At 43.7% G+C, this 144,179-nt stretch overlaps 2 long non-coding RNA genes across 9 annotated transcripts; both read right to left on the bottom strand.

The window, feature by feature from the left end:
• Positions 1–32,784: 32,784 nt before the first annotated feature.
• Positions 32,785–106,032, bottom strand: LOC123352769. Of its 8 annotated transcripts, XR_006574285.1 has the most exons (6): positions 105,894–106,032; positions 105,373–105,473; positions 104,523–104,610; positions 60,943–61,061; positions 39,046–39,183; positions 32,785–33,066 (listed from the first exon to the last, which is right to left on the bottom strand). It is a non-coding gene; the product is annotated as an uncharacterized LOC123352769 (long non-coding RNA). The 8 variants fall into 8 exon arrangements; XR_006574286.1 differs by lacking the exon at positions 60,943–61,061; XR_006574287.1 differs by lacking the exon at positions 39,046–39,183 and having other exon boundaries at positions 32,786–33,066.
• A 2,245-nt stretch (positions 106,033–108,277) lies between these two features.
• Positions 108,278–119,795, bottom strand: LOC123365379. Its single transcript, XR_006577551.1, has 3 exons — positions 119,030–119,795; positions 111,568–111,743; positions 108,278–108,384 (listed from the first exon to the last, which is right to left on the bottom strand). It is a non-coding gene; the product is annotated as an uncharacterized LOC123365379 (long non-coding RNA).
• Between the last annotated feature and the right edge of the window lie 24,384 nt (positions 119,796–144,179).

Below are 144,179 nucleotides of genomic sequence, written 5' to 3'. Positions count from 1 at the left end.
AAGTTTCTTACAGGTACCAAATATAGTTGGGCCTCTTGTGTTTGTTAACACAGGGAGGCTGCAACCCATAGAGCTAGTCTGCGTGGTTGAACAGCAGGGTTCCCCCTCAAGAAAAATGAAGGAAGCAAAGCAGTCCCCGAGAAAGGCACTTAAGAAGGACTGCAAAGGGGTCTAAAAGCACATCTACACAGCAGGTAGGAGTTGTGATTCCTAGCTTGGGCGCTAGCTTTGCTCAAGCTAGCACCTAAAATAACAGTGTGGTCATGGTGGGACTGGTAGCGGCTCAGACTAGCCACCCAAGTACAGTCCCATCTAACCCCTGGATATGTACAGGGGTGGGTAGCCTGAGCCACCCCCATGCTGCTGTGGTTGCAGTGCTATTTTTCTGCACTAGCTTGAGCAAAGCTAGTGCATGCACATTTACCTGAACTGAGAGTTACATCTCCCAGCTGCTGTTTACATGTACCCTAATGCTCAACTTATCCTGTAACTGTGACACAAGGGCATAAAACTGGTGTAACACAGTGGTGAATCAGGCCCATAAAATTAGTTTATAGGACTCGGCAGCAGAGCAAAAATCTATTAGCCAGTGCTTGAGGGAGTCATTGACTTGAAGTGTGCGCGCACGTCCATGCGAAGAATGTGTCCCTTAACATCTAGTATAACTGCTTTACAAAGCAACAAGAGTTAGATACTGGCACTGCAGTGACTTTGTAGGCTAGCAGGGTCACAAACATTATGCATTTGACACTGGCTCATGTAGCCTTTTACATTAGACTCCGATTTAGTGAGAGAGAAAGAACCTGGGCCAGGAAACTGGGATTATTTCCTTTTCTTTTGGAAACTTACTAGAACCTGAAACTTCTACCTGGATGATCACCAGAAAGGTCCTTGGATTAAAGCACTGAAAAGAACAATTTCATTTAAACATCTTTCAAATCACAACCACATTGGTTGCCACTGAGAACAATCAGCTCAGAATATTACATGATGAATAGCGCAGAAACAGATTTCCCTTGTAGTGTCTGCAATACTGAGACTATGTTGCACTAGAAATATTAATCTCTATTCTTCAAATACATTAACCCACATCTGAAATATGTCAGAATCAAGTCCCAGGTAATGAATATGAACTTTTGATGACACAGGCTTGTACAAAGAAAAGTTTCTTGTCAAGTTGTTGTTTTCTCCTTTGGTTTTTTTCATTCATTTGTTTAAAATGATTCCTTGGGAGAGTGTTAACATTTTTCTTTCCTATTATTTCCCTTTTACATGCTCAGATTGGTGAGGAGACATATCAGTACATTCTGTACCACACCTCCTTTTCACTGTGGGAAGCTACAAGGCGCTAGGGAGAGGTGCAGACATCAACATGACTCCTCCTCACTGCCCTTTCTTCTCCAACGGTACTTGACACTTACATACTTTGGCACTGAGCATCCTATTAATGCCTGAAATAGGCAGATTAAATAAGATAGAGCATGGTGGAGATTGCTCATTAACAGACACAGAGAGCAGGAGCCATTCAAGTCCTTCCAGCCAGAAAAGTGACAGGGAGCTGACCACCAAGGCACAAAGTCTGGTGGACACATACCACTGACGAGACAAGTTTCTAGAGCAGCTTGCAGTGGACCCATGTTCCTTTCCAGATAAATGAACTAATGCATATTCATTATATTAAATGTTTGTTATAAAATTATATCTATTTTAAAGAGCATGCGCTGAGAAGCTGACACCATGTCATCCACAGCCATCGTTATTATAATTTATTATTTATAGAGTGCTAACATTGCTCTTGACACATGACAGTGGAAATGAGACAAAACAGTTCAGGCATGATCAGATCCTAGCAGTGACTCTCTGGTGAAGGTGGAAAGATAGTACTGTGGTAAGCCCAATCCTGATCTCTCTCTTTCATTCTCAAAACAAACAAAAACATTCCTATTAGCCTGAAATTTCTATGGATCATTTGAGACCAGAGGAGACCTTTTTTTTTATTCTGAAAAAGAAAATGTGAAATATATCAGACAAGTCATTTTGCAGTAATAGGTTTTAGAAAAAAATAGTGCTCTTTCATGTCAGAAATTGTCCTCCTCACTAAACCAGTGTGATCTATAACGTTCCAAACCATAGTTAGACTTCAATGAGAATTCATGCATATAATTGTCTCCAAATTCATTTAGTCCTTGACTCTATTGCTGAAACTGCCTATGAGATTCCCAATTAGTATCTGTTTGGATGGAGGACTTTGTGATGTGACAATCTGCTCACTGGGAAACTGACTGAGGTTACCAACCCTTTCCATAGCCACTGAACAATAATCATGGCGGGCCAGACTTTTAAAGGGTATTTGCGTGCCTAAAGATGCAGATAAGTGTCCAGTGGGATTTTCAAAACTGCCTATGTGACCAGCTCTTACTGATTTCAATGGGAGTTAGGTGCTTTGGCACTTCTGAAAAACTCACTAGATGCCTATCTGCAGCTATTGATGTCTAAATACCTTTACACATTGGTCTCCAACACACTTTTTGGGGGGAGGGGATTTAATCTCATTATTTAGTGTAAAAACCCTCCACTGCCTTTGTATGATCCTCTGAGACATGTGACCTCCTTTAAACTAGGCTTTGATATCACACTCTCCACCTCCTCTCCTGCAATGATGTCATAATGCTAAATTTTAGACACTACATTGGCAATAGGCTGATGTAGTGAGCATAAAGATTAGGGAGCAAAGTCAGCCTTAGAGGTCCATTGATGTCCGTGCAGCTGAGCCTGTTTACAGCAAGGCTGAATTCAGTCCTATGACTTCACTGCAGGATGGAGAAGGAGAATCTGGGCAATGGAGAAGTTCGTAGTCAAATACAGATTTCTTCAGTAATATCTGACAGCACAAGAAGAAAATACTGGTGCTTCTTAAAGATGCTGAGCTGCCCTAGCCAAGCACATGTATGAGCAGACAAACTACTCCAGGGTTTTTTATTAGTTACTAGAAAGCCCTGAAAAAACTGTCAGCAAATATCACACTTGATTAGAAAAACCTGTGCCGAGATAACTTTTCAGATTGGTCTCTCACTGAAGCCAAAAGAGTATCTTCTAAAATATTGGAGGTGGAAAGCTCATCTACCCTGAGGCTGGAGTCACAGATGGGAATTAGGAGTCTCAGGCCAGAATTAGGGATTTAAAAAAATAAAAATGTTCCTTTCTCTATGAATTTCTAACAAGTGCCAGGTAGTGGGACTTACTTCGGTAGAGCAGTGAAGCCTTCCCCCTCTGCTTCTTCTGAGTTAAAAACAAAGCACAGGATCTTTGGATCCACCATCCCTAAAGATACTTTGGACCCCATGCTAATCAGCTGCAAACCCAGGTAATTGTGATAAATTAGATACATGGCAAATGGCTGGTTTGTTTTTAAGCTTTAGGAAAGTTTAAATTTAATTTCACATGACTGTTGTGGATGGCTGGAAATGCAGGTAGACAGCTGGTGTCAGAACCCTCAAACTCAGGATGCAAGGTGACGCTGAATGCCTTCTAAAGACTTATGGCTTGTGGGGAGCCATGTTGAGTCCCCTCCTCCTCCAAATATGCCATTGTAATTCCCGGTCAATGTTCAATTCTGCTGGACCAAGGAGTGCTGGAATCAGTATAGCCCCTGTTCTTGGGAAGATTAGGAATGGGCGCCTGGTGAGGATTTGCTCTGGACAGCCTCAGGTCATTTGGGCATCCAACAGCATATTAGTGAGTGAGAGGGAACGGTCTAGTTCATCAGCAGCTATGCCAAGCCTTAGAATGGGTAAAGTTATGTGAATTCTGACATGGCTTAGAGCTCAGTTTTGAGGCCAACTCATACTAGGTGAAATTCGCCTAGTATGTTCAGAGGGCCAGTACAAGGCCTAGGCACTAATTCAGTCCCACTTTGAAATGAGAAGACAGCCTCCAAGTCTGAGGGGACCAGACAGTGCTACATAACCATGCTAATCTCAGTCTTTGCAGAAAGTTTCTCAACCCAAGTGGCAAGAACACGAGGTGTTCAGCTGTGGTAAAATGCTGCCAGCAATGCATGCTGTGATCTACATCCCCAATAACTCTCTGAATGTGAAAAAATGAGAATTTTGGGGTGGTGGATCTGGGCAACGATTAGAAAGAGAATCAAAATCAGATATTAAATGGGTCCTGGCACATCAACCATAACGATAGAGATGCTATTGTCTCTCCTTAGTAAATACAAAATACAAATAGTTGACCTATTTAATGCTGTTAAATTCTTTCACTCCATCTAGCAAGTTATATGATTACTTTTATTTCATAATTTAGAAGTGCTTGATTTATTTATTTTTTGCACGTGTGTAGTGGGTTAGTGGTGGTCCCTCCCCCTTTGGGTCAGTGGGAGGCTACTCTGCCTCACTACATAGCTGGGCTTTGCCCACAGTTAGGGAATTAGCTGAGCAACACGCAGCTGGTGGTTCTGGCCAACAGTCCAGGCACAGCAGTAGTCTTTGGGGTCCCTAGCCTGCAATCAGGGCAGAGGAGCAAACAGTTATCAGGCCCAGCCCTTAGTCAGGGCGGGGTGGCAAAGAGTCCATTGCCCAGGCCTGGAGGTCCCCAAGAGGGTCAGGCATCCTAGCTCCAGTCATCAGCCAACAAATGCAGGCTCCTTGGCCTAAAGAAGGGGAACTGCCACCCCCGGGGTGAGGTGGCAAGGATAGGGGGATGCAGGCTCACCTGACTCCACGGCATTCCAGCCCAGGGCCTAACAGTAGCAGAATGGTCTGCCACTGGGTCAGCAGGGATTCCAGCCGCAACACACCGACTGGGCCTCCAACGGCAATGCAGCCAGACTATGGCCAACTGTCCCTGGGCCACTTCCTCCCCTCCCCTCAGGGTGTACCTGGATCTGCAGGGGGTCCTCTGGTTTGTTGGGACAGAAGGCCTGTGGTAGTCCCAATGGGTGACTCCAGCATCTCTGGCCAGTCCGTAGCCCCGCAGTGGTCTGCTGCAGTCTCCCAGCTCAGGAGTGGGCAGGAGACATCAGGCTTCTTCAGCGTCTGCAGCCCAGCTGAGCTCCAGGACCCGTCCTTTATACTCCTGTTCCACCCTCTGACTTCTGGTGGGAGGGCAAGCACAGCCTGGCTCCGCCCACCAGGGTTCAGTGATGCCTTCCCCTTTGGCTCAGTGGGACGCCACTCCACCTCACTACAATATGCAATTGACTAATTCATCCCTCTGGCAACTGGAAGCAGACTAGTTTTTAAAAAAAATGTATAAGTAAATTAGTATCAGCAATCGTATTTGTAACATTCCAATCTCGTTTTAGGAAGATGATATAGTTCTTAATGCCAATTTTGCAGATGTTCTATTTGGAAGAGGTCAGGAGTTTTAATAATCTGTGCATGGGATTTTTAAATTGTCCTTGATCAAAATAGCCTGTGTATTGAAATAAATTGCAACTATATTATTGTCCAAGTTTTACCTCTAGTTGAGCTGTGTTTGTTAGCTCATCAAGAAACTACCATAATGAAGTGTTTAAAGAAAAGCAATCGACTGAAAAGAATGTGCCTTAAACACTGATGGATGATTTACTGAGGTTCGTGTAGCTCCCAGACTTCAGGCACACACCTATCTCTGTTTTGTAATGTCAATATATTGTAAAGTCTGCATATATTTGATAATGGTAGTGATGATGAAAAATCATCACACATTAGTAAAGCAACTAAGTATTTTACAACATCCAGCCATACAAATGCAGTATCTTTATTAGTCTGGATCCAGAACACTATGTAAAATGAGGAGAAATAGCTTAACTGCCTCATTTCCTCCTTTCTTTTTCATGATGGGCTGCAGAGTTTTCCTACCTTACCTAAATACACTGAATCATCAGACATGAGAGCAAAACTTCAGCAATTTCAAGTTTTCTGTGAAATAATCCGGTCAAGCGGCATTGTTTTCCTACCAAGTGATTCGGAATTTTTTTTGGCTAATCTGCATTTTTTACTGAAGGCTATGGGACAGCTCCAAAGCCTACTGAAATTCATGATAAGACCACCAGCAATTTCAGTCCTATATGCAAGTGTAGCATGATCCTGGATGGTGTAGGGGTGAGCAGAGATGGTATTGTGAGAAATAGAAGTGCAAGGGGACTACAGAGAAAAGAGGCATTGATAATTCTGGTCCTGTCTACACAAGGGAATTTTAGCAAAAAACTCCCACAGATGCTACTGCTATTTGGGTTGCAGTGGGAGCCCTCATGCAGACAGGCTGCCAGCATCTTCTAGTGACACAATGATAAAATGCCAGAAGCCACCAGTGGTCTTTCTGCACTAGATGCCTGGGCAGTCTTTTCTTTTCCTTTTTCCTTTGCTAAAATTCCCTAATGTTGCAAAACTTCCAGTGGTAGCACACTGGGATTTAGAACAGAGTCCAGCCCTTCACTTCCTGGTTCATCAGAGACTAAGAGACCACTATGGAAGGAGTGCCTTATATCTCAGTTACCTTGTCCTAAGGGGATGGGGGATGGTTTAAAGAAGATGCATTCGAGTGTGGGTACTTATTGTGCCTCAAGATCAGACCCAGCAAGGAGTGGGAGAAAACTCACCATGGCCATGACAAAAATGTCAGAACTCACCTTACCTAAAACTCTCTTCTGCCAGGATGCCTGCAAAACACTTGACAATGGCTGGGCGGTGGGCTTACTGTGATTGCTGTTATCTCTCATCAAACACCTGTGGGACAGGGATCATCTTTTAGTATATCTGAGTAGAACTGAGTGAACAACTGATTTTTCAAACCAAAAAACAGAATTTTTTGTTTTGTTTCATTTTTTCCCCACCAAAATGAAAAACTGAAAATTTTTGATTGGGTTGAATGAAACATTTCAGTCTGCAAAATTGTTTGATCAAAACTGAAGTCAACTTGAATTTGCCCTGAAAAATGCATTTTTGGTAAATTTACTATTTGTCAAAATAAAATAATCACCCAGTTCTATATACAAGTGACCAGCACAATGGGGCTCTGTTGCCTTATTAAGGTCTCTGGATGCTATTGCACTACAAATAAATTATAATCATAAAGCACAGAGGAGAAAGAAGCATAAAAACATGGAGCAGGACAGAAACAAACCACCCTAGAGGAGGTGAAGAGATCCAGTGAAAAACAAGAGGTGAAATGCTAATATTTCTATAGAAGTTTCTTTCACCTACAAGCCCAATTTAGCAGTGATGGCTGTCAGCTGCATAGGTAACATGAGAAATAAACCCACCGCAACAACATTTTAGAGGATGAATTTATCTGCTTGGTATGGGTATTCTAATTACCACAATGGGAGGCTTCTCTTGGTGTTTTGATTCATGGTGCATCTCAGTTCACATAGCTTTCTCTAAATTCAGATTGTTTTTCTGTCAAAGAATAATTTTAACCTCATGTTCAGCAACAAAGATTTTCAGTGGGGTGCTCAGCTAATCACACAGACTGTTCTCCTATGAGATATCTGAAAGCATGTACCCAGGGACCTGATTATTTCTTAAAAGGCACCAGTCTGAATTCTGATCAGATCCAAAGAAAGTTGCATCTCTAATTTAAATTCAAAATAAATTGTGTGAGAGAATAAACCTTTGCCTGTTGTAAAGAATCTTCAGTTGGATGTTCAAGTTTCCAAAGCTAGTAGCTATAGCGACACAGAACAATTACAGAAGAAGAAGAAAAAAATCAATGCGTCAGAGCTTAATTAGATGACAACAAAAGGTACTGATAGGATATTTTCCCTTCCCCCTCAGGTGTTAACTAAAATGGAAGGAAATCCGTCACCTAGAGCCCATACAGTTTTCAGACCTGAATTCATTAATTTAGCCAGAATGAAACATTCATTAAAGCAAGTGAACATGCACCAGGGCTATCAGGAGGGAGCAGGGGTGCTGGAACAGTTTGTATGGTGTGCATGCTGAAAGCCATTGAACCAAACTGTAAACCCTGTATATAATGGAAACCACTTCAAGCTAGGGAGTGCACAGCACCTCCCTGCATCTCTAGTTCCACCACCTATGGGAGGGAATGTCATTATTCCCCTCTATTTGGCACTGGTGAGGCCACATCTGTAGTATTACGTCCAGTTTTGGGGCCCCCCACTACAGAAAGGATGTGGACAAATTGGAGAGAGTCCAGCAGAGGGCAATGAAAATGATTATGGGGCTGAGGCACATGACTTACAAAAAGAGGTTGAGGGAACTGGGCTTATTTAGTCTGCAGAAGAGAAGAGTGAGGTGGGATTTGATAGCAGCCTTCAACTACCTGGAGGGGGGTTCCAAAGAGGATGGAGCTAGGCTGTTCTCAATGGTGGCAGATAACAGAACAAGGAGTAATGGTCTCAAGTTGCAATGGGGGAGGTCTAGGTGGTTGGATATAAGAAAAAACTATTTCACTAGGAGGGTGGTGAAGCACTGGAATGGGTTACCTAGGGAAGTGGTCGCATCTCCATCCTTAGAGGTTTTTAAGGCCCGGCTTGACAAAGCCCTGGCTGGGATGATTTCATTTGGGTTGGTCCTGCTTTGAGCAGAGGGTTGGACTAGATGACCTCCTGAGGTCTCTTCCAAACCTAATCTTCTATGATTCTACGTGCCAGGGGATGGGTAGACAGCTCCTCTTTTTCCTTGGCTGGTGTAATGAGAACTGCCCCTTCCTCTTTCAGTCTGCTTTCACCAGTGACACCCAGAAAGTGGGACTTTAGGCTCTGATTCTTCTAGCACTTGCACATGAGTTTCACTTTAAGCACCCAAGGAGTTCCTTTCCAGTTAAGGAGATGTGAGTTTGCAGGATCAGGGCCTTACATTGTTGCTGCACAAATGAACCTATTGTACTAGATACAAGCAATTGCCCAAACTGTCAAACACTTGCAGTTAAATTATTCCTTTCAGACAACAGCATGATTTCTAACTTAGTGTTCAGTACTAATGTACGGGACACCATCTAATGTGGATTAACCATTTTCCTCTTCAGAAGAGCACTACCAAACTGAATTAGATGGCAGTTGCTCATCACGACCAAGAGGATAGCTGAGGGAATAACTCATAGTGATGTATTTATTTAATGAATTTAGGAGCAGATCCTCAGCTGATGTAAAGTAGAACTTAATAGAGCTTTACACCAACTAAAATCTGCTCCTAGGTCTTTTAATTCGGTGCAGGAGACATCCAGAAACAGTGACAGTTTTCTCAGATGTATATGTACCTTTCCCAATGCTTGCTGTGAATATTTCTTGGTCTGTAGCTGATTTGCAAGCAACTCATTGTGACTGTTTGATATCTGGAATTCCAGCTGTGTTGCTTAGCTTGATTGGACAGAAAGGTCCTCCGGAGTTTGACTGTCCTTTCACAGCATGACTTGTTTCATTTAAATCAAAATAGTTAGCTGGTGTGAAACTGATATGAGCAGCGAATCAGGTCAGTGGGATGTTGACGTATGTTTTCATGAAAACTTGTCTCAAACTTTTCCATTTCTTTTCTTCCTTCACTAATTTTGGTTACTTGGTATAGTCACATTGTGTGGATAAAAGAATTCAAAACCAAACATATTTGTTTCAAAATAAAAATACTTTCATTTTCCAAAATGAAAAATTTCAATGATGTATGGAAAAAACAAAACAATCCGCATGTTTTGAAAAGGTATTGGAGCAAAAAGCATTTCTGAAATTTTTACCAACTTTAAAAAATATTTTTGACTGTCTGTCTTAAATACCAACATTTCCATGGCAATTGAGCAACAGTTCTTCATATACAAACAGAGATATGCCTTGTATCCACTTTCAAAACACTTGTGTGTTTAAAGTTAGGCACCTGCTTAATTACCTTGCTAAACTGGGGCCTCAGTTACATGGGTACCACCCAATAGATGTCAGTGCAAAGTAGAACTTGGCTCAGTTATTCATGATAAGTAAAGATAGTTGGAATGATCCACAAATCATTTTTATTTAGAGGATTTGCTCGAGAAAAGCTGACTAGAAGTCAATTAGTGTGTTGATTTCTATAATTAAGGCTTTTATCAAACTGCCCATTAGACATGCACAAAATCTGAACACAGGAAAGATTAAATGCCTTGCTCAAAGCCACCCACTTGGCAGATCCGGTAATCAAAATCAGCTCTCTTGCCTCCAAGATTAGCATTCCATGACCTGCAGCCCAGAGCTCCAGCAGTGCAGTGGGAAGCCTAAAGGGGTTCTCCCTGAGAGAAAGAAAGACCTGCCCCAGAGACAATCAGAGAGGGAAGTACCCCCCTCTCCCTTGCCTGTGGACCCTGGACATTGGTAACCCCTTCCTACTTATTTTGGTTTGTACTTCCCACCTTGGACTAAGGTGACCTCGGGTGGGGCCAAGAGGAAGAGGCCCAGGGAGGACAGCCTTAAGCAGCCTTGGTTGCCAGACCACCGGTAGACCAAAGGGCCCTGAGTTGGAGCCCGGTGGAGTGGGAGGGCCCAGGCTCCCCTCCCCACAACCCCATTGGCAGTCAGGGGTTGTGGCTGTGACCACTAGGCCATGCTCCCCAACCAGACCCTGAGTGAGGACCATTATAGGCCCCTAGACACTATTGTAATATAAAAAACACATGCTACCAACATTTTTTTCAATTGGTCATATACAAAATTCATTTATTTATTTATTTTCATTGGAGGCTTTGTCAATCTTTTAATAACATACTTTGATGTTAGGAGTTTTGCTATATTAGCATGTTCCATACACCTGCAATAGAAATGGAAAGTTCTATGGAAATGATATACAGTAGGATCTCATAAAATTGCACTGCTGTATTTAAACCACAATTTTCATTTAAACTTGGTTTCCATTATTATGCTTGTTAGTTTTCACAAATACAAACGTTGCCCTAAAGAGCCCCGGTAATGCACAGCTCTGTTAGAAATCACTTGGAAAACCACTTCCTGTGGCGCAGTAATTGGAGATGGGTTGTGTGTTCACTTTACGCTCACATGAACCATCTCAGCCTTATTAGAGTGGTGGTAATTGGGGTCAGAATTTGAAAACAATCAGAATAAAAAAAGCTTTCTTAAATTTTAAGACTGGGGTGGGGGAGACTTCTAAGCCTCTGTCCTGAAGTTAGGAAGCAGTATTAATAAAAAATGCTAGGATTAACTTCCTAGGAAGTTTAGTTGCTTGCAGATATAACCTGTTCAGATTCCCAGTTTGCTTTTCCAATCATCATCATCTAGTCAGCTGGAAATAGTATATTTTGTAGCCTCCAGACATCATACTTTGAGTTCATTCTTTGTGCCTCTTCAATATGTTGTAGAAGCAGATACTGAATAACATTGCAAAGCACGTCAAATATACAAATAGAACCACTTTCCTTCCATTCAATCTCTCACGTTTTCTGCCTCTTTTTTCAAACCATGTTTATACAGATGCATCCTTTATAGTGTCACCCCTCCCATCATTTGCTTATTTATGACATTCGGTTTTTACAGCCTGTGCAGTATCTCTTAGCTCTACTTAATCTATTTTCTGCGAGGCATATGATTTTATTGAGCTAGCAGCTTGTATGCACCTATATTCCGGCAGTAAAAAGTTTATCAACATTGACATAAAGCCTTGTAGTTAAAGTTGACTATACCATTTTTAAATATGTTTAGCAATTTTCAGCCTGCATTTTTAGGAGTGCATTAATTCACCAGAGCTGAGCTTGATCATAAGCCTGCAGTTTTGCAACTGGTATTTTTATGATGCTTAGGATTTTTCAGGCACTTTTATTGACTTACAGTGCTATTCTGTTCCAAAAGGGAGTCAGTGCAGATGACTGGCCACATCACTCCCTCTTAACTGGGTTGACTCTGCTGGGCTAATAGGAGTAAACGGCTGTGCAAACTTACTGTCGGTGCTGTCGTATGCAGATATGACCCAGTACAGACAAGACGTGGATGTGCTGAGTAAGAAGGGGCCATTTGTACACAGTCACTTTTCAGAGTAGAATCCCACCCTATAGAGATCCTGAGGGCCCTTATGCAGGTTACTCCAAAGAGAACAGAACACTCTGGGCCAGATTCTGTCTTACATTATGGTGCATTGTGCCAGTCTGGTATTGCACAGGGGCCGTAAAGGGGGCAGAAATAGCTCCTTCAGAATTGTCCTATGACAGGAAATTTCCCTGTCCAGTGCAGAGCCGACATAAGAGGTCTTCACAGGCCTCCTCACACTCCCCAGTGTGGGGGCTTGTCAAGAGCTGCAGTGCACTTGGGCTTAAATTCACCAGCACAATGGCCCATAGAAGGCTGCTACAAGCTGCTCAATTTAGAGCAGGCTTGGGGCTACAATAAGGTGCATCTGGGGCTGTGGAACCCCTGGGTTAGACCAGAATCTTGGATGCACAAAGGTGACTTAAAGATGCCTTTCCTGCACCCGAGGCAGGTGAGGGGCAGTGGGGAACCTGGCCTTCTGTGTGTTCTTCAAGGGTTTGAGGCTTGGCTCCTTTGAAGAAGCCGCATGGAGCTTGTCTCCTAAAACCAACCCTGATCAGCTGGGATAGGAATCAGGAATACCTCTCAGGCTGATAGTATTGTTCAGAATGGTAGATGAAAAGGTTTGAATTGCCCCCAGGGAATATTCAACCAGGTATATATTGTACTATATAAGTGGGAGAGAGAACTCTTCTCTCCTTTTAAATTATATATGTATTTATTCCACAGTGTGGTCACAGGCACAGCCGCCTCACCCAGCAACTGCAGCTCCCTCCTCATTCTTCTCCTACATCCGTGTGACTGTGATTTGATATAGCCAGTGCGGCTACTCTAGCTGCTCTTGGAAGCGGACAAGCAAGTAAAAGCTTTTGCAGCTGACATTAATAGAGCTCTTTAGGCTGGCCAGCAGGGGAGTGCTCTAGCAAGGTGCATCTGGCGTGTCTCAGGAACAAAGTTACATAAATTGTGCATTACAGTTACATTCTGCTAGTCTACAGCTCAGAGAACAAGTCTATTTTTAGCTCTTGTCAACTGCTGCAGTGCGCTGTTCACCTTCACCACCGCTATGGCAGCTTGAATTAGGGCTAGATTAATAGGTGTGCACAGGCTCTGGTCTTTGGAAAATTAATTCAAAGCTTTCTAAGGGTCCAGTTGGCTAACGGCCCTGAACTATTAAAGTATTGGTGTTGCTGCTTCATACCCCACCAACACATTTTAAATGTTGGTGGATTAGCCATAGCAAGCCCCTTATTGGGGGGCTGAAAGGAAAATGGCATAAAAAACCCTTCAATATCTGTAGTTTAATATTCGATTGAATTTGGCATTTCCCACGTCCATGTAGGAGACAAAAGCAAGGAGTGTTGTTCTGATGACTTCTATATCAAGGCCCCTCCTCAGAGCACCAGGAAACTGTCAACCTATGGAGTCTACCAGAAATGTACCAACGCCCACCCCAGCTGTTTGTGAGAGTGGGGCAAGGGCGGGATCTCCTTCCAGGAGTCTGACTGGAGACGAGAGACTGTGGGTAGCCAGAGGCTGAGTGGGACTGATTGGTACCAGGTGGCTGCTACTGAAGAACTATCTGGGTAGCAGAGTTCATTCTTTCCCCTAGAACAGTTCCTGGTAGCTGGCTAGGAGACTCTTCCTTCTAATTGTGCTTCTAGCTCTCTCAAGTCAGGCCCAATTACCTGATTTTCCCTGGTGGCTTCAGGTGCTCTCAGCAGCTCCCCTCATCTCCTCTCCATTCTCCTCCCTTGCAAGGGCTCTGGAGACAGCAGCTGCACAAGACAATGTCCTAAATGTGGATTGCACTGAGCATGGTTTCCATGGCTCCCCACTATAACAGTATTTTTTACTAAACTAAGCATTGCTATTTTTAGCAGTATATTAACTCCTAAACAATGAAGAAACCAACAAGAGCAGATTTCTAGTTCCTGGGTGAAGCAAATGCAACCCTCTAGTTAGAACTACATGAAAGAAAGGCAATCTAGTGTTGGATATATGAAATAATCCTATTGTTCTATGGCAACTTTCAGCCAGGTGCTTTGGAGACATTAGGTAATCAAGCCTTTACAACACACCTGTGTAGTACAATATGCATTTTAAAAAGTGCTTCTGATGTGCCTCTGATGCTGCTGTTTTGCAAATAGGAGGTAATAATTTATAATTATAATTATTAATAATTGCAGCTTTTGTGAACAAGCTAATTTGAAACTAAACTGGCTGAAGAAGTGACCTGCCTAGAAGATTTATCAATCCCTCATTTCAGGATATGATACTTTGTAAGGAGATTGCCTGGATTTCACTGCCAAATCCCTCAGATGCTGAAGAACAGGGCAGTATTTCCACCTGTTTCTGTTGTATTTGAACATACCTAACCATTTATGCCTTTTTTTTTACACATTGCCCAAGAAAGAAAAGGATAGATTGATTGTTGCTGTATTCATTACAGTTCAAACTATAGATCATTGTAATGATCAGGAGCAGTGATCCATCGTGGACTGCATACTCGCATCTTGTGATTCAGGTATACCCTTATGAGTGTACTGCCTATCAGAACAAAGAACAATGGATGCGTCTGTCCTGAATTCCCTTGCTTTCGTGGGGAGCATTGCAATCATACTCAGTCTGTTTCCTGGGTATGTTTAATCTATATGAAAAATGGAGGTTTATTTCTATGGCATCATGGAATACGTGGGGATGAATCTGAAGGAAAATGACTTCATTGCAGCTGCTGAGCATCTCTGAAAATCAGGCTATCTATTTAGGTGCTTAAATACGGAGCTAGATCCCTAAATTTTGGCCCCCACATTTGAACATTTTCACCAAGGTGCAGAAACTGTCACAAAGTCAAATGGTGTGGTGGATTTGCACTTCAACGTTATCGTGCTGGGTGCTATAGAAAACTCTACCATAGATGTGAAATGTGGACAGACATCAGGTATGACCTAAGATGGAACCTGCAAGGTCATTCTTACTTGTTCACTAAGGCCACGCAGGAACTGCAATTACTGTTTTGCAGACAATGCAGCCATTTCAAAATTTACTTTTGTTCCAGATCAGAATGCAAGGATGAAATCTAATAAATAGCTTTAGATAAGAGCATGCTTGCTTATATCAATCATTTATGAGATGGAAGTGCTGTGTTCCCATGGATTTATTCCTGACACCACCTGGAGAGAAACAGTTAAGTTACCACTGCTTAGGGTTCTGAAAACCCCAGGTAACAGTAAGGTTTCTACTTTCCATATTTAAAACTAAGCATAAGGCTAAGTGGTAAGGTGCAGCTCTAAATTATAAGTGACAGTAGCTGTTTTCCATAGTTTTAAAATTAATTATTGCAAAACTTTAGTGAAATATAACCCAAAGTACAGCTTAATTGGATTCTAATGTTCTCTTTTTTAAGATGGCAGCTGGAGTCCCATCTGGCTTCATTTCTCACGCAGTCTTTTTGTATTATAACACTTCCAAGCTGCCTATTACTATTGTTGGTTGAAAAAATAGTGAAGTTTTCAGTCTTGACAATTTCTTCTGGTCATCAAACAAAGCTGACAACTTTTATTGAGTTGGTTGGTCAGTTTATCAAAATTATACAATTTTGCAATGGAAAGCCAATACAACATTTGGGGAAAATCACTGCATGTTCTTGAATTTTGCCTCTTGGATGCAACTTGTTCAAAAGAAGAAAAGGATCATTGAATGTATGGGGAAAATTGCAATAGAAAGCTGATATTGACTTCCATTGAGATAGACATTTAGATTTATTGCCTCTGAAATTATTTTGTCCAGGGGACCTTAGTACTGAGAACATTTGAAGAGACAAACAATTAAGACTTACTAGGGCTCCAATTCACTTCCTCCAGCAGAATCCTTATGCCAGGGCCCATTAGCAAAATCTCCACCTATCCCAGAGATGCAGCAGCACAAGGTATTTGCAACCCGTGCTCTGTGGAATAGGGGATCAGAGACTGCAGGCAGAATTCAGACACGATGGGAGCGGGGCACTGAAGACATTTTCTCCAAGTGTTCAATCTAAGAAAAGTGTATGTTTATTTCTATAGTATCAGGACGTACGTGGAACTAAAGTGGTATTTTCAAACTTGGGTGATTAAGGAAGGTCTAACTCCCTTAGCAGAACTCCACCGGAAGCTGACAGCATTACTGCCACTTACTCTCCATTAGGGGGTGAATGTCTCTGTTGCACAACTATCCAGCAGGGAAGAGGGGAGCAAATGGGGGGGCAGCCCTCTCTGACTATGAAGTAAGTTGGTGGTTGGGCTCAGTCCAGTTCTCACTAGACAGGGGCCAGATCCTGCCAGCTCTTAATCACACTAGTAGATCTTACCCATGCAAGTAGTTCCATGAATGTCAACAGGGATATTCACATTGGTAATGGCTTCTCATGCAAGAGTTTGTGAAACACTGCCCTAGGTGCCTACATCACAAAACCATCAGCAAAATTTGCATTAATTGGCACCTCTGTTGGCAGCCTCAGTGGACAGAAGGGGCATGGAAAGGGAACTACTTTCTCCTCCTAGAATTGGTTCATTATTTTATCAGGGCTGAGGCACAGCAGCAGGTCAGTGTGAGGTATCTCAGAAAGCCGCTACCCATGCTGGACAGTATCCATTCAGTAGATGAACAGCAGACTTGAGCCAGCATTTTCATGGCTACTAAATTAACTGTTAAAATAAATAAGTAAGTAAGTAAAATAAATAAATAAATTAATTAAATTAAATAAAAAGTTGTAAAGGAAACTTACTGACTCAGTGGAATGCCAAATACAGTTCTGCTGCTTTTGATTCATGCAACAAGGATAACAACCTTATACACACATGCAAGAAGCCTGGGAAACAAGCAGGGAGAACTGGAAGTCCTGGCACAGTCAAGGAATTATGATGTGATTGGAATAACAGAGACTTGATGGGATAACTCACATGACTGGAGTACTGTCATGGATGGATATAAACTGTTTAGGAAGGACAGACAGGGCAGAAAAGGTGGGGCAGTTGCACTGTATGTAAGAGAGCAGTATGACTGCTCAGAGCTCCAGTATGAAACTGCAGAAAAACCTGAAAGTCTCTGGATTAACTTTAGAAATGTGAGCAACAAGGGCGATGTCGTGGTGGGAGTCTGCTATAGACCACCAGACCAGGAGGATAAGGAGGACGAGGCTTTCTTCTGGCAACTAACAGAAGTTACTAGATCACAGGCCCTGGTTCTCATGGGGGACTTGAATCCCCCCGATATCTGCTGGGAGAGCAATACAGCAGTGCACAGACAATCCAGGAAGTTTTTGGAAAGTGTAGGGGACAATTTCCTTGTGCAAGTGCTGGAGGAACCAACTAGGGGCAGAGCTCTTCTTGACCTGCTGCTCACAAACCGGGAAGAATTAGTAGGGAAGCAAAAGTGGATGGGAACCTGGGAGGCAGTGACTATGAGATGGTCGAGTTCAGGATCCTGACACAAAGAAGAAAGGAGAGCAGCAGAATACAGACCCTGGACTTCAGAAAAGCAGACTTTGACTCCCTCAGGGAACTGATGGGCAGGATCCCCTGGGAGAATAACATGAGGGGGAAAGGAGTCCAGAAGAGCTGGCTGTATTTTAAATAATCCTTATTGAGGTTGCAGGAACAAACCATCCCGATGTGTAGCAAGAACAGTAAATATGGCAGGAGACCAGCTTGGCTTAACAGTGAAATCCTTGCTGATCTTAAACACAAAAAAGAAGCTTACAAGATGTGGAAGATTGGACAAATGACCAGGGAGGAGTATAAGAATATTGCTCAGGCATGCAGGCGTGAATTCAGGAAGGCCAAATCACACTTGGAGTTGCAGCTAGCAAGGGATGTTAATAGTAACAAGAAAGGTTTCTTCAGGTATGTTAGCAACAAGAAGAAAGTCAAGGAAAGTGTAGGCCCCTTACTGAATGAGGGAGGCAACCTAGTGACAGAGGATGTGGAAAAAGCTCATGTATTCAATGCTTTTTTTGCCTCTGTCTTCACAAACAAGGTCATCTCCCAGACTACTACACTGGGCAGCACAGCATGGGGAGGAGGTGACCAGGCCTCTGTGGAGAAAGAAGTGGTTCGGGACTATTTAAAAAAGCTGGATGAGCACAAGTCCATGGGGCCAGATTCACTGCATCCGAGAGTACTAAAGGAATTGGCGGATGTGATTGCCATTATCTTTGAAAACTCATGGTGATTGAGGGAGGTCCCAGATGACTGGAAAAAGGCTAATGTAGTGCCCATCTTTAAAAAAGGGAAGAAGGAGGATCCGGAGAACTACAGGCCAGTCAACCTCACTTCAGTCCCTGGAAAAATCATGGAGCAGGTCCTCAAGGAATCAATTCTGAAACACGTAGAGGAGAGGAAAGTGATCAGGAACAGTCAGCATGGATTCACCAAGGGCAAGTCATACCTTCTATGATGAGATAACTGGCTCTGTGGATGAGGGGAAAGCAGTGGATGTGTTATTCCTTGACTTTAGCAAAAAGCTTTTGATATGGTCTCCCACTGTATTCTTGCTGTCAAGTTAAAGAAGTATGGGCTGGATGAATGGACTATAAGGTGGATAGAAAGCTGGTTAGATCGTCAGGCTCAACGGATAATGATCAATGGCTCCATGTCTAGTTGGCAGCCGGTATCATGCGGAGTGCCCCAAGGGTTGGTCCTGGGGCTGGTTTTGTTCAATATCTTCATTAATGATCTGGAGGATGGCGTGGACTGCACCCTCAGCAAGTTTGCTGATGACACTAAACTAGGAGGAGTGGTAGATACGCTGAATGGTAGGGATAGCATACAGAGGAACCTAGACAAATTAGAGGATTGGGCCAAAAGCAATCTGATGAGGTTCAACAAGGACAAGTGCAGAGTCCTGAACTTAGATTGGAAGAATTTCATGCACTGCAACAGACTAGGGACAGAATGGCTAGGAAGCAGTTCTGCAGAAAAGGACCTAGGGGTTACAGTGGATTTGATAGCTGCTTTCAACTACCTGAAGGGGGGGTTCCAAAGAGGATGGATCTAGACTGTTCTCAGTGGTAGCAGATGACAGAACAAGGAGCAATGGTCTCAAGTTGCAGTGGGGGAGGTTTAGGTTGGATATTAGGAGAAACTTTTTCACTAGGAGGGTGGTGAAGCACTGGAATGGGTTACCTAGGGAGGTGGTAGAATCTCCTTCCTTAGAGGTTTTTAAGGTCATGCTTGACAAAGCCCTGGCTGGGATGATTTAGTTGGGGATTGGTCCTGCTTTGAGCAGGGGGTTGGACTAGATGATCTCCTGAGGTCCCTTCCAACCCTGATATTCTATTATGCTAACCCTTTATTACTCCTGCCCCAATAACAAGGAGACTGGGGATCCAACACCAGCCAAAAATGATGATTTAGGCAAGCAATCCCATCATGCTGAGCACCTAGGCAGAGTGGGTGTGCCCGTGGAAAGGAGATCAGCTCCTGAAGTCCTCTTCCACAGCTCATCACTAGATGTCAGGGGAGAGCTCATTCAGACTCTGCTAAAGGGGGTGATGTGGTCTCAGGAAAGCTAGAAAGGGATGGAGAATACAGTAATTAAGACAGGAGGGGATGAGAGCCTGGATGAGAGTTTTAGCAGAGTGGGCAGAAAGAAAGGCTCGTCTCCTGGAAATGTTAAGAATTAACCTGATATTTACTAGGAACTGGTCCAATGTGCAGTTTGAATCTGGGTTCATGTCCTGATTTGGAAATTCCTCTACCATGTGGGGCTTTTAAGATTTGGTGTAGTGGTTTATTCCATTCTAGAGTCACATATGAGAGACTGTCTGGATTTCAAAACCCATCCTCAGAAAGGGAAGTGTCTGGATTCAGCTTCCATTCCAGGCCTATAGCCAATAGTTAGAGATTTTAAAGTTCAGGTCTTACTCCCCCATGTACACTACTTTCCACTTTCCTGCCTGTCTGAGGGTCATCGTATGTCTCTTTAAGAGGCAAAAATGCACAGTGGTGTCCTGTTTTCATTCTATGAAACATTTTTCCAGAGAAAGATTCCCTTTCCCATTCCCACCCTCGAAGACAAACAACTATTAATTCACAGCCCCAGTTCTATGGTTATCAAAATGTTTCATTCTGCAAACCACTTAGAAAAGTTCCTTGATCCACTGACAACCACAGTGTGACAGACACTACTGTAAAGTATGGTCTCTCTAATCTACTCTTTGCAGTGACCCTCCAGTGATTTGTGATCCTTTGCACCGCGATTTTCAATGTGCAGGTGTCTTCTCAAAATCTGCCCTCTTTAAGGTCTGTCAAATTGGACACGTTAAAACAGACAGTGGGCCCAAATCACTGGTCATTTTTGTAAACCTTGTCAAAAACAAATTGCCCTCTCTCATCTTCCCAAATAAGACATTATCTTTAGAGGAGGAAGTAACATTAATGAAGAAAGATGAGGGTGAAAAGAGATATTAAATCAGCACAAATAATAGGTAGTCCCATTAATCTCCCTCTCAAAACACATGCACACAAAATAAACAGGAGAAACAAACACCTGTCAGGAAGGGTCTAGATAATTAGTCCTGCCATGAGTGCAGGGGACTGGACTAGATGACCTCTCGAGGTCCCTTCCAGTTCTGCGACTCTATGAAATGTTTAGAGAAAAATCTCTGACATTTTCTCTTTAAAAGTTCTCCTGGGGAAAAGAAGGAAGTTACTTGTCAGCTCTGTCGCCTACATCTTTAACATTCTGGGCCTGTCAGCATTTACATATTTATTCATAACCTACAAAATCTTGTCCAGATTTCAAACTCATACTGAATGATTTACCAGAACTCTTCTATTTAACAATTTTTTCAAAAGCAAAACAAATCTTGAGACTTTAATTAAATAGAAGGGAATTTAAATTAAAAGAGAAATCTCATTTCCCTTGCATGAACTGTAATAGCAGGCGGAATGTGTAAAATAGCAGTGTTTCATGTGAACACAAAGCACACTTGTGTGAAAATATTAAACACATTTCAGAAGGGCTGTCAAGATTTCATGGATACAAAATTAAAATTTCAATAGGACAGCAGTAATTAAACTGGGATTTGGGTCTGGTATTACATATCTTAAAGCAATCATATAATTACAAAACTCTTTAAGAAAATGAATATACCTTCAGGTTCAAAAATCCCCAGATGTGATGAAATACTTGAAAGTATTTCATTTTTTCTTTTTATTCTCCATTGTTTGTAATATCCTTTCTAAAGCTACCAAATGCAATTTCCCCACTCATCTAATTTTCACAGAATTACAGAAACCAGATATAGAAAAAGGTTTTTAAGGCCACATTTTCCACACTGCTGGTGTGGGATTGCTCCCTATGAGTACATTCTCAGGCACTTTGTCTAGTCTAGCTGTAAGTGACTAGAGTGATGGGTTTCCCACAGGGCTACTGGAATCTTTCATGATAAAATCCAAAAGTGGACAATGCTTGCCTTGTTTCAGGTTTAGGGGCAAATCTCTAGGTAAGCATGGTCCAGTGCAGGGGTCGGCAACCTGCAGCTCTTCGTCTGCGCTCTTGCAGGCAGACATATTTTGAGGGGGTGCGAGGTGCAAGCTCTGGCTGGGAGGTGTTTACCACAGGAGACTCCCAGCTGGCAGCGCAGCAGGGCTCTGGCCCCATGCTGCTCCCGGAAGCAGCTGGCTGCTGGCACATCTCTGTGCGCACTTTGGGGGGAGGGGTGCAATGGGTCTCAGTGTGCTGCCCACACCCGCAAACACCATCCCGCAGCTCCCATTGGCTGGTTCCTGGCCAATGGGAGTTCTGAGAATGATGCTGGGGGGAGGGGCAGCACATGGAGCTGCCTCCCTACCACCAACGGTGCGCAGAGATGTGCCAGAAGCCAGCTGCTTCCAGGAGCAGCATGGGGCCAGGGCAGGCAGGCAGCCTGCCTGAGCCTTGCTGTGCCGCCAGCCAGGAACCGCCTGTGGTAAGCACCTCCTGGCCAGAGCCTGCACCTTGCACCCCATCCCACATACCCCAACCCCCTGTCCCTCCCAGACCCTGAGCCCTCTCCTGCACCCAATCCCCTGCCCCAGCTCAGAGCCCCCTCCTGTTTATATTCAATTCAAATGGCAGAAGTTGCATTAAAAGTATTGGTGAGTAGTAATAACATTAATATGTTCAATGATTATTAGTTGATAAATTCTAACTCTACAAGTAGTTTTGCACATGATGCATCTCTCTAAATATTTTGGTCAAAGATAGAAACAAAAAAAATGGCTCTTCTTCTTTGAAAGGTTGCCGACCCCTGGTCTAGTGGATAGGACACAGGAGCTGGATTCTGGAGACCTCGGTTTTATTCTCAGCTCTCCCACTGTCCTGGTCTGTGAGGTTGGGAATGTCACTTCCTCTCTCTGTGCCTCTGTTTCCCCTCCCACCCTTGGTGTGGGCCTTGCCTACACAGATGGCAAGCTCTTCAAGGCAGGGGCTGTCTCACTATGTTTTGTACTGTGACTAGCAGAATAGGGTGCTGATGTCAGTAGGTGTCTCTAGGTGCTACTGTAATATCAGTAATAATAATGCAATTTGGTGAAACTCAAAGTAGATGTAGGCTGGTCTGGGCTGTCCCAAAATGGGATTCTCTAACTGTGCTGGATCCAGAAGCATATTAAGGGCTTGATCTAATGTTATGAAGTTGATATAAAATTGTTGCAGCAGGGAATGCCTCTGTGACTATGCTCTGACCTAACGATGGGTATACTAAAGAGGTTGGCTGGAGCTGGCTCCTTCAGGGAGGGGGAACTTGCCTTCAGGGAGGAGGAAATGGAGAGAGTGGAAAATTCCCAAATGGGACAGAAGTGAAAAAGCAGGGGACTCATCAGAAGAGCAGAGGGGATGATTTTTGGAGACACAAGAAGCCCTGGGTAAGACAGAGAAAGAGATGGGTTTGCTTTTGTAGCTGGGGTGCAGTTTAACTGCCAAGGTCAGAGCAAGCTAGCTGAGCTGGAAAGGCTCCATGATTCACAAGATAATTCATGAGCTGCAGGGGAAGGATCCTGGACAGTCCATTGGACTTTGCCCAAACCCAAGGAACTCCACAGAGTGCTGGGGAACCTGAGGCAGGGGAACGCATACATGTGTGTTTGTAGTTTTGTACAGACCTGTGTATCTCTTGTGCTACTAAATAAGGAGCAATGGTGTTTAGAATTAGGGGGCTGGAGCACATGACTTATGAGGAGAGGCTGAGGGAACTGGGATTGTTTAGTCTGCAGAAGAGAAGAATGAGGGGGGATTTGATAGCTGCTTTCAACTACCTGAAGGGGGGGTTCCAAAGAGGATGGATATAGACTGTTCTCAGTGGTACCAGATGACAGAACAAGGAGTAATGGTCTCAAGTTGCAGTGGGGGAGGTTTAGGTTGGATATTAGGAAAAAGTTTTTCCTTAGGAGGGTGGTGAAGCACTGGAATGGGTTACCTAGGGAGGTGGTGGAATCTCCTTCTTTAGAGGTTTTTAAGGTCAGGCTTGACAAAGCCCTGGCTGGGATGATTTAGTTGGGTTTGGTCCTGCTTTGAGCAGGGGGTTGGACTAGATGACCTCCTGAGGTCCCTTCCAACCCTGAGATTCTATGATTCTAAGGCAGGGGCCTTAGGGGCTGCAGTCTGGGGCCCTGGCTCAAGGGGAGCCCCTCAAAAATAAATCACAGGTAGTGATCTCTGGGGCACTCAGGCTGCCCGCCCTGGCACCACGCCGCTCCCAGAAGTGACTGGCTGCTGGCATGGTTCTATGGCCCATGGCGGGGTGGGGTGGGGGGGAGGAGGTGGCTCTGTGCTTTGCCCGCCCTCCCCCCCCAGCACCATCCCCACAGCTCCCATTGGCCGGGAACTGCTTGGAGATATGTTGTCCCCCTCCCCCAGGGGTGCACAGACACGTGCCAGCAGTTAGCCACTTCCCGGAGCAGCGTGGGGCCATGGCATGCAGGCAGCCTGCCTGAGCCCTGCTGTGCTGCCGGTCGGGTGCCACCTGTGGTAAGCACCTCCCGGCTGGAGCCTGCACCCAGACCCCAACCCCCTGCCCCAGGTCAGAATCCCCCTCCTGCACCCAAACTCCCTCCCAGACCCTGCGCCGCAATCCCCTGCCCCAGCCCCCTCCTGCACCAAAGTCCCTCCCAGAGCCCACACTCCTCACCCTCTCCTGCAACCCAATCCCCTGCCCCATGTCAGAACCCCCCTCCAGCACCAAGCTCCCTCCCAGAGCCCACACTCCTCACCCTCTCCTGCAACCCAATCCCCTGCCCCAGGTCAGAATCCCCCTCCTGCACCCAAACTCCCTCCCAGAGCCCACACCCCCTCCTGCACCCCAACCCGCTGCCCCAGGTCAGAATCTCCCTCCTGCACCCAAACTCCCTCCCAGACCCTGCGCCGCAATCCCCTGCCCCAGCCCCCTCCTGCACCAAAGTCCCTCCCAGGAAAAAGACTTGTATACAGGGGCCCCACAAAATCGAATAGTCCCGGGCCCACAGGAGAGTTAATCCAGCCCTGGTATGGATGCGGGGACATATTCCTGGGTGCAGGGGCACATTTCTGATGCTCTCACTCCTGTTCCGATGCATGTTTGCATTTAGACTTGACCACCACATGAAAACAAAAATAAAATGGGAGGTTCTTTCCCCTAGAAACATTTTACATTTCTGATGGAATTTCCTACATTTTTGAACATTTCAAGACATTACAGAAGGTGTATCATAGGTCAAAAAGAGTCCTTTGACCTAGAGTTTAACTAGAATTTCACAGCCCGTTTATTTTCTATGTAAAGAGCAATAAAAGTACATGAAACCTTGCCAAAACCTGTGAGCCCCTCTGTATAAAACAAGAACTGGGGTTGCCATCCCCTATATGGAAGATTATTGGGCTCCGGAGTTTATCTCCCATTCAGAACGCTGTTCCTCAAGCCCCCTCAGACACATACAGGTCTCCTAACATTTAGGTTATTTTTAGAGGTTTTCATGGCTCCCTCTGAGCCCTGCACAATTGGACTGATAGTAACTAAAAACACTGGGGTTTACAGTGGGCGAGATACAAAAACTGGCCCCACTAACATGTGGAAGCCAAAGGGCAGGGGAATGAACTTTTTTCCTGACCATTTTGTGAAGCATATATATATAAAAGCATCTCCTTTTTCGCTGTGACCTCATATGTTTTGAGGAGTGCAGACAACTAACTACTTTTATTCTGTTCCAGGCGGTAACTATAGCACACTGTCATGATTGGTATCTCTTCTATACAAAAAGTGACTTCAAGGAATGGGCATCAGCCCTAATGACATTTATTCAAACCTTCACTTCTTATATACTGCAACAACAGCTTTTATTTACTTGTTTTGATTCCATTAGATGGCACATATAAATGTCTATATTTTTATATGTTCTCCTTACACCACCTTTAGCCTATTTTGTCCTTTGTCACATGACAAGGATAACAACCCTTTATTACTCCTGCCCCAATAACAAGGAGACTTCAGGTCCAACACCAGCCAAAAGTGATCATTTGGGCAAGCAATGAAATCATGCTGAGCACATAGGCAGAGTGGGTGTGTCCATGCAAACAATATCAGCTCCTGAAGTCCTCTTACATAGCTCATCACTAGATGTCAGGGGAGAGCTCATTCAGACTCTGCTTACATCTGTCTAGAAAAATAAACTAAAAAAAAATACATAAAAAGAGTTGAGATTGAAATGAAACATTTTGATTGACCCAAAATGAAAAATGTTTCAGAATTTTGTTTTATGAAAAGTTTCAAAATGGGGGCTTTTCCCTACCTATTCAGCATGAAATAAAAATCTCTAATTTTTTTGCAAGAGGGAAAATCCATTTTCTGACCAGTTCTAATAGTTGGTTGACTCACTATTGCAAAAAGCACAAGTTTGGCTTACAGTGAAAAATGCATGTTTTTAGACCTAGTCCCTTGATGCAGCAGCTACATCATGGGGTTTTTCACATGCAAATATGCTGGCACTACTCCAGAAATCCATTACCGATCAGAATACTTAAAATAGTATTGCAAATCCACAGACAAACTGGATGATTTGTAAAATACTGTACATTTATGTACTCTTTCTTGATGAAAATATGGTTCTACATCTTTTTAAAAAAAAACTTTCTTGTTCATTATCACACCCGTTCCCTTAGTCAAAGCAATTAAGTGGAAATAAATATAATTAAGAAATATATGTATCCACTCATAAATATTCCTCTGTGCTCACTGTTGCAAACACTGTCAGCTGTATTTAAACATGCTTACTTACTCAGGGATCTTCATATAGGAGAACAGGGTAGATAATTTTTATTGTCATTTTGGGCACCCCTATAATTTTGCCTAATTGACATAGCACTTTTAGCATAGAAAAATTACCATAGAAGTCAAAGGTAGAGGAGGGCAGCACAGTCTTGTGAGTTGTGCATGAGATTATCTACCATTGAGGGGTATGTCTACAGTGCCTTTTGAAACCTGTGGCAGCGAGTCTCAGAGTCTAGGTCTGCAGCCTCAGGCTTGTGGGGCTCATGCTAAGATGCTAAAAGCTCTGTGTAGTTGTTTGGATTCCCGCCTCTGACGCCTGGTGATGAGGATAAGCTTCATAGCTCAAGTTCCAGCCCAAACTGCAACACCTACACAGCTGTTTTTAGTGCCGTAGCCTGAGCCCGAGTCTGTAGACCCAGGATCTGAGACTTGCTGTCATGGGTTTTAAAACACAGTGTAGATGTACCCAAACTGGTATATTGAACAAGGCACTCCTGAGTTCTAAACCTAGTTCTGACACCGATGACACCATGTGTTCTGAGGCCAGACACAAAGGGTTTGATCCTACGTGTCCTTATATGGTCTGTAAGGGAGATGCATAAATATAGTTGAATTAGAAAGCGTTTTGTGTGTAGTCTGAAAGTGAAAGAAAAGGCATCTTCAGCAGAGACAACCAGAATAGGAACTGGAAGGAGTGGTTTAGCAGCCAATGAAAATCATTGTCTGAGATGCTTTCATTTTTATTCACATTTCATAAAGCATCCAGAGTTTGATATTATGGAAAAGACTAAAGAGAGACATACTGAGTCTGTGAGAGTTTGTAAAAGGAAAGGAAGAAACTCTTAAGTAGTTGGGAATTGGAATAACTGAGGTAGTGTTATGCCCTGATTTAGCTTCCTGGCACTAAGATCTCAGCCTACTATATATATATAATGCTGCACAGATATTAACTAGTACATGCGACTGTGTCAGAAAAAAGGTTTGCTAATATCACCTTCTAAACTGGAGAATTCACTGTACACAAACAAAAGCTGATGCATTACAAGGGAAAAGTATTACAGCTAACAGGCACATTGGAACTGTCCTACTGGCTCATACCAACAAGCCATCTAGTCCAGAGTTCTCTTTCTGACAGGGACTAGCACCAGATGCTTCAAAGGAAGGTGCAGGAAACCATATACTGGAAAGCTATGGGAAAATATTCATCACCTGTCTCTAAGCTTCTTCTGTTTCTGCTACTACCCAAATCTAACCGGTGGGTCATTCGACCAGAACAGAACCCACAAGTCCAGAGAAGGGCATATCATGAATTTATATACTGACATTATAATATTATTTGCTTTATTCTTTATTTTCTAGCCTATTCCTTATCTTTATCCTAACACTTTCTTTGCTTTTTTTTTAAGTGCCACTACACATTGAGCTCAGGTTTTCACTGGTCTTTCTGCAATGATCCCCAGATCAACCAATTTAACAAAGATCGTGTACTAAAGTGGTCACCTGTGGGTTAACTGGGTTACTCAGAGTACTATGGTTGGAACCATGTCTACAGGGGCGGCTCCAGGCTCCAGCACGCCAAGCGCATGCTTGGGGCGGCAAACCGCAGGGGGCGCTCTGCCGGCGCTGTGAGGGCGGCAGGCAGGCTGCCCTCGGCGGCTTCCCTGCGGAGGGTCTGCAGAAGCCGCGGGACCAGCGGACCCTCCGCAGGCAAGCTGCGGAAGGCAGCCAGCAAGCCGCCCTTGCGGTGCCGACAGAGCACCCCCTGCGGTTTGCCGCCCCGTGCTTCGGGCAGCAAAATTCCTAGAGCCGCCCCTGCATGTCTACCGCTGTTATGCCTGGTGTAATTAGTGAGATTTCCCACTCACACACTGTTTTGATGCAGCTGAATAAATCAGCAAGTTCCCAGCCTGCAGTCCTGTGAGTAGACTTATTTTTGTGGTACTGAGCAGTCCCTTTACAAAAGATAGTAAATGTTGCTGGAGCAGAAGCAGTTCTGAAAATCAGTGTAAGTGAAATATTGCTGGAATGAGTATTGAAAGGTAGCTTGGGGATTTTTCATAAACTGATTTTTTTTAGCAGTTTGAAAAAGCAGCACATTGGGTGAAAAAACCTCTCCTGGATCTAATGGATAATAAATAATGGAGAGAAGGAAGGGCAGACGCTGAGTGGAGGTGGATGTATTTTGGATGATTATGAAATATAGTGGTGAGGACATATTACAACATTACAACATCACATGCTGGGTGATACCAAATTCATTCCACATGATAATGCTGAGGTTAAAGGGATAAAATTATGCAAAAGGCAATTATCACCTGCTGATAATACAGCAGGGCACAGTTTATCCAACAAGTTCTTGGACTGCATTGGAGATAACTTTTTATTACAAAAGATGGAGAAAGCAACTAGGGAAGATGCTATTCTATATTTGATTTTGACAAACAGGGTGGAACTGATCAAGAATTTGAAGGTGGAAGGCAGCTCAGGTGAAAGTGATCATGAAATGATGACTTCATGATTCTAAGATATGGTAGGAGGGAAAACAGCAGAATAAAGACAATGGACTTCAAGAAGGCAGGCTTTAGCAAATTTAGAGAATTGGCAGTTAAGATACCTTGGGAAGCAAATCTAAGGGAAAAAGGTTCAGGAGAGTTGGCAGTTTTTAAAAGAGACAATACTAAGGGCAGAATAGGAAGCTATCCCAATGCATAGGAAAGGTAGGAAGTATGGTAAGGGACCACCCTGACTTTACCAGGAGATCTTCAACAACCTGAAATTCAGAAAAGAGTCATACAAAAAAATAGAAACTAGGACAAATTATGAAGGATGAATATAAAAAAAACCAACACAAGCATGTAGGCACAAAATTAGAAAGGTCAGGGCAAAAAATGAGATTAAACTAGCTAGGGACATAAAGGGTAATGAGAAAATGTTTTGCAAATACATGAGAAGCAAAAGGAAGACCAAAGACAAGGTAGGCCCATTACTCAATGAGGAGGAAAAGACAATAACAGAAAATACAGCAATGACAAAGGTGTTAAATGACTTTTTGTTTCAGTTTCTGCCAAAAAAAGTTAGCAGTGATTGGATGACTAACATAGTGAACATCAGTGAAACATAGTGAAATGGGGTAGGACCTGAGGCTAAAATGGGGAAAGAACAATGGGTATTGTATCCCAAATGAAATTATTAGAGAACGCAGCAGTGTGAAAGATATTGTCATGAAAAGCAGATATAATAAGATACGATGGGCGGGTCACATAGCACGGTTCACGGACAATAGGTGGACCGCAATCATTACTGAGTGGTACCCGCGAGAACAGAAAAGACCACTTGGTCGGCCTCCAAGAAGATGGGAAGATGACATTGTTAAACATTCGAACGAACGTGGAGAAGAAAGGCAAGAATGCGAGAAGAATGGCGGACGTGTTGTGATCGGCGCAGTCTTAACAACAGCTGAAGACCAATAGATCCAGGTGATTTTTAAGCATTTTTTTCAATTGTCATCAATTTAAATGTTCACAGTTGCATAAAATTATAGATTTTAAACTTTTTAAATATTTTTAGTGTACATTTTCACAGTTGTGAGAAATTATGGGAGAGACAGACAATGGGGGATAAGCCAGTAGCTATTTAATATCAGAGGGGTAGCCGTGTTAGTCTGGTTCTGTAAAAGCAGCAAAGAATCCTGTGGCATCTTATAGACTAACAGACGTTTTGCAGCATGAGCTTTCATGGGTGAATACCCACTTCTTCGAAAGCTCATGCTGCAAAACGTCTGTTAGTCTATAAGGTGGCACAGGATTCTTTGCTGCTTTAGCTATTTAATGACAGTTGCTGCTGAAATTCAAAAAATTTAAGCTTTATAATCATTAAACACAAATTGGTAACATCACATGTCAAAAGATACACAGTAAATTTTCTTAAATCAAACGCTAAAGTTTTCAAGCAGCATTTTTCTTACTTTGCCTATCTGTAAATTTTGACTGTTATCAATGGAAATATTTTTTCATCAGTTTGCAGTTGTAGTGTGAAATCAATATTTACTGGCAGTCATTGATAAAAATCTATTCCTTCCTGTCCTATTTGTGATGTACAATGTCAGGAAACTTTAACTATCAGCAGTGTTATTGCCTACATCATATGCACATACACAATACATGCTTTTCAGTGGGATTACTTTAAATTGAAAGGACTGGTCCTAAAAATGTATTTACATCCTGAATGAGCTATTTTCTTGTTGGTGTTTTTACACTTTGTATCTCTGTACACTTGGATTTGGATCCAGAAGAGCAGTAGATTGCAAACTGGTGCATTATGGAAGGTGCACAGGAGGCATTGTCCATTGGATTTATTATGGACCTTATTTAGCAGTTTTATGGTGAGATTCTGATTGGCTGGAATACGGAAATAAATACAACTCTCCCTTTAAGGTAAACACAATGCTATCAAGATTACTGTTGTGATCAAGATACTGATTGGAGTGTTCACCCTCCTCATTCCAGATAAAATTCACAGTCTGGATATGACTTTACGGATTCTTTAGACAATGACAAAAACCAAAACTGCTTCTAGATAAATCATCCACCCCATTGCTCAGTATAAGTTCTAAGGCTGCCAAATATGTAATTGCATTAGACTGCGTTCAACTGACAGCAGCATGTTCAGTGGTAATCATGCCATACTGACAATGTGAAGCTACGCTGAAGCAAACTAATCTCAGTCACGACTTCTTAAATCAACTACCTCCTCTTCCCTGAAACCACACATAAAATCCTTGGACTTTGATCATTCAGAAATTGTGACAGTAGGTAGCCAAAAAGCACTATATTGTAACTCTTTCTGGATATCCCTCTTCTGCCTCCTCCACTCCTCCTCACTGAGTTATGGCCTAATTCTTCCTATGAAAGCTTAAAATTTCCTTTGCTTATTTTGGCATAAATGACTAGGCCTTGTTCATAGTCTACAAGATGGGCCAACTTCTCTGCTGATGTAACTCCACTGAAGTCAGTGGAATTATGTCAGTAGAAAATTTGGCCCATCATCTTTAACAATGAAACTTAAAAAAACAGTAAAGGAAGAGGTAAGGGTGGAGGCCCAGTGGTTTGTGTGCCAAGACTGGTGCCAGGGAATCCCGACTCTGACAGTGACTGTGTCCTCAGTCAGCTCACTTAACCTCCCTGCTTGAGTCTGTAAATTTACTAAGTGCAATTATTGTTCTTCTACCCGTGAGGTCAGAGCTTGGAATAGCTACTCAGTAATGTGGGAGCCTCCTAGTCTTTAGCTTTATATAGTACAGAATGAACATTTAGTTCTCTTTCTATCTGTTGCTCCTCTAACATACACACAACTGTCACATATTTTTAAATGGGGTTGTGGGGCTACTTTAACCTAAATATCTAACCTCTTGTGGCCACAGGCCAAATGTTTAGAAGGGCCTTAACCCAGCTGATATACACAATATTTTGGTATTACAATTTTTCTGTACACAAACCCCTGCATGTGTGCCCAAAAGTTCAATAGTGGGACACCAAACTCCTGATTTTTGCTGTTTTAATGCACTCATGTGATATCGTCATCTACAGTTCCATGGGTGCAAAATTGTGGGTGTAATCATTTCAGACAAAACTTTTGCAAAGGAAGGACTCAGCATGGTGATTTTTTTTGGTCACTGAAATTTCTTCTGGCAATATTTCTGTCTCTTGTGGGCAATTTGGGGAACGGGGGGAAATACAGAGATCCATTATACACAGGCTGCATTGAGATCTAGTAGTTCACATTTGGATCTATGCCTTGAACAGGACAGAGAAAAAGGAACTCAGAACATTTTAATTTAAGAGCCAAACAAAGCTTCTTTTAATTAAAATTTAGGAGCCAGTTTCTACTGGAGCTGGCTGGAAAAGAGCCCAGAAGAAGGAAGACATTATGATATAACAAAATATACTCAAAAAAGTCAAAATCCATTGGTAAATTAATTTGAAATAAAGCAAGGACATTTGGGGAGCAAAGGAGGATGCGATAAGAAGTTGTACTGAATGCGGAGGAGATGCATCCCTGGAGAGGCATATGAAATTGCACAATGTTAGACCAACAGGCCAGATTCTCGGCTGTACCCAAGATCTGGTACAGCTCAGGTATAGGAGGAGGCAAAGCTAATCCCGGGGCTGGCTAGAAATCAGTCCAGCCATTGGCCTATTTTAGAGCAGCCTCATGACAGTTTTAAATTATGCCTAGTCGCAATGCTCTCTCCTTCCCTCTCCCCCACCTCCCCAACGGGAAGGGAGGGCACTCCACAGCAGGAGATCGTTGGAGTGCAACAGGGCTCCAGTCACAATTCCTTTCCATTGACAAGACCTTCAGTAAGTCCTCTATACCTGCCATCGCAGGGGCATGGTGATGTTGAGTCAGGTAACGTTAGGCTGGGACCCCTAGAGATTACCCAGCTGGCTGGTTACGCCAGTCTTTTGTCTGTTTTGTGCTACCAGAGTGACTCAAAATGGACGAATCGGAGGAACCAGGATCTATAAATAACAATGAAAAATAATTTGGTTGTGGTAACATTTTATTTATTTATTTGGGGGATTTCTCTGTTGATTGGGTAACAAGGCCAATAGTTTGGCATTTCAGTGTCACTACAGTTTCCGAGTCTCTTGAATACAATGTATCCACTGGTCCAAATATTGTTTTCTCAGCAAAGGTAAAAGAGTAAATACTAGAGGAAAATGAAAGCTTATAATAGATGGTGTTTTCCTTCCTGTTGAGATTGTTCGGAGGGCTGAACAGCAGGTGACATCTCACACCATAGCTAAATAAATGGTTGTCTCAGGACAGATGATTTCACGTTCCAGTGTTCCCAGTTTCCTGACTGTGATAAAACAGGGATTCATATTCAGCAATTAAGATATAAAGAATGTTGAAGATTTTGCCTTGCACTAGCTGCCTTTTATTTATTAGTATTACGCAGAGCTATGCAAACACTGTTCTCACCTGGAGTAAAACACAATTTATAGCTTTTCCAGTGGTTTAATCAAAATGCAGAGCCCTGCCCCACCCCACCTTTACTCTGGTACTTAGATGAGTTTTGCCATGAGTATAACGTATGGATCACACAGAGTTGAAGGTCAAAGAGTAACTTCTGTTCACAATTACTCTTCTCCTTTATCCTGCTTCTTCTTTGTGAGTTATTCATAGATTTTAAAGAGAGAAGGGACCAATGTGATCATCTAGTCTGACCTCCTGCATAATGTAAAGAAGTTCATCCTGGGAACCTTGAGTGTCTGGCTGAGCGAGGGCATGTGTTTTAGGAAGTCATTACCATCTTCATTTAAAGTCATCAAATGACAGAGAATTTGCTGAATCCCTTGATTACTTGTTATAATGGTTAATTGACCCTACTGTTAAAAATCCAAGCTTGTTTCCTATCTGAAGACTGGTAGCAACAACTTTCAGTTACTAGTGATCAGGGCTGGATTTGAACCAGGAGGTGAAAGCACTAGAGCCAGTTACCAAGCCCCTGAACTAGCCAATCCCATGTAGTTAGCTGGAGAACATACATCTGTAACAAAGATACTGAATAGGGAAGAAAGTTGCATGTGTCCATGTAAGCTGGCGAGTCGGGGCTCAACCCTCCTGCTGGGCCGGAGAGGAGCCACACCGACTCGCCCCTTGTCCCCTCTACGTGGGAAGTCCAGGCCCTCTGGAGCAGGGGGGCTGGATAACAGCAATCAGTCTCAATATAAGTCCAGTCCCTCTGGAGCAGGGGGGCTGGATAACAGCAATCAGTCTCAATATAGATCCAGGCCCTCTGGAGCAGGGGGGCTGGATAACAGCAATCAGTCTCGATGTAGGTCCAGGTTCAGACCCTCAGGCAGGGGCCGCACAAGGCACACAGTCACTAAGTATATGCCCCGGCCCTCAGTTAGGGCGGGCAGCCGGACAGCAGTCCTTGGGCGCAGACCCTTATAGCAGGAGCCGGGCACCCGCACAGTCAGTATAAGCCCAGGCCTCTGGAGCGGGGGCTGGGCAACAGCAAAGTCAATACAGGCCCAGGCCTCTGGAGCAGGGGCTGGGCAACAGCAAAGTCAACATAAGCCCAGGCCTCTGGAGCAGGGGCTGGGCAACAGCAAAGTCAATATAGGCCCAGGCCTCTGGAGCGGGGGCTGAGCAACAGCAAAGTCAATATAAGCTCAGGCCTCTGGAGCAGGGGCTGAGCAACAGCAAAGTCAATATAAGCTCAGGCCTCTGGATCAGGGGCTGAGCAACAGCAAAGTCAATATAAGCTCAGGCCTCTGGAGCAGGGGCTGAGCAACAGCAAAGTCAATACAAGCTCAGGCCTCTGGAGCAGGGGCTGAGCAACAGCAAAGTCAATATAGGCCCAGGCCTCTGGAGCGGGGGCTGAGCAACAGCAAAGTCAATATAAGCTCAGGCCTCTGGAGCAGGGGCTGAGCAACAGCAAAGTCAATATAAGCTCAGGCCTCTGGATCAGGGGCTGAGCAACAGCAAAGTCAATATAAGCTCAGGCCTCTGGATCAGGGGCTGAGCAACAGCAAAGTCAATACAAGCTCAGGCCTCTGGAGCAGGGGCTGAGCAACAGCAAAGTCAATATAAGCTCAGGCCTCTGGAGCAGGGGCTGAGCAACAGCAAAGTCAATACAAGCCCAGGCCTCTGGAGCAGGGGCTGAGCAACAGCAAAGTCAATATAGGCCCAGGCCTCTGGATCAGGGGCTGAGCAACAGCAAAGTCAATACAAGCTCAGGCCTCTGGAGCAGGGGCTGAGCAACAGCAAAGGTAATTGCAGGCTTCCGTGCCTGAGCGCTGAGGTGAGGGGGAAACTGCCACCCGCGAGTGGGGTGGCAGGGGGAACACAGGCCCGCCCACTCCACTGTGTTCCAGCCCGGGGCCCTATTAGCGGCTCTCACGGCCGCTGGTCAGTGGGGTCCTGACCGCAACACACTGACATGGGCACCTCAGTGTCCGTAGCCTGACAGGGGTCGGCTATCTCCGGGCTACACTCCATATCCCCCTCGGAGCCTACCTGCACACTTGTACCAGGTTCGGGCCAGTCAAAGGTCCTCGGCTCCTCCGGGTCCGGGCTTGGTGGGAGGTCTGGTAGCACCTCCGGAAAGTCCGGCCAGGCCTGTTCCGGTGGCTCCTCCGGGTAGCAGGGCTGGGGAAGCCCCGGCGGCTCCTCTTCGGGGGGGGCGCAGGGGCGGTCCGGCGGCTCGTCCCAGTACCGGTCACGGGGCAGCTCTGGCGGCTCCTCCTCGTAGTGGGCGCGGGGAAGCGGAGGCCAGTCTGGGCAGCTGCCTTGGTTCCTGGAGGGCTCCCAGTCAGGAGCTCCCGCCGGCACGTCTGCTCCCGGCGGCTGCTGGCTCCTGACTGAGCTCTGGCATCTTCCTTTTATACTTCCTGTCCCGACCCTTGACTTCCGGGGGGCGGGAACAGGAAGTGGGGTCTCAGCCCACTTGGGCGTCTGGCCGGGAGCTCCCTCTGCTGGACCGGAGGGGAGCCACACCGACTCGCTACAGTCCACCACCCACTTTCTTTTTCTTTGACAGTGTTTAAGGCTAAAGAACTGTGCAGACTTAGACTAGTCACCAAGCATATTAGATCTGGAGACAGCAAGGTTAATTTAATATAGACATTCCCACAAATCATTTCTGATCCTTTAGTGGGATCATGATTGCACAAAATTCCACCATGCCAGAGGACCAGAAAATTTAAGGAGTTTCTAATAGGCTATAGAGCCTTTCTTCACTAGGCCATTGGGAATAGAGTAATTTCTGAAGAACACTGTTACATTTCTGTAGAACCCTATTGATTTCACCCTGTTGAATTCTATAGGACTTTTCCATAAAGGTAGTGCCCAAATCATATAAGAACTCATAAGATTTTGGCTGCAGCTGAATTAGAACCAGGAAATTGGGGACAAGATTTTCAAAAGTGGCCAGTTATAGAAGGCCTCAGTTTTTAAGTATTCTACTTGAAACACCTTAAAAGGGCCTGGTTTTCAGAAAGTGCTGAGCACTCATCCACTGGAAATTAGGCCCCTTTAAAGATTTGGAAAATCTCAGTCTAGTTTCTTTCTGGATTGGACCCTTAATGAACTTGTTTTGGATCCAAATGGCTTTGGATGCTGGGATTCAAATCTGAATTCCCCTAAAAATTCAAAAGTGTTCTATTGACAACCTATTGTAGAAAGCAGCCCCACAGTAATCTGGCTTGCGCGTCTTCTCTTGGATTGAATAAATCTCAGCTCTGCTCAAGTTTTTTTTCAGGCTCTAATAGTGCCACTGCCGTTTCTCTGATTTTAATCTTCCCATATGGATAGCTGTAGTATTGGAGCAAAAAGCCAGGAGCCCTTTTTGCTGTGGCACAGCTTTTTGAACCACTGTGCAGTCTATATACATAGTATTTGGCCACAGAATGTTGCAGAATACATTTATCTACAGTGGCACAAAGTACAATGGTAAAATAAACTGCACAGAATCAAATACAATGATAAAATGTTTAAAGGCCCTCTATTAATCATCCAGAAATAAAGGAATTAATGGCATTTTCCAATTTCTTGTCATTCATAAAGCCTCTAATAGATTTCTCCCTGTCTCCCATGATGGCAAACAGCAAAACTACATGCCCATCATACTTAATGAAGAAAACGTATTAGAGCTAATTTATGTTAAACAAGGGCTGCTTGTGTAGATTTTACTTAGCTTTGCTGATTTATAATATGAAATGACTGCTGAAATCAATTCCTAGGAATAAAGCTTAAAGCACTATAAAAAATCAATATGAATTCTCAGTCCCCAGAACTTTCATGAATTTAGGAGCTGTGAGGCAGTCATTGAATACAAATTGATTTTTCCAGCTGGCAAGCGGCTAAATATAAGTATCTAGCAGATATACCTACATACTCACACATTCTCTCTGTCCCTCACACACACTCACTCATGCGCATAGTGTTTTACAGAAGTAAAGATACAATTGTTTTATGGATTATTTCCTACTGCATATTAGTAACTGTCTCGTGGAGGGTAAAATTCATGTGTGTCAAAGTTAGTTATCTTTTACAAGATGTTGCATTTTTATAGCTGTCATAAACTATGAGCTAAGTTCAGTACTGAGATCCAGTGTCTCCAAATGAGCTGTGCCTCTTTAGGGCAGGGCTGAACTTGGCCCCATGTATCCAAAATAGTATCAGACGTGTTTGCAGACTTGAATTGCTGGCACCATTAACATCATTAGCAAACCTCCCATTGATAGCAGTGGGGCCAGGATTTCACCCATGTTGTTTCCCCTCCCACAGTATATACGTCTTGTCTATTTAGATTAGAACCTCTGTCTCTTATTATATGCCTGTACCATGCTTAGCACAATGGGGGCCTGATCCCAGTCGAGGTTCCAGTTTCAACTGTAATGCGAATAAACAACAACAAAATATTTTCTTAGGGTTGGCCGTCATCGTTTCATTTTAGGCAACAATTGCAAAGACAAATGGTACAGAATGTACTAACACTGCAACTAGCAGTTGCCATTTGTAATCATTGTGACTCCTGTTTATGTCTTCTGCTGTGTCGTAAAGCAGATATCCAGCCCTTTTGAATTAAAGTAGAGAGGGTCTTTGGCAAATTAACTGCTCTGTGATGCTGTAAATCTGGTCACCAAAAGACAGAATGGTAGAATTATGAAGACCATAAAGTTAATATTTTCTTATATTTTTGTTTGGATGCAACAAGCCCTTTGGAAACTTGTTTCCATCTTATTTCCACTGATGGTTGGTCTCTCAGGATATTTGAACAGTAAATTCAGTCCCCATATTATATCACTTTGCAAATCTTCATGCATGGTGCCCAAAGCTCTTTATTCTTTGCAGTTTTCTATTAAACCGTCTAGCCCTGATAATGTCTTACCTTTGTCTGTCTAATGGTGCATTTGTTGTCTTTTGTATATCTGTCGTGTAAGTAGATGAGTGCATGAGTGAGTATATGTTTTCCAGTTTCTTAGTATCAAATGCTATAAGATGGTTTATCTCCAGTGAATTAGAATAGTGATGGAGAACAGAAGGGATGATTTTGGAGAAATAATCATATTCTAGTGGTATTATAACAGTGATATAAAATTTCACTTTTCCTACCAAATATAGTGGTGACCCTTAAAAACTTGCCAGTTTTATCTAAGGCCACGTCTATACTTACCCGCCGGGTCGACGCGGCGAGTTCGACTTCTCGGAGTTCGAACTATCGCGTCTGATCTAGACGTGATAGTTCGAACTCCGGAAGCGCCGTGGTCGACTCCGGTACTCCACCGCGGCAGGAGGAGTTGCCGGAGTCGACCTTGGAGCCGCGGAGTTCGCTTCCGCGGTGTCTGGACGGTAAGTCATTCGAACTAGGGTAGTTCGAATTCAGCTACGTTATTCACGTAGCTGAATTCGCGTACCCTAGTTCGAACCAGGGGCTGTGTGTAGACCAGGGCTAAGATAAATAGATATGAGTAACTCAGTATGTGTAGTGTTGCTTTGTGGTTACTATAAAAATATAGAAGATGCTGAAAACACTGAAGCAAAATAGAAAGCTGTATTTAGTTATCTAAGGAAACTGACACTTTTTAAAGGCTAATGTTGTATGTCTTTGTTTTATGTAGTCTTGTGGTTTTAACTTCTCTAGTGCAAACTCACAATTCAAAGTTATGAACAAGCAGAATAAGTAAACTTTGGAAGTATTTTGTGCTAAAATGTATCAGAGGGGTAGCTGTGTTAGTCTGGATCTGTAAAAGCAGCAAAGAGTTCTGTGGCACCTTATAGACTAACAAACATATTGGAGCATGAGCTTTCGTGGGTGAATACTCACTTCGTTGGATGCATGTAAAAATTGGGCTTCTTTATTAATAAATAATACTTTGCACTTCTATGGCTCCCTCCTTCCTGGGATCCAAAACATTGTTCAAAAAATTAATGATTGGGGCCTCATAACACCTCTGCAAATTATCTGAGAAAAAGAAAGAAAAGCACAGAGAGATAAGAGGCCTGTCTGACAACTGGTCTGCAATTTGACTTCTAACTTTGCAGCTGCAGTGAACTGCAACCACAAATGGTAGCAGTTAGACAGCTCCCAATTTGCACTGCACACAGTAAGGGAGGAACACCAGCACAGCAGCTGTGCGGTTGCTGTTACAGTCGATGGACTGCAGAGGCAAATAGACCCTCTGTGTGCTACTGGATGCAGGAAATTTGGCTGCTGGCTCCATGAAGTTCAAGGATCCACTGGCCATGCCCTGGCACATGCCAGCCCATAACCATCCCCTTTCTGTAGGCCTATGGAGAGAGCCACACTGCTCTATAATGCACAAGTGCGGCATTCCCCTGCTGAGTCTCCCAGGCATAGTTCCCCTGCCTAGTGGGATGGCACCAGTGTCTCTCCATTTCAAGCCTTGATATGCCTGCCTGCAAAAAGGGCAAGGGGACCTCTGAGCACCTTTTGCTGCACTTCTCTAGCAACAAGCAGTGTGGGTTTTAAAACCCCGGCAAATTTAGCTTCTCTTTTTAGCTCCTTTTTTCCTTTTCCCCTCTCACCCTGCTCCCATGAACTTATTCTGCCTACACCACCCCTCCAAGGCTTTGCTCCGGGCCCCACTGCACACTTTCTGCCTCTTCCACACAAAACACTTCCTTTTAAAATATTATGACAGACAATCCTTGAACTCCTGTACCATGACACAACTGGAATCTCTTTAAATCCTGAGCACAAGAACTAGCCTCGTTATTAATAAAGAACCATTTAAACTATGAATAAACTTCCATTTTAGCTGTTCGTCTTCATGATAGTGCCCTTTTCTGTCCACTCTTCCTCCCTTCAATTTCAATTATTGAATTTTAAAACCCAGGGTTAGTATAACTACTCCAAGCAGTGAGCAGAAACATTTAATCATTGTTGTATATTTATCTATGATGCCGTGACACTGAACTTACAAACTCAACCGCTTCACATTTATCTCCAATGCCTTGAGTTGTTTTATTCCGGGATCTTGCTCATTTGATAAAAGAAGCTGATTTTCATATCTATCATCATCAGAGAGGAGAAAATCTAATAACAAATTCTTCCTCTAGCTCCTTCACATAAATCTTAAAATATTGGTGGGTTGAAAGAGCTTTTAGTCCACTGGATGGGATGAAATTTGAAAATCCAAATGATCAAGTGAGAGTCTCCCAGCAGACATGTCAAGAGTGAACACAGACAAAATCCTCTGCAAGGGTTTGCCTAGACAAATCTTAGCACCATCTCTTATTTCTAAACTGTGTCCAATGGTTTAATAAAATATATAAACTGAGACCCCAGGAAACACTGTAACTGCATTGTGAACAAATCTTTTGAGAGTGTCAGCGCTCAGTACAGCTCTGTACCTCACCCTGAGCACAACTGTCTGTAATAGGGAGTAAAAACTTCCCCCTCAACACCAGAGCTTGAATGTGGACCTGTTGAAGATTACATTAATGAGAAGGACTAGGAATCTTCTAGCTCACACCCACAGCATCTACACGGGGGAGTTGCCAGCTCAGCACTTTGGTGGGTACTACTATTCATTCTGACGTAGTCCAAACTGCGGGCAGTGTAGGCAAACCCTGGACGAGGTGATGTTTTATCCCAGATCACTAGAATTGTTGGCATCTGAGATAAGTTTTGAGGTTGTTTCCTAACTGATGTCATGGGGCCAAATTCAGTCTTCTTGTGAGAGAGAAGATCTCCACTGATGCTGTGGTTGCTCATGCCAGGACCAAATATGGCCTTAAGAGAGCTAGTGGATTTGAAAACTTTCTGTGATATTGCAATGTGAAAATAGTGGGCCTGCTTCACAAGGGAAAGTGGTCCGCTTGTGCAGGTGCATGCCAAGTGAGGGCAGAGCTGTGTGACGCGTGCTTCTTGTGGGCACTGGGATTCTCTAGTTGTTGATTGAGGGCAAAGGCCTTTCCTTAGGGATGGGCAAGGAGCAGAGGAGCTGGGATATGCCAGCTAGATCTCGCTGTGCTGTGAGGCTGGATATGCCTCTCATCAACAGACCATGTCCCCAATAGGACAAAAGTATGTTGTCTAGCTTGATAGCCAGTCACACTCTTCCTAGCACCATCTAGAGAGCGCTCTTGCTATTACTGGAATGTGAGGAATTGTGAATGAGTTCTGTATTCCTGGCCAAACCTTTCTGGCAAAATCATGTGGCTGAGCAGACATTTGCTCTTTGAGATACATTATGTGCAAAATCCCTTTGACCCAGGATGTAGTTAATACAGGATGAATATAACCTATTTGTTCATGACAACTATACAGATTTGGGGATCAAAAACCTGTGTTAATGTTTGAACTAAAGAGCATATGACTGTTCTCAAACAATAGTCATACAGGAGTATCCACCAGTGGGTACATCTATGCCTCTTTAGAGAATCAGCAGGTGTACCATTCACAAATTACCAAACAACTATAAAAGAAAGCAGGAAACTGATTCAAAACCACCTAAGTGACTTAGGAGTCTAAGTACCATTTTCAAAAGTAACTTTGGCCCTTAGGTGCCTAACCAGCTTACGATATATCTACACTGCAAAAAATCCCACGGCAGTGAGTCTCAGAGTCCAGGTCCACAGACTCAGCTTCGTGTTACAAGGCTAAAAATAGCCATGTAGACATTCCCACTCGTGCTGGAGCCTGGGGCCTGAGACCTGTCCCCCTTGCCAGGTTTCAAAGCCCAGGCTCCAGCTTGCGTGGGAACATCTACACTGCTATTTAGAGCCCCATAGCGTGAACCCCACAAGCCAGAGTCTGCCGACCCAGACTCTGAGACTCGCTGCAGTGGGTTGTTGTTGTTTTTTGCAGTGTAGATGTACCCTTAGACACTTTTGAAAGTTCTGCTAGATAGACTCATAGATTTTAAGGTCAGAAGGGACCATTATTATCATCTAGTCTGACCTCCTGCACAACGCAGGCCACAGAATCCCACCCACCCACTCCTGTAACAACCCCCTAACCTATGTCTGAGTTATTGAAGTCCTCAACTCGTGGTTTAAAGACCTCAAGGTGCAGAGAATCCTCCAGCAAGTGACCTATGCCCCATGCTGCAGAGGAAGGCGAAAAACCTCCAGGGCCTCTGCCAATCTGCCCTGGAGGAAAATTCCTTCCCGACCCCAAATATGGCAATCGGCTAAACCCTGAGCATGTGGGGAAGACTCACCAGCCAGCACCCAGGAAAGAATTCTCTGTAGTAACTCAGATCCCACCCCATCTAATATCCCATCGCAGGCCATTGGGCATATTTACCGCTAATAATCAAAGATCAATTAATTGCCAAACTTAGGCTATCCCATCATACCATCCCCTCCATAAACTTATCAAGCTTAGTCTTGAAGCCAGATGCCTAAATAGCTATGACAATCTGGCCCTACATCTAATTGAAAGTCAATAGGATTGAAGCTCCAAACTCCTAATGCAAGTTAATGGGAGTTGGGCACCTAAAGTATTAAGCTGCTTTTTAAATTCTACTAGGCATCTCAACACCTCTGTAAATCTGGTCCTAACTCACATTTGATAATGGGCCTTAGGCACTTTTAAAAATTTCTAACCAGCAAGCCCAAATGTCCAAAGTGTCTGACATAAAGGGGCATAATTACAGCCTAGTACATCAATCTCCAAGATTACACTTGTGCAATTTCTGTTCACAATATGTCCTCATAAAGCCACACAACCATATGTTCATGCACATCTATAAAATATGTAATCAGAAGCCATCGAGATGCAAATCAGTCTTGACACTGGTGCATTCTCACTGCAATCCTTTTCACAGGCTGAATGTCTTTAATTCCTTTTTACCCAGATGCAGTTCCCGAAAAGAACTGGCAAGAGAGTTACAGATATAAAGACACTCTCTAGCTGTTAGGATGAAAAATCGACCTTCCCTGACAATCATCTGTGATTCCCAGTTTTCAAGAGTACATCTGTGTAATTACATATCTATCTATCTATCTATCTATCCACGTACTCTGTGTGGACACACACACATTATCTATATATAACTGATATATATATATTATATATAACTGATTATTTCTGATGCCCAGAATATAGGTTTCAAATGACATAAGACTCACAATAAATGACTGAACATGCCCTGTGATGCATTAAAATATATATTTGCAGCAGCAGGACTGTATGGGTTTGACATTAATTACAAGAATGAACAATGAACACCAGATGGTCCCACTGTCAAGGTACAGTAGGTCTTCCTTCAGCCTAACTACCATGACAGTGAACTGTGCTAGACAGAAATCAGATAATCACTGTGCTGAACAAAGCATATATTCAGTGACGGGCCCCTTATTTTCCTGGCTATTCAAGTGCCGTACTTTGAACCTGTGTGAGAGAGAAAATAAACCCGAGAGAACAGGTAAACTGAAGCACCAGAACACAGTATGTATTGTATTGAAGCATGTATCATGTCCTCTTGCAATGATGCTTTTATACTGCATGACATGACACTGAATGTGCTATCCACGAGACTCACTGGATCTTCATGGAAAACCGATGATGCTGAAAATAAGGCAGAGGAATGAAGGCAAGAGACACAGCTGCAAGATTCCCCACAGTCTTTGTATATACTAGCTGGGCAGCTGGTGTGCTGTAACCACTTGCTGCACTAATCATAAATGTCTCACTGTTACCTTGTGCTCCCCAATCTGTTCCTTGCATCCCTCTGCTGTCTCTCATAACTTAGTATGTAAACTCTTTGAGGCAAGGACTGCCTTTCATTGTGTGGGTACAGCACCTAACACAATAGGGTCCCTTAACCCTGAATGCAGCCTTTAGGTGCTACTGAAATATAAATACTAAACAATAATAGGCCATGCAAAACTCCCTCAAAAGTCTGAAAATTATTCATACAAACTATTCAGTGAATATTTACGGAAATCCTTAGAAAGGAGACAAATAAGAGGGGACATGATAAAAGTACAGAAAATGAACGGTCTAGAGATGTCAGATTGGGAACTTTTGTTCTCCATCCATCTTGTAACACAAGAACAAAGGGACTTTCAATGTAATTAAAAAGTGGGGAATCTGAAACTCATAAAATGAAATGTTTTTTTCATGTAACTTATAATTAGACTGTGGAACTCATTGCTACTGGAACAACAGGCAGTGGTTGAGACTAAGAACTTAACAAGATTTCAAGAGGGAGTGGACATATATGTGTCCATTAGGAGTATTCAAAGTTATCAGGATTAATGACAAATATTTTGCAGGGGATGTTAAACCTCGTGATTCAAGGCCAATCTCTATTAGAGATCAGGATAAGACCTAATATAGTGTGTGTGTGGGGGAGATTACTCCTCATCTGCATATTGCAGAGTGCTTATACATTCCACTAAACGTCTGGTACTGACTACTCTCAGAGACAGGATAGGCCTTGGACTAGATGGGCCTTGGGTCTGATCCAGAATGGCAATTCCTATGTTCCACAATAGCAGCATGCATCCGACGAAGTGGGTATTCACCCACGAAAGCTTATGCTCCAATACGTCTGTTAGTCTATAAGGTGCCACAGGACTCTTTGCTGCTTTTAACAGTAGCCTTGTCACAACCTTCTATCCACTTCTTTCCATTTTGAAGTTGTCGGGCATTATGCAACAATTAGTGGAAAGAAGAGACAGGAGCATGACTGGGCATGATTCTCTTCAAGGGGACTGCTCCAGGAGCAAGGTGCTGCCCCAAGTAATCAAGGTACTTCAGAGTCAGAATGAGTAAGGGTGGAAGACTTTTTTTCAGGTGTGATACTCAATATCAAATCTAACTGAAGCCATGTGACAAAAATCAAACCAACTTTTTTTTATTGTCTTCCTCTAATTATTCACATAATTATATGCCTTCAGCTAGATTCATTTACAAATTGCAACCAAGGCAAATAGTAGTTAAAAGATAAATGAGTAGATTACATAAATTATATTCCCCAGGTGTATCACTAGAGCAAAGTCAAGACATACAAGAAAAAATGGATGAAGAGTACAGTAAGTGAATAAAATAATTATTTTAAAACAGTTAGAGACCGCCATCTTATGTAGTTTACTGAGAACTTATAATAGACCCCAAGGCCAGCACTCTATTTTGGAATAATTGCTATAGAATGACTTCTTCTGTGCATTATCTCTATTATCTTTTTAATAATAAGGTGGTAAGTGATTGTAGGTGGGATGTTATATTTTAGAAGAAAAATCCAAATCCCTCCTCCACCATACAATTTTCTCCTATATTTTAAGGCTGATTCTGTACTGAGTTGAGTCTCACTTGAAGTCAGCCCTAGCTTATTTATCGTGTTTTCGGTAACCTTTTTGCATGCTGATTTCTAACAATTCTCTTGAGATAGGTGTTGCCCTCCCAGAGAAGAACCTTGAGAAAAGGTTATGTCAGGCTGTAAAGCTGGGGATTTCTAAGACTAGAGAAGATGCCCTCTCCTTGCCAGAGCTGACCAATACACGTTTGAAACATAACACTTGAGAACAGAAGAGATTTTAAATGTTTTCTGGGATGGCTGCAAATAAAATACCACTTTGGTAAGAATAACTCTGTGTTGAGTTAGCCACAAACAAATGGCAAATAAGACTCTATATCCATAAGTGAGAGTAGAGAGATTTACTGCTGTTGTGTCGTATTTATACTAAACAAAACAATATATTTTAAAGACCTAAGACACAATCTATGTTGCTGATTTTTGTATTACCTAGCCAGTGAGCTAGTGGTTACAATAATCATGTGCAGAATGAGATGCTCCTCTACAGCAATTCCAAAAGAATTTGCTTTCCCTTCCCTTGAGAGAAGGAGGAAGAAAGAGAACTCATTCCCCAATCAGCATATACAAGGAAAGAATGGAGAACACGTTCAGATAGATCGTCTGCTTAAGTGATTGTGTTAGTGTTCAGATACCATGATGATGGATGCTTTGTAAATGCCTGGGTAAGTAGGCATTGACCTAGATGCCTAGATAGGACAATCAGAATGGTCCTAAGTCAAAACTGGAATGAACAGCTCAATCATCAGTCATCTCCAGCTAGTCACTTGACCTCTTTGTTCCTCAACCAACCCAGCTGTAAGAGTTGATAAATGGCTGGCTTTTGCTGAGAATCTAGGGACCTAATCCAAAGCCAACTGAATTTAAAGGAGCCTTTCCACTGACTTCAGCAGGCTTTCGATCAGGCCCCAAATACTGCCCCTGCGAGCCGAACAAATCTCGTTTGTTGCTAAATCACACAAAGAAATATTTGCTGGACTAGAAAGCACAGAACATCAGTTCACAAAAAAGCTGAGAGGCAAGAGATCTTTCCAACATCGGCTCCTCCCTATCCTCCTCTCCCCTTCTTTTATTGTACTTAATTCTGTTGATCAGAGCTTTAATAGTTAGATGTTTTATAAGTGTATCATGGGTAGCGCAATTTATCCTACAAGGGCAAAGCTGACAGCATGGTAATTAAGAATAGAATAGAATAAATGCCAAAGGTAAAAGCAGAGTGTTTGAATGACTGATTATTCTTGATAAGAACATTTCTCTGCTGATAGTTGAATCTATAGTATTTAAGAGCAGTGTGTGGAATGGAGGTGTCTGAAACAAATGCAAATAAATAATGTCTTCATCCGTATAGCTATACCACCTATGCTGTTGATTTGTGATGTATAGTCTAGCTCTACCAGTAACTTCCAGTAAGTGAGTGACCAGCAACGTAGGCTTATCAAGACAACTCAAACAAACTGGCTGGTGAACTGAGAACCTGCATGTTTATTACATGACTGGAAAGTGAATTTCACTGTTGCTTTGCTGCAGCAAGGTTAAGCATGGACACTACAAGAAATGTAAGAATTTAAGATCTGATGCAAAACAATTTGTTTGAATAATGATGCCTTCCCATTTGGCAAGGATGTTAGAGCACTTCAAACATGCAGGAGGGACTAAATCCTCACAACACCCCTTTCAAGTGGGTAAATATTATCCCCATTTTATAGTCGGGTGACCCAACGCAAAGACCAAGGTCACAGCCAGTTCATGACAGAACTGAGAATAGAACTCTAAAGCAGGGGCTTCCCAACCACAGGGTCATGATCATCCTACCCCGCAGCTAACTAGGAGGGGAATTTCCAGGTAGAGTGCCATGATGGAAAAAGAGATTCCAGTATGGAAAATATTGAGAATCACTGTTCTAGAGTCCTGCCTTCTATCTTATTGCTCCAATCCTTTGACTTGTGGTTTATCTAAGCAGAGATTGGGAAATATAAATCCAAACTTGAACAAAGGTTAATTCATCTTGACTAATAACTCAAAGCTGGAAGAAAAAAAGTAATATTTAATCAAAATAGCAGACTGGGTTACAAGACTCAGACTAATTCCAGAAGTGACCATGATGATCATCTAGTCCAGGGGTCGGCAACCTTTCAGAAGTGGTGTGCCGAGTCTTCATTTATTCACGCTAATTTAAGGTTTCGCGTGCCAGTAATACATTTTAACGTTTTTAGAAGGTCTCTTTCTATAAGTCTATAATATATAACTAAACTATTGTTGTATGTAAAGTAAATAAGGTTTTTAAAATGTTTAAGAAGCTTCATTTAAAATTAAATTAAAATGCAGAGCCCGCCGGACCAGTGGCCAGGACCCGGGCAGTGTGAGTGCCACTGAAAATCAGCTCGCGTGCTGCCTTCGGCACGCATGCCATAGATTGCCCACCCCTGCAGTACATGCAGGTCTTTCTCTTCCTCTGTCACTTCTAACAGATATGTCCCCAGTTTATAGCAACATTTCTTGTTATTAGTCCCCAAGTGCATGACCTTGACTTTGCACTATTGAATTTCATCCCATTTCTATTACTACAGCTTTCCTCTAGACAGTGCAATTAAGCTGTGTCTGAACATTGGCTCCAGCACCCATTGAGTTCAATGGGAAGATTGCCTTTGATTTCAATGGAAAGAGGACTGGGTCCTTGATTCTTCATGTTGAAAAGAATGAGTACACTCTGGCTTCTTTCCGCTGCTACCAGCCAATCTGTTCTCACCCCCCTTCCTCCCCGCCGCTCAGTCTTAATGTAGTGAAAAGAAAAAAAATCAATTTTGTATAAATACAGCCTGGAACTGAAACCCTTTTCTCTGTCAAATCACAAATTCCTAGTAACAGCCTTGTGAGACTTTTAATTTCACTGGTGGAGGTTCAGTAATTATTTGCAGTTTATCACACCTGAGGAAAAGTTTCTTGATGTACAAACTAATTATGTTTTTAAATAAACTGATTGTCCATGTAATAAATGATCACATTTTCTCATCATTGGGAGATTTATGTTACTTTAGTCAAACCTCTGTGCATAGAATAGGAACATTAGTAAATCAGCCAGAAAGAAAATGTCTGCATTAAATTATTGAACACTGTGATTACAAGCCATTCTGAAATGAACTCAATGGAAAACAATATACAAAGTGCAAGAAACTTATCAATATATATGGATTCATATGTTGGAAGAAGGGATATAAAGACATACACAAATTTTTATTAATTTACGATGAATTATCCACTTGTGCAAAGGGACGTCATGCACTAAAGGCTAGAACCAAAGTCTGCAGCATTTGTCCAAGGGCAGTAATTAGAATTAATTAAGGAATGAAGAAGCTGCATATAACATTTCATTTATGGGTAGCAATAAGTGACATGATTCTATCGTGGAATTAGTCATCATCATAGGCGTCTCCTGTCAATCTATAAATGAAATGTCATGCAGATCAGCATATTTTTCATTGTTATGCCAACATGGCTCTCGCATAATGTGCATAATTAAAATAAAGCTGGGAATTGGAACATGCAATAAAAGTAATAACATTAATAATGTGTAACTTATTGGTACCTGTTCACAAAGACCTTTTGGTGTGTTAACAAAAATGAACTGAAAACAAAATTTATGCTTACCAGGACTGCAGGCAGTGACTCATCAACATCAGTATGGTGAGAAAAGGAGAAAGGCATGGCCAGCCAGAGAGTGGTGAGGTCTGAATATAGCACATGGGGCACATCAGGGACAGGAGAGGCATAGGCAAAAATCTATTGTATTCCAGCAATCCCCAACAGGTAGATGGCGCTATTGTGGTCCCTAGCCAGACAATATAGATTAGAGCAGCCTCAACGCTGCTTTAATCTGTGCTAGACCCCGAGCTAAAATAAAACCAGTCTCTAAACCAGGAAACCATGCCAGGCTCTCTTGTGCCCCACCTCCCACCCTCAGAGTGTTGTCGTGATGAATTAGTGTTTCTGAAGTGCTTTGAAGATCTTGAATAGTTTATAGTGTTATCCATCTATTATACTGCCCCACCACCATATTGTATGGGCACATCAAATCCTTTAAAGATTGTGAAGTGGTAGGGCAGTGCTATTATCTCCCATTTTACAGATGATGAACTGAGGCACAGAAAGGTTAAGGTTCAACTCCTCAAAGGAAATTGGGAGCCTAAATGCTTTTGAGGATCTAGGCCCAAGTAACTTCCTCAAGGTTACATAGGAAGTCTGTGGCAGAAGAGGAAATTGAATTCAAGTATCCTAAGGGCTGGTCTACACTAGGGGGGGTATCGATCTAAGATATGCAACTTCAGCTACGTGAATAGCATAGCTGAAAGTCGAAGTATCTTAGATCGATTTACCTCGGGTCCTCACGGCGTGGGATCGACGTCCACGGCTCCCCGTGTCGACTCCGCTACCGCCGCTTGCTCCAGTGGAGTTCCAGAGTCGACGGGAGCACGTTCGGGGATCGATATATCATGTCTAGATGAGATGTGATATATCGATCCCCGAAAAATCTATCACTACCCGCCGATACAGTGGGTAGTCAGGACGTACCCTATGTCCTAGGTTAGTGCCCTAACTACAGGAGCATCCTTCCTCTTTGCTAGTGTAAGCAGAGTTAGGATGAGCTCTACCCTGAAATCTGGTGGTGAATTGTGGCAAATTGTGGCAAAGAACTTCAGGGGCTGATTTTGTTTGCATAGGCACACCCACCCCACCTAGCATGAGCCCACAGCAACACAAAATGGTCACTTTGGCTATTGTGGGATCCCCAGTTTCTTTGTTATTGGGGCAAGAAGAATAAAGTGTTGTTACCCTGATTATGTGAATCAAGGACAATGAAACTGTTTTATGACAAAGCGACTCACCATCAACTAAGTAGCACTTGCTAAACAAGGGACATGGGTTCCAAAACCCAGTGAATTGAGAGAGGCTTGGGACAGGTATTTATACCTGATAGTATGGGGCCCCCTTTGAGGGCTTGAAATACCCAATTGCTCCTCCTCTCTACTGTAGAATATCAGAGCTAATTTTAATTCTACTGAGGGGCATGAAGGTATGTTGCTAAGCAGCTAGCAGAGCAGTTTGCGAGATGACTGGTGTGGCTAGTGGGACAGCTGGTGGAGCGGAGCAATTTGTGGAGTGGCTGGTGGAGTGGCTTGCAGTGAAGGCTGCAGCAGAACCCCTATGGAGAGGTGGGGCAGTTGGCCTCGGACCACGTAAGGTGCCCCTTAACACTGCTGTCCTGCCCCTCCCCCCAAGGCTGGGAGGTAAAACTCTGCAGATAAACTTTTAAACTCTGGGGCTGCACTGACCAGGGACAGAGACTTTTGAGTTGTTGGACTTTTGGGTGATTTATGGGTTGCTGGACTCAAGAGACTTTTGGGATGTTGGACTTTTGGGACTTTGGGTGATTTTTTGGTTTGCTGGACTTAAGACCCTGAGGGGAAAAGGATACTGCTAAACGTACTTGGGATGGTGGGTCTTTTGCTCATGGTTTGTGTTATGAATCCTGTTTGTGGTGTTTCCCCAACATAATGCTGCATTGTTTCCCTCCTTTATTAAAAGGATTTTGCTACACTCAGACTCCGTGCTTGCGAAAGGGGAAATATTACCTCTTAGAGGCACCCAGGGGGTGGTATGTAATTTTCCCAGGTCACTGGGTGGGGGCTCAAGCTGATTTTGCATTGTGTTATTGAAACAGAACCCCTAGATATTGAACCCGGCCCTTGTTGCTGCCAACTCAGACAGGCAGAAGGGTTACACTAGCTACTATATTTTTCCCCAAAAGACACAATTCCAAAATTCTCATTGTTGTGCTGGAAGGTATTGGCAGCTGTCAGCAAGCATGTCTTTGATCTAAGAGCAATCATGAACCATTCTGAAGTGATGGGCAGAGTACCACTCTTCTTTCAGGCTAACTGAGGAAGCAATGAAATGACCCTTTCTTTAGTTATAGTTGAAATAGTAGAAGCCACTGCCCAAGTCCTGGAGAAAGTGAGAGAAGCACAGGTAGCCTGGCTCTGGAAGGTGAGAAAGCATCATTTAGCCAGAGTGCTGTCTGGAAAAACAGGGTTGGAAATTTTGAACAAGAAAACTGCCTCCTGTTGTTTGCTCCTACTGTGTTCAGGGAAACAGGACTTTGTGTACATACTTAGGCCTTGTCTACACTAAAGGGAAAAGTCAATCTAAGCGATGCAATTTGAGTTACGTGAATAGTGTAACTCAAATTGACGTAGTTTAGAACTACTTACCAAGGTGTCCACACTACGTGACGTCAATGAGAGATGCTCTCTCATTGACTTCCCTTGCTCATCTCGATCAGGTGGACTACAGGAGTCAACGGGAGAGCAATCGGTGGTCAATTTAGCGGGTCTCCACTAGACCCACTAAATCGACTGCCAATGCATCAATCGCTGCAGCGTCGATCATCTGGTAAGTGTAGACAAGCCTTTTATAAATAAACAGTATCATGCCAAAGAAATACCTGACTCTCATAAGCAATTTCTCCTCCAAAAGGAAACAACTCAGCAAGACCTCAAATATTGGCTAACCTCTCAGGCCAAAGGACAACCGAATATCTGAGAATCTCTAATCTATTAGCTCCAATAGGTGTTGTAAGGTTCAAACCCTCCCTCTTAGAGAACAAGAATAGTCTTTCCTGAATTCTGACTGGCACCATAACCCTGATTGTGCAGAGGAATTTGACACCATAGAGTCCTATGAAGGATCTGCATGGATGTGTCTTATTCAGGAATGTCACCTATGTATTTAGAAGGAGTTGTCATGCGTCTTGATATGCCCTTATGACTTTCTGGGTGCTGAGAATTAGCCTTCAGACTTCAAATTTCATATTTCGATACTAACCACCTGCCAAACTTCTAGGAATTATTAGTAACATCTCAAATATAGTCATACTACTTTTGCCAAACATAATAAAATGATCAGAAAAATAAACCATTCCAATGTGCACTAAGAACAGACACCTGTATGACATTTTCACTGTGGTGTTTTTCAGGGATTTTAAGCTACTGAGCATGGTTGTAGAAAAACATGACATTTCCCAGGAAATGAAGAAGATCCTCTATTATTAAAAGCATTACCATTAATTTAAGTCAGCACAACTTTGTGTTTCAGGTGTGTGTAATTATACACTACATCAGTTGGGCTTGATAGAAATGAAGAGCATGGTGTTGTATTTTATAGTGGTTGGAGTATAGGACTGAGAATTAGGACTCTTGGGTTCAATTCCCATCTCTGCAAGAGATTTGTTGTTGACATTTGGGGAGTTTCTTAGTTCTCTTAGCTTCAGCTTACTCATTTGTAATACTAGATCACAGGGGTAATGTGAAACTTAATTCATGCTTTCATAGCTTCATATAAAAATATCCTACAGAAGTGCTAAGCACTTCTACTATTCAAGAGGGAAAAGACAAAGAAAGCAAAAAATCATTTAAAATATCTCTGGGGTAACTGAGGAGCATTTTTATAAAAAAAACATGTACATCTAGCATCAATTAAGCTAGATGCTTGCTTGTGATAGTTTATCGGTTGCTCATTATGTTGCTTACAAAACCCATTTACTGTTTTCCCATTTAAACAAAAATGCTGTCTCAGAACCATCATCAGGGAAATAGGTAACAAAATTATGCGAAGCGGCACATTGCTACAATTGTTTTAGACTTTATTTCTGGAAAATTTATTAGGTCATATGCCCAGTGGGTGTAAAGCAGCATAGCTCTATTAACTCCATTGGAATAAATGGAACTATGTTGAATTTCACCAGCTGAGAATCTGGCCAATGGTGTTTGTTGATAGCACATTGCTCTGCTTTCTGTTCTGAAGGGGAATGAAAGCCTTGCAAGTTGGGGAAAGTACAATTTCTTTACCCAGAACACTTTTTGCAATAGCATCTGTTATTTATTTGGTGTCATTTAGTCTATTGCAAAAGCAAAACAATTGCTCTTCAGAAGTATTTGTATAATTCATCTCTGGCAGGGAAGGGCGTGAGCCCCATTGGAAACCATCCCAACCTGTCCTGGAGCTGGGTGGCAAAAGTTTTACAATGGGTTTCTGGTAGCCTTCCTTCAGCACTTCAGTGCTTTGACATTTTGCAAGGAGAGAATCGTTAAGGGATGAAGCAGGCCTCAGAGGACTATTTTGTTTCATGCGCACTACATATTAATCAGGACTGAGCAACAAGGCAAAGCAAGACACTATAAATATTCACTCCTAGTCGATATAATGAAATATACAATCCCAATGAACTGCAAAACCACAGGAGGACAGTCAGCAATGATTACATTCAACAGCAGATCTCTGATCCTGGGCCATGTTGCCACATACCTACAAACAGGCTTAAGAAAACAGAGGTTTCGGATGGCCCTGCTACAATTCACTGGACCGTCACAGCCAGGATTTGTTAACCTCCTAAGCATATTGAAAGCCCACCATTCTCTCCATCAAGGAGAGATGGAGGGGTGAGATTCACAAAGGTATTTAGGCACTTAACTCTATTTATTTCAATGGGCGTTAGGTACCTAAATACTAGATAGATAAGTGGGAATATTCTAGGAGATAGCTAGTATATAAGAAAGACTACTTGGCAGGCTTTTGGTAGTATTGTAAAGTCAGTTCCGCCACCTAAAGCTCTGGGATGAAGACAACTTCACTCCTCTTACACAATGGAATTTTCCATTGCAAGGGTGAAAGTGGTTTGTGCAGAAGATAGCTTTCCAAGGTTCAAGGCTGGACCAGAGCTAAGACCTCTCCCGAATGCCATCCCTTTCTGTACTACATGCAAAGTGCACTTCTTTGCCCTGCTTTCACTAATGAAAACACAGGCTACAGAAAGAAAAAGTTAGAATGGGATATTTCAATGATTCTTGGAAGAGCCCAACTTTTTGTGTTGACTATTGTCTTTTTAATGTATGGCAGGCACTCAGAGTGATGAAACAGGCATCACTAAAACCAAAAGGAACAAACAAACACATAAACAATCAATAAATATCAGAGGAAACATGACAGCTTATTATTTAAGCACGTGCTGTTTCACTCTGATACAGTACAGAACAACTGCTGGTTATTTGCTATGTCTGAGTTTGATTTTCTTTCAGACTTTTCCACTGTAGTTTACATCAACTGATCCTCGCACAGTCTGGGAATCATTTCCAAGCCCATCTATGATGGTCACATGGTAGTGAACCCCAAGTTAAACTGAGACGAAACTGAGACAAGGCAGAAAGAAAGTTTGTTTTCTTGTCCTCATTCACAATATGATCAGATAATCTAGGGGATTTGCCAATTGGATTCCTTCCAGTGCCTTTGTTTTAAAGAATAGTTCTGGAAACTTGTGGAAAGGGTTCAAATGGAACTGCATCTCGGTCACTGATGTACAGAAGTATGGAAGTTACTACTGCTGGTCAAATTGTTCCTTGCATAAATATCGTGTGCACAAATACCAGTCAGTGCTATTTTTTGCTTATGAACTGATTAATTAACACCAGTTGAATAGTTTGGATTAACTGTTTTCACTCTATTGGTCATTTCCAGAGTATTCCCTGTTCCTTATTACTGTTCTGTGATTGGGCACTTGATACATATAAAATGTTGTTTCTGCTTCCTGGTGGGATGACTGAAACTTTTTAAACAATAAAATAACGAGCAGTTAATGATGGCTAGAGAGTCGCAAATACACTGTTCTCATGCAAACATGAGTATTCATATAATGGACAGCACTCCAAAAACATTAGTGCCAACAAATGCCTGTTCATACCAATGTCCACAAATGGCAGATAAACAAGGGAATGAACATGATCAAATCAAATTTTCAGTAACACCATTTGTGCAGTCTGACCAGCTGCAGACATGACAGTTATCTTTAGCTCTGTGGTTCCCTCCATTTTTGAGTAATCAATTTTATATGTTACAGTGACTATCTTCTTCCAGTTCTTTAACTACTTTGTTTAGATCTTCGATTTTCTATTGATGCAGACCTCTATCAACAACTCACAGTAAAGTCCTCTACTCCTACACCATTGCCCTTTTGTGAGGTTACAATGGCTCGTAACAACTGCACATATGAGATTGTTAGCACTCTTATGGGAAGATTTGGCAGGTTCTTCTATTTACTCTGACTCAGATAGGTGTCCTGTTTGAAATTCTCTTTCAGGAACACTATTTGTTATCTGAATAAATATACATTAGTAGAGCAGAGGTGAATAAATTGTTTCCGTTATGACTGTGTTTGCTAGCGCTAGTATACATGGATCTTTAATGTTTCATGGGTTTGATAATTTAGGCTTAGATCTGGCCTGGCTATTATGTGGGTATGAAGTGGGGGTAGGATAGGGGTAAAGCAGGGGTTCTCAAACTGGGGTCGGGAACCCTCAGGGGGTCATGAGATTATTACATGGGGGGTCGCGAGCTGTCAGCCTCTATCCCAAACCCTGCTTTGCCTCCAGCATTTATAATGGCATTAACTATATTAAAAAGTGTTTTTAATTTATGAGGGGGGGTCACACTCAGAGGCTTGCTATGTGAAAGGGGTCACCAGTAAAAAAGTTTGAGAGCCACTGAGTAAAGGATATTCCCCTGTATAAGGACCAGGCAGATTTGCAGTCCCGACTGCTCCCACTTTGTTCCTCTGGCAGTGCATGATTCCTCAATGAGGATGGAGAGAGGAATGGGACATACACTAGCTCACAGGCTGGCCAGCTGCGTAGAGGCTAGTAAGCTACATCCCATGAGGGGGGTTGGGGGGTGGCCAGGCCCTGTTGCCAATACATGCTGTGACGCTGCAGCAGGTATTCTGCCCCTTTCGAGCCGAAAGCCCCCATGTGCTCTCCCTGCTGTGCTGCGGCTGCACAGCTCCCTGCGCTGTGGGCTTTGCCTTCAATGCCCTTAGTTTGTTACTGTTTTGTTTTATAAATGCTTTGCCGTGATTGTGTGTGGGCAATTTAAGTGTTAAATAAAAGACATTTACTAAACAGACTATTCCCTAGATATATTTACTTTAAATAGATGGCTCAGTAATTTGACTGGCTGGAAACAGAGAGCAAAGCATTATCAACAGAGTTAATTTTCTACCATTCATAATTTCTTACGGACTAAACCAGGGGTCGGCGACCTGCGGCTCTTTGGCTGTCCACTTGTGGCAGCCGTTTTTTGAAAAAACAAATGTACTTTATTCACTTCTTTACACTCTAAAACCGTGGCCAACAACCTGTTGATCGTGATCGACTGGTCAATCCAGGAGCCTTTGCCAGTCAATCGTGATCTCTGGGACGCTAAAAGTCCAGCGGTGCAGCAGGGCTCAGGTAGGCTGCCTGCATGCCGTGGCCCTACACTGCTCCCAGAAGCGGCTGGCTGCTGGCGCATCTCTGCGTGCCCCTGGTGGGGCAGGGGCAGCTCCGCGCACTGCTTCCACCCCCAGCACCATCCTCATAGCTCCCAGTGGCCAGTTCCAAGCCAATGGGAGCTGTGGAGGCGGTGCTTGCAGGCATGGGCAGTTCACGGAGACCTGCTGTCCCTTCCCCCAAGGGCGCGCAGAGATATGCCAGCAGCCAGCCACTTCCAGGAGCAGCCTGGGGCCATGGCATGCAGGCAGCCTGCTGCCCTGCAGGCCGGGAGATGCCTGTGGTAAGATCCACCCAGCCAGAGCCTGCACTTCGCACCCCCTCCTGCACCACAACCTCTGCCCCAGGTCAGATCCCCCTCCTGCACCCAAACTTTCTCCCAGATCCTGCACCCCAATCCCCTACCCTAGCCCAGAGCCCCCTCCTGCACAAAACTCCCTCCCAGAGCACACACCCCTCACCCTGTCCTGCACCCCAACACACTGCACCAGCCCGGAGCTCCCTCCTGCACCCAAACTCCCTCCCACACGTGGCACCATGCTGCCCCTGGAAGTGGTTGGCTGCCGGTTGCACTCCCTCCTGCATCCCAACACTTTGTGTGTGATGCAGCTCTTGAAATATTTTGGTCAAAAACAAAAAAATGGCTCTTCTTCTTTGAAAGGTTGCCGACTCTTGGACTAAACCCTGCTTGATTGAGCAATTCAAGTAAAGCCAAGTCATAAACAGAGCAAGCAGGACCCATTTGGAAGGCACATACGTTTAGGGAGCACGCCCGTGCAAATTTAAACAGACAGCTTTGCCCCCGAGGCCACCCGCTGAGTTTTGCGGTCTCTTTCAGACAAACAATAAGTTATTTTTACTATTATGTGACATCTACTGCAGAAAGTCCATTTACCACAATTCCTACATAGATTAGATTGGACTGAAAAGGTCAAGTGCGCACTAACTCACCCACCCATCTGCCTGGGCACATCGTTGCTCCCTGTGACGAGTGTTCTGATCTTGAGGCGTCATCCCTGAGCCTGAGTCATTTGAGAGAATTGCCTACGAATCCCGAGGACCCTGCCAGTACACCAGCAAGGGTCTAGCCAGCTGACACCAAGGCAGCTACTCCAGTCTGCTCAACATTGCTCCCTTATTGGGATGCTCCCTGTTTCCTGGAAGCTCTGACAGACTACTCCAACCCTGCAGTCCATGCCTGTCTCTGCTCCGCCTCAAGCCACGGCCAGTTTCCCGGCTGTCCTGATGCCCTGTGCTGGCCGCTGAGGCACATCTTGCTGACACATAGCCTTTACAGTGTGAAGATGGTCAGAACAGTGACTCCATGGTCCAAAAGATACATGATTGGTATTTATTATTTGTACTGCACCCAAAGAGGATTAGGTGCCTCTCAGAACAAACAGACAAGTCTTTTTGCTCTGTGTTTGTACAGCACCTAGCAAATGGGGTCCGTGTCCATGACTGAAGCGCCGAGGTGCTAGATTGAAGGGAACTTTCCTTCTTCATAGCTTGTGCAGAAGGCTTCCCCCTACCATGATGCTGAGGACAGAGTCCAGGAACATAGGCTCCTCTGGGACAGCTGTTTCCCAATGGCTGTACAATCGGGTCATAGCACAACATCCTTGTGCAGATATCTGCTTAACTGAATTCAAAGTTCAGGTTTGGTTTAGCAAACTCAAGCACAGCTGGTCTGGGAGAGCCTGGATTTCCATCCCAGCTGTTTAGACAAAGCTACGTGCTGTGGTGCCTCGGAGACTGAATGACTGGACATCTAAGTGTGGAGTAAGTCACATGTCACTGGTAGGACAGCCACTCAGGAAGAAGGAAAGCTTTACGTCACAATTAAAGCAACACACATGCACAAATGGTATAAATCAGGAGTGACTTCATTGAAGCAAAAGGAGTTACACTGAAGTGAAACCAGAATCAGGCCCAGATCCAATTCTATTAAGACAGGGTAAACAGAAGGCTATAGGCCTGATTCTCCACTGCCTTGCACCTTGTGGGGGTTCAGTCACACATCTGCCAAGTGAGCACAGAGCAAGGCAAGCAAGTTGCAAGGCTGTGGAGAATCAGGCCCTATTTCTCAGTGCTAGCTGTCAAGCTTCAATTTAAATTAAATAGTTTTTCCCTCAAAAGTTTCTTAGAAAAAACAAATATTTCCTAAGCTTGATTAGTATTAGGTACATAAGTGACTTTCACCTGCAAAACATCGAGGGGCTGTCTCTTCTACATTGGATGCTACCGTAGTTCAGACACATTGATGGAAGGATGTGGGACTGAATTTGTAATTAGTGCTTGCCATCAGCTCTAACTCCATATTAATCTGTCAAGGGTTTTAGAACAATTACAGGCAACTATATATCATGTCCCACCAACAGCAGCACAAATACTCCCTCATGACACAGTGCGGAGGTTTATCAGATGTCAGTCATTAAGGGTACACACTTATATAATAGTACCCCTGCCTCCCAGTTTGTTCACATAGTTTCAAGTAGTTAATAAAAATGGTGTCTCTTTGATCAGTTATAAATGTGATGGTGACGCACAAATTTGAGGGGGAAAATGTAATTGTGTATTTTCATAGCCTCAACTCACATAGCTATGGCAAACTCTCTCCTTGTGTGATAGCCGGATAGCACCAGGATGGCCATCACTTCCTTCCACAAAGGACACACGGAAGAAACTAGATAACATGATCATACAATTGTCCTTTTTCATCAATCATATTATTCCCTTCTGCTAAAAGGTGAGCTCTACTCATGTTTCTTCTGGGCGACAAAAGTCTTCATCTGAAATCATAGTACACATAACTATGCAGAAAAACTGACAATGCTTTGTTACAATTTTTGGCACCACTATTCAACCTTCTGAGTGAGAAAATTGTGTTTTGAAAGGTGGGCATGATCCTGATTTTACAGATGGGGAAACTGAGGCACAGAGCAGCTCAGTGACTTGCCACTGTCACACACATAAGTGGCAGTGTTGGGAATAGAACCAACTACCTGTCTCATGCTCTGATTACTAGATTGGGCTTCTTGATGCAAACTCAAGGAAGTGCATTGCATAAAGAGATTAAGAATTACCGTATATACTCGTTCATTAGCCCATTTGTTTATAAGCCGACCCCCCAAGTAGGTTAGGTAAAAATAGCAAAAGCTGTATGACCCTTTCATAAGCCGACCCTATATTTCAGGGGTTGGCAAACTTTGGCTCCCGGCCCATCAGGGTAAGCCGCTAGCGGGCCTGGATGTTTTGTTTACCTGGAGCGTTCACAGGCATGGAGCCCCTCAGCTCCCAATGTCCGCAGTTTGCCGTTCCCAGCCAATGGGAGCTGCGGGAAGTGGCGCCACTTCCCATAACTCCCACTGGCTGGGAACAGCAAACCGTGGACACTGGGAGCTGAGGGGCTCCATGCCTGCAGACGTTCCAGGTAAGCAAAACGACAATGTATTAAATAGTCAATTCAATAATTCCATAGAGTTTAAAATAATCAAATTTTGGTGTAGACGCATTTATAAGCTGACCCATGCTCTTTGATGGATCACTTTCTTACCAAAAATATTCAGCTTATGAATGACTATCTACGGTAAGAGTGCTCAGACTTCAGTTAGTTCTTTTTCTGAGGCCATCTGGTTAGCAGCATGCATTTGAAAGAGAGACGGCTGCTATAAGTATAACTGTAAGGTTGAAGAATGCAGATTAAACTCTCCAAGAATTTAGCACTTCATGATATCAGCCTGGGGATACACTACCCATGCCCTGGTAAACAACTTAATGTTATCACCTGAAATATTCCCAGGTGCTTCGACCTGCTATATTGGATCCTTTGCATAATATGTTATGGTGCCTTCCAGGCCATCTGGGATACTAGCTGCCAAAAAGCCATAAGGAGTTCTGCTGCTAGTTTGGCTCACCATAACATGCTACAGAAATAAAAAAAGAACAAGATATTCAAAGAAAACGGTTGTCAAAATATTGAAGGAGAATGTCACTTAAACCTCCTAGTGGAAACAGAAGGTCTTTATTTATAAACCTTAACGGATTCAAATATACACTTACATCAGTAACCTGTTGCCTTTCCTTCCCAGTGAGGATGAAATTCTCCTTTCTCCAAGCTGCTCGGTGGTGCTTATCCACCATTAAGATCTCTGGAGCATATCATGCTTGGGTTCTGTGTGCTGAACAAAATAGAGTGATTCAGCAAAGCACTTAAAGTCCCATTGAAGTCCACGGGACATAAGCATGGGCTTAAAATTAAGCCCATGCTTTGCTAAATAGAGATGGATTACTCGTGTCCTTAAAGTTAAGCATACACTTAAGTGCTTTGATAAACTGTGGCCATGGTTTTATTCCATGTACATTTTTTATTCTCTCTAAATTACTTTCAATTATTGACAACCTAAAAGCAGCAGGCCAGGTTGTGAACATCTCACTCATACTGGTAAGAAGTTACTCACAGGTATAGACCCAGTGTGGCAAGACTATTTCTATAACTGCTTTCCACTGAGAGTAAGTGGTTCATATTCTGGCCCCAAATTTTGAAATCATGTTTATAGAATATTTTATGTTACAGACAATCTTTCAAAGAAAAGAGACGGGGGTTGTACCAATTTTTGCTTCTTTGTGATATTTAAAGGAGGCTTGGAAGGTTGTTTTTTTATTTTTTATTAAAAGTGTTTTATTTCTTTCTTGTTTCTTTAGGTTTACAAATTCAGGTCTTGTCTGCTCTGAATTTCATGAAGGGCTCTGTGAATAACTGGAGATCTAGTAGTATTTATGACATGAAAGAATCCGTGAAATAAACTTGATTGACAAGGGAAAAGATTTTTATTAAGACTATTTAATTTTTTTTAAGTTTGTTTTTCTTAACATATAACTCAAACATCTGAGTAACACTTGTGAAGGAAGATGTCTTGGTTAAAGATTCACCACCACTGCTCCTTTAATTAAGAGCTGGGAAAGCTGACCAACTGTTAATTGTTAATATTTTCACCACATTCATCTAGTAGCATCCATAAATGTGCTTCACTGAAGCTATGGAATCACCTGATTGCTAAATAGCATACATATTATCATAGCAGGAATTGTCAGATGGCAATGGGACACCATCTTAATCCTTTTCCTTAGCATGTGAGCAAGCTTGTAGTCTTGGAAGAAATACTGTCTCGGTTTTCTAGTGCATTTTTTTTTAAGAAGGGCTGTGGTAAACAGCAAGGGCTTGTCTACACATGAAATGTTATAGTGGCACAGCAGCAGCGTGACAGCTGTGTCACTGTAGTGCTTCATTTTAGACACAACCTATGCCAATGGGATGTGTTCTCCCATCAGCATAGGTAATCCACTTCCCCCAGAGGTGGTAGCTAGGTTGACAGAAGACTTCTTCCGTTGGCCTAGCACAGTGGTTCTCAGACTTTTGTACTGGTGACCCCTTTCACATATCAAGACTCTGAGTGCGATCCCGCCCCCCATAAGTGAAAAACACTTTTTAATATATTTAACACCATTATAAATGCTGGAGGCAAAGTGGGGTTTGGGGTGGAGGCTGACAGCTCACGACCCCCCATGTAATAACCTTGCAACCCCCTGAGGGGTCCCGACTCCCAGTTTGAGAACCCCTGGCCTAGCACTGTCTATACAGGGAATTATGTCAGTTTAACTATGTCTCTCAAGAGTGTGGATTTTTTACACCATTGAGAGACATAGCTGGATCAATCTAATTTTCTACTATAGACCAGTTCCAGGAGAGTTTGCTGTCTGCCTTGCTCTCTCAAACTAGAGTCAATTCTCGAGACAGAGTTGTTCCATGGAACCCCGGCATTAGTGTTCAGCTGAGATCCCTGAAAGACGTGATTACCTGCATGCTGTTTGTGACCACCTCTGTCCCAGAACTGGTGAGTAGATGTAAATAAAACAGCTTCCACTAAGATTATATTCAGATTCCACATCAATTTCTCCTTAAACTGGAAACTGACCTGCAACACCTCAAAATCTGCTACTGCTTAGCAGACGGGTGACAGTATTAAGGCCCTATCCCTGCAATAAGCTCCACAGTGTAACAACATGAAATTTCTAGGAGATGCTTTCACGCAGCATACTGTTTCTTGGGGGAACTGGTTGGAAGTGATGCTTCCTGGGGAACTATTTGAGTCTCTGAGAAGCCAGGAGGCTGAAGAAGCCATGTTGTGTAAACAGCCCCAATAAAGCTGGAGTTTGTTAATTAACCCTGTGTCAGAGTTAGATCTTATACAGCAGAAAATCAAGACACAGTGAAGCATGAAACATGGTAGCAGTGATAATTGAGTCCTAGACAGCAGAAGAGACCAATCAGAGCTGCACTGCAGAGAGCAGAGTACTTCTGTGAGTGCACAGTTTGCTTTACAAGACAAGGTAGATAACAGAAAATGGAGGGACTGAAGCCTCCAGAGACATTAAACCTGCAAGCTAAGAATTTAGCTCAGGCATGGAAGAGCTAGAAAAGGGAATTTAACCTCTCTGTAGATATTGCTCTGGCAGATAAAGAGGATGCTGTGAAAATAAAACTGGTTTTGTGACCTGATTGGAGAAAAGGGAGAGAGACAAGTGCGAATCTGTGCCTGGAAAATCCCCAAGCAGGTTAGAAGCAATAATGGGCTGTTCTGGTACTCACTGTAACCCCAGGAAGAATGTAAGTGGTGGAAAGATATAATTTCTTTACTTGGAATCAAGCAGCTGGGGAGGGTATAGATGAGTACAGCACTGATTTAAAAGTGCTAGCAGCCACCTGCAATTTTGGAAATAAAAAATGCATTGATAAGAGACCAGACCGTGTGTGGGATATGACATTTGCAAGTACAAGAGTGGTTGATGATGGAAGCTGATTTAACTTTGAGGAAAAGCTTGGAGATATGCAGGGCTGCAGAGATATCCAAAGAGAGGATTAGAACCCTGGAAGGGCAGTCAGCAGAAACTGTCCATGCACTACATGAGAGAAATCAAAACCAGATGCAACAACATCAGCAGATGACAATGGTACAAACACATGCAAGTACTGTGGGAAATAAAACATGTAAGATAGAAAGAGAGTGTGCAACTTATGGGAAAAGAATGCCACCTCTGTGACAAATATAGTCATTTTGCAGCCAAGTGATTGTCCAGCGAGAAGAAAAACAAATTCAAGGCACACACAGTAACTGAAGAGAGCAACAGTGAGTATGAAGACATTATGTAGGTGACTGAACAGATGGTAAACACAGTGCAAGAAGACCCTAGTAAGAACCAGAAATAGTAGTAGGCAGCCATGTTACTTGGGAAGAAAGTGATATGATTTCAATTAGATTGTGGTGCAAGTTGTAACGTTATCTTGATCAGTCTGATGAATCCAGACATACAGTTGGAAGAGACTAACTAGCTGTTAACAACGTAAAACTGTATCACTTTAAAGCCCATGGAGAAATGTAAAATTAAATTAAGAAATCCAAGGAACAAAAAGAAAGAGTGAACTTCGTTGTCACAGATGAGACAGCAGTACCACTTCTGGGCCGCAAAGCAGCCCAAGCCACAAACCGGATAAAATACAGTTCCAAAACATAATGAAAGTGGACAGTGGGGTGACTGAAGGCACCTTGGATTACTTGGGATCAGGAGATGACAGAGGGAGTGTAGAGATGTGTTTCAGGGGGATGGCTAGCTAGACACTGTTTATAAAATAGAGATTGACACTGGTGTGAAGCCAGTTAAATTGCCAAAAAGAAAAGTATCTGTTGTGTTACTACAGCCACCGAAAGACAAACCGCACAGCCTACATAACTGTGGAATCATACAGCCTGTAGAAAAGAGCACAGACTGGATAAGCAAGCTTGTGGTGGTAAGAAAGCCACCCAGAAAACTGAGATCACTAGATCCACTAAACAAAGCTTGAATTCGAACTGTTGAGGAAAATAACCAGATCTGTCTAAAGTGAGACATTTTACAGTATGTGGTGTTAAAAAATGGATTCTGGAATGTTGAACTGGATGAAGACTCCAGTTACTAGACAACCGTTGCAACTCCATTTGGGAGATACTGATGATTATGGATGTTATGGATGCCAATAGGGGGAATGGATCAGCATTCATGTTGCACTTCCTGTCAGTACCTGGCCCGGGGAAGCTAATGATCCAACCAGCAGACCAAATTCAGTGATGAATCCTGGTCATGTGCTACCTGAGGGACGTTGTGCATACACTAAGAAGATGGATGCCGATGGGAATCAGTCCAGCACCAGAGGTATTCCAGAGAAGATTGACCCAAACATCAAGGGCCGGATGAGAATCCAGACAAGGGCAGATGAGTTGCTGATAGTGGGAGAGGGTGAGGATTCAGAACAAACACAGAGAGCTCACAACTACAAATTATTATAATTTTTACAGCAATGCAGAGAAAAGATGATTAAATTGACCTTAGATAAGTTCAGGATGAGAACACCCAAGGTGCAATACATTGGAAATTGGTTGACCTCTGAAGGACTGAAAGACTCAGAGAAAGTGAGGGCAATTAGAGAAATGGCAAGACCCGGTGATGTTAAAGGAGTCCAAAGATTCCTGGGAATGACCAATTATTTAGCAAAGTTTTGCAATCATCTGTCTGGAAGCTGCAAGATCCTGAGACAGCTGATACATTGAGACACCTGATGGGAGTGGATGAACCACCAGGAGCAAGCATTCCAGAAAATAAGAAAGATGATTGGGAAGGTGTGATCAGGAGCCTGGGATGGACCACACTGAGAATGCCACACTCAGGGCAGACTGCAAGAAAGAGAGCAGATAATCCCCAAAACTGGTGGTTTATTCTATAGTTAGATTCACCAAGCCAGTAACAAAAGAGCTTCTGCAGTATCACACTGGTTAATCAGAAGCCAAACACAGTCCCCTTTAGGCATTCCAGCCTTTGTCTCCTATCCAGACAAATGGGTCTAATATAGTGAGGAGTTACTGAAAACCTAATTTAGCATATGTAAGTTTCTTACTAAGCCCAAAGAATCAGACACCCCCAGGTCAGTACGTATCTCAAATCTTACCCAAATATCAGGCTGCCAGCCAGCCCTGAGTAAACTAAGTAAAGATTTATTAATAAAGGAAAAGATGGGAGTTATAAATGGTTAATGGATCATTTAAACAAATGATTGGAAAATCCTTATATCAGATTTGTAGCAGTGATGGAATAGGCTGTTGGCTTGCAAAAGTTTCTCTGATTACTTCCAAAAGATTGGTAGGTTCTCAGTCCATAGTTCAAAGTATTCCTTTTAGTTGTAAATTCAGTCCAGAGAATCAGAGCAGGAAAGAGGCAAAATGGAGATTTCTCAGCGGTCTTTTATATCCTCTACTGGCCCAAGATGGAGTCCAGGATCACATGAGCATGGAGAATTACTGGTAAAAGATGGAGTATTAAGTCACATGTCCTCACATGTCTTGCTGAATCACAGGGGGTAGCCACTGGCTCCTGGCTATCTGAGGCATCCACAGGAAAAGTTAGCTGGGCAGGATGAGTTTCTTCTATGGCCCATTGTCAGAGAGGAGTGTCCTTCATGGGTCATCAGCACATAGCTGACTAGTCCTGATGTAAATCTGTCGGGTGGGGGGTGTCACCCATGAATACAACACGTGTTTAAGATACAGATACATAGCCAATATTCATAATTTTAGATACAAAGATGATACATGGATTTAACCAGGATAATCATACTTGGTAGCTTGTAACTTTTCCATTGACACCTTATATGATACACAATTACAATAAATCTTGTATAAAGTGTAACAGTGATTACAACAGTGATATAAATGGTAACCTTTCTTATATACAGCATCACAGAATGCTCCCATTTTGAAATATTACAATGCAGAGCTACCCCTGATGCTGCCATGTGATGCATTTGAGTCGGGTGTAGTGGCTACCATGCTGCAAGACGGACAATCTGTTGAGCTCACTAGCAGAGCATTGTCTGTGACAGAGAAGGGCTATGCTCCAATTGAAAAAAGAGTTGTTAGCAATACCCTTTGGAACAGAAACATTTCACTAATATAAACTTACGGTCGCATCGTGGACATACAGCCTGACCATAACCATTTCAAAAACATTAGGAGAACGCCATTACTTAGTGCACCAAAGTGCTTACGGCGGATGATGATGTGACTGCAGAGGTACAACGGACAGATCAAGTATTGCCCATTGTAACTGTGCCTTAGTGGGTCACAACTGAGGATGCCAAATTCAGGACAAACTGCTGAGGAATAGGGCAAACAACCCAAAACTGGTTGTTATTCTTTTATAAGATATACCAAACCAGCCACAAAAGTAAACTCCTGTTTCACCACAGTGGCTAACAAGAACATAAAGGCAGTTTCCTCAGGCATTCCAGTTCTTATATCACCCCCAAAAACACAGGATTCAGAGATGAGTGGTTCTTTACAACCAGTCTCATCAAATAATAGGCTCTGCTGATCCCAAAGGGCCAGCTACACAACCAGGTCAATATATAACTTAGATCTTACCCAAAAATCATGCTGATGCCAATTCTTTGGTATCTAAAATCTAAAGGTTTATAAAAAGAAAGAAAGGTGAGAGTTAAAATTGGTTAAAGGAGTCAATTACATTCAGTAATAGCAAAGGTCTTGGTTCAGGCTTGTAGCAGTGATGGAATAAACTGCTGGCTTAAGTCAAATCTCTGGAGTACATCCACAGCTTGGATGGGTTATTCAGTCCTTTGTTCAGAGCTTCAGTTTGTAGCAAAGTTCCTCCAGAGGTAAGAAGCAGGATTGAAGACAAAATTGAGATGTTTCCAGGGCCTTTTATAGCTTTTGCCATGTGGAGGGCATCCCATTGTTCTTACTGTGGAAAATTACATCAAGAAGATGGAGTTTGGAGTCACATGAGCAAATCACATATCCATGCATTTCGCCTAGTCACAGCAGGAAATTTCATTAAGTGTAGATGGGCATCTCCAATGGTCCACTGTCAGTTAAATGTTCTTCTGATGGGCCACTCAGTTTGCATAGTCCCTCCAATATGTGCTGGCTAATTACTTTGTGGGTGTTACGCCAGGAGCAAACATTTGAAATTCAGGTATAGAGCCAATTACTCATAACTTTAAATACAAAAATGAAACATGCATACAAATAGCATAGTCATAACCAGCAAATCATAACCTTTTCATAGACACCTCACTCAATAGCCTTTGTACAATATTTGCTGCAAATATATAACTGGTTGCAACAAAGATCTAGGTGGTCATATTTTAATCAGACAATGTCACACCCATGCAAAGACTTGGTGTTGGCAGACACCTTAAACCATGCATACCTACCAGAATCCAGCAAGGAGGGATCTGTAGAGGATAAGGGGAGGCAATAAATATGGTACAGTACTTATCTATTTCAGAAGAAAGGCTGAGAGAAATACAGAGCAAGACGGAATGCTAGAGGTATTGAAATGCATGATCCTACAAGGATGGCTAGCAACAAACACCAAGTACCTAAAGAGATAACACTGTTCTTTCAGATAGGAGACAAGTTGTGTGTACAGAATGGCATTATATTTCAGTGAGAAAGAGCAGTTATTTCAGCAGCTCTTAGGAAATAAATTATGCACAAAGTTCATTCATCACACTTGGGAACTGAAAGTTGCTTAAGGCGAGCCTGAGAGACTATATACTGTCCAGGAATGAATGAGCACTTATAGACTTCATGGAAGAGTGTGATGTATGCAGATCCTGGGAAGACTATCAACTGAACGAGACCCTGTGGCAACACAAAGTTCCAGATAGACCATGGGCATATATGGGAGTGGATCTGTTTACCTTTGGAGACAATGGATACATGATTATTGTAGACTATTTTTCCCATTTCTGGGAGATAGACTATTGACCAGACACAGGATCTAGGGAAGTCATATGAAAGATGAAAGCATACTACGCACAGTATGGGATACCAGATATCATGTCTTCTTCTAACAGACCACAGTTTGTTTCAGGAGAGTTCTGAAGATTCAGTAAGGACTTGAATTTTGATCACACAATATCTTCACTGGGGTAACCTCAAAGCAGAAGCAAAGTGGAATCAACAGTAAAAACTGCTAAGAAACTGTTGAAAAAAAAGGAAAACCTGCAAAGGCTGACCCATACCTAGCACTACTAGATCAGAGGAATACTCCCTTACAAGACCTAAATTCAAGTCCGGCCCAAAGATTGTCTTCATTCTCTGGCTTATCACTCTTGCTGACAGCAGAAGATTGTTTGAGTCTGGGTACTCAGGTGCTTCATTTGGTGAACTATGGAGAAACCAATAAAACAGAGAAGTGTTCTATTACAACAGATCTGCAAGAGATCTGTCAGATCTGAATCTGGGTGAAAAAGCGCATATACCGGTACAACCATTAACCATTAAGTTCTGGCACAAAGCTACAGTGGTGCAACCAGGAAACCAAAGATCATATCAAGTGCAAATAGTGCAGATAGTGAGGCATAGCTATAGGCATCTCTGGAAAATAGAAGAAACCTCTAAAGGACAGTATGGACAACACACAGCTAATGGCTCTACAGCAGGAGAATTCTGAGCCAAAGTTGTTAGAAATGGACAATGTCAGGGGAATGCCTGAGGAAAGACAAGAGGAAAGGGGTGTCTTGGTGGAAACTCCAGCAACACCAAGCCTAGAGACTGTGGTTGATCAGATTGAAGGAAGACAGCACCAGACAGGCACCAGTGAACCATACCATACTAGCTGAGGGTGGATTATTGAGAGACCTGCTCTGTGATGGACTTCCAAATTGTACAGGTCTATAGCTAGAGAAAATGATACGATTGTGATATTATTGACATGAACTATGATGATATAGATCATTGTTGCAACCAAGGTCCTATAGTTGCACCAACCTTGTACAAAGGAGGTGAAGTAAGGTGTCCATGGAGGTTTTAATTTGCTAGTTATGCTTATGCTGTCTGTATGTGTGTATCATTTTTTTATTTGAAGTTATGAATATAGGCTATGTACTTGTATCTCAATGTGTTTGATTCTATGTAGCATCAGTGAAGCATTTGGTCAGTTTCTTGAGAAAGGACTATTCTAAGTGCCCAATCAAGAAACACTTAACTGACAATGGACTTTAGGAGATGCCAATCCACATCTGAGCTTTACTGGGAACATTCGAACTAACATGTAAACAATGGCATCGGCCTGCAAAAAGCTGAATCATTCATGGACATGTGACTTGCCCAGGTGGCTACAAACTCCATCTTATTGCTGTGATTTTGCACAGAAGAACAAAGGGGTTTCAGCGCCACAAGAGAGAGAAAATAAAAGGCCCTGGAAGCCTCTCCGTTTTGTCTTCAGCTGGCTCAAGAGATGGCCTCTCCATTCCAAAGAGATGCCTGAAAGAAACTGGAACAAAGGACTGTAACTACAGGGGTGTGAGTGATTGCTGGACCCAGGGCATAAACCACAAAGTTGGTCAGAAAAGGATTGGGCCCAGAATAGGAAGGAGTCTAGTCTGTGAAAGAAGCTTATTGGAACATCTCTGAGGGTGAAATATTACCTGTAATCTGTTTCTTAATGTATTAGGACAAAAAAAACTTGCATGTTTTTGCTTTATTTTCTTTGGTGACTTATTTTGTTCTGTCTGTTATTACTTGGAGCCACTTAAATCCTTCTTTTTATACTTAATAAAATCACTTTTGCTTATTAATTAACCCAGAGCCAGTAATTAATACCTGGGGGAGCAAACAGCTGTGCATATCTCTCTATCAATGTTATAGAGGGCGGACAATTTCTGAGTTTACCCTGTATATGCTTTATACGGGGTAAAATGGATTCATTTGGGGTTTAGGCTCCCAGAAAGACTGAATACTGGGTGCTGGGAAAGTCCTTGTTAACTGTAAAGCCCCTGGGCTAAGTTAATCTTAGTTTCTGTGAACTTCAGGGGGCATGGCCCAACCTTTTGGTCTGTGCTGTAGCTGAATGGAGTGTCTAACTCAGCAAGAGGGGAGTGGAGGGAAGCTTTCTCTGGCAGGGGGGTTTGTTCTCAGTGGTATCCCAGCACATCTAGTGACAGTCTTGAGGGAGTTTCTGTGACCAAACCCATCACAACGATGATGAATGCAGTAACCACAAGAACAATCATTAGATGTTAGATTACAGGATCAGTTATTGCTGGAGTGTTTGATAGTTTTCTTTAAAAGAGAAGGGATGTAACAATATGAAAGTGCTAGCAGACACTTTCAGGCAGCATACTGTTCCTGGGGTGATTTGTAGGGAAGGGACACCTCTTGGAGAACTGGCTGAGAAGCCATGAGGCTGAAGAAGCCATGTTGTAAGCAGCAGCAATAAACCTGGAGTGTGTTAATTAATTCTGTATCAGAGTGAGATCTTATACAGCAGGAGATCTGGACACAAAAGGAGCAGGGCTGCTCACGAGGAGCTCATTATAGAACTGGGGGCGTAAATTAGATTAGAGAAAGACAGACAGACAAAGGTGGGGTGGGATGGTTTTCAAGGCGGGAATGAACAAGAGTTACAGTGATAGTGATATCTGAGACCTCAAACTAACCCAGGGCAGACCATATTTGAAAGCTCTGATATTTTTAGGGCAATAACAAGTGTGATGGGGCAAGGCCAGATGGCTACAGTAAAGTAGTGAGGAACAGGTATGTTAGCCCCAGGCTACACAAATCCCTGGTACCATGGTAACCAAATAGCAGTTGCTCCAGGTTAATCAAGACACCTGGGGCAAATTAAGATCTTTCTAGAAGGCAGTGGAGATAGCTACATTGATTGGGACACCTGAAGCCAATCAAGGGCTGGCTGGAACTAGTTAAAAGCCTTCCAATTAGTCAGTGAGATTCGCGTGTAAGGAGCTGGGAGCAAGAGGCGCAAGGAGCTGAAAGGGAGTGGGAGTGCTGTGCTGCGCTGCTGGAGGATTGAGGAGTACAAGCGTTATCAGACACCAGGAGGAAGGTCCTGTGGTGAGGATAAAGAAGGTGTTAGGAGGAGGCCATGGGGAAGTAGCCCAGGGAGTTGTAGCTGTCATGCAGCTGTTACAGGAGGCCCTATAGACAGCTGCAATCCACAGGGCCCTGGGCTGGAACCCAGAGTAGAGGGTGGGTCCGGGTTCCTCCCAAACCTCCCAACTCCTGATCAGACACAGGAGGAGTTGACCCAGACTGTGGGTTCCACCAGAGGCGAAGATCACTGAGGTGAGCAAATCTGCCAATAAGCGCAGGACCCACCAAGGTAGAGGAGGAACTTTGTCACACAAGCAAGATAAAAACAAAACTACTCTAAGCCAAAACCCCTTCCAGGCCTTTTCTATATAATGTAAACAAGCAAAAAAGGGCACAAACACAATTTTTTCTTCATTTGTAGGTAACCTTTAAAGAAATGAACCCGATATCATCACAAACTTAGTCTGCTATTAGTATTGGTTGTGTACCTCGTTTTGGATCTTTGTCATATACTGAAAAGGTCAGTGACGTTTAGGTCTTAAAGGGCTATGGAGCTGCACATCAAATTACAAGACAGCAGTGTGCTGTGCTCCCTCGGCTTCTCACACGCACACATACCATTTACAGGCTGACAGGGCCCAATGCACTCAGGCAAGAACATGAGTAGTTTGAAAAATGATTTGAATGCACTTTGTTGTGAGCTGAGTAAGCGGCCATCCTTCCAACAAGTGCAAAATTCCATCTGCATTTTTCTGCATTTTAGATACAATAATTCCAAGAGGGCAGAGGGCAGATACATGTTTTTCCCCCATGAGGAAACACAATGCCTAACAGTCTCCCATGTAAAAACTAGTTGCAAGAGGATACATTTATTATAACCTTGGGTGGAGGAACTGGCTTGCCACAGATTGGAGATGCACAGCTAGTAGGAAGCTGACTGACAGCACATATTTTTACAAGTACTAGGTTGGATTTGGCTCTTTTACATTTGTGTAACCTCAACAAAGCCAATCGTTAGATCTATTCAGGAATCAGGGGCGGCTCTAGCCATTTCGCAGCCCCAAGCATGGCAGCACGCCTCGGGGGGTGCTCTGCCGGTCGCCGGTCCTGCAGCTCCGGTGGACCTCCCGCAGGCGTGCCTGCGGATGCTCCACCGGAGCCGCGGGACCAGAAGACCCTCCGCAGAGCGCCCCCCGCGGCATGCTGCCCCAAGCACACGCTTGGCGTGCTGGGGCCTGGAGCTGCCCCTGTCAGGAATACAAATATATAATGTAAATGACATATCTAAATTGTTATGGCAAACAATGGCTTGCACATTAGGAGTCATTGATGTATGAGAACCCAGGATGAAACTTGCCTTAGAAAGAGTTAAAGATGCCATGCTGTAACCACCTCCAGAGAATCACTAAGGCTATTGTGAGGGTTAAAGCACACTCCTTTGTCTGACTGTTGAAGCTCTGAGGTTCCTTTGTTTTGCAAAGCAGCTGCAAAAAAGAAGGGTAGATGCCCAAGTTCACTTTTCTAGGCCATGTGGTCTCAATGAGCACCTTGGACTAGGGATTTCCCAGGTGAAAAGTACAGGGGCTGAGGCAGGAAAGGAGGCACGGATTTTATTCATCAGTTAGACTTGTATGAGGTCTTGGAGGTTCTGACTGCTTCTATTTGCACATTTGACACAGCAGGTCTAGGCCTGCCCAAAACTAAGCCTCCACCCCCACTTCAGCTAAGGGGAAGGAACTGCTAAGCCCAGGCTACAGCTAAGTGCATGGAACAACGAAGAGAAAAACAGAAACAGGAGTGAGGGTTTCATTTCTGGGGTGCTGTCCAGACCAGCGAGGGGTTGTATCACTGCCTTCCCTGAAATCCTAAATGCCTCAAAATGTTCTGCTGCTGTAACACTTTTTGTCTGGAGGCTCCCAGCCAGCATGTGAGCCTGCACCAAGTGCCTGTGTGTTAAACAGCTCTGACTCAGCAATTCTGATTCCAGCAGCCACATCCAGCCACACTCTGGCAACGTGATCCCAGCAAAGTCCCAAATTTTCCCCAAACCATGTGCTTTGCAACAGCCAGCCCTCTCCTGGACAATTCAGAAAGATATTAAGGTTTGTTTGTTCCTTAAAATATACTGTACCCAGCAGCTTGCCATATTAACTGGAGTTAATATTCACTTTAAATCAAATACAGTACTGGGTTGGTTTAGATCGAAAGTAACACAAGTTAATTTAACAAAAGGAGATAGGATTTTATATGATTCAAGTATAAGGGATAGAGTTAGAACTGGTCACAAGCCAATAAAAAGGAAAACACTTTCTAGAGGCTCAGACTTAACAAAACAAGCTTCAGCCTTTGTTCAAGGTGATTTCCATACCAATCTATATTTCAGCAAGAGGCTGACCAACCCCTCTGGTCAGGATCTCCCACCACATCCAAAGTGCTCGGTTCCTTTATCTTCTTACGTGAAAGCTAACTTGGGGTTCTTTTCCCCTCCCTTTATAGTCCAGCGGACCTTTGAAATGGATTCTTCTGAGGATTACCTGCCAGAGTGAAGTTCATTCAAGCTGTGAGGAAGGCAACATGGAGTCTCCTGGTGAAAGAAGTTCCATGCTGGTTTCTTCTCTTGCTGGCGTTTTGCTAAAATGCAAACTGATCCGTTTCCTGAAATCTCCTCCCGCTGTTGTCTGGATGGTCATGTTTACCGTCTATGTAATTTGCATTCCCGTTGTCTCTTAATGCAACTTGGAGATACCTTCAAGGTGGCAGAACCACATTCCTTTGTCCAGGGTGGAGGCAACTTTAGCCCTGCCTGGCAGACACACTTTGATAACATGATCTCCAATATGTTCGTAATTCTGAGTCTATGCTCCATATATACACCATGCAATAATATTAATGATTAGTATGTTATTAGCTTTCTATTGATATCTTACATGACACCTTTTAAATACAGGTTATGACATTAGTGAGCTGGGGTACATTCAACTGGTCAGGCCAGCTGATTCACTACCAGATACTAATGAGTCCCTTGCCCTCTTGCATTAAGATGCTGTTAGGGTCACTGATGTCAAAGGTTGAAAGTCAGGCACCCAGAAGTGGACACCAAGCAGAGAACCCTGGACAGCACCCACTGCTTCTCAAAGGCATCTAAGGAGTCAGTGGACACTATCCAGAGTGTCTCTGCCCACAGACACGACAAACAAGGGAACAGAAATAGGCCCCACAGTTGCAGAGAACCCCTCCCCCGTCCAGCTTCCTCCTCTTGGAGTGATGGATGGCCATCTTGGCCAGTGCCAGGAGGCAGTTGACGAGGAGGACCTAATGACTTTGAGTCCACGGATGGGGTATCTTAGATCAGAAGATGCAAGGAAAAGTGCATCCAGAACCTCAGTAAGAGGTTCTGGTAGAACTGGAAGAAGGAACAGACTGCTTCTGGAGACAGGGCAGGGGTGTTGTGCCCGTTTGAGGAAATAGGACTTGCGTACATATGAACAAACAAATTACATACCCTGAGAACTTACCCTGACTCTGCTCCAAGTGGGAAACCAATCTGCAGCAAAGGGAGTAACAATCTATATATTATTCTACTTGTATCTCTCTTTTTTTACATATCTAATCTACAGAACTCTTATGTATTTAAATCAGTTACACTTAGGTCAAATCTCTCAGACACAATTCCCATTAACTTCCCATTGACTGCAGTAATGGAGTCACACCCCTGATCAAGCTTCCCCTGCTGGACACTTACCAGATTGCTGTGTTGGATCCCGTCACACTGGACGTATATGCTCTCAAGCTCCCAGAGTCTGAGCAGAGTACAGGCATTGCCTCCAAGTCTCCAGGAACACACACAGAGTGCCGATCCTTTGTCTAGCATCTTCTTCTGAGAGCTGAGACCTGGGTCTAACTGTATAGGCCCAGAAATTAGTGCCAGCTTACTAAGTGCCAGCTTAAGCACGTGTTTTCGCAGAGCTCCAACCTTGTGGGCACTCTGGTTTACAGTTTACCTCTCCAGGGGCACGTGGTAATTGAAGCACAAAACATACATTTTGCAAAAGGATTCCGAACACAATCACTCTTTATTTAAGACAGCACAAGAAATATACAGATCCAGACAAAACAATAAAATCTCTATACTCCACTTCCTGCCTCAGTTTCCTCATCACTCAAACATTCTTTAGGATTTGATCAGTGTCCTTTAGCGTGTCCAGGATCACCCTCCTGCAGTTCATGGCTTCTCTTCTAAATATAGAATCTGAGTCTTTTTCTCTGTGACACATGGCCAGAAAGTGGTAAGCATCCTGCAGGATAAATGACCCAAATTCAACCTTTAGGGACATATTGGTAGATAATTTTTGTGTCTTTAGATATATATTGTTAGAGGTTAACAGTGTAACCAAATGGTTCCTGTCTATGCTGTATTCTGTTAATTCAGAGATCAGAAGGACATCTTAACATTTAAATAAACCTTAAATATAGTGATATCACTGTATTGATTTCTCTTTGAAATGTGTAACAAATCACCTGCAAATGGTAGAAAACAGGCAATTACATAAGAACATAAGAACATAAGAAAGGCCGTACCGGGTCAGACCAAAGGTCCATCTAGCCCAGTATCTGTCTACCGACAGTGGCCAATGCCAGGTGCCCCTGAGGGAGTGAACCTAACAGGCAATGATCAAGTGATCTCTCTCCTGCCATCCATCTCCATCCTCTGACGAACAGAGGCTAGGGACACCATTCTTACCCATCCTGGCTAATAGCCATTTATGGACTTAGCCACCATGAATTTATCCAGTCCCCTTTTAAACATTGTTATAGTCCTAGCCTTCACAACCTCCTCAGGTAAGGAGTTCCACAAGTTGACTGTGCGCTGCGTGAAGAAGAACTTCCTTTTATTTGTTTTAAACCTGCTGCCTATTAATTTCATTTGGTGACCCCTAGTTCTTGTATTATGGGAATAAGTAAATAACTTTTCCTTATCCACTTTCTCAACATCACTCAAGATTTTATATAACTCTATCATGTCCCCCCTTAGTCTTCTCTTTTCCAAACTGAAGAGTCCTAGCCTCTTTAATCTTTCCTCATATGGGACCCTCTCTAAACCCCTAATCATTTTAGTTGCTCTTTTCTGAACCTTTTCTAGTGCTAGAATATCTTTTTTGAGGTGAGGAGACCACATCTGTACACAGTATTCGAGATGTGGGCGTACCATGGATTTATATAAGGGCAATAATATATTCTCAGTCTTATTCTCTATCCCCTTTTTAATGATTCCTAACATCCTGTTAGCTTTTTTGACCGCCTCTGCACACTGCGTGGACATCTTCAGAGAACTATCCACGATAACTCCAAGATCTGTTTCCTGACTCGTTGTAGCTAAATTAGCCCCCATCATGTTGTATGTATAGTTGGGGTTATTTTTTCCAATGTGCATTACTTTACATTTATCCACATTAAATTTCATTTGCCATTTTGTTGCCCAATCACTTAGTTTTGTGAGATCTTTTTGAAGTTCTTCACAATCTGCTTTGGTCTTAACTATCTTGAGTAGTTTAGTATCATCTGCAAACTTTGCCACCTCACTGTTTACCCCTTTCTCCAGATCATTTATGAATAAATTGAATAGGATTGGTCCTAGGACTGACCCTTGGGAACACCACTAGTTTACCCCTCTCCATTCTGAGAATTAACCATTAATTCCCCTACCCTTTGTTCTCTGTCCATTAACCAGTTCTCATCCATGAAAGGACCTTTTCCTTTTAAACCCATGACAGCTTAATTTACGTAAGAGCCTTTGGTGAGGGACCTTGTCAAAGGCTTTCTGGAAATCTAAGTACACTATGTCCACCGGATCCCCCTTGTCCACATGTTTGTTTGACCCCTTCAAAGAATTCTAATAGATTAGTAAGACACGATTTCCCTTTACAGAAACCATGTTGACTATTGCTCAAGAGTTTATGTTTTTCTATGTGTCTGACAATTTTATTCTTTACTATTGTTTCAACTAATTTGCCCGGTACCGACGTTAGACTTACCGGTCTGTAATTGCCAGGATCACCCCTAGAGCCCTTTTTAAATATTGCGTTACATTAGCTAACTTCCAGTCATTGGGTACCAAAGCCGATTTAAAGGACAGGTTACAAACCTTAGTTAATAGTTCCGCAACTTCACATTTGAGTTCTTTCAGAACTCTTGGGTGAATGCCATCTGGTCCCGGTGACTTGTTAATGTTGAGTTTATATCAATTAATTCCAAAACCCTCCTCTAGTGACACTTCAATCTGTGACAGTTCCTCAGATTTGTCACCTACAAAAGCCAGCTCAGGTTTGGGAATCTCCCTAACATCCTCAGCCGTGAAGACTGAAGCAAAGAATCCATTTAGTTTCTCCGCAATGACTTTATCATCTTTAAGCGCTCCTTTTGAATTTTGATCGTCAAGGGGCCCCACTGGTTTGTTTAGCAGGCTTCCTGCTTCTGATGTACTTAAAAAACATTTTGTTATTACCTTTGGAGTTTTTGGCTAGCCGTTCTTCAAACTCCTCTTTGGCTTTTCTTATTACACTCTTGCACTTAAGTTGGCAGTGTTTTGTGCTCCTTTCTATTTGCCTCACTAGGATTTGACTTCCACTTTTTAAAGGAAGTCTTTTTATCTCTCACTGCTTCTTTTACATGGTTGTTAAGCCACGGTGGCTCTTTTTTAGTTCTTTTACTGTTTTTCTTAATTTGGGGTATACATTGAAGTTGGGCCTCTATTATGGTGTCTTTAAAAAGGGCCCATGCAACTTGCAGGGATTTCACTTTAGTCACTGTACCTTTTAACTTTTGTCTAACTAACCCCCTCATTTTTGTATAGTTCCCCCTTTTGAAATTAAAGGCCACAGTGTTGGGCAGTTGAGATGTTCTTCCCATCACAGGGATGTTGAATGCTATTGTATTCTTATGTTCTTATGTAAATGGGCTTTTAACTTTTAAAAGGCCAGTTTAAAGGCAGTCCCCTATAGCAGTGACAAAATCAAATAGGTTTTATATATGTCTAATGAATTTTCAATCTCAGTCACATTGTTAATGGGAATTTATCCACAGTACAAAAAACACTAGTACTTGCTGGCAGTCTGAGAGAGGTCAAGAAGAGCACAGGCATGGAGGCCAAGCTCTTACACCTCTAGAAGTCAGCTGTGAAATGCAGATGAAGTACCGTGTATTATCCAGGTGGAGTGGAGAGGAGCTGTGAGATTAAACAGAAGACCTCATCATCCAAGACTGTTCTTCATGCACTCTTTAATGCAATATTAAAGAGAAGCTCTTTTCCACTCAACAACTAAGAGAATATTATACCTTGTCAACACAAGATTTCAGAGAATGAGTCCGGGTGGCTAACGTCCACAATAAATGTTTCACATCATTCGAAAGAAAGGGAAATCTGTATTCTCCATTTCTTAACAGCTAAGATTAAAGAATCCATTTTGGGAGAAATGCTTAAAATAACTTTTCAGTTAGCAAAAGAAAAACGATGAAAACTTAACAGTTATCCACAGTACAAAAAACACTAGTATTGCCTTATGTTAATCTGAGTAGCTAATTAACAATGATGCTTAGGAAATAGGTCTACTTCAAAGTCTCGATAATTGACTATTGTTTACCTAAGGACTCTGAGCTGTCCAGAGACAGCCTGGAACTGTATAAAAAACCCTTGGGTCCTGATCCTTTTTATCTCAGATTTGCTTGATGCTTTATGCAGGGAAGCTTAAGTCGTAAGACTGAGATCTCCAGTCCCACCTGAATCACCCTGGATATGAATGTTGGACTATAACATATGGACTTATTCTGAAAGAATTCTTTGCAACTACAAAGCTCACCATCTCTACTATAAAACTGATCTCAGCCCTGTACTCATGTCTGTACATATACTGATCTTTTAACCAATATTCTCTTTCTTTTCTTTTTAAATAAATTTTAGTTTAGTTAATAAGAATTGGCTTCAAGTGTGTATTTGGGTAAGATCTGAAATATTCATTAACCTGGGAGGTGATGTGTCCAATCCTTTGGGATTGGTAGAACTTTCTTCTGTGATGAATAAGATTTTCAGTAATCCTCACCATATTTGACTTGGGTTTCTGGGTGGAAGCCCAAGGCTGGTTGCTTTAAGGGAACTGTGTTTTGGCTTCTGTGTAACCAGTAAGGTATTATAGAAACTGTTTTGTGCTGGCTTGATAAATCTAATTATTGGAATATCCACCAACTTTGGGGATGGTCTGCCCCATTCTTTACAGTTTGGAGTAACCTCAGTGTGGCTCCCCTGGAACCTCAGTCACACCCCTGCAATCAGAGTCCTTCCATTCTCCAAAATGGCCAGTGATAGACCCTTCCTTTTGTAACTTCCGGGCCCGAGTGATCCCTTAATCAGTGCCATCATGTGATGAAAGTACCCCACCACGTGATCTGCTGCATAGTTACCAGCCCACCTGGCAGAACCAATTTTCTTAGGTTGGCCACTTTAGTTAGCATAGCCATTGAATTGCCCAGGTATACCTATTCAAATGCCAATAGGTCCACTCACCCATCCCAGCTATTGTTATGTGACAGACACACACTAGTCCATTGATCGCCTGCCCTTCCCCACTCTCAGCAAGTACCCCCTGAGATCAGGTAACAAGCAGCATAACATTAAACAGGTAAACTGAGTCATACACATTATTCATAAAGATAATGCAGAAATTCCCTTCATTCTCAACATAGGCTAACTACAAAAGGGAAGAATTGGGCTCTGCAGTTACCAAACCCAGGCATGTTGTTTACATTTGATCTTGGTACTGTGGTAATTTTGACAGAAAGTATAACAATATTTTTAACACAAGCCCCTCACATATGACAAGTGTCCTGCCAAAAAAAAAAAATCTAATGCGTAGTCTTCTTGGTTTTATAGTATAATTTACACAACACCTTAGCTGGGTTGGACACTTCACAGAACAAACAAAAACATAGGACCTTACCTCAAACAGGGTACAATGTAAATGGCATTAGCTGCCTCAATCTGAGGCCAGGTTTACACTACAGAGTTAGGTCAACATAAAACAGCTTACGTTGACCTAACTCTGTAAGTGTCTACTCTGCAGCGTTGATCCCGCTGATGTAAGTCTCCCACTACGCCGACATAATAAATCTACTACCACGAGAGGCATACCACTTAGGTCGATGTAGTTAGGGTGATGCAGTGTCTGTGTAGACACTGCGTTACTTACATCAACTGTGAGCACCACTGCTGGGTGCTGACAGTCTGGGCTGCGAGCCCTGCTGCCCGGCACTCACAACTCAGGCTGTCAGCGCCCAGCAGCAGAGCTCACAGTTGAGGGCTCTGCGTGGAGCTGAGATCCTGGTCTGTCAGCACCGCACACTGCCACATTTAAATCAGTGCAAGCACTCCTGGTGAGGACACACACCACTGGCAGAAGGAGGGTAGTGTAGACATGAAAAATCGCAGTAATTAATGTGGTTGCTGTACATTGACCTAACATAGGTGGACTTAATTGTGCAGTGTAGAAAAGGCCTAAATGATACATGGATGTGGGGGAGTAAGACTGCCCATCACTGAGAATAATAAATGAGAGTTTAATGCTATTTTGAATGTTTAATGGATGCATGTGGGACCCATTCCCAGAGCGTGGACCAAATCAATTGGTTTTTACAGAATCTTCAGCAGCTAACTAGTCTGAAGGATATTTTTGCTGTTGATCTTTTATAGTGTAAGAATTTGCATTTCCAAGTGTTACAGAACACTCACATTAGTGTACATTAATCTAACGTAGCAACGGAATTGGAACCTCTCTATATTTGTGTATTTACAAATATTATAGGATGTTATATTGATTGCTAGTTACTTCATATCCATTTATTTCAGTTTGCTGAATCAGCTTAAACGCTATCAGTCCAGCCTAATGGTAGGGCCCTTATGGATGCAGATTCTGGTCCTTCACTCTTGGTTTTGTTCCTTACTGTGGCACAGTCTGCAAGCTCCTGTGCCAGGGATGAGACTGGGGAGAAGAGAAGTGAGTCAGTAAAAAGTGGCTCTGATAGACTCCAAAGATAGTTCATGGGAAGCCCAATCCATTATTCCTTAGCAAAAACAATGCTGGCCTGATCACGGAGAGTGGTCACTGATGCTAGGGCCCAGTGCTGGAAGGTGCTGACCGTTCCCTGTGAAGAGCAGAGTGCTCTCAACTCCTATTAGCTTTAGGGGGACTTGAGAGCACTTAACACTTTGCTGGAAGCACTCAGATACTGAGGCCCTTAGGCTATGTCTACACTGCAATAAAAGACAACAGTAGGGCCATGGCTGGCCCAGCTCAGCTGATTTGGGCTGGGGGTATACCAGAGTTCAGTGTCGATGTCTGGGCTGGAGCCTGAGCTCTGACCCCCCATAATGGGAGGGTTAGAGTCCACATTCCAGCCTGAGCCAGAACTTCCACATTGCTATTTTTAGCCCCACAGCCCAAGCCTGAGTGAGCTAACTTGGGCTCTGAGAGTCATTGCCCTGGGATTTTTATTGCAGTGTAGATACACAATTAGAGTTCTGTGAATCTGTTTATTAAGATAGCTGATCAATGCTGACTTTAGGCTTCATTTTATACGCTGAGTAGTGACCTGATGCTAATATCTAATTCTGTCTCCTAAAACAGTACAGTATCTCCTTAAACAGTTTTGTTTAAGCTGGAAATGTTTGACTCAGAGTATATCATATTATTTCACTTTATTTTTGTCTTCTTCCTTAGAAATGTGTCTCCTTAGAGATAAGTAACCTCTCACTGCTGTGGAAGGAAAAGAAAAGAACATTTTAGTTCTTCAGTGGAGATAATCAGCAGGCTGAGTACCAGGGTGGGAATGACTGACTCTACCTTGCTTGCATACTGAAGAAGAATTGCACCCTATACATCAGAAATCTTTATAGGACATTTAAGCTAAGATTGTAAACAATGCATAAGGTTTTATAATAGTACTGAAAACTTTTAGTGCAGGGGAAGAGGTTGTAATTACAACTCCTTTTTCTCCTGCAGAGCAGATAAGCAGAAATTAAAAGAAAAAATACATATGCAAACCTGTCAAACTGATTTTCAGTTTGATCTAAAATTAAAGACACTTATTGGCAGCTCATCAGTTTTCTGTAGATAGAAGAGTGGTTGCAAACTGTTGTCCAGCATAATGGGTGTTCAGCAAAATTGGGTATGAGTTTAACTTAGTGATTAATGGAAATGTTAAATCTATGAAAGGATAATGTATTAACATTCAAAGTATTACATTATCAATTGTTTTGTTATAATGTGCCCCTATTATTATTAATGCAAATACATTTTGATCATTTGAATCCATAAGAGAATTTTATTATTAATACTCCTTGCTCTGATTTGGAGGGCGTAGAAATAACGAGAGCCTGATTATCCTTTATGTAAACGTGGACAGGAGTTAGTCCTATTGCTTAATGCAGTGCAAGAAAGCGCTTGGATTCTACCATGAGGGTGGTACAAAAACCAGTACAGAAAGAAGGAACTCCACTAATGTCAATGTTACATTGATGTAAAAGTTCACTGACTTCAGTGGAATTATTTCTGACTTAGGGCCTGATACTGAGCTCACGTGTGTAACAGACTAACACATTCACTTAATTCTTCAGGACTAGATCAGTTGAGTAGATGCTATAGGTTCCTATCCGAAATCACACAATCACAACATTATCAAGGCTGAGAGGAAGCTATATTATGTTTGATTTCCTTCTTCCACCTACCTTTGGCAAACGTGTTGGCAGGAGTCTTCTAATATATCAGTTGCAGGGGCTAAAGACCAAGGAGGGAGAAGAGCTATCTAAGCTCAAGGACAGTGTTGGCACAAGAACAAATGGATATAAACTGGCCATGCTTAAATTCAGGCTGGAGATTAGAAGAAAGTTTCTAACCATCAGAGGTTCTAGAACAGCCTCCCAATAGGACTTGTAAAGGCAAACAACTTCATTAGTTTTAAGGTAGATCTTGTTACATTTACAAGTAGGCTTGTATGATAGAGATGCCTGCAGTAGTGGGGGCTGTGCACAGAAGCCCTGGCACTCCCTTCTGGTTCATGCCTTATATTTCTAAAATCTCATGCTTCAAGGCTTCAGCCAGTTATCTGCAGGATCAGGCAGGAAAGTCCCCACACCCCCAATGTATTGTGGTTGTATTCCCCGCCCCCCGCCCCAAAGCATCAGAGATGGGCCCAGTGAAGACAGGACACTAGATTGGGTGAGCCAGCACTCTGAGGGGGTACTGAGAAATCTCTCTCTCTCTCAAGTACTTGGGTGATGGGTCTTGCTCATGTGCTCAGAGTCAAACTGATAACCATATGTGCGGTCAGGAAGAAATTTCCCACCAAATCAGATTGGCTGGTGCCTTAGTGTTTTTGTCTTCCTCTGCAGCATTGGTCACTTGCTAGGATCATCTGAGCAGATCTAACTAATCAATTCCCTTCCCCTGCAGGGACCTCAGGCCTGGGGTGCATCTCAGTCCCTCCGTTTCCCTGCCTGAAGCACACACTAGATTAGTCTCCTTATGGCTGTAATACTTTGGGCCAATACTGGTTGTTGAGCTTGGTGTGCAGGTGCTGTTTAGTGACCTGTAATATCCAGGTGGTCATACTAGATGATCTGGTGATCCCTTCTGGCCTTAAACCATATGAATCAAGGACACTACTGCGCCTCCAAAACAGGATACTAGCTCCATTCCTTAATTGAAGTTACTGGTCATTTCAGTTTGAGTTTAAATCTAATATCTCTTCTCTTATTATTGTTAGCTAACATGAACTACCCTCCTTCTTTGTATAAGAATGTAGCCCATGTTTCTATTGAATTGTTTGCAAACCAATCCTGATTTCTATGAACAAATTGGTTATAACTGTAAGTATTCACTGAACAGTATATATGATCACATCGCCCATAGATTTCAGTGGATTTTGGATTAGACAGCATTCCTGGTTTGTGACTGGTCACCTAACTCACATGCTATTGTTTCCTTCCCCTGGCTGGATGACTGACACTTTTGAAACAAGAGACTAGTGACTATTCTTTTTTGCATATGAATACCTTTGTCTGCATGCAAATAAAGGGATTCTGCTGAAGAACACCTACTTCCTGAATCAATACAAACACGTTTTCTGAAATGTTTGTAGATAGTGAATAACAAGGGGCACGAATGTTGCTGACCTGAACAGCTATTCATAATTTCATGGAGTTTTCATAAACACTGTATTTCAGTATTCACTCAGCTCTGGCATCTCTGGAGGCACATAGGCATTCCATAACATTTCCTACTTCTGCTACCACCAGTTCCCCACTGGTCACGATAATGGTGGAGCACTAGTCTAAACAAGGCATCAGCAGCCATTGTAGGTCTGTTACCATTGCTATACCACTACAGTGAAGCAGAACTGGAAGTAGCAAATGTGGGTGTGATGTTATATGATTAAAATATGACAATGTAGATCATTGTTGCTACCACTGTTTTATAATTTCAATACATCTTGTACAAAGTAGGTCATGTAAAGTGTCTATGGAAAAGTTATAATTTGCTTAATATGATTATCCTATTAATATGTATGCATCATTTTTATATCTGAAGTTATTAATATTGATTATGCACCTGTATTTCAAATGTGTTCGCTCCTGTGGTAACACCCACAAGGTACTTACAGGTAACAAACCAGCACATTGTGAACAGACTATTCAAGTTAAATGGTCCATCAAAGAACACTTAACTCATAATGGGCCATAGAAGAGGCTTATCCCTACCTAATAGACCTTCCTGTGGACATTTTAGCTAGAATATGGGTAATGGCCTCTGCTATGACTCAACGAAGCATGCAAGAGCCTGTGACTAAATCATGTGACTGTAAACTCCACCTTAATACCTGTATTTTTCCCACAAACTGGGCTGAGGACTTTGTTTGGAATAATGGGTTTCCCTCCACATGGCAGAAGCTATAAAAGGCCCTGGAAACATCTCCATTTTGCCCCTTTCCTGCTCTGATCTCTAGACTATAGAATCATAGAATATTAGGGTTGGAAGAGGCCTCAGGAGGTCATCTAGTCCAATCCCCTGCTCAAAGCAGGACCAACACCAACTAAATCATCCCAGTCAGGGCTTTGTCAAGCTGGGTCTTAAAAACCTCTAAGGATGGAGATTCCACCACCTCCCTAGGTAACCCATTCCAGTGCTTCACCATCCTTCTATGAAATAGTGTTTCCTAATATCCAACCCAGACCTCCCCCACTGCAACTTGAGACCATTGCTTCTTGTGCTGTCATCTGCCACCACTGAGAACACCCTAACTCCATCCTCTTTGGAACCCCCCCTTCAGGTAGTTGAAGGCTGCTTTCAAATCCCCCCTCATTTTTCTCTTCTGCAGACTAAATAACCCCAGTTCCCTCAGCCTCTCCTCATAAAGCTCTTGGACTTATACTAATGGAAGCATTCTAGCCAAGGTACTGAGGACCTTCCAATCATTTGGAAGCAACCAGAGACTTAACAAGCCAGCAGTTTATTTAATCACTTCTTCAAGCTTGATCCAAGAACTTTGCAATTATTATATGTATTTGATTCCTCTAACCAATTTTAACTCTCATCCCTCTTTTTCTTTTTATAAATAAACCTTTAGATATTAGTTACCAAAGAACTGGCAACAGTATGATTACTGGTTAAGAGCTGAGTTATATATTGACCTGGGTATGTGGCTGGTTCTTTGGGATCAGAAGAACCCTTTAGTTGATTAAATTGGTTTTAAATAACCACTCCTCATTAAGTCTAGTGTCTAGATGTTGGAGCTAGGATTGGAATACCTAAGGAGGCTGCATTACTGACTTCTTGTTAGCTAGTGAAGTGAGACAGAAGTTTCCTTTTGTTGCTGGTTTCATATATCTTATGAAAGAATAACCACCAGTTTGGGGGTATGTTTGCCCTATTTCTCAGCAGCTTGTCCTGAATTTGGTATTCTCAGTTGTGACACATTGAGGCACAGTGACAGTGGAAACTTTGGAAGGAGGAAACAGGTAGTGCAGACCAGGGGTGTGTGCAGATTTTTTACTTTGACCCCTTTGGGGGGGAGCATATTCTCCACCTATCTCCCCATCGCTGCTCCAGCTCACTCTTCCTTCCGTCCTCCCCCACCCCAGCTCCAGCAGGACCTCCCTCTTCTCCCCCAGCCCCATGCCGGGAGGCTCTCACTCTCCCCGCCACTTTGGCCTGGGTCTGGAGGAGTTCTGTGCCCCTGATGATTATGGGGGGGAGGGGGAACATGCCCTTGGTTGCCCCCCATTGTGCACACCCCGGTGCAGACAGCCTAACAGTAAATACCAGAACGCTCACAATTAAATCAATACCGCCTAGCTCCTATATTGTGCTTTTACCAGTAAATCTCAAAGAGCTTTACAAACAGGATAGGTATTATTCATTACTATAGCCAAGGCTCTGCTGTCATAAATGCTATAATTTATTAGGTTTCCTTAAGATATACATATTTCATTCCCTTAATCTTTCTTCACTCCCATCCCTCTAAATCCTGCTTCACTAACTACACTTCACAGCACTCTTCAATTTTCCTGTATCTTTGCTGTAAATATAATACTAAAACTGAATGTATATCTGAGCAACGGCCTAACAAACCTGCAAACAGAGCAGATGTGATAAGTCATTATGAAACTTCACATCCCACCACCCTCTTAATGATGCAGACAACTGGACCTGATTGAGATTCTTTTGTTTTATTTCATTTTTTTTTTGTTAGGAAACATTTTCTTCTAAAAATTTGTTCTGTCCTCCATCTTTCAGTTAAAAAATAAAACCCAAATATATTTCTCTCATCTTCCACACCCTCATTTATCTGACTTCTAACTCCATTCTTTCTTTTTATACCTTCCTTCCCACTTGCCCCATTTAACCCCTGGGAAAAGGGGGAGGGGGGAGAGAAAGGGAGAAAAAATTAGAAACTGAAAAAAAAATGGGTTTCTATTTTTCATTGAAAAAATTCCACGCACAAAGTTACCCCTTGTTTTAATTAGTTCTAAGCACAACAGAAAAACTCCGTTAGCTTAGGGGATTTGGAAATTAATTTTCATCTGAGTAGGACAGTTACTACAATGAAGATGGACCAGACTGCTGGTGTAAATGGCATAATTATGGTTTGTAATAGGAGGGAAATCATTTTCAGACTCATATTTGGTTAGGAAATTTAAAGTTAGGAATAGTAGTGTTTACTTGCTATTAATAGGACCAGATTTTGATCTGTTACACCTGCGTAAGTTCACAGTGACTCCATAGCTGAGATCAGAATCTGTCCCCTTACCTCCTTATTTCTGTAGTGAAACATACAGGGCTGTTTAGCAGGGCAGACTCCACTCCTATCCTGTGATCCCACACAGCTAGTCTTGTGCACTTTGTTTGTCAACACTCCTGTGGGATTTATTATTACCACCACCACCCCATGTAGCAGCTTTATCTCCAACATCCTTCAGATGCCAGCCCTTTCTTGAGAGAAATCTCACCCTCCTCAGATACCTTTTCCCTCAGCTCCGCTAGCCTTCTCCCTTCTGCATTTGCTTCCTTGCTTTATAACTACCCCTCTCAGCGGACTGGACAATTAGCTCCTTAGCATCTCCAGCCCACAGTCTGATTAGATAGTTAAGCACTCCATTCCTCAATCAAGTCTTCTCTAGGGGGGACTAATAAAAGATTAAGTGACCCAAGTGCTGGAACAGCTATTAGCTCTCAGCACTGTCACAGATGGATTGCTTTATTAATTACATTTATTATCTCTGCAGAATGTAGAGACACACACTTTAAGAGACAGAATGGAGAAAAAATTCTCTTGCTTACTCAGACTGACATAACTGCACATGTACACCAGTGTAACAGAACAGAATTTGGTTCATTGCATGAACATATGAACTACTATGGCCACCATTATACGGTCATGACACAGTGGTTTCTGATACATCTGTAATAAGATACCTGTAGCTGTACCTCCAGGATCTCAGATAACAGTGTGTGGCAACTCTTCACATGTTTAGCAATTACCATCATACACATGGAAAATGGCTGCAAGCAAAAAGAAATCAGCCAGAGTCTCTTCAGCCAGTCCAGATTGCTAAGCTATAAATATAGGGATCTAGCTGCACTAGTTTTAAAATAAATTCAGTGTCTGGTCATGGTGAAAAAGTTATAGTATTTTTAAACAGCATCAGGGTTCTCATACAGCAGTGCTGCTGTGGAGAGGTTGTCAAGTTCCTGTGACCTTCCTTCCCCTCACATCAATGATCTTTGATCTCCTCACCAGGAAAAGGGAAGGGGAGTCAGGGTGACACAGAGCCACCGAGAAGTCAAGAGGTCAAAGCCTACTGGGCCTTCGGTTGAGCAGGTGGTGAAGCATGATCACCATTCCACTATTTTCATCTGACCAGGGCAAGGCCAGTGGTGTACGTAGGGGTCTAATCTAAGGTGCACTGGCTCTGAGGCTGAGCAGTAATTATATTTCATGGATTTAGAAATACTCAGAGGAGATAGGTGGTCAAATGGTTTGAGACTGGGACTAGGAATTAAAAGTTTATGTTCAGATCCTGGCTCCTTCTGTGATTTTAGACAAGTCCTTTAACCTCTGTCCATCTGTAAATGGCCTCTTACTGCTCCCATAGATGTTAATGGCAGCAGGATCATGACCCAGCTGGGGACAATATTTACTTACATACCTTCTTCCATAAGGCAATTGTGAACATTAATTAAATAATGTGAGACAGCATGGCTTTAAGCCATGGCCTACATCTGGGCTGCCCTGCAGTGTGAAGGAATATCAGGGTGATTTCTGGCTAACTGCCCCTAGGAGTATGCATGCTCCAGCAGCTGCCCCTTGCAATGATCCAGTGTCTACTTCTCACTGCAAAAACAATCTCACCATGCGCCTCTCATTCACCTTTGGGCTTGCTAGCATCACCCTCAGCACTAGCCTAGAATATTGTCTTCACTGCCCAACTGAACTGGATCTGATGCCCATGCATGGACACCAGGGGCAGCAAGGCTCCTTGCATCCCATCTCTTAACGGCAGAGCATGGGGCACAATCCAGCCTGGTGCTAGTAAAGCATCTTATAATGTCTATGAATTGAGTATTTGTTTCTTTGGGCTGTGACAGTAAAATAGAAACATCTTAAAAAAAATCACAAGTCATACAACTGTTATGCCTTGCCTGTCTGTGTAACAATGTTCACTCATTGCAGGGGCAGCTTCTTCTGGCTCAATTTGGGGATAAGTTCTTGGCCACCCTAGCCCCTTTTTCCATCACCTGCTCCTTCTTACTGACCTGGCCAGAGGACCAAGTCATGCTTTAGCCCTCACCTTCCAGGGTGTCAAAGTCCCACTGGACAAGCTGTCCATATGCTATGTCAGAGCAGTCTTCCAGTCCCAGACCAGGTCCAGTGCCATTTACCCAGTGGCTGGGAGAGGAGAGGAATCTGGGCCTGCCTACCACTCTAGTTTCAAGCCCAGGGACCCTATGCCTAGCAACCACAGTCTATTCAAACTCAGATATTGGGGCTGTTTCCCTGGACTCCTTCCTACCTCATGGCTCTATCTTGTAGCTGACCTCTGGGGTTCAGTGAGCAGACTTTCTCTGCTCCCCATAGCTACTCCTCTCTCAGCTTCTTGCCAGTCTCTGTAGTCCAGGACAGCATCCCAGAGCTTATGTAACACTGACACACCCTGGGTCATCAGGATCAAACCTGGGACCTCTAGAACTTAGTGTATGAGCCTCTACTGCATGAGCTAATAGCCAACTGGCTGTTAGCTAAGGTTGTAGAGCAGACTCATTTTAACTCTCTCTGTAAGTGGTCTCAGTGCCACTAGATGGGACATAACACCACAACCAGGAGGTGTGTGGGTTACACTTACACTCCCCCTTTAGAACTACTCCTAGTCCCTAGCCAGCTCTCTTTCTCACTAGAGAATAACCAGATAACTCCTTTCTCCTACTTTCAACATCCTGGCTTTATGCAAGCCCAGTGTGTCCCTGCCCAGGTGGGCTTCATCTACAGTTAAGACTGTCAGGCCCTGGCTCTCCTTCAGGTGCAGACTGTAAGGTTAATTGGCCCTTTTTAACCTACTCAGGCCTTGTGTGGAGTGGACCCCATGTCACAGATCCCCTTTGTTAACCCTAACAAACCTCCAGGCTATGTGTATTCCACATTGTGGTGCTTTTATGTATTGCAGGTCTCTCATACACAAGGTGAAAACCCATGGCTGGTTTTTTGCTGGCAGTGCTGAGTCACTAATGATTGTGGTAGGCTACTTCTCCATGATCAATACATAAATCTTTATAACGTTATCATTTAAAACCCTTCTAAGGACCAGGAACCTGAGTAATTTCTGCTTTTCATCTCACTGATTACAAAAGAAATTTCTGCAAAATCCAGCTGGGACTCTGTTTTCAAGGTGATAGAAATGGATGCTAAGAAGAGGCTTGCACTTGCCATAGTAATGTGAAACCGTGACAAGTGTTGGGCAATAAGTGCTCAGAAGAGTGTTTCTGGAGAAAACAGCTTTTCCTACTGGGATAACATCTCCTCCAAAATACTTCAGACCAAACACAGGAAGGTTCATCTATCTATCTATCTGGACTCTACAATCTACAGAAGTTGAAGCTCCTAAACATTTTATCCTATTGTTAACTGTGCCAGTGCAATGCAAAGTCCACGGAGCCTCTATTAGTTGATCTCACAGGTAGATAGAGGAATAATTGCTGATGAAAACTATTTTTTTGAAGAGACCAGGCTGTAACTGATTATGCATATTGGCCATATTTTTTGCATCAGTTTAATTCTGACAGGTACTCAGTTTTGTTTCTAAATAGCTCAGCAGTTTTCCCATTATATGTGCTGTGAAACTGAACCCACTGTAACTGTTTTTTTTCCCCCGGGGTCATTTATTTTACAGGCAAAAATGTCTGAATTTACATTTGGATTTTCCCCAGGATTTTGATTTTCAAAAACTTTAATCTCTGTGCACATGCAAATGTGCAATTTAGAGAATCCACTTCCTTGGGGTCAGAGGGAAAAGCTGCCTGTAACATACACAGTAACTCAGGAGAGGATATTTTCCTGTTTCTGATACAGGGTGGGGAACTGCAGCCCCAGGGATTCATCAGTTTTCCTGTTCTCAATGTGTCACTCTATATTCTGAGAGATCCTTCTCAGGGATAATAAAAATAAATAAATAAAAGATGAAGAACAAAATGAAGACAAGCAAGAAAAAAAGCCCCAAGCTACTGAAAATGTAGGAGAGGAAACTGATTAAAAACAAAAACAAAAAACCCCACTAACCCTAAACATTCTGGAAGAAATTGACAAGCTAATTTAATGGTACTAGAAAAGAGATTGGAGACTCAAACTGCAATTTGCAAAGGGGTCTAAGCCAGTTAGGCATGTAAATCCTCTTAAAATGTAATGGGTGTTTGGATACTAACACCATAGACTCCTTTAAAAATTCCAGCCTCAATGCACTAAGCAGCTTTCAAGATGTAGGGCCAGATCCTCAGTCAGGGACACAATCTCATCTCCAGATGTCCCTAAGCCTCCACCTGTGAGAAGCTGGGACTGGACAACAGGGGATAGATCACTCAAAACTGCCCAATTCAGACTGACTTCAGTGGAAGCTGTGGGTAGCAATTGAGCAATTAATTGATTTTTTGTTTGTTTGTTTGTTTGTTTTGGGTTCAGTGTCCAAAGTGGAAAAAAAAAGTGGTTAGTTTTGAACCACAACTGAATTTTTTTCATTTTGCATATAGAAATGAGAGAAACCAAAAGAGGATCCAATGAAATAACATTTTGAAAGGCTTTATTTCTAAATGAAATAGCCAAATACTATTTTCCCATCTTTTTTTGTTTGGCAAAAGCTATTTGCTGAATTTAACCTGAATTTGTGAATAGTTTCAATTGCCCTGCAATTGCATTCCCCCCCCCACACACACACACAAAATAAATTTTAAAAATCTTCCAACTGTAATAGCAAGCAAAGCAATTAAAATCACTGGGAGGACTGCCATATTTTCTGAGTATATCTAAAATCTAAGGACTTAAATCTCCTCTCTCACACTCAGAAGCGGCACCAGGGTTTTTGCCACCCTAGGCAGCAGCACTCCTCCTCTAAGCATTCGGCGGCAGGGGGTCCTTCTGCTCCGCATCTCCGGGGCACTTCGGCAGCAGGTCCCAGAGCGAGTGAAGGACCCGTCACCAAATTTCCGCCAAAGACCCGGAGCGGAAGGACCCCCTGCTGCCGAATTTCCGCCGAGGGTGGCAAAATGCTGCCCCGCAAATCCTACCGCCCTAGGCAACCACCTACGATCGCCTAGTGGAAGTGCTGGCCCTGCTCACACTGGTGTCAGTTAGGCCCTACCTACAGCTAAAATCCCAAAGAGCTCCATTAGGATATGACTGCACAGAAACTGGGAAGTATAATTTCCAGGTAGGGTAGATGTACACTTGCTACCCAAACTATCCCTAAATATACACCTAAAACAGCCCAAGTAGGGTTGTTCTCAGGCAGCTAGCCCAAGCCACAGGCTGTGGCCACCATGTTAAACCACTAATTTTAGTGTGCAAGCTCAGAACTAGAGCATGTATGTTTAGCTGACCTGAGAATTACACCCCCTGCCCCAGCAGCTGTGTAGATGTACCCTGAATGTAAGAATGAGAGGAGAATCTGGTGTAGACATCCATTCTGCTAATATTTGTTAGTGCATTTTTGCTCATGTGCCCGTGATTTGGAGAATGGAAATCTGGAATACAATATAAAATGCTCACACAGGGAAATGGTAAGTAACCTCAATAAGTCTGTAATTGTTAAGGAGCAATGCTATGACTGCCAGCATTGCTCCCTCTTGCGTGGTTTTCTTAGTTGTTAACTACAAGCTCTCAGTGACTTCACCAAGTTATTTTTATTAAAATGTTGCATAACTTTGCTACAACACCAACTTGAGCCCAGTGACAACTAGTCTAGAGCCCCACCTTCCATGGAAGGTGATCTTTCGCCTCTGTAGCCACAACCACATCCTTACGAAACAGTAGCTGCTGCTCCACGCACCTCTGGAGTGAAATGGCTCCACACCACCCTTTGCATCAAACAGCACAGTCTATCCCCAAAGGAATTCAAATGGAAAAAGAAAGCGTTCAAAGTCCCATTATATCTTGATTCAGGATTCAATCCTGTGAGCCTAGAGTGTGCAGAACTGCTATTTAAGTCAATAGGAATTCCCTTGTGTCAGTGCTTATCTGGAAACGGTCTCACTAGGATTCTATACTTCACCTTCTTAAAATATTCACAGAGTGTAGTATTTTCATGGGAATCACCATAAACTTCTGTTGTGAATTAGAACGGGAGAGACACATAATGACATACCCAGGCAAATTTTTTAAATAACCACCTCAGGTGTAGCATAAATTAAATGCTTCTCATTGCTAATTCAGTCACAGGCTTTTTATCCATAGTGGAAATCTTAACACATATTTCTGCAGTTGTATTATTCCTTTGAATATCCCATTGCATAGCATGTCAACGTTAGACTTATTGTGTCAGAATGTAAACAGGTTAGACTACATCACAGCCATATCTATTCTAATGCAATATCCCACAGTATTTCTTCAGCCTGTTGCAGGCAAAGGGATCTGGTGGGGGATGAAGTCTGTCAGGGAGGGAGCAAGTTTTTTGTTGGGGTTGAGTACACGAGGCTTAGTTGCCAGTTCATAGATTTATAGATTCCAGGGCCAGATGGGACCATTGTGATCATCTCATCTGACCTCCTGTATAACACAAGCCATAGAACTTCCCCACAATAATTCTGAGAGCAGATACTTTAGAAAAACATCCAATCTTGATTTTAAAATTGCCAGTGATGGAGAATCCACCACAACCCTTGGTAAACTGCCCCATTGGTAAATTACCCTCACTGTCAAAAATGTACACCTTATTTCCAGTCTGAATTTGTCTAGCTTCAGCTTCCAGACTTTGGATTGTGTTAGACTTTTCTCTGGTAGATTGAAGAGCCCGTTATTAAATATTTGCTCCTCATGCAGATGCTTATAGACTGTAATCAAGTCACCCTTTAACTTCTTCTTTGTTAAGCTAAACAGATCGAGCTCCTTGCGTCTACCACTCTGAAGCATGTTTCCTAAGGTTTTGATCATTCTCCTGGCTCTTCTCTGAACCCTCTCTAATTTATCAACATTCTTCTTGAATTGTGGACACCAAAACTAGACACAATATTCCAGCAGTAGTCACACCAGTGCCAAATACAGCTGTAAAATAATCTCTCCACTCCTACTCAAGATTCCCCTATATATGCATCCCAGGATCACAGTAGCTCTTTTGGCCACAACTTCACATTACAAGCTCATGTTCACTTGATTATTTACCAATAGCTAGCTATTTAGTTCTTGTAATTTATTGCTGGGCCCCTTTTAACCTCTATAAATCAAAATAAATAGCTAATTGCTAAAAATCTGTGGACTGGCTATAATATGCAGGGAAACTGGTTGGCACTTCAACAGCTGATGTCAGAAGCTGCGAAAAGGAAGCTATTTGCAGAGAGCTGAGCTGTAAGCGTGCCTTCTTACTAAGTGTGCTGGACGTAATATAGCAAACCCCATTCTTCCCTGACATATACAGCTATGTATTTCCACCTTAGTAGTTAAGGAATGTGGTGTATTTCTCAGAATTGCCTGTGTACAGTGTCTGACACACTCTGGGTCATTGATTTGCACGGACTCGTGGGATTAGAGCTATTGCCTGCCATATTCTTTTAAATTCGGACAATTAGAGATAATAGCATTATTTGTATATGTATATCACTTGATTATTCAAATAGTGATCAGATTTTTTTCTGTGGCCCCTTCTCCATATGTCGTTGTACCATATGACCTAGTTATAATCTATAAGCAATATAATGAGAACAAGAATGTGCAGCCGGCTGGAATTGTTCTTTCATGTTTTGTTTTATGAATAGCTCCTGTACAGTCATGGGAAAATGAATATAAGCCCTTGATATGGTTCATTGCTTCATGCATAGATTGTGTGAATCATCTACTATAGATACTGTTACCTGACTGATGCCATTTTCACGAGCTGTCCCTTTTTTCAGCTGATGTACTATTAGGTAAAGGCAATGCATTATATATTAATGTGGCTGTAGAATAGGTAGACATTTGATATATTTCTGTTCTACAGATCACCTAATGCTTGGTTGCACCTCCTACTACTCTGTAGTTCTACAATGAGCACTGTAGATCACAGAAATAAAGATGGTTCTTCCCTTTCAGTAATATAATTAGATCTATTGCTCAGCTGTCATGCCCAAAGTACTGTAGTAACAGACAATAGGCCATCTGTGACATCTCTCTGCCTTCTCCTCACCAGAACAACTGACTCATTTGTTCACTGTTAGCATGCAAACAGGGAACTGTGACCTCTGACTAAGACCTTTATCAGTTTCCTTCTACCTGGCCTTCATCCAAGATACTGTCCCAATTTTTTTTATATGTAGAATAACATAAAAAGAACTAACAAGCTGCATGTGTAACTACCGTCAGCATTCCTCATGATCAGTCAGAACTGTATATTTCATCCTTCCACATCCTCTATTTCTGTATTGTCATCTCTTATAGAATCATAGAATCATAGAATTCAAGATCAGAAGGGACCATTACTGGTATTTATCCCTCTGATATATTTAAAGAGTGCAATCATATCTCCCCTTATCCTTCTTTTGGTTAAGGAAAACAAACCGAGCTCCTCAAGTCTCCTGTCATACGACAGGCCTTCCATTCCTCGGATCATTCTAGTGGCCCTTCTTTGTACCCGTTCCAGTTTTAACTCATCCTTCTTAAACATGGGAGACCAAAACTGCACACAATACTCCAAATGAGGTCTCACCAACGCCTTATATAACGGGACTAGCACTTCCTTATCCCTACTAGAAATACCCCGCCTAATGCAACCCAAGACCGCATTAGCCCTAGCTTATAACTAAAATTCTTGTTAGTCATCCCTAAATGCATAACCTTACACTTCTCACTATTCATCCTGTTACTAATACTCCAGTTTACAAGGTCATCCAAATCTCCCTGGAGGATATCCCGATCCTTCTCCGAATTGGCAATAACTTGGTGTCGTCCGCAAACTTTATCAGCTCCTACTCTTGGTTCCAGGTCAGCAATAAATAGATTGAATAAAATAGGACCCAAAACCGAACCTTGAGGAACTCCACTGGTAACCCCCCTCCAACCCGACAGTTCCCCTTTCAGTACTACCCTCTGCAGTCTCCCCTTTAACCAACTCCTTATCCACCTCTGGATTTTCATTTCGATCCCCATCTTTTCCAATTTAACCAATAATTCCTCATGCGGTACCGTATCAAACGCCTTACTGAAATCCAGATATATTAGATCCACCGCATTTCCCTTGTCTAAAAAATCTGTTACTTTCTCAAAGAAGGAGATCAGATTGGTTTGGCACGATCTACCTTTCGTAAATCCATGCTGTAATCTATCCCAGTTGTCATCGGCCTCCTGCTCCTTAACCACTCTCTCTTTCAAAATTTTTTCCATTACTTTGCATACTACAGATGTTAAACTAACAGGCCTGTAGTTACCCGGGTCACTTTTTTTCCCCTTCTTGAATATAGGAACTACATTAGCTAATCTCCAGTCCAACGGTACAATCCCCGAATTTAGAGATTTATTAAAAATCATCGCTAACGGGCTAGCAATATCACTCGCCAATTCCCTTAATATTCTTGCTACCTACGAGTAGGTCTGTTTACACTGTATGCTTCTTGAGGGCATGGGTCTGCCATTTTTATTTGTCTTCTGTTATGCAAGCCAGAGCAGTGGTAAATCCTAAGTAAGAGTCTTTATCCCAGGCCAAGATATGGCTTAGGCCTTGTCTACACTACAAGACTATTTCGAATCTACTTAAGTCGAATTTGTGGATTCGACCTTATGAAGTCGAATTTGTGTATCCACAGTAAATACACTAATTCGAATTTCTGAGTCCACAGTAACGGGGCTGGCGTCGACTTTGGAAGCGGTGCACTGTGGGAAGCTATCCCACAGTTCCCGCAGTCCCCGCTGCCCATTGGAATGCTGGGTAGAGCTCCCAATGCCTCCTGGGGGAAAAATGTGTCGAGGGTGCTTTTGGGTAACTGTTGTCATTGAACCGTCAATCACGCCCTCCCTCCCTGAAAGCTCGGGCGGGAAATCTCTTCGCGCCCTTCTCTTGTCAGTTACAGCGCGTACGCCACAGCACCGCGAGCATGGAGCCCGCTGCGATCATCGCTGCACTTATGGCCGTTGTCAACTCCTCGCACCTTATCGTCCACCTCTTCCACAGTCAGCTGCTGAGAAATCGGGCGAGGAGGCTCCGGCAGCGCGGTGAGGAGAGTGGCGCAGACCTCTCACAAAGCAGGGTACGCCGCACCGTGGAGATCATGGTGGCAATGGGTCAAGTTCATGGTGTGGAACGGCGATTCTGGGCCTGGGAAACAAGCACGGACTGGTGGGACCGCATAGTGCTGCAGGTCTGGGATGAATCACAGTGGCTGCGAAACTTCAGGATGCGTAAGGGCACTTTCCTTGAACTCTGTGACTTGCTGTCCCCTGCCCTGAAGCGCCAGGACACCCGGATGCGAGCAGCCCTGAGTGTGCAGAAGCGAGTGGCCATAGCCCTCTGGAAACTTGCAACGCCAGACAGCTACCGGTCAGTAGCGAACCACTTTGGCGTGGGCAAATCTACCGTGGGGGTTGCTGTGATTGAAGTAGCCCACGCAATCGTTGAGCAACTGCTCTCAAAGGTAGTGACTCTCGGAAACGTCCAGGACATCATAGATGGCTTCGCCGCGATGGGATTCCCAAACTGCGGTGGGGCTATAGATGGGACTCACATCCCTATCCTGGCACCAGCCCACCAGGCCAGCGAGTACATTAACCAAAAGGGCTACTTTTCAATGGTGCTGCAAGCACTGGTAGACCATAGGGGACGGTTTACCAACATCTTCGTTGGGTGGGCGGGCAAGGTTCATGACGCGCGTGTGTTCAGGAACTCTGGTCTGTTTAAACGCCTCCAGGCAGGTACTTTCTTCCCGGAACACAAACTAACGGTTGGGGATGTGCAGATGCCTACAGTGATCCTCGGGGACCCAGCCTACCCGCTAATGCCCTGGCTCATGAAGCCCTATACAGGCGCCTTGGACAGAGAGAAGGAACTCTTCAACTACCGGCTGAGCAAGTGCAGAATGGTGGTGGAGTGTGCTTTCGGACGTCTCAAGGGGAGATGGCGGAGCTTACTGACTCGCTCGGACATCAGCACACAGAGTGACCCTGGTGCCTACTGACTGCAGTGTGTGTGTGCCCTGCAGTTGATCATGCCCCCAAGTCTGTACCCTGGTAATGTAGGCTATACCGTGCAATTATAAATCCCCTCCCCCCCCATACACAAAAAAATCCTCTAACACGAAAGACGTGACCGAAACAGTGAATAACAGCAAACAGCTTTTAATAATCTAATACACAGTGGGGGGATGAAACTTGGATTTGGGACTGGGTGAGCCTGTAAGGGAAGCACTTCTACAAATGTATAGCGTGAGAGGTGTGTGGTACATTAGCGCTATGCAGTGGTGCAGTGACAGTTCTCACGGCCCCTACCGCCCCTCCGTCTTGTACTTTTGGGTGAGGGGGGGGCAGGACTTCTTGGCGGGGGAGGGCGGTTGCAGATACACTGCAGGGGGGCTCTGTCCTCCTGCCTGCGGTCCTGCAGAACATCAACAAGGCGCCGGAGCGTGTCCGTTTGCTCCCTCATTAGCCCAAGCAGCGTTTGAGTCGCCTGCTGGTCTTCCTGCCGCCACCTCCCGTTCGCTGTGTGTGCGATGCTGTTGACATAGGGTCCCCCTCCACTGTCTCTGCTCTGCCGCCTCGGCTCTGGAGCAGGCCATCAGTTCCGCGAACATCTCGTCCCTAGTCTTTTTCTTTCGCCGCCTAATCTGCGCCAGCCTCTGCGAGGGGGATGCCGGGGCAGTCCGGGAAAGAGCCGAAGCTGTGTGATGGGAAAAGTAACTGATTTCCTTGAACAGATACATGTTTGCGAACAGTGAACACAGTCTAGTCAGTTTCTCTGAACAAGACCATACAGGGCAACAAGTCTCACGAGATCTCAGGCCAAGTTCGAGATTTCGGAATACGCTCTCATTGGCTGCGGCATTGCACAGGAGAGCGGACAAGTGGGGAGAGACAGCTGAATCCATCTAGCAGACAGTCCTGGTAAGCCTTACAGTACATTCTGCTTATCAGTTAATGGATAGCTGTGCCCTCCGCTAAAGGCAATCTGGAAATCATATACTCTGACCCTTTTCCAGCCACTCCCGCCAGTGCACGGGAAAGATCAATGTATGCTTTTCCTATGTGGCCTACAACACGTGGCTGTTAAGCGAGGGTCATTGTTATGCAAAGTAAAAGTCAACCATTCACAACAGTAACAATACACTAATTGCCCTAATTAGATGCAGCATTTCATGAACGAGATCACCCTGATGCGGGTCCCTCGGAGTCACAAAGAGCGGATGCTAAGGGAAGCCCTGCAGAGACCAGGACCATATGCGGCCATGCTTGTCGAGGCGATGATTCCCATCTACATAAGGATGTCCTGGCGCGGAAGAGTGTGCTTCCACGGAGCACCCAACAAGGCACCTCTCCCCAGGAACCTCCTGCGGAGGCTTTTCGAGGACCTAAATGAGACCTTTCTTGAATTGTCCCTGGAGGATTATTGTTCAATCCCTATATGTGTGGACCTACTTTTCATATAGTTTTTCATTGAAAATTTTATATATAGTATTTCTATTTTTTTATACCTGTTTTATAAAAAATAAATGTTTACATGTTTAGAGCACTTACCGCCTGATCCTTCCCCTGATTCAGAGTCCGGGTTAACTGCCGGGGAGGCTTGGTAGGGGATCTCTGTGAGGGTGATGAAGAGATCCTGGCTGTCAGGGAAAGCGGTTTTGTGTTCGCTGTCGCCTGCGCCGTCCTCCACAGACCCTTCCTCATCTTCCCCATCGGCGAACACCGAGGAGGAACTGTCCAGGTTCACTATGCCATCCACTGAGTCCACGGTCACTGGTGGGGCAGTGGTGGCAGACCCACCTAGAATGGCATGCAGTGCCTTGTAGAACCGGCATGTCTGGGGCTGGGCTACGGAGAGTCCGTTTGCCGCTCTGACTTTTTGGTAGCCTTGTCTCAGGTCCTTGATTTTCACGCGGCACTGCATTGCATCCCGGCTGTATCCTTTCTCTATAATTGCTTTGGAGACCTTCTCGAAGGTCTTTGCATTCCGCTTGCTGGAGCGCAGCTCCGACAGCACAGACTCCTCGCCCCACACACCGATCAGATCCAGGACTTCCCGGTCTGTCCATGCTGGGGACCTCTTTCTATTCTTGGATTGGCCGGACTCCTCTGCTGGAGAGCTCTGCATCGTTGCAGGTGCTGCGGAGCTCGCCCCGATGTCCAGCCAGGACGTCAGATTCAAAGTGCCCAGACAGGAAAATGAATTCAAATTTTCCTGTGTGGCTGGTCAGAGAATCCAAGCTCCGACTGCTGTCCAGAGCGTCAACAGAGTGGTGCACTGTGGGATAGCTCCCGGAGCTACTAAGTTCGATTTGCATCCACACCTAGCCTAATTCGAGCTAGCCATGTCGAATTTAGCGTTACTCCACCTGTCGGGGTGGAGTACCAAATTCGAACTAAAGAGCCCTCTAGTTCGAATTAAATGGGTTCCTGGTGTGGACGGTTGAGCGGTTAGTTCGAATTAACGCTGCTAAATTCGAATTAAAGTCCTACTGTAGACCAGGCCTTAGACACTGGTGGGGGGTTTATATGAACATCACAGGGCTATAACCAATTTCTAGTATAATGTGTATCAAGCTCTGTGGTTATTTACAGTCTTTTTCACTGAGGTGTCACCTATGTTCTATATGCTGTAAAGCCACTTAGTAATAAATATTAATATTGCAGTAATATAAATAGTAACATACCCTCTCCAGAACATGCCACAGTGTAAACCAGAAGGCAGATACACCAGATAGAGAAGATAAAACACGGTCTCAATCTATAGTTCAGTTCCAGTCCCTTTCTTCAGGGCTGGCTTTATTAATTAACACAGCAAAGACTCAAAAACAAGAGCCAAGCAACTCTGAACACTTGGTAAAAGGACTTCTTCTAGGAGCCACTGCTGCAACTGTTTCCCCTTTGCTTTTATAGCCATACCACAGATCGCCACATAGTGGGCAGGAAGCCTGGTCTCCCCTTGTAACCTCTTACACACTAGGACTTAAGAACCTCCTTTCTACTTTCATCTACAGCTAAATTAATAATTAGGCTGTAATTGTATCAACGGGGTTCTGGTGACATCTCAGGCCACAAGAGTGTGTTAACGACATGGAGAGCCCAAAGTGGACTCACAGCTAGGGATAGGTACATCAGAGAGGACAAAAGATGGCCTGAATCTCTGCCCATAAGTTCAAGTGAATTCAGAATGAACTTCTTCTGCAGTCTAAAAAAGTTAATGTTGTTTCATAATAAATGATCCACCATTTACTATTTTAACTGTTTCAGTCGTCCAGTAAAAGAGCAGAAATAATACCATGTGATGTCAGCAGCCAATCACAGCATAAATAATGACTTTCATGTACAACCTAAAGACTGAAAACTATCAAAACTATTGGTCAAATTAAACACACATACACAAACCCTATGTTAATAGAACTTTAAGGTTGCAAACTCAAGCACTCAGAAGATGGAAATGCCAGACTTAAGGTTGCTTGTGGAGCCACAATTTGGTGCCTTTGTCCAACCTTGGATCGGAAAATGCACACCAAATCCTGAGGTCACCCTTTTTAAGCAGGCTGTATGATAGAGGCACACCCTGCCGAAAGGTGTGTACCTCTTGAAGTTCCAGGAAAACAGCAGGCCTAAGTCGACCCATAGCTAACAGCCTGCCCTCTGAGCCATGTGGAGGGGCCAGTGAACCTGGGCCACAAGTAATTGCGGGGACAACAAATGAAAAAAACAGGGATGGGAGTGAAGGTCATAGAGTGAGAATCAGGTAACTGGAAGGGGACACTGAGCAGAGAGCTCCTGATAGCACCCATTGTTCCTCAAAGGTATCTAAGGAGTCAGTGGACACAGCCCAGAGGAACTCGGCTTGGAGGCACGACTTCACAAGGGAATAGAAACAGGCCCCACAGTCACAGAGCACCCCCCATCCAACTTCCTCTTCCTGGTCTGGTGGATGGCCGTCTTGCCCAGTGCCAAAAGAAGGTTGACAAGAAGGTCCTGTGACACTCTACGTAGATGTGCTGCTGAAGGGGCAGGTGTCAGCAGAATTTCTGAACCACTCCAGGGTACATTCCCCTACCCCTGGGACCTCCAGAACCTGTCATCAGGCCACTGCCCTATAGTCCTCTCTAGGTGTCCCTGACACACCACTTGAGCTGACTGCATTAAATCCAGCTGGTCTGTCTCCAAATTATGCCCAGAAAACACCTGTACGTGCTCGTCCTTCATATCATTCACTTCCCTGACCTTGTTTCCTGCCCCACACTCAGTGGCTGGACCTGTAGCCACCTGCAGTGGGTGAGGAACCCCAGCTGGCCAGTCTGTATTCCACTCTGGTTCCACAGCCCTCCAGCGATATTAGTTGGTGGCTCCTCCATGGAGCCATGAACACAAGCATGTACCTAACACAGTTCACAAACTCCCCTGACACCTGTCCCTTTTGCAGAGAGAGGGAGACCCCAGAGCACATTTATGTAGAGTGTGTCTGGTTGCAACTCCTCTTTTGGCTTCTTCAGAACCTCTTACTGAGGTTCTGGCTGTACTTTTCCCCACATCTCCTGATTCTTTCACACCTCATCCACAAAGTTGAAGGACCTCCTTGTCAGTCTCCTCCTGGCACCAGCCAAGATGGTCATCCATCACTTTAGGAGGAGGAAGCTGGACTGCGGGTTAGTCTGCGACTGTGGGACCTATTTCCAATCCCTTGTCCACTCATGTCTCCAGGTGGACAAGGTCTGATCCCTTGGATGCCTTCGAGGAGCGGTGGGCACTGACCGAGGTTCTCTCTGAGTGTCCCCTTCTGCTTCCCTGATTTTCAAGCTTCAGCCTCACTTCCATTTCTGTTTTCTCCCTTGTTGTCCCAAGCAATCAACTGTAGCCTGGACTTAGTGGTTCCTCCCTGTTAAATGAGGGGGAGGACCTATAGGTATGGATCTAGACCTGCTTCTCCCAGTATTACAAATAGTACACACCTTCCAACTAAGAGAAATTTTGAGACTCATGAAACCTGGGTTCAGTTCCAGATTTTGTAGGGGAATGCGCTAATCTACCTCTCCCCGTGTGAGTCTATCCCTGTCCCTCGCTGCTTCTGTCCCTTTTCCCCCCCACTGCTCTTATCCATTCTCCCTCACTTCTGTCTATCCTCTGACTACTCTCCTTGCCCCCCATTTCTCCTAATCCCATTCCTCTTGCCAGCTCCTGTTTCTCGCTCCACTCTCCTCTTATCTCCATCCCCTGAAAGCTCCTGTTTCTGTCAACACTTTTGCTCCTCACCCGATTTCATTTGAGTCAGTTTTCTTCCTCCTTCTCCTTGCTGCCTGGGTGGGGTTGGAACACTTGCATTCAGGTTGACTTGCAGAAACTGGGGTGCAGAAGGGGGAGATCATACATCCTCAGTCCAGTCCGCACATAGAAGTTGTGTGAGGATGGAGCAAAAAAATGGACTGTTTCTGAAGCAAGAAGCTACTGGCTGCTTTATAGGAATCTTTACACATAAACCACTTGCTAATCCCTGTAATTTATTCACTGGGTATTGGTAAAATGAATTCCCGGGAATTTACAACTTTACATTCCCAAGAGTTCTATGGCCTATTAATTATTTCCAGATTTTTTATATAAAAATACAAGCAGCAGAATTAACATGCAAACAGTCCAGGGGAAACCACTCCAGGAGAGAATTTGGCCTTCTTTGGGCTGTGATGTTTGGCTACAGATTCATTTTCCCCTGAGTTCAGGTTGTTTGGATCTGGGGTTCTGGTTTGGGCCCATCCCTCCTGTCAACACTGATAAAGGCAGGGGGAAAAGCAAAGATTAATGATTCAGTCCCATTCTCTCAAGGGAGAGGCTTCACCACCTCCATCCCATGTGTTTTTATTATAAGGGAGAGCAACAAGAAAAGCAAATTAAATTAACAGGAAAAAGACAGCAGGTATCTTTCTGCCTTGAAGAGCAACTCAATTCTTTTCTTTACATTTTACTCCTCCCCACTTTTCTGAATTTATTCTAACAGCAACCCCTAGTTCTGTTCTCTCCAGAGTCCCAATGTTCTTAATATTGGATGAGTAACATCCATTTATTTCCCCTTAAACCTGCTTTAGATACAGATGAGAAAGCTCTCCCTTACCAGGTGTTCTGCCCATGTGTCTGTCCATCCACACTCTGTCTGTCCTTCCACTGTGGATCATCTCATCTCCCTTAACAGGGATGACAGTTTAATGGCCAGATCTATGGAGAAAATAATTTAATATTATCTCTTATTTTTTTAAGAAACATGAGGAGCTAGGCAGCCCCTGCCCTCCCCCGCAACACCTCCTGTTATCACAGTTGCCAACTTTCACATGGCAAATAAACACCCCAACTTTCACAATAAGTCAAAAAACAAGCCAATCCCATTTCAAAACAAGGCCAAAACAAGCCAATCCCTAAGAACCCCAACACTCTATGTGACTAGATCCCCCCGGCGTGCAGTCTGGGACTGTGGTGGGCCCTCTGTGCATCCCTAACTCTCTCCCCACCTTGCCCCTTCCCTCTACTTGCTCCCCCTTACTCCTGCTTGCCCGGGAGCCAATCAAAAAAAGAAGCAGCAAGCTACAAGCCAAAGAAACAACAAGCTACAAGTAAAAAACTAGCCAACAGGCAACTCACAAGCCAATTAAACCAAAAACAAGCCCAATTTCTGCATTTTTTCCGCAAGTTTGGCCTGTCTGCCTGTTATGCTCTCCTCTCCCTGTGCAGCTCAGCTTGTCAGAACCCTCATCAACTTGATGTCACAAAGGGACTGAGGGTTTCCCAGGCAACCAGGTGACCAAACAATGGGAGGAACTACCCAGGGGACAAGTTGCAAAGGCCAGGCCTGAGCTTACCAGACCCTTTGAGAGGGGATTCACCCTTGAATCCTTCTGAATTACCTTTACTCTGAAGTTAAGGGTCACCCAGAGTTGATGTTTGTCAGGGACAGTGTGAGGATAGTCCTGGAGAATGTATCAATGATTTTTGTTGTGTTTACGGTATACACACAGAGAAGCTAGAGAAAAACATGAAATACTCTTGCTAGACGCATACTGTGGAGCTTTTAGTGCGCAGTAGCAGGGTCCACACAGTGAATTAATCAGCAGCAAGCTTGTGTGCTGTAGATTCACTTTCCATAGCTTCGTAAGGTTGGCAGTCTGAGTGCATAAGGTTGGTGCCATCATCTGCTATGCAGCCAGAGTGGGCAAGAATGGAATCTTCCTCCTGAGCAAACCGCTCTAGACTCAAGACTCACACAATGAGATCTTACCTCTTGTACATGGGAGGCAGTATGGTTCAATGAATCCAGTATTTACATTGGTCAGATTTATGAAGAGTCAAAATGTGGTGAAAGCCTTGAATAAACCAAGATGAAGCCAAACAGCTGGAGTGTCTGAGACAATCTAGTCTGGTGCTTTCAGGATGAGGAAAGGAGAAAGGCAGAGAGATAATTGTAGAAAAGAGGCTTAGGCTATGTCCACACTACAGACTTTACAGTGACACAGCTCTATGCTGGCTGGAGAGAGCTCTACAGGCCAGCATAATTAAACCACCCCCTACGAGCGGCAGTAGCTCTGTCAGTGAGAGATGCTCTCCTGCCGACATAGCACTGTTCACACTGGCGCTTTTGTCAGTGAAACTTACGTCAGTCACAGGGTGTGGGTTTTTTTTCCCACACCCCTGAGAGACAAATGTTTTGCCAACAAAAGTGCTAGTGTAGACAAAGCCAGTCAGAAGCATTTTTGCTCACTGAACCTACAGCACTGACCCTCGTGCTGCTGATTATTCTTAGAAGCAGAGGCCTTCTTCTCATGACCATATAGTACATTACAAAAAATAGTTAAGTTATAAGTGTAACCTTTCTACCAGGTGAAGTCAGCAGCAACAAGGGCCGGGTTCAATATTTAGGGGCTCCTCTTAACAATACAACGCAGAAACAGCTGGGGCCCCCACCCAGTAATCTGGGAAAACTCAGCACCACCCATGGACAACTCTAAGAGGAAATATTTCCCTATTCACAAGCACGGAGTCTAACAAAAGAGCTTTTGGTAAATGGAAAGGGAACTTAAGCATTAATCTGGGAAAACACCACCAACGCCACACTCAAAAGCGTGCAACCATAAGCAAACCTGACCCCACAGTGCATTGAGCAGTGTCCTTTGCCTCAATTCCCCACCTTGTGGTGGGAAAGTGCGACGAATGAATGTCCCTTAAAATACGCCACTCCCCTCTCCCTCTGCTGCACCTCATTCACAGTTGGCTAATAAGACCCAGAGTTCAGAGGTATGTTTTCAGGGGTTCACCTCCCACCTCAGAAAGGGGTGCATGTGTCAGGCAATGTCTCTATGCCTTTGCAATTGACTGTTTGCCCCTGCCTCCATTGCTTTTCTCTGCTGCGTTTGGTCATGCACTGTCAATGTTGGATGCTCACTGCCATTTCTGCTATCCCATGCTCTGAGGTTCAACTTCTTAACCCAGGTCTTTAGTGATTTCAGCTCTTAATGATTTTACTGGGTAGCAGGGAGCCTCACTGCTACTACAGTATCTGCCTTGTCTTTCATTTCACTACTGTCCTTACGCCAGGTCTAAGGTATAGCCTCCTAGACCTGCTTATCAGTGATTCAGCCCTAGTAATCCCTGAACAGAAACACTGACTCTCAATTGAGTCTAATCAGCTCTACCTTTAAACATTAGAGGGGGGCAGGTCAAATGGTGTATTGGAATCTTTAGGCAGAGGCCACACCACCAGGCAGGAACATCTGTCCCCACCTCCTCTTATCTCCACTAGGATTTGGCATCCCTCCCCTGCTCCTTAGCCAGTGAGGTTCAGTGTAGGGCGACCCCCTCCATCAGGGCAGGCTAAGTAAAGTTCTGCTGCCCTTTACTCATACAATAAGAACAAGACCATTTCAATCCCTTGCACTCAATACAACAGTGATTTGTAACCGAACACCAGCCAAAAATACTCATTTTGGCACAGTAGCTCCACCATGCTGCACACCTAGGCAGAGTAGATGTGTCTATGCAAACATGGTGTGTTTCTGAAGTCTTTTCCTCCAGCTCATCAGTAGATGTCAGGGGAGAGCTCATTCAGATCCTGTTTATATATGCAACAGAAAACAGGTTCCTATAATGGAAAGAGTAAAAGACAACCTTAGCTATAGGCATTGCTACCTGTGCCACCTACAATGCATACACACAGATGAATTAGACAAATTAGAGGACTGGGCCAAAAGAAACCTGATGGAGGTTCAACAAGGACAAGTGCAGAGTCCTGCACTTAGGACAGAAGAATCCCATTCACTGTTACAGGCTAGGGACCGAATGGCTAGGAAGCAGTTCTGCAGAAAAGGACCTAGGGGTTACAGTGGACGAGAAACTGGATATGAGTCAACAGTGTGCCCTTGTTGCCAAGAAGGCTAATGGCATTTTGGGCTGTTTAAGTAGGGGCATTGCCAGCAGATCGAGGGATGTGATCATTCCCCTCTATTCGACATTGGTGAGGCCTCATGTGGAGTACTGTGTCCAGTTTTGGGCCCCACACTACAAGAAGGATGTTGAAAAATTGGAAAGAGTCCAGCGGAGGGCAACAAAAATGATTAGGGGGCTGGAGCACATGACTTATGAGGAGAGGCTGAGGGAACTGGGATTGTTTAGTCTGCAGAAGAGAAAAATGAGGGGGGATTTGATAGCTGCTTTCAACTACCTGAAAGGAGGTTCCGAAGAGGATGGATCTAGACTGTTCTCAGTGGTACCTGATGACAGAACAAGGAGTAATGGCCTCAAATTGCAGTGGGGGAGGTGTAGGTTGGATATTAGGAAAAACATTTTCACTAGGAGGGTGGTGAAGCACTGGAATGAGTTACCTAGGGAGGTGGTGGAATCTTCTTCCTTAGAGGTTTTTAAGTTCAGGCTTGACAAAGCCCTGGCTGGGATGATTTAGTTGAGCAGGGGGTTAGACTAGATGACCTCCTGAGGTCCCTTCCAACCCTGATATTCTATGGTTCTATGAAGATGGTTAAGGATGCTAAAGCATTTTGTGAATTAGAAAGAGAATTCCCCAGGAGTGTTTAGACATACTGATAAACAGCACACTGAAGAACTAGTGATATTAAATTACTAGTACAAACATGCTTCCAAGAATTCATAAAGAAGCTGGACTAAGTACAATATCCACCAATCAATCTTTGAAAGCCACTCAAATAATTATTTGGGAAATAATATTGTCCCAATGGGACACCAATATGAACCTTGTCCTAGAAGGTAACGGATCTCTTCCATCTTTTAGAATGAAATTTGGACTAGTTTTCTAAATCACAGTTTAAAAAAAAATCCTGAAATGGATCCAACACTCCTCAGAACTCCCCAGTCCATGAAACCAGAGTTGTTGGAGCTTTTTCAGGCTCTGCCAGCATTTTCTCCCGGGAAATCTCTCCTGTGGCATTTCCAACTTAGCTTGGGAACTCCCAAGTTAAATTGTCCATGGCAAGTTGTCCTATTGGCTTTAATGGAACTACTGGCCTGAGTAAAGTTAAGCACATCAACTGGAATGGCATTTGTTACTGCACTGAAGACTGTTCATATCTTGTAAACTTTCAGTAGAAAAACTAGACAGAAAGTGGATATTAATTAATTGAAATTGCAATGAAGAACCCAGGTAATTAAATGTTACAGCAGCCACACTAACAAAATTAATGCATCATAATTATTGTCATTACAGTAAATATCAAGCAGATTAATAATTGTTAGTTAATTGTCATCAGTGCCATCCTACATTTCTTCCAGGGTATTTGAATGTTTTTTAATCTTTCCTTTAGTCTCCATTAGTTTAAAGAGACACTGTCAGCTTGAAATCTAATCGCTTTTAAAAACAATGAATTATAGGTAGTTTTAAGTCCCCCCCAAGTTCCCTTGTCAATTTTTGTGGTTTTACAATTACATATTCTTATTTTTAAAATGTTTTTCTTTCTCATGTATAAAATTAATATAAGGAAAACTGATAATTAAGTACATGTGTAACATTAAGCATATAAGTAATCTCATTAACTTGAATAGGACTATGCACAAGATTAATGTTATGCATGGGCATAAGCCCCATGCTTTGGGTGGAGTACAATTAAGGCCAACAGTAGCAGGTAAAAGTATAGATAGACATCATATTTTAAATCGATGGTGTCTCTTTAAGTCTTACGAACTGAGGAAGACTTGAACTAAAAAAGAAATATTCCTGAATATATGCCATACATGATTACAGACAAGAGTGAAAGTTTCAGATATTTATTTCTCCCCTACACCTTAGCAAAACTAGATTTTTACATTAAAAGTTGTCTTTGTTTCTTCTAAGTTGGAAATTGATGCTCGATAAGGGCACAGATTTCTGAAACTGATACACTGTGTCTGAACTTAAAGTGAAAATGTATCCTTCATTAAGATTTCTTTTTATTCTAGAAGACTAAGCTACAAAAGTTCTTTGAACTATATGGTTTTAATGACTGATCCACTACAATGTGTAGTCTGCTATGTGTTTGCATACTGTAATGGATCAGTCAATAATCTGTTATTTGTGTTTGTTATCCTCTATTAACAGATGGATATCAGTTTCCACTATTTATATTATGGCATTTCCTATTTTTCTATTTTTCTTCCTCTGTTCTTTAACTTCAGTCTATTGTAAAGGTGGTTTTTTTGAGCATTTTGTATTTATGGAATGTTGGGGCTCAAGAGGCAGAAATGAGGAAGGAGGAATAGAGAGGAGCAGAGGAATGAAGTGTGAATGTTAGAGTCAGGAGACTGAGAGCAGGATGCATGGTAATATAGAAAGTGTCCACAAAAATCCTGATCTAAAGCGCATTGAAAACGATAGGAGTTTTTGTCATGAGTTTTGGATCAGGCAACTGCAGCTGGAAGTCTGGGGTGCTGATTTGGAGAAAAGCAGGATCTGATATTAGAAATGTCCACACTAGCCTTGTCTGGAATAGGAAAATGAAGCATGCTTAACAAAAATATTCACTAACGTATTAATCAACATGTCCTTAGAAATCACACGGCACCCAGTGAGGACAAAGACAGTGGTATTTGAAAACATGTTAATTGGTAGCGGTCAACCCGAGGTGAGAACTGGTGATTAAAATGTGTTGATTAATATGTGGTGGTGAACATATTTACTACACTACCGCCCATTTAATCTAAACTGGGTGCCTCCTGCTCTGATACAGCTGCCTCCAGCTGGGCTGGGTTTCTGGGTGAGTTGGAGACTTTTAAGCTGGCAGTTCTTAGGGGAGCCACATGATGGTGGGGTATCCACCAGTACCTGCAAGGTCCAAGAGAAGGTTCCCAATCTCTGCGCTAGAGAACTTCAGGGGAGAGCGAGGACCTCGGCGGCCCCTACTGCTTCCTCCACTGCTGCAATCTGTATTTCTAGCTGTTGATCTGATCCTGTTCTCATTACTGTGGCAAAAATTCCATTGAAGTCCAGGAGAGTTTTGCCTGAATAAAGACAGGAAGACGGGAGAGCTGCAATAGATGCTGCCTGCATCTGTCAAGAAGTTGAAAGATTAAATAAGAAAACTATTTTTTATTCACTCATTTTGATTTACGAGATGACGACAATCTATAATAAGTAAAAGCACCCGGGACAAGGTAAGAGATCTTGGGTGGATCTGCTAAAGCAATACATTTGCTCTGAAATCAGTTATGGTTTGTATGAAACTGTGGGTAAGAGATTGTACAAGCAGATGTTAAACATGGCTGCATGACTACATCCTGCATTGCCCGCATACCCCCAACCTACAAAACTCTCAGTGAAACCTCTTGGTCTCCAGTTTTATTACTATTTTATAGATAAAAACAAGAGTCTTCTAGTGCTTTAAAGCTTCTGAAGCCCTTGCATTCAGTGGTGACATGCTTTATCTCCTCCGCAAATGGGAAAAAAATGCGATCACTATCCTGTGGGTCATCATCAGCTGTCACTTCCACTTCCACTTGTGTTCTGTGGAAAAATGGCTGCTGTTTAATGAGTGTTGTGCCGTAGCAGCTGGTGACATAACATATATCACTGCTCTACTAGCCCTTAGATTTGTTAAGCAGCTGCCCTAATCTGTCATATGTTTTTTGAAGGTACTAGACATTTACATTCATTCAATTTGTAATGCGAGAACCTCAAAAAGGTCAGTGGTTAGGATGATCACTCAGAGGATTGGATGCTTATCAGAACTATCCATTTATCTGTCAAATCAGGTTCTTGTGAAATTTCAAGCACTTCCTGCTCCCAGTGGGCAGAACCAGATAATACAAAAGTCTTCAATGAGGAAATGTAATTAATAATTTAGAGACCAAGGGAGTAAATTTTTCTGAACCTCTGAAAGGTAAGAGTTCAGTTATCATTTTATGCTAATTTCAAGTTCATTCATCCACCCACCCATTTTTGTATGGGTGTATTTCTATTAGGGATGTGGTTTTTTGTCAATAATGTTATAACATTGCAATCCTCATTGTGGAGGTAGTTATACTGGTATAAGCAGGTCATATAATGGTGTAGCTTATTACTCTGAGGTGAGAGGTGCCTGCTGGTGGAATCTCTAAGGAAGCAGATGGGAGAGCCAAAGGAGGAGGTGGCCAGACTGAGGAGCATCTGTACATAAGAAAAATTCATTGACAGTATTCATATGGAGACTTCCAAGGCTGAGGACGCTATCCAGCTAGAGATGCCACCGGGAGAGGAGGATAAGACTCTCTCACAGGGAGGACTTCTGGCAGCAGGCAGTGCTCCACCCCTACTCCCAACCCACCCTCCACAGTGATGGAGAACCATTATGCTGCCCTGGTAATGAGCGATGAGGAATCACCCCCAAAGGTTGAAGAGGAGAAGCCAGGTATCCTAAAGGCTGGGAGGATCACAGCCACCACTCCCAGGAGGAAATGTAGGGTACGGGTGGTTGGAGACTCTCTTCTGAGGGACAGAGGCATCCATCTGTCACCCTGACATGGCACCCCGGGAGGTATGCTGCCTGCCAGGGTCCCATATCTGAGACTTATGGAGGGATTGTCGAGGATCATCCAGCCCTTTGACTACTGCTCCATGCCACTCATCCATGTGGGCACTAATGATACTGCGAGGTATGACTAATGATACTGTAAGGGATGACCCTCAGCATATCAGAAGTGCCTACAGGGTTCTGGGAGTAAGGGAAAGAGAGTTGGGAGTGCAGGTGGGGTTCTCTTCAGTCCTTCCAGTCAAGGGCAGTGGCCCAGGCAGAGACAGATGCATCCTGGAGGTGAATGCCTGGCTGCAAGGATGCTGTCACCAGGAGGGCTTTGGCTTCCTTGACCATGGGATGCAGTTCCAGGAAGAAGGACTGCTAAACAGAGATGGGGTCCACCTATCGAGGAAGGGGAAGAGCATATTTGGCTACATACTGGCTAACCTAGTGAGGAGGGCTTTAAACTAGGTTCAGGTGGGCAGGTGACCAAAGCCCATAAGTAAGTCAAAAATATGGAGACCTGGGAGAAGGGTCGGAATCTGGTGGGAGCATGAGCTGTTTTAGCAGATATAAGGGAGAGACAAGACAGAACTGGAGGGGGGGAAATCAAATCAGTATCTTAGATGTCTGTATACTAATGTGATTAGTATGGGAAACAAGCAGGAAGAACTCAAAATGCTAGTAAATAAACACAACTATGACATAGTTGGCATCATGGAGACTTGGTGGGATAATACACATGACTGGAATATTGGTATAGAAGGATACGGCTTGCTCAGGAAGGACAGCAGGAAAAAAAAGGGAGGAGGTATTGCCTTATATATTAAAAATGTTTACACTTGGACTGCGGTTGAGATAGAAATATATAAGAACATAAGAATGGCCGTACTGGGTCAGACCAAAGGTCCATCCAGCCCAGTATCCTGTGTAACAACAGTGGCCAATGCCAGCTGCCCTAGGGGGAGTGAACCTAACTGGTAATGATCAAGTGATCTCTCTCCTGACATCCATCACCCATCCTCTGACAAACAGAGGCTAGAGACACCATTCCTTACCCATCCTAGCTAATAGCCATTAATGGACTTAACCTCCATGAATTTAGAAGGTGGAGAAACCTACTGGGGGAAGGCTGTTCTAGATTTGATTTTGACAAATAGGGACGAAATGGTTGAGAATTTGAATGTGGAAGGCAACTCTGGTGAAAGTGAGCATGAAATGGTAGAGTTCACGATTCTAAGGAATGGTAGGAGGGAGAACAGCACAATAAAGACAGTGGATTTCAAGAAGGCAGACTTTAGCAAACTCAGGGAGTTGGTAGGCAAAATCCCATGGGAAGCAAGTCTAAGGGGAAAAACAATTGAAGACAGTTGGCAGTTTTTCAAAGAGACATTATTAAGGGCACAAGAGCAAACTATCCCACTGCGTAGGAAAGATAGGAAGTATGGCAAGAGACCACCCTGGCTTAACCAGGAGATATTCAATGATCTAAAACTCAAGAAAGAGTCCTATAAAAAGTTGAAAATCAGTCAAATTACAAAGGATGAATATAAACAAATAACACAGGCATGTAAGGACACAATTAGAAAAGCCAAGGCACAAAACAAGATCAAACTAGCTAGGGACATAAAAAGAAACAAGAAAACATTCTACATATACATTAGAAGCAAGAGGGAGACCAAGGACAGAGTAGGCTCATTACTCAATGAGGTGAGAAGGACAATAACAGAAAATGTGGAAATAGCAGAGGTGCTTAATGACTTCTTTGTTTCGGTTTTCACCAAGAAGGTTGGTGGCGATTTGACGTCTAACATAGTGAATGCCAGTGAAAATGGGGTAAGATCAGAGTCTAAAATAGGGAAAGAACAAGTAAAAAAATATGTAGACAAGTTAGATGTCTTCAAATCACCAGGGCCTGATGAAATGCATCCTAGAATACTCAAGGAGCTGACTGAGGAGATATCTAGGTCATTAGCAATTATCTTTGAAAAGTCTTGGAAAACGGGAGATATTCCAGAAGACTGGAAAAGGGCAAATATAGTGCCCATCTATAAAAAGGAAATAAGGACAACCCGGGTAATTACAGACCAGTCAGCTTAACTTCTGTACCTGGAAAGATAATGGAGCAAATAATTAAACAACCAATTTGCATACACCTAGAAGAGAATAAGGTGATAAATAACAGTCAGCATGGATTTGTCAAGAACAAATCTTGTCAAACCAACCTGATAGCTTTCTTTGACAGGGTAACAAGCCTTGTGGATAGTAGGGGAAGTGGTAGATGTGGTATATCTTGACTTTAGTAAGGCTTTTGATACTTTCTCTCATGACCTTCTCATAAACAAACTAGGGAAATACAACCTAGATGAAACTACTATAAGGTGGGTGCATATCCCCTTAGGTTGTTTGGAAAATCATTCCCAGAAAGTAATTATCAGTAGTTCACAGTCATGCTGGAAGGGCATAACGAGTGGGGTCCTGCAGGGATCGGTTCTGGGTCTGGTTCTGTTCAATATCTTCATCAGTGATTTAGATAATCGCATAGAGAGTACACTTATAAAGTTTGCAGATCATACCAAGCTTGGAGGGGTTGCAAATGCTTTGGAGGGTAAGATTAAAGTTCAAAATGATCTGGACAAACTGGAGAAATGGTCTGAAGAAAATAGGATGAAATTCAATAAGGACAAATGCAAAGTACTTTACTTAGGATGGAACAATCAGTTGCACACATACAAAAAGGGAAATGATTGCCTAGGAAGGAGTACTGCAGAAAGGGATCTGGAGGTTATAGTGGATCACAAGCTAAATATGCATCAACAGTGTAACACTGTTACAAAAAAAGCAAACATCATTCTGGGATGTATTAGCAGGAGTATTGTAAGCAAGACACGAGAAGTAATTCTTCTGCTCTACTCTGCGCTGATTAGGCCTCAACTGGAATATTGTGTCCAGTTCTGGGTGACACATTTCAGGAAAGAGGTGGACAAATTGGAGAAAGTCCAGAGAAGAGCGACAAAAACGATTAAAGGTCTAGAAAACATGACCTATGAGGGAAGATTGAAAAAATTGGGTTTGTTTAGTCTGGAGAAGAAGACTGAGAGGGGACATGATAATAGTTTTCAAGTACATAAAAGGTTGTTACAAGGAAAGGGGAGAAAAATTGTTCTTAACTTCTGAGGATACGACAAGAAGCAATGGACTGAAAATGTAGCAAAGGCAGTTTAGGTTGGACATTAGGAAAAACTTCCTAACTGTCAGAGTGGTTAAGCATGGAATAAATTGCCTAGGGAGGTTGTGGAATCTCCATCATTGGGAATTTTGAAGAGCAGGTTGGACAAACACTTGTCAGGGATGGTCTAGATAATACTTAGTCCTCCCTTGAGTGCAGGGGACTGGATTAGATGACCTCTCGAGGTCCCTTCCAGTTCTATGATTCTTCCTGTACAGGAATAAACTATACCACTAGAAGCACCTTTCTACTAGTCCACACTAAGCCTCTAGTAGCACTTTTAACTGTGCTTGTGTAGTTAAAGCAGTATATCCTGTGTGTAGATAAGGCCTAGAGATTGTCTGCCTCTCTCCCTTTACCCATCACAGTAATTGAGACTAGCTTCAGGTGCACTTGATGACAGTCCAGTGTTTAAATTAAATTTTTAGGGGCTGGAGACAAGACATTCTTGATGGAGGCTCCCTGCCTCTTGAAGATTCTCATACAGTGCAGCTCTGTGCCGGGTCCAGAGACCTGCAGAGGGCTTGAGATGTCTGCCTCCTTCCCTGGCTAGGCCATAACTGAGCTATAGGGCCCTCCCTTTATACTTCCTGTCCCACCCCTGCACTTCTGGCATAGGGGGTGGGACTGGTTTGGCTCCACCCACCAGGGGGAGGGTAATGGTCCCTCACTTTCAGGCTTAGAGGCAAGCCCCGATACCAAGTGGCAGGATTATCTACCGCCAGTAGAGGATGAGGAACCCCGGTGGGCCAGCCTCTATTCCACCCTGGTCCCATGGCTCACTGGGGATATTGGTTGGCGGCTCCTTGATAGAGCTGTGAGCATAGGCATGTACCTGGCGCAGTTCACCCCCCATCCCTGATGCCTGTTCTTTTTGCGGCGTGAGAGAGAACCTGGCACATGCCTACCTAGAATGTGCCAGGTTGCAGCCCCTATTCCGAGTCCTCCAGAACCTCAACAGGAGGTTCTGGCTTCACTTTTCCCCACACCTTTTCATATTCACATGCCATGTCTGTGATCCCGAAAAGTCGCGAGACCTCCTCATCAACCTCCTCCTGGCACTGGCCAAAGTGACCATCTACAACACTCGGAGGAGGATGCTAGACAAGGGGGTGCTCTGTGACTGTGGGGCCTATTTCCGTTCCTCCCTGGTCTCATGCATCTGGACAGAGTTCCTCTGGGCAGCATCCACTGGCTCCCAGACAGCTTTGAGGAGCAGTAGGCGCTATCCGGGGTTCTCTGCTCGGTGTCCCCCTCTGGATCCCTAGTTCTGAACCTATGACCCCCACTCCCGTTCCTGTTATTCATTAGTTGTCCCCTGAATTCAGTTGGTTCCCAGGTCCAGTGATCCCTCCCATTAGGCTGAGGGAGAGGCTGTTAGACACGGGTGGGCTTGTGCCCACTCACCTCCCAGGAATTCCAATAAGGCCTCACTACAATGCACAGCACATTTTATTTTTTCAACTAAGCATTTTCCTGGCCAGCTGAAAACAGTGGAGGAACTTTTATTTCTGTTGTAGGCAGGGGGGATAATTATTGCCATGGTGGGTGGTTATAGATAGATGTTTTGTTTTTATGTTTGCAATATACTCAAATGCCATGGCAAGAGAGAGAAGCAATATTTTGGATATAACCTGGACATCTTGTTCCTCTCACTGCTATCAATAACTAAAAGAAGTGCTGCCTGAATTCTTCCACTTCTCTGTTGCTAGTGGGCTGTTCCAGTTATGATCTGCTGTGCTCATTAACATTCCATTAAAATCAATGGTCAATTAAAATCTACCTGGTAAATCTAGCAGCAGTCAACAGCTTAACTGCAGGGTTCAGCCAAATATGTCAGAAATAGCTTCCTGCTGACCACAGCCACTCCAAGCGAGACTTGTGTTAAAGAAATGAAGTACTGTCAACCCTTTGCTTATCAGCTAGCCTGCTGTGATAGCTCCCCCCTGCAGTGAAGATCGCTATGTTTACAGTGGTTATTTGTTCAGCACCAAATTGTGTTTAGCTGTTAATCATATGGTGGCATGTACTTGTTCATACAGCTTATTGCAAACATACACCTCCCACATGAAGTACAGTGTTCAATTTTTCCCTATCAAAGTGAACTGCCTATTCTTAGTACAGTAAAATTAGGGTTCATTGTCTGTATTGATTTCTCTATATCAAAAACTCTTGTTTTCAAAAAAAAGAAAAGGGGAAGTGAAAAGTTTCCTAATATCATATACACCCATTTAGGCATCCCAATCCTGCATACACTTATGCATGTAACTTTGTGCACATGCGTAGTTCTACTGAAGTCAAGGGGCTGCTCACTTGCATAAAGTTGAAAGATCAGAGCCCTGGAATATAATTACTTCTGTGACATTTTTTCAAAAGTAAGGGGGAAAACCAGACAGAAAACAAAAGAACAAAACCACACAGGAAGAGGAAGGGAGGGGAAAGGAGAACGACGTCTTGGTTTACTATCCACTAGGGATTAATGAAAGGTTTTGAAGTCGGACCAAATCTTTTCCAGTTTATCTGAAGTGCCTCTTCTCCAAAACGTTACTGTGACAGTGCAGCCTCACCTCTTGTGATCACCTCCTGTCAGCTGGGTGCGATTCTTCTCTCTCTCCTTTCTCTACTCCCAGTGCCTCCTGTTGACTGTTGCCTTTATCAGGCAGGTCTTCAGTGGCTCAGCCCCCTGGCTAAGTCACTCAGTTAATAGGTGAATGGATGGATGAACAGGGTAAAAAGCCCCCTGGGACCTGTCCCTATGCCCTTGTTAATGTCTGTAGCCCTGTCTCTGGGCTCAGTCCTCAGGCCCTTCTAGTCCGTGCCTGCCCTGGTATAGAGCAGTGCTCCCAGGGCTTTCTCCCTGGAGACTTTTTGCCTTTACCAATTTTCATTGCCCCAGCTCTCCAGCCAGGTCACTCCTTCAAGTTCAGCCCCCATCTGGGGTAACAAAGTTCAATGAATGGCTGGCCCTCTTCAGCATCTTCAGCCCTGTCCCTGGGCCTGTTTACATTCCCAGCCTCTTCCTTGGGATTTTAATGCAGAGTCTTATCCCCATCTTGGGGCTTACACCACTTTTCCAGTGGTCAGTAGGGGGGATTCAGGGTCCTAACCCAGGGACCCTATAGACAGCAGCCCCGTACTGTTTACCTTTAATGGCTACTGCTGCTTTCCCTGGGCTGCTTCCCACTTAGTCCCTTCACCTTCTTGAGTTCTTCATTGGTTACCTGTTTGAGCAGCATCTCTCCCAGGCCTCTTTACCTGTGGAGTTTCACTGCTTTCCAGTTCTGGTCCCAGCCAGGGACTGATCTGCTCAGGCCCTAAAGCTCCGTTTAATTGAACCTGCTGTGCTCTGTTTGGCTGCTTCCCTGCAGCCTTTCTAGGCAGGCCTGGAGGACCCACCTTCAGTGCTCCTTTTCCAGAGCGGGGTAGGGTAGGACCATGAGGCCTCCAGCAGGGGGCTTCAAAAGGCATGATACATCCTCACAGTTACCCATTCATTAGCTGCCAGGGCAGCCATGTCACTGAGCCATGTTTCTATCTTTGGAGGCAGTCTGCTCTTCCATCTAAGCAATATGAGTTATTTGGGTACACACAGTGCTCTAGAAAGCCAAGCTTTCCATGAGTTGGAGAGTTTCCAAAACAGTTCTGGGAAGTAATTTTTAAGGCTGTATCCATTATCATATTAATCCTCCTGCCTACTTCTAGCCAAAAGGATTGTATCCTGGGGCAGTCCCAAAACATGTGAGTCAGTGTGGCTCTGAGAGACCCACATCTCCAGCAGCAGTTTGTTTTGGCAAGGCCCAGGCACTGTAAGCTATGCAAGGACCAGTGTGAACAAAATATAATTTTCTGCTGAGTCAGCCTTAACTATAGAGTTAACATGCTGCAAGACACCTCCCCATTGGCAAGGGTTCCAGATATACACAAATCTTTGTTCAAGGCCTGGAACAGACAATCTAAATTAGGGAGGCTCTTTAGGGACAGAAATTGATAACAGGCTACAACTGATCAGCTTGAACCTATGAAGCTCTTTCCACGTAACAATTTTGGAGTCTCTGCTGCTCAAGTGCATCAGGACCAAATATATCCTTCAAGAGATGTTTAAGCTGCAGGTAATGCCATGCAGCTGGACCTGGTAGGTTGTATTGTTGTTGGAGTGGCAGAAACGGATTTTCTGAGATCAACTGAGAGAACCAAATTATTCCCTTATCTGTTCACTCCATCCACATTGACAGACGCTTATCAATTTTTAACAATGGGGTGCCCCAAAGCACAGCATCAATATGTGAGGAGGGATGGAATTTAAATTTTCTAGCCAAACTGGCCCATGTTTATCTGGTAGCCAATACTGTAGGGGACATTTTACCATCAAAACAGTAGCAGACTGAACCCAGTATTCCTGCCAGTGGGAGGGGACGGACCAACTCCCACAGCCAGGGAGCTGGCTTCTCTCTCATGTTCTGTAGCCACTGGGCTGCCTGGCTAAGGCTGTAAGATAATGCTGAAAGTTGAGCAAACAGAAGCCTCCAGATGTGATTTGGAGTTGCAATTTACACAAAGCCTCCCACCCACAACCTTGAGAAATATTTTAAAAATGTACTTAATTATCCTAAAATATAATGGAGGAATAGTAATTGGGAGAAACAGTTGTGATACTGGTAGACCAGGTGCCAACTCATGCTAAAGCCCCCTAGGTCTCACTGAACACTGACAAATGCATATCTGGAAACCAGTCTGGTTCCTTTGTACGTTAGTATTGTTAAAATAGATGTTAAGTTGACAAGAATGTGCTCAGTGTTTAGACTTTATGAAATGCTTGTAAGATGGTGCATGTATTAATCTTTCTTATAAACAGCTGTACCCCATGTTATAAGGTTATATTAAATGTTTGCATTGTAATCCTCTAATTGCATAAGTCATTAAACAGGAAAGTAGCATTTATGAATGTAAAATGCTGGCTTCATACAGAAGGTTTTAGGTCCTTTCCACCAAGAAGGCCCACTGAAACCAATGAACCATTGTAAATCACTAAAGAACAAAGACTTTTTTTGTTTGTTTTTCCCATATCCATGAACAGGAGATGTGCGGGTGGACCTGTCCAATCAGCTTGAACTTGGGGGGGGGGGTAGGGGAGGGAATAAAAATCTCTAACAAGAAGGAACTGTATCTCTATGCTGCTTGAACTCCAAGGGGTGAAGATTTCTAAGCATAAGCAAGGGATCCCCAGCTGTTTGCCCTGGGTTAGCCCTAGAGGACTTATATAGCTTGCATATTACAGCAGCTTCTAGTACAGGGGTGGGCAAACTACGTCCCAGGGGCTGCATCTGGCCCTTCAGACATTTTAATCAGATCCTCGAGCTCCTGCCAGGGAGCGGGGTCTGGGCCTTGCCCTGCTCCGGTGCTCCAGCCGAGGAGCGGGGTCAGGGGCTTGACCAGCTCTGCAAGTGCCGTGGCTCCGTGCAGCTCCCATTAGCTGGCCAATGAGAGGTGCAAGGGTGGTGCCTGCAGATGGGGCAGCGCACAGCGCTGCCTGGCTGCAACTCTGCGTAGAAGCTGGAGCGGGGACATGCCGCTGCTTCCGGGAGCTGCCTGAGGTAAGCGCCACCTGGAGCCTGCACCCGACCCCTTCCTGTGCCCCAACCCTCTGTCCAAGCCCTGATCCCTGTCCTGCCCTTGGTCCCAGCCTGGAGTCTCCTCCTGCACCCCAGAGCCCGCACCCCCAGCTGGAGCCCTCACACCCTCCCGCACCCCAACCCCCAATTTGGTGAGCATTCATGGCCCACCATATAATTTCCATACCTAGATGTGGCCCTTGGGCCAAAAAGTTTGCCCACCCCTGTTCTAGTACCTTTTGGAACCTAAGACTATAACTCATTAGTGTGTGTATGTTTAACCTGCTTTAATGTTGTAAATACCTCATTTCTTTTTCTTAGTTAATAAATCCTTAGTTAGTTTATTATAGAATTGGCTGCACACATTGTCTTTGGTCAGAGGTGCAATTGACCCGGTGTAAGTGACTGGGAGTAACCCGAATGTTGTTGTGATTTTTGCTGTAAGGGACCATCTATCACAAAGGCAAACTTACCTGGGTGGTAAGGTAGCCTGGAATACCCAAGGGGACTGTCTGTGGCTCCATGGTTAGACCATTATAGCGCTTACAGAGATCAGACACTTGATAGGTGAAATCTAAGTATAGAACTCACAACCAGTCTGTCCTGAGGTTGGTACTCACGCTCATGAGCCACTCCAGACAGCTTGACAATAGTATTCAGAATATACAGGATTCAGTAATCAGGATATACAGTATTCTGGGAAGCACTTTCATTTCAATATTAATTTTGCCCCAAAGACTAAAGCTAAGGGTTTCTCCATCTGCCCAAATCTCTCACTATCTGGGCTTAAGTGGGTTCTAGATTAATTTTCATTTGCACTGTCTTACTCATGACACTTCATACTTTTCATGACCTAAGCCTCATGAGGACATACTACAATTTCTAGTATGCATGGGATTTTTACTGGGATCTTAAACTGAAAAGGAAATCAGGTCTCATAGATGAACATCATCTCAGGAACTCAGAACCTCTTTACATAAGACAAGCTTCAGTGGGTTCATTCCATTTTACATTATCCTAATTTTGCTCCCCCTAGTAATACAGAGAATTAATTAGACAGGACAGGGTCATGATGCATTTTTATTTTAACCTGGAATGGTTTACTCACCTCAAAAGAACTGACCTCAAACTGACCTTGATAATGTTCTGTGAAAAGCAGCACATACTCAGAATGATGGGAATGGAACAGAAATAAATCTGGACAGGTGTCATTACTTACATCTCCTAGAGTAGCTCATGGGGTGATTAGAAAGGCAGCAAGTCAGCATTTCAGAAAAATTACTTTTCAATTAATTGAATCAGGTCACACTTACATAGGCTTTAGGTTACACAGTGCCTTCGCTAGTCTACAGAGGCTTTCTAGTCCAAGCATTACTTTATCACCAAGATCTTACCTAAAATAATTAAAGCAGACTATACAATCAATTGAGCTCATGTTCAAATGGAAGGGAGCAAACAAAAGTTCACAATAATTTTTTCTAAGCAAATTGCAGGCTGGAACTAATTAATAAAGAAATGAGTACAAGGAATACATTTCATGACCAGCCACTACTTTCAATTTATGAGAGCAGATTAATTTGGTTTAAAACAAGTTAATCAATATTGCAACATTTATGACACAAGTACTGACACCTCTTGTCTGTTCAGCCATCCTTATTCCACTCTCTTATGCACTCTTACCATCAGGTCTCAGTTGAGCAACACACATATTGCATCTAATAATGGCTCTTGAATAAAAAATTCACTACTGTAGAGTTCACTGCTTTGGCTTTTTCAGGGTCTGAACGCAAGAAATGATAAGTACTTTCATCTTCCATTGGCATCAGCAGGAGACAGCAGAGTTCCATCCTATGGATGACTGGGCCATTAAAGTGATGTTATTTCACTGAAAGCACTAACAGATTGTATTCTCACCAGTGGCAAGATACTAAAGCTACATGTATACTAGCACTTTTGTTGGTAAAACTTTTGTCAATCAGGGGTGTGAAACAAAACACACCCCTGATCAACATAAGTTTCACTGGCAAAAGCATCGGTGTGGACAGCTTTCCCACCAAAATAGCTCCCACCACTCACTGGGGGTGGTTTAATTATGCTGACGGGAGAGTTGTCCCATCGGCATAGAGCAGTTACACAGGAGACCTTACAGTGGTGCAGCTGCGGTACAGCGGTGCAGTTGTGAGGTCTGTAGTGTAGACATAGACTAACACACACGGCTTGATACTGATGTTCTTAGTGGGTTCTAGCTTCAAACACACCTAAAATTGCAAAGAAAAGTTCATTTGAAATGGCCCTTTTTTTTCCTGGTTTCTTGTCAAAATTGTGCAAAGCTGGAAATTTTGAATCTGGCATTCTGTTTGGTTTGGTTTTAAAGTAAATTGGTCCAGAATCCCTTGGAATATGGGCACAGGCTCATTCTAAAGGTTCATGAACTTTAATAACCCTTGTGATGGGCCCAGTCTGTGATTAAGAGTTTGTAAAAAAACCAGAGGGAGATAGAATTTAAGGGTAGATCTACACTACAAGCACTACAGAGGCACAGCTGCAGCTATGCCATGGAAAAGTGTTATAAGCCTATCTAGACCAGGGATCGGCAACCTTTGGCATGTGGCGCACCAGGGAAAGCTGCTGGCGAGCCAGTACGGTTTGTTTACCTGCAGCATCTGCGGGTTTGGCTGATCATGGCTCCCACTGGCCACGGTTTGCCGTCCCAGGCCATTGGGGGCTGTGGGAAGAGCAGCCAGCACATCCCTTGGTCTGCACCACTTCCCGCAGCCCCCATTGGCCTGGAACGGTGAACTGTGGCCAGTGGGAGCTGCGATCGGCCGAACCTGCAAAAGCTGCAGGTAAACAAACCGTCCCGGCCTGCCAATGGCTTTCCCTGGCAGGCCATGTGCCAAAGGTTACCGATCCCTGATCTAAACCATTTCTCTGGAGATGCAGGTTTGCTCCGTACAGACAAAAACATTTCTTTGTTATTGCTGCCCAGTGCCACTTTGTCATACTTTGCACATAGATCTCTGCATAGTTTTATATACGAGCTCATCTTCTCTCACAGTTTTCACAGACGACGAAAGAAAATACTTTTTCATACAACACATATTAAACTATTACAGTAATTGCCAGAGGGACTTTTTTATGAGATTACAAGTTTGGCTGATAACAGTAATAGCACTGATGTAATACACCTAGACTTCTGTAAGGCATTTGACTTGCTACTGCACAATATTTTGATTAAAAAATTAAAACGATATAAAGTTAACATGTCTGCAGTGTTGCTGTAGCCATGTTGGTCCCAGGATCTGAGAGATACACTCTTTATACGTTCCATGGGTGGCGTATCCGAGCCCACTTATCCACTGACGCTCTAAAAACTCCCGCGCCTCAATCTGGGTCTATGCTGGTTATGTGATATGTATGTATCTCTTCATCCTTGTAACTGATACCAATAATCCCATATAACTCAAGCCAGACCCCAGATGTACAGTTAAGTTGTGTATATTTAATTTTAAACATTAACATTAATAAAATGTTTAAATCTGTTCTTTTACTGAACCAGCTTCTGTTGGTGGGAGGGACAAGCTTGCAAACTTTATAGAGCCCTTCCTCAGGTCTGGGGAAGGTAACCAGAGTGGCCAAGCTACATACAAGGTGGGACAGATTGTTAAGCATAAAGGGTTCACACATGCTGTAGAAGACCACTTAAAATGAAATGGGCAATTAAGAGTTAGCAGACAGTAGGATGTGTTACAAATTATTGTAATGAGCCATAAAAACCAGCGTCTCTGTTAAGTGCATGGTTTTTAGTGTCTAGCAGTGTTATGACAAGCCTGGCAACTTAGAAAAAACAGATGATGTAGAGTCATGCTAAAGCTCATTCCACTAGTATCTCAAGAGGATGTTAAACAGCAGCTGCTAAATCTAGAAGTTTTTAAAATCAGCAGATCTGGGTAACTTCATCTAAGGGTACGTCTACACTACAAGACTATTTCGAATCTACTTAATTCGAATTTGTGGAATCGACCTTATGAAGTCGAATTTGTGTATCCACACTAAATACACTAATTCGACTGTCTGAGTCCACAGTAACGGGGCCAGCGTCGACTTTGGAAGCGGTGCACTGTGGGAAGCTATCTCACAGTTCCCGCACTCCCCGCTGCCCATTGGAATGCTGGGTAGAGCCCCCAATGCCTGCTGGGTGAAAAAATGTGTCGAGGGTGGTTTTGGGTAACTGTCATCATTGAACCGTCACTCCCGCCCTCTCTCCTTGAAAGCGCCGGCGGGAAATCTGTTCGCGCCCTTCTCTGGTCGGTTACAGCTCGGACGCCACAGCACTGCGAGCATGGAGCCCGCTGCGATCATCGCTGCACTTATGGCCGTTGTCAACTCCTCGCACCTTATCGTCCACCTCTTCCACAGTCAGCTGCTGAGAAATCGGGCGAGGAGGCTCCGGCAGCGCGGTGAGGACAGGAAGTCACAGAGTGGCGCAGACCTCTCACAAAGCAGGGTACGCCGCGCAGTGGAGATCATGGTGGCAATGGGTCAAGTTCATGGTGTGGAACGGCGATTCTGGGCCCGGGAAACAAGCACGGACTGGTGGGACCGCATAGTGCTGCAGGTCTGGGATGAATCACAGTGGCTGCGAAACTTCAGGATGCGTAAGGGCACTTTCCTTGAACTCTGTGACTTGCTGTCCCCTGCCCTGAAGCGCCAGGACACCCGGATGCGAGCAGCCCTGACTGTGCAGAAGCGAGTGGCCATAGCCCTCTGGAAACTTGCAACGCCAGACAGCTACCGGTCAGTAGTGAACCACTTTGGCGTGGGCAAATCTACCGTAGGGCTTGCTGTGATTGAAGTAGCCCACGCAATCGTTGAGCAACTGCTCTCAAAGGTAGTGACCCTGGGAAACGTCCAGGTCGTCATAGATGGCTTCAGCGCGATGGGATTCCCAAACTGCGGTGGGGCTATAGATGGCACTCACATCCCTATCCTGGGACCGGCCCACCAGGCCAGCGAGTACATTAACCGAAAGGGCTACTTTTCTATGGTGCTGCAAGCACTGGTGGACCATAGGGGACGTTTTACCAACATCTACGTCGGGTGGCCGGGCAAGGTTCATGACGCGCGTGTGTTCAGGAACTCTGGTCTATTTAAACGCCTCCTGGTAGGTAGTTTCTTCCCGGACCACAAAATAACGGTTGGGGATGTGCAGATGCCTACAGTGATCCTCGGGGACCCAGCCTACCCGCTAATGCCCTGGCTCATGAAGCCCTATACAGGCGCCTTGGACAGTGAGAAGGAACTCTTCAACTACCGGCTGAGCAAGTGCAGAATGGTGGTGGAGTGTGCTTTCGGACGTCTCAAGGGGAGATGGAGGAGCTTACTGACTCGCTCGGACCTCAGCGAAAAAAATATCCCCGTTGTTATTGCTGCTTGCTGTGTGCTCCACAATCTCTGTGAGAGCAAGGGGGAGACCTTTATGGTGGGATGGGAGGTTGAGGCCAATCGCCTGGCTGCTGATTACCCTCAGCCAGACAGCCGTGCCGATAGAAGATCCCAGCGGGAAGCGCTGTGCATCCGGGAGGCTTTGAAAGATAGGTTCCTCGGAGAGCAGGGTAACCTATGACTCTCCAGTTGATTTACAGAGAAGCTGAACCTGAGCCTGTTTCACTGACTGTTGACTTCGATCTGCGGTTACATACCCCGTTCTCCAGGTTTCCCCCCTTCCAACACACGTTTTAAAATAACTTTAATGGAACACTGATTATTAATAAAGTTTTCTTTAATTATGAATTCCTGTTCAAGGGTTGAAACATGGACGCGGACTGTGGTGGGTACGGTGTGCACTGATGTACAGACCGCTTCTACACTAGAGGAATGACAGGCTCCTGCTCCTACAGCGGTCTCTGGGGGGAGGACGGTTGCAGGTGGGTGTGCAGGAAGGGGTGGGTTTGCAGGAAGGGGTGAGGGGTGCCGTCTTTGGGACGGAGTTTGGATGCAGGCTCTGGGCTGGGGGTTGGGGCGTAGGAAGGGGTGAGGGTGTGTGGGAAGGGTGAGTATGTGTCCGTGGATGAGGGCTCTTGCTGGGGCTCAGGGCATCGGAGAGGTTCGTGGCTAGGGTGGAAGGGCATGGTAAGGGCAGCCTGCCTTGCCATTTGTGGATGGCAGGCGCTAGGACCCTGGGACAGCATACACCTCACAGACTGACCCGGGGCAGCATTCACCTCCCAGAATGACCCTAGTGCCTAGTGACTGCAGTCTGTGTGTGTCCTGCTGTTGATCCTGCCCCCAAGTCTGTACCCTGGTAATGGAGGCTGTCCTATTCAATTAAAAAAACCCTCCCCCCCTTCACACAAAGTCTTCTGACAAGGAAAACGTGACGGAAACAGTGAATAACAACAAACTACTCTTAATACTCAACTACACAGTGGGGGGATGAAACTTGGATTTGGGACTGGGTGATCCAGGAAGGGAAGCACTTCTCATACTTTAGGGAATGAGAGCTGTTTGGTACATGAGCGCTCTGCTGGGGTGGAGTGACAGTTTTCACGGCCCCTAGCGCCCCTCCTTCTTGTGATTTTTGGTGACGGGGGGACAGGACTTTGTGGCGGTTGCAGATACAGTTCAGGGGGGCTCTCTGCTCCTGCCTGCGGTCCTGCAGAACATCTACAAGGCGCCGGAGCGTGTCCGTTTGCTCCCTCATTAGCCCAAGCAGCGTTTGAGTCGCCTGCTGGTCTTCCTGCCGCCACCTGTCCTCCCGTTCGCTGTGTGAGCGCTGGTGCTGACATAGGGTCTCCCTCCACTGTCTCTGCTCGGCCGCCTTGGCTCTGGAGCAAGCCATCAGTTCCGAGAACATGTCGTCCCTAGTCTTTTTCTTTCGCCGCCTAATCTGCGCCAGCCTCTGTGAGGGGGATGCCGGGGCAGTTCGGGAAAGAGCCGCAGCTGTGTGATGGGAAAAAGGAAGTGATTTCCTTGAAAAGATACGTGTTTGCGAACACTGAACACAGTCTACTCAGTTTCAGTGAACAAGACCATACAGGGCACCTAGTCTCACGAGCTCTCAGGACAAGTTCGAGATTTCGGAATACGCTTTCATTGGCTGCGGTCTTGCACAGGAGATCGGACAAGCGGGGCGGTACAGCTGAATCCGTGTAGCAGCCAGGCCTGGTAAGCACTACACTATAGGCTGCTTAACAGTTAATGGATAGCTGTGCCCTCCCGCTGAAGGCAATCTGTAAAGCATAAAGTCTGACCCTGTTCCAGCCCCTCGCGGCTGTGCCCGGGAAAGATCACTGTATGCTTTTCCTCTGCGGCCTCCAACACGTGGCTGTTAAACGAAGGTCATTGCTATGCAAAGTAAAAGTCAAGCATTCACAATAGTAACAGTACACTAATTGCCCTAATTAGATGCAGCAGTCGCCGAACGAGATTACCCTGAGGCGGGTCACTCGGAGAGAGAGAGAGAGGATGCTGATAGAATCCCTGCACAGACCAGGACCATATGCTGCCATGCTGGTGGAGGCAATGATTCCGCTGTACATTAGGATGGCCTGGCGCGGAAGAGTGTGCTTCCACGGAGCACCAAATAAGGCACCTCTCCCCAGGAACCTCCTGCGGAGACTTTTCGAGCTGCTCTCCGAGAGCTTCGTGGAAGTGTCCCAGGAGGATTTCTGTTCCATCCCTATATGTGTGGACCTTCTCTTTATATAGTTTTTTATGGAAAAGTTTTTATATAGTTTTTACATATTTTTATTCCTGTTTATTAAAAAATAAAAGTTTCCATGTTTATAGCACTTACCGCCTGATCCTTCCCCTGATTCTGAGTCCGGGTTAACGGCCGGGGAGGGTTGGTAGGGGATCTCTGTGAGGGTGATGAAGAGATCCTGGCTGTCGGGGAAAGCGGTATTGTAAGCGCTGTCGCCTGCGTCGTCCTCCACAAACCCTTCCTCATCTTCCCCATCGGCGAACATCGCCGAGGAACTGCCCCTCGACACTATCCCATACTCAGAGTCCACGGTCACTGGTGGGGCAGTAGTGGCAGACCCACCGAGAATGGCATGCAGTGCCTCGTAGAAGCGGCATGTCTGGGGCTGGGCTCCGGAGCGTCCGTTTGCCACTCTGACTTTTTGGTAGCCTTGTCTCAGGTCCTTGATTTTCACGCGGCACTGCGTTGTATCCCGGCTGTATCCTCTGAGTGCCATGGCTTTGGAGACCTTCTCGTAGGTCTTTGCATTCCGTTTGTTGGAGCGCAGCTCCGAAAGCACAGACTCATCGCCCCACACAGCGATCAGATCCAGGACTTCACGGTCTGTCCATGCTGGGGACCTCTTTCTATTCTGGGATTGCATGGACTCCTCTGCTGGAGAGCTCTGCATCATTGCAGGTGCTGCTGAGCTCGCCCCGATGTCCAACCAGGACATCAGATTCAAAGTGCCCAGACAGGAAAAGGAATTCAAATTTTCCCGGGTCGTTTCCTGTGTGGCTGGTCAGAGAATCCAAGCTTGGACTGCTGTCCAGAGCGTCAACAGAGTGGTGCACTGTGGGATAGCTCCCGGAGCTAGTAAGTTCGATTTGCATCCACACCTAGCCTAATTCGAGATAGCCATGTCGAATTTAGCGCTACTCCCCTCGTCGGGGTGGAGTACCGAATTCGAACTAAAGAGCCCTCTAGGTCGAATTAAACGGCTTCCTGGTGTGGACGGTTGAGCGGTTAATTCGAATTAACGCTGCTAAATTCGATTTAAAGTCCTAGTGTAGACCAGGCCTAAGAGTTTTAAAAGTGCTGCCTGAGGAGCTCGCGGGACCATTAATGTTGATTTTCAATAAGACTTGCAGCACTGGGGAAGTTCCAGAGAACTGGAAAAAAGCTAATGTTATGCCAATATTTAAATAGGGCAAATTGGATGACCTGAGTAATTACAGGCTTGTCAGCCTGACACTGATGCCAAGCAAGATAATGGAGTGGCTGAAATGGGACTCAATTAATGAAGAATTAAAGGAGGGTAATGTAACTAATGCTAATTAATATGGGTTATGGAAAATAGATCCCAACAAACTAACTTGCTATCTTTTTTTATGTGATTACAAGTTTCATTGATAAATGTAATAGTGTTGATGTAATATACTTCTATAAGGCATTTGACTTGGTACCACATGACATTTTGTTTAAAAAACTAGAAAGAACACAGCACACATTAAATGATTAAAAACTGGTTAACTGATAGATCTCAAATTGTAAATGGCTGATCATTGAGACGGTATGTTTCCAGTGAGGTCCCACAGGGATTGGATCTTGGCCCTATGCTACATAACATTTTTATTAATGACCTGGCAGAAAACATAAAATCATCACTCAAAGTTTGCAAATTACACAAAAATGGGAGGAGTGGTAAATAACAAAGAGGACAGGTCACCGACACAGAGCGATCTGGATTGCCTGGTAAGCTGTTCTCCTTCTGGAGTTGAGAGCTGCTGATGGATAGGCCTCATCCCCAGCAGGAGGCTCAGTTATCACTTAGATTATGGGTGTTGGAGGTGATTGGCCTGGTCCTGGATCATTTAAGTCAATTATAGTTTTACTATTGACTTCAGTCAGGGACAGAAGCAGGACTTCACATGGTCTTTTTTCCTTTTATAAGTGGCGGGTGGTTCACCAGATGCAAAGGGATGTGATAAATTCCCCCATCACATGGAGACTTGAAATCTAGAATGGTTGTTTGCAGAAAAGCTGTACTCTCATTCAGCCACAAGTTGTTGAGCTACATGCAGGAATTAGCCAGTGAATTTACGTGACCTGTGTTATGCAGAAGGTCAGACTTGGTGATCATAACAATCCCTTCTGGCATTCAAATCTAAAGTCTGAAAGCTATACTTGTGCAGTTATTTTTAATAACTAAAATACCGCTACGTCAAAGTGTCTGGAATAATAGATGCAGGACCAGATCCTAGCTAGGCTGGTGTAAAGTGAAATCAATGGAGCTATGTTGATCTACACAAGCGGAGGATCTGACCTGGAGTGTGCAAAGGCCAAAGTTGATATGTGATTGTTTGTGACTTTGGTCTTCATAGCCACACCAGAGTTTAAAGGGGAATAAGACCCTCCCTTTGTCCTTGTCTGGTGTCCTCCTGGGCCTGGTGCACAGCGATAAGTGGGTGCTGTGGCTAGAATGTGGCTGAGCAGATAGACAAGGAGTTGCTGGGAGGTCCAGCAGTTGGTAGCAGCCTTGACTCCATTCTCCCACTCACCAGTAAGCCCAAATGAGCCATCTTGGAGAAGGAGGGATGCTAATTTGCAGCTGGTAATGACCAGTAGCCGATTACTACCCCCAGGACCAAAAGGGAGAGCAAGCAAGGAATAGTCAGTGCCTTCCCTGGGCTGTTCTGACAGGAATAAACCCATAATCTAGCCCTAAGAAAGGGGGGTGCTGCCATCTTTTGGGAAGGAATTGCAGAAATGCTGGAATGCAATGTTCAAGAATGAAAATGTTCTGTAACTTATTTCCTGTTGGTTATTTTCAGATAATTTGAGTGCAGACCTTATTTAGGGAAAGGCCAAAGAGACAAATACATTTTTAATGATTTATTTATTTCTATTGATCAAAATTACTACAGGCAGAACTAGACTCCCTTAGCTCAGAGTAATGTGTACCTACAAAGTTCAATATTATTGTCATATTGCAAGTGTTTGCTTATGTTACTTATTTATTGCTCCCACTGGCATGGGAGCTGAGGGGATAATGAAAAATATTATTCATAGACTATTTTAATCCAAACATTTTATGAAACTAATTGAATAAATTAATCAAATATCATCTCACCCTCTCCAGCGATTTTCAGATGACTGCCAAGGAGGCTGAATAGATACAATTGCAAATGCTGTCCAACCGGGAGATCCTGTGAGTAATTTGCATGAATCAAGCAGTTGGACTTTGGTGTGCAAAGCATAATGTTTGCACTGTGCAGCTTTTTTTTTATTTGTGTGATCAAAATAGAGATTTTCAAGCAGCTTGTAATTAATATTTATTTTAAATAATTAACCTTCTGTTCTATAGAGGCAAGCAATGTTGTACATCTCTGCATGCTGAGCACAAATGATGGATGGAGCACTGCCACTTTCTGTTAGTTCTCTGCAGCTACTCTGTTTTCATTACGATTTTTAAATGAAATTATGAACATATGGAGGGTGTGTGGTGGGAACAGGGTTGCAGTCTTCTTTTAGAATTGCTGTGATGGAAGCTCTCACTTTCTGTTTAATAAATGTTACTTACACATAGAATTTTAGTAAACTCTGGGCTTAATTTCTGAATATTTGCAGTTAGCACAATTAAGGGCTTGATCCTTCTCCCACTGAAACCAATGGGGAGTTTGGTCACCAACTTCGAGAGGGTTGTGCCCTAAAAATCCAATATGAAAATATATTGAAATGATGACATTAAAATGATTGCAATTTTGAAGATGTTTGCATAGGGGCTGGGGAAGGCCCAAGGAGCCTCCTCACCTTAGAGAGGGAGACAACATGGTGCAATGGCTAGGGCCTTAGCTTGGCCAACAAGTGATATGGGGTCTAGCACCAGCTCTGCCTGTGACTTTGGGCAAGTCCATTCACCCCTGTTTTGCTTTGTCTATTTAGATAATAAGATCTTTGGGACAGGGACCATTTCACAGCATCTAGCCCACTGGGGCATTACCATCATGCAAAGAGTAATGATACGTCCTGCATAAAGGCCAATCATAAACCCTGTGCGGCTACTGCTCCCTCCTATAACCCCAGGGGTGGAAGACATCACAAAGGGGGCAGGCATGAGGCAGGCCCATGATTCTCCCCACTCTTACATTGGCCAGCAGAGTGGGATGCTGCATCCCAGGCGCTAACTCTGCAATGCAGGGGAGCTCTAGCTAGGATACAGTGTGCACACTGCAGACAGGATGAGTGTGCATCTCCACAGCCCCACTTACTCAGGGCTATTGGTCAATGTCACAGTCTGGCCTGTGCTGTATATTGAATAGGCCTTTACACATTCTTAGCCCATTTCTTCTCCCCTAGGTATTAGCTGAAAAAGTCCTTTCTGCCTGGAAGCCAAGTTCTGTGCACTTTCCTTCAGTTGTCTAAGGAAGGTAATAGATGGAACCCTGCCAAGGAGCATTCTGTATCTCGCTGTAATCACTGCTAATTACAAGTATCTGTTCATCAAGACTGCAGCTTTTTCAAAATGTCAGCAAGCAGCTTTTGCGGATGGAAGTAACAAGCATGGGCAGTCACAGGCTGCTACTTTTGCCTTACTTTGCTCCTCTTTGTCAATATCTTGATCCTTTACAAAGTCCTGCTGAAAAGTGTTTGAGCTGGAGATGTGGATTTAACACAAAGATTGTCTTTGTACAAACCTTTTCCAGAGGTGAATGATCTTGGATAAACAAGCCACCTACCCATGTTAACACCTCAAAAAGGGAAAATGTAACTAGGGAAGCATTAGGAATTTCATGAGCCTTATAGACTCAGGTACTTGTAAAACTAGAAAAAACTAAAAGAGAAAAGAGGAAGTTGTTACTATTTGAGAGCAAACTATCCCTAAACCCCATATGTATCCCCTATATGTATCTATATGCTGGTATATATTTAACCTTCCAATTTTTTGCAAAATGTTGATAATTCCCCCCTACACTAGAAAGGCTGCAGCGGTGCAGTGCTACAGCTGTTGTATAGACACGTACTACAGCATTAGAAAGGGTTCTTCCATCGCTGTAGTGAATCCACCTCTCTGAGAGGTGGCAGCTAAGTTGAAGGAAGAATTCTTCTGTAGATCGAGTGGTGCCTACACTGGGGCTCACGTTAGCCTAACTACATCTCTCGGGGGAGGAGGGGGGAAAAAAATCACATAGCTAGGTCCACCTATGTTTTAAGTGTGGACCAGACCTGCTTTAATGCCCGCAGTAAAGCCTACCATGAAATAGATGGGTAAAACTGCAAGTGCTATTTCCTGTCTGAAAATGGGCTCCGTCCCACGGTAAGGGCTGGGTTCTGAGCTGGACTTGCATGCTCAGACAGGGTCAAGGGTGAGTAAGAATGTCCCTGATGCCCCTGCATGGCCTATGTGGGCTTTGGACCTGTATGCATAGGAGTAAGAGGCACTGAGTGCCCATTGATTCCTGCCCTCCCTCTGTGGGGTCAAAGAATACATGGAGCAAGGTGCCACACAGCAGAGCTGTCATGGGGTTGGTAGATATTTGCTGCCGGTAAAGGCCAACTGCTCTCTCTCTCTCTCTCTCTCTCACACACACACACACACACACACAGAGAGCGCACGAGCGCGAGAGAGAGCGAGCGCGAGCTGGGGAAGCAGGATCAGAAATGTTTCTCTTGGAGCCACAATTCCTTCGTTGGGATGCCCCTGGCATGGTGCAGCAATGCACAGCCCTGTACTATGGCCTGTGTGCTAGTGGCACAATCTAGCCCTTTATCATTTATTAATTCGAGGGTTGCATACTTAATTGCTTCTTTAGGCCAAGAACATTGCACACCAGGGGCTCCCTGCATCCCTCCCCCACACATGCTCCCTGTGTGCTGCCCTCCCACTCCCCTCTATTCCAGAGACACCCTGCAATCCCCTCTCATGCCAGGGGTTCTGAATGCTCCCTAGGCCTCGAATCTCCCCTCTTCCCGTACTACATTCTCCCACCATGCCAGGGGCTCTGTGTGTCCTCTCCATTTCCCTCTTCCCCCCTCATGCCAAGAGCTCTGTGTGGGCCCCCCCATTCCCTACTCTGCTGTATGCCAGGGTCTCTCTGTGTGTGGCCCCCGTGTATCTCTCCCTCTGTATCATTGTTCCCCATTCTTCCCTGCATGCCAGTGGCTCCGTGTCCCACATTGTTCCTCCCCCCGCACATGCCAGGGGCTTTGTGTGCATCTCTGGTCATTCTCTCCCCTCCCCCCAGCCCCGGGGCTTTCCCATGTTTTCCTTTCTCTTAGTCTCAGACTCTTCAGACAGGGCTGATTTCAGGGGATGGACTTTTTTCTCTTTCTTCTAAGCCTTTTTGGAGTGACACACTGAATGCAGTGCTCCAGCGAAGGAGGTACCATCCAATTATAGCTTGCTAGTTCTTGCACTGTGTGGACACATGTTGTCTGAGCTCCCCACTCAGCAGTCTTTATTTTGCTTCCTTAGTTTTCCTTTTTAACTTTCTGTTGTAGAACGCTCGAGATATTTTTAAAGCAAATCCCCAGAAGCAAATTATAAGGGTGAAATGGAGTTAGTTAGCAACAGTAACCTGAAGATATTAATAGTTCTCAGTGTGGTACTCACAAGAGTGGTGGCTTTGTTTTTGAAGTGTTATCCAATGAATGGAGGTAATGGCTTCTTAAAGGACTGTGAGGAGAAAAGGCTGGCTGTTGCCAGAGGGGGTTTGACTGGTATATGTGGGTCACAGAAGGGTTTTTTAATTAAGATCTATTTGGCCACCAAATCATGGAGTGGATAACTAAAATAGCTGGAGTCGCCTTATATTTTGAGATCTGATCTCTTTGCTTGGCTTCTATTTAAAAGACTTGGATATCTTTTATCTCTAATAACAACTGCTGTACACTGTACAATAGTTTCTGTAATGGATGTTTTACTGATTCCCAGGGGTACTTACGGCTGACTGGCAACACAGGTGGTTAGCTGAGATTACTGGTACCGACTAGCTTATTAACAGCTGTGCACATGGTTAGGGTGGCAGTATTATTGTCAAGCCAGCCTCCCTTCTTTCTCCCTTTGCTTCCCATTTGTTTGCCTGACCCACCTGTTGCATTGTCACATCCCTCCTCAAGATTTACACCTATTGTGACACCTACAAGAAATCAGCCAGCCAGAGACGATTTGTGCATCGGTAATAGCTGATTTTATTTCTTTATAAAAAGAAAAAAAATGGGAACCAAGAAATTATGCAGTAGCTAACCTAATGGGATGCGACCATGTCCTTCTATTTACATTAACATCAGACTCCCTTTCTGATCCCCTGCCACACACACACACACACACACACCCCATTTCCATCCTTTTGTTTCCTCTCACCCTCTCTTATTGTGTATCGGCTCATATTAGACTGTAAGCTCTTTAGCTCAGAGACTCTCTCTTAGCTTGTGGACTCTAATCATGACTGAAGCATCAAGATGCTACCTCCATACAGATAATAAGTAATATCGGCTGAATAATAATGAAACAAAAACTGCTTAGTTGTAGTAAGATTATTTCTCCTGTATTCATGTAGTGGCCAGGTAGCTTAAGTAGGACATAATGCTACTATAGCCATGAGACTGGACAGGCTGCCAAGGACATATATTTTTACTGCTGTTGTTATGAGAGAAACAAATTGAAAATACTGGCACTGTTTTTGTCATTGTAATGCTACCTGTGCTTCACTACTATAAAATCCACTGAAGGGCAAGATTGAGATTTCATCCCCTGACCCAATGAGCAGTGTCTACCTGCTTCATCCCAGGAGCAGCTCAGAGAAGGAACTGAGGGTCACAATTCCACCCCTCTTCACACGTACTCCAGGGAAGAAGTAATCTTACAACTGGCCCATGCTGACAGACAGTGACTGCCTTCTCAGTGCTGGCTTAGCTGCACTGATTGGTGCGTAGGGGCAGCAGAACTAAGGCTCCACCCATTCTCCACCTTTCTCTGCCCACTCCTCACCCACCTGTGCTGGGGGTGGAGTAATAGCCCCAAAGAACCTATTCTTCCCACACACAGCAATGGTTATGCCACCCTATTCCTTGCATGGGGGAATTCAGAGTCTTTCATGAAATAGAAGAGGATCCATGTGCCATTCTCTTAATTAAGTAAATTGTGTTAGTTTAATATAGCAGGGGACAGGTCAGACCAGAAGGGGGGGTTCACTTATTAAATGTTTATCATTTGAACCACTAAAGCATCAGAATCCTAACACAAGGACTTTGATGATGTAAATATTTCCCCCATGAATAGCCAATGTTTCCTAAATCTCAATCATTTGTGTCTTGCTCCAGCCCTAGATATGCTTATATTATTTACCACATAGCTGTATGACTCATCTCATTTGTACGTAAGATTTATGGGGCAACTCTGCTACACTCAGTATAGACAAGCCTTCTGTCAGGGACCAGGATCAATGGCTGGGAACATCAAACCCATGAAAAAGAAAACAGATTTATCAGGGACTAATGGATATATTCAGGAAGTCTCTATTTATGGAAGAGCTTTATTTATTAGTCTTATGCATTAATCTCCAATGTTGGAAGACATAAGCTCCATAATTTCCAATGTTGAAAAACAAATTCCTCTCAGTCAAGACCATAGAAGGCTACAGCATAAAATTATTACAAGAGGTGTGCTTTATTATAGAGTAGCATTAATGGAGCTCAGCACATACCATATATATGACTAATAAGGACAATTATTTGTAAATCTTTCATTTAACAATTGTCATCAATAATTGGATGACATACCAGCATTAATTTAACACAAAAAAGTGCCCCGAGGCTCTTTTTGAGTGATGTTTCTCTGCTCGAGTCCTTGAATATTTCAAATCTCCTTCAGAAACTTTGCCATAACAGCTTGTGTTCCTTTAAAGACCATCATGATGACTGGGTACATAGCTGTAAGGGCATGATGTGCTCCATCAGTGGAATGGCACAGTAGCAGTGAAAAAGGAGGAATCATTGTGCACCTGCTGCATAGCAGTCAGGCCTATAAACTCTGAAGACCATAAAATGAAGGTGAATTATACTGCTCAGCTGTTTAGGGACAGCGTAGCTTGCTTTCTGAACTCTTCTGGTTATTATATCATCCTTCTTTGGAGAGCTGGGGGCTCTAGCACATTTTTCGAGCTTGATTAATAATTTATTTGGTATCTGGAAGCTGGAGTGCATATGGAAAGGAATTTAAATACTCAGCATCTTCCAGAAGGTACCAGGGGATTATTCACAGTTTAAACAAAAGTTGTAAAAATGTGTCCTTTGTATTTTAAAGGGCAGTTCCAGGGCTTGATTGTGTTTTAGCATTCGTGGGATTTTTGCTTACTCATGAAATCATGTTTGCACTACCAGTATGTTCATCTGTCTGGCATGCTCTTTCATCATGTACCCAATCAACCAGCAATAGACTTGCGCATGTCAGGCTGGGGGCATGTTCTCAGTTAGGCCTTTGATGCTTGATAATCATAAGTGCAGGGCCGGTGCTTCCATTTAGGCGACCTAGGCGGTCGCCAAGGGCACCAGGATTTGGGGAGGGCGGCGGGGGGGGTCCTTCCGCGGTCTGGGTCTTCGGCAGCAATTCTGCGGCGGGTCCTTCACTCGCTCCGGGACCCGCCGCTGAAGTGCCCCGAAGACTGGGAGCACGGAAGGACCCCCTCTGCCGCAGAATTGCCGCCAACGACCGGGAGCACAGAAGGACCCCCGCCTAGGGCGCCAAAAACCCTGGCGCCGCTCTTGCATAAGTGTATGGTGGTCAAGGCAGCATCCTAAGACCTGCTTGCGTTTAAGGAGGTGACATCAGGATAACTGGAGATTAATGTGAGTTTGGAGGATACCAAGCATCTCCAATGCATTAAGGGTTGGATTCAAAGCCCATTGAAGTCAAGAGGAAATCTTCCCATCTTCAGAAATCTTCAGGCCCTAACCACTCATCTGGGAGATTTTGCCCTGCAGCTGTCTTAAGTGTTAGCACTCAGTCTAGAGCACAGTTCAGAACGTATTTTAAATAACTGCTAGTGGTGCCCATTATCTGTCCATCTACCTTCTTATATAGCACCACGCACCTATGTATTACGCATATGTAGTATCAGCCGGCCCTTTCGCAGAGCCTCTTCTGAAAGTTTTGGGTCACACCTAATCTTAACGCCGAGATAATGTCAAAGCCAAAAAGGTGTCAGTTCCAGCAGCTCACTGAAAACGAATTATATTTAATTCATGCATATCAGGCCTGATCTTCCTCAGGTTAGAGCCAGGGGGAGGTTGGTCATTGATGGTAGCGGGAACAGAGTTCTATGTTTTTTAAAATGTGGGTTATTAAAGAAAATAGTTAGATAAAACAAAGTACAGTTCAGATAGACAGAGGGAACCTGATTCTCCTGCTGCATGAAATAAGCAATTTACATTGATAGCTCGAGTAGCTGTATCCTGTATCTGATACTGGTAGCCTGACAGAGGAGAAAAGATCTCAGTAAGTTGTTACATATAGAGTATATATAACCATATTTATGCAGGTATCAGTCAGTGATGAACTCAGTCAGGTGTTGACCTGCTTCTATGGACTCACCCGTTAAACTAACATATTAGCATAATCTACTTCTATTGATGTACAGTTTATCTACACAATGGTATCTGCCAGGTTCTCAAATTGTACGACTCTTTATAAGTTATGGATTCTCAGGAGTTGCCAATAGCTCTCATTGTGTTATCAGGGGGTTTTAAATAAAGAAGGCTACTTAATCATCTGGAAAGAAAAAAACCTGTTGAATGCTGTCATATTTAAGCTACTGCTTTATTTAAAAAGGGAGAGATACTGAAGTTGAAGCAACAGGGAAAAGGTGAAATGCCACTTCCCTGTTGCCTCTCAGGGCATAAAAGGCCAAGATTTTCAAACAAATCCATGACCTGATCTGTAGAGGTGCTGAGCATCTGAAGCTCCCAGTGGTTTATTTTAGCAAGATATAGAGATCTTTTAAAGTATTTATTTAGACTGTGATAGTGCCAAGGGGCTCCAATTGAGATCAGTGCCCTACTGTGCTAGAAGATGTGGGCACAAAGGAAGAGACAGTCCCTGCTCAAAAGAAAGAGATAGACAAAGATAGGAAAGGAAACAGAGGCACATAGAGGGGAGACGCAAAATTACCTAAGGTGACACAGCAAGTTCCCAACACAGCTAGGCCTAGAACTTAAGTCATCCACATCCCAGCCTGGTCCTAGCCACAGGACATTGCCTATCTTTGCTTATTTCACTATATGAATGAAACTAAAAATGGGGAAAGGGCATTAAACATGCATTATATGAAGTGATTGGAGAGGTCAGTGGTGGGTTAAAGGAGGTCACAAGACCAGTCAAGCAGCCTTCCTTCCACTCTCCCTTTGCTTTTCCCCTCTCTCTCCATAGCTTTAGCTTCCTTTCATCTGCGGCTCTTTCCCTTTCTGTTCCTGCAACTTCAAGATCTTCTTTAAAAATAAAAATTCAGTGGCTTTCGGTATGAGGAAGTTATTTATGGGATGAAAACAAAGGGAGAGCTGATGTTCACTGTATTTCCATTCCTGGATGGTAGAAATACCATGAGAAGATCAGCTCTCATGTTATTTCTGATTTGTTAGAGGGGTAGGGCTTAGGGGTTTTTTGTTTGTTTGTTTTTAATATAAAAAAAAAGCCACCCAAAACTATCCATACAAAACACTGAACTATTTGGAGTTATTCAAATACCAAGATTTTTAAGGTTAACAATGTTATGGTAGAATCCAAATGCACCCTCCTAGCAACTGCTGCATGTGGAACAATTATTTATGCACACTAATAATGATTTATTGTTAGAATCAATTATTGTACATACAGGCGAGTCTCATCTTACGCGGGGGTTCCGTTCCGCGGTTAGCGCGTAAAGCGAAAACCACATATAGTCAAAATTACATTGAGTTGAATGGCGGACGGAATTGCCCGCACTACAAGTACAGTATTAAAATTGTTATTTTTCTCTTTTTTTTTTTGTCAACTGCGTAAAGCTGAAATGCGACAGACCTGTATGTCCAAAATCAATATGCAAGTCTATTTAACTCTCAGTTCAGCAGAATACATTGACCTTCAAACATTCCATACTATTTAACCAAGAAATCATTAAAAGGTTTTCTAACAATGTCTTCCATAACTAGTTGGAAATTAAACATACTTACCCGTTATCTACTTTCTGCTGGGTCCTGTCAGTTTTCTAGGGTTCCCTTCCTAAAACTTAAAACAACATTGGCATGGACCCCTACCTAGAAACCTAGGAACCTATATATACACACCACCTTGGGCACACTTGATAGGAAGTACTTCCCCACTTGCAAGCACTGAGTCCAGAGGGTTAAAACAAAGAGAACTTTATTAAGGGGGAAGAGGGGACAACAGCATAAGCTGTAGAAAGGCAGAAATTAATAAAATCAACAATATCTAGTAGATAAGCCTCCCACCCATCCCTGACATGTCTTAGCGATAGTTCCATTCCCACTCACAGTTTGTTGAGCAGAGCTGATGGAGTCCAAAAATTCAGGCACAACAGTCTTCAGTCTGGGGTCTACCACCTGACCAAACTGAAATTTCATCAACTGTCATTCCTGGGGCTTCAGCCCAAGCCACCTCAGTGCTAGCCATAACCTTGAAGCTGTCTCCACTCAGTTCTCTCTATTGCCTCTAAATCATTTGCTGTCTTGAAGCTGCCTCTATGTTAAGTCTTTAGAAAGGAATCAGTGGCATTAGGGGACCCTAACCAGAATACTAACCCCCCAAGGAAGCACTCAGGGCCCAAGATAAAAGCCCCTTTTTCCCTACTCCCTACCTACCTGGACAAAGCCTTAGTATCACTACCCAGCTACGCCTGTATGTGGTTTTTGTCAGCGTGACCCCTCATGCCAGGCATAGTTGGTGCAGTTCTTTTGTCCTTTCATTTTCCCAGCAGGGCGAATAGCATTTTATTGCCCCAAACTCAAGACTTAACTGTATTTCAACAAAAATGCCCCCAAACTGTCACATAACTGAAATGCAAATTAGTCCTGGCCCATTCAGTCATTTCCCTTGCTCACGAGCAGAGAGCTCCCTCCCTTTGGGGCAGCTCTATGCTGCTCTGTTCGCTGACAATCATCAATAGGGAGCTGCCTACACTCTGGGGCTTCAGGCCACCTGGCGCACATACTATAAAGGCTCAGCAATAGCGCTATGAACTGGAACCACACTGGCTAGATGAAAGAGGAGCACAGCCTGAGCTGGGGCCCTGAGAGTCATCATGCTTGTGCAATGGAGGAGGGGGCAGCCTCAGGGTGCTGGAGGGGGTGGGCTTAAGAGTGGCAGTTCCTCTCTTTGCTATGGGTTCATCTTCTGTTCATCGTAGTGCATAGTCTGGAGCTGTGGGTTGGTGCACAGGAAATGCGGGATGATGCCTATGCCCTCACTTCAGAAGGCTCCTCTGGGTCCTGTAGAACTGTAGTCAGCATAATTCAGTCTCCACTGTCGTGCTCCTAGTATGTTAAATAGCAAAGCATGACTGATTCCTGCGCAGGTATGACCAAAATGGGGGAAAGGGGCTCCCTGCATCTTCTCTCCCTGCAGTACACCTCTCAGGGCAGTCATAATTTAGCCTGAGAAAAAGGCGTGCTGTACATGCTGAAAAAATACCTGAAGTGGGAACCGCCTGTAAGCATGCAGGCACGTGTTAATGTATAGCAAATGCACACTGCAGTATTCTAGGGGTCAGAACATACAGTAGATGCAATTTGTTTAGCTTAATGCTAAACAAAAACAAGGCTGAATAATCACAGCCTGCATCCTTAGGAAAATGGGGTAAAGTCCATTCCTCAATGGAAGTAGAATAAGGACTAAGAAAAAGAACAAGATTAATGGGTTCACACTTAACAGCCTGACAAAGGGACAATCTATATTCCAAGGGGGATTTCCAGCGGCTGAGAGCAGAACGGCAATTGATTGCAAATTAATCCCCGTTTAATGTTTTCCAGGATGAATGGTACATTAAGACAAGATGAAGAGGGGCAGTGGGCTGGCACCCTGAACCAGATTATGAAGCAAACAATAGATGTAGCAGAAGGCTTGATGATAGCAAAGCAAGCTTCGAAAGAACAGAAACCTTACAAATCAGGGATACTTTAGTCTGAAGCAGTGGAAGAATAATGATGAATGTACATTGCTCAAATGAATAATATCATAATGGATCCCTTGAATGTCTTCATTATGATGGACAGCCTAGACAGCATTTAGTGACACTAATATTGAACTGGAATACCAAGCAGGTAGAACAGAGGATTAGGTCAGAGAAGAGCACAGAAAGTTTTAGGGCCTTAGTTAAAAATGAGAAAGGGCAAACAACTACCCCCTGTGGAATACCCATATCTATTTAATCCAGC

Source organism: Mauremys mutica, chromosome 1 (genome assembly GCF_020497125.1).
Source record: "Mauremys mutica isolate MM-2020 ecotype Southern chromosome 1, ASM2049712v1, whole genome shotgun sequence".
NCBI classification, from domain to species: Eukaryota; Metazoa; Chordata; order Testudines; family Geoemydidae; genus Mauremys; species Mauremys mutica.
This window is presented reverse-complemented; position numbering and strand designations above follow the sequence as displayed.